Genomic DNA, 144,179 nt, shown 5'->3' with positions numbered 1-144,179 from the left:
ACGATTAAAATTGAAGAAAACGCAAGCCCAAAATATTTTAAGGCCAGACCGGTACCTTATGCGATCCACCCAGCCGTCGAAGCAGAGCTGGAGAGTCTGGAACGTTCAGGTGTACTGTCCAAGGTAGACTGGAGCGAGTGGGCTACACCCATCATCCCTGTGATGAAAAAGTCGTTGAGCAGCACGCCTGGGGAACCAAGGAAGGTTCGCATCTGTGGGGACTTTAAGGTAACAGTGAACCCGATCCTTCACACCGTACAATATCCACTTCCGCGGATTGAAGATATTTTTGCCTCGCTATCTGGAGGGAAATGCTTCACTAAGATTGATCTGGCCCAGGCGTATCTGCAAATAGAGGTAGAAGAAGCATCAAAAAAATACCTCACAATCAACACCCATAAAGGTCTCTACCCATACAACCGGCTGGTATTCAGGGTAGCATCAGCTCCGGCTATTTGGCAGAGGGCAATGGAACAAGTCTTGCAAGGGATCCCAGGGACCCAGTGTTATTTGGACGACATCCTGGTCACGGGCAAAAATGACAGTGATCACCTTGCCAACCTGGAGCAGGTGCTCACTAGATTTGCAGGAATATGGGCTCCGAGCTAACCGCCTCAAAAGCGAGTTTTTTAGAAAACAGATCTCGTATTGTGGCCACGTTATCGATGAAGAGGGGTTACATAAGTCCCCAGAGAAGATTGAGGCAGTAGTCAAGGCTCCAGCACTGGAAAATGTGTCACAACTGAGGTCATTCCTCAGGCTGGTAAACTACTACCATAAGTTCTTGCCAAATTTGTCTACAATAATACACCCACTGAACACCCTACTGCAAACTGGGGTGCCATGGAAGTGGAGTGACGAATGTAGACGAGCTTTCCAGAAGATCAAAACACTAATCACATCGAAAGAGGTATTGGCCCATTACAACCCGGCATTACCAATTCGGTTGGCATGTGATGCATCACCCTACGGCATTGGAGCGGGGCTGTCGCACAAATTCTCGGACGGCTCAGAGAGGCCAATAGCCTTTGCGTCACGATCACTAACCTCAGCCGAGCGTAACTATGCCCAGATTGACAGGGAGGCCCTCAGCCTAGTGTGGGGAGTGAAAAAGTTCAATCACTATCTGCACGGGCAGAAATTCACCTTGCTGACTGATCACCAGCCTCTTGTCTCCATTTTTAATCCGAAGAAGGGCGTTCCGGTGATGACTGCACAACGACTACAAAGATGGTCACTTTTTCTAGGGGCGCACCACTATGAGATTGAATATAAGGGCATGAAACAGCATGGAAATGCTGATGGGCTATCACGCCTGCCACTGCCTACTGCGAAGGAAGCAACAGCAGTGGATCCTGTCGAAATATTCCATTCAACTATAGTTGAATACCTACCGGTAACTAACGCTTGTATCGAAAAGGAAACCCGAAATGACCCGACACTGTCTCGGGTATATGATTTGACGGTGAAGGGATGGTCAGCACATGGCAACTCACTGTTGCCAGCATTCTCGACAAGGAGAGAACAGCTGTCAGTGTGCCGGGGGACCTTGATGTGTGGATCCCGAGTGGTAATTCCACCCAAGTTAAGGGGTAGAGTGCTCAATGAGCTTCATGAGGGTCACCTGGGAGGGGTAAAAGTGAAAAGCCTAGCCAGGGCTTATGTGTGGTGGCCGGGAATCGATAAACAAATCGAGGACCTGACCAAGAGCTGCTCAGGATGCCAGAAAATCCAAAATGCACCACCACAGGCTCCTCTACACCCATGGGAGTGGCCCTCATCTCCATGGCAACGGGTGCATATTGATTTTGCTGGTCCATTCATGGACTCAATGTTCTTAATAGCCGTGGATGCGCACTCGAAATGGCCTGAGGTCATCAAAATGTCCTCCACCACCACGGAGAAAACTATTGCAGTCCTACGGACCATTTTTGCCAGGAATGGCTTGCCAGAACAGATTTGCTCCGACAATGGACCACAGTTTGTGTCCGAAGAGTTCCGGAGGTTCTTGTAAAAGAATGGGGTAAGGCATTACACATCCGCCCCGTATCATCCAGCCACAAATGGATTGGCTGAGAGGTTCGTACAAACCTTTAAGAAGGCAATAAAGGCTATGTACAATGACAACATTCCGCTGCAGCACAAGGTGGACAATTTCCTGTTCGCCTACCGGAATGCGACACATGCAGTCACCAACCAGGCCCCAGCCATGATGTTCTTTAACCGAAGGTTAAGATCTCGCCTGGATTTGCTCAGACCAAACGTACGAAGAGATGTTGAGAGTAAGCAATTCCAGCACATCCATGAGAAGCCAACAAGGAGCTTCAATGTAGGGCAACCAGTCTTGGCCCGCGACTACCGAACAGAAAAATGGCAGCCAGGAACGATATGCACACGGCAGGGCCCACTAATGTACACAGTGGACGTTGGGGAGAGCATCGTGAGACGCCATGCTGACCAGATCCTAGTGTCACAGGAACAAGTCAACCCCATGCCTCGCCCATACGTACCTGGTGATGAACCCGACGTACAGGTCACATCTACCCCAGAAACAGTAGCATCGGAAGCTGATGAACCAACCGACGACAGGGGGCCAGAATCACCTCCGCACCAAGAGCAAGACACTCGGGAAAGGCGCAATCCAGAAATGATCAGGAAGCCTCCCCAAAGACTGAATATATAAATAGACTATTTTCAGCTAATGTTGCATGTTAAAAGTGTTAATTGTAATTAGTTTGATATTTAATTGTTAAATGAGTGTTATGGTACTGTTAAACTAAAAGGGGAGGAATTGTAATGTATATACCTTTAAGGGGGGAACTATCTTTTACAGCTCAGGTATACTGCAGTACCGGCAGTGACCACACCTGTATATAGCACGGAGTAGTAATCAGTACAGACCAGTTCCCGTGTGATCCACGTTGAGTAAACACCTGTTGTACCGTTCTCCTGCAGTCTGTGTCTTATTATACACGGACACAACACAAAAGCCGTCTCCTACCAACTGCACCACTAGCCTCACACACTGCTCAATGCGACTCCAACCCCCACCAATCACTCACCTACCAACAACTTGTACCAATGATGAGGCACATCTCCCATTCCTAGCCTCACCTCACCCCCTTGGAGGAGACGGTGCAGGCCATTCTTGGCAGCGGCCTGGCTGAGCCCTTGGCCAGGGCAGGGCAGAAAGGATGCAAGATGCAGGTATCCTCATACGTTATCCTCCTTCTGGCATGCACCTCTTGCTTTCCCACCTTCCCTCACCACCACCCCACCCTTGTGCCTTCCTCATTTCACACACCCAAGAAATTCAGCCTGCCCAGCAAGTGGTTGACCAAGAACTGGGTGAGGAGTATGAAGAAGAAGAAGAAACACCATCACTGGATTTGACACTCCCAGCCACCAGCTCCTCAAGATTGACCAGCAAGGCCATTTGCAGCGTCTCCCACTGAAAGTCAGCAGCCTTCCACCAGCCATCCTGCAGCCACTGGGGTAATACTGCGTGACATCAGTAGGATAGGCAAAGGCACACACAAGACAGTCACTAAGAGAATGCATAAGTCTAATGAGTTGATTTCTTGATGTCATATTCGATGGATAGATGTATAAAGTTGGATTGGAAAGTTTTCTTTGTGACTTTTATTTCAGCATCATGGCCAAGTGGACACTGTGATGGTCAGTAACAGAGGAAAGCTAAGGTGCGGGATAATGTTGAAAGGGGAATTGGGGTTGTGGCTCTGGGACCGCAGATGGATGATTCCTGGCCAGAAAGGGGCTGTCTGGGTTGCATCCTTCCTTCTGCTTCCTCCTGTTCGGCTTCTTCCTCTTCTTTTTCTTCATCTTCTGTGTCTTACTCTTCCTTCTGCGAGCAGATGTTGTCTTTCTCTTCTTAGGCAGTTTCTCGGAACCGAGGATGACTTGCTTACACATTAAAAATGAGTTCGCAGGTGACTGATGAGTCCAATGCGGGACCTACAGTCTATGTCACAGGTGGGGCAGATGGTGGTTGAAGGGGCGGCTGGGTGGGGTGCTTGGGTTGACGTGCGCTCCTTGTGCTGCCTGCGCTTGGCTTCCGCTTGCTCCCGGCGAAGAGGCTCGAGGTGTTTGGCGCCTTCCCGGATGCTTCTCCTCCACTTTGTGTGGTCTTGGGCCAGAGATTCCCAGGTGTCGGTGGGGATGTTGCACTTTTTCAAGGAGGCTTTGAGGGTGTCCTTGAAGTGTTTCCTCTGCCCACCTTGGGCTCTCTTGCCGTGTCGGAGCTCCGAGTAGAGCGCTTGTTTTGGGAGTCTCGTATCGGGCATGTGAACAATGTGGCCCGTCCATCGGAGCTGATCGAGCGTGGTCAAAGCTTCGATGCTGGGGATGTTGGCCTGAGCGAGAACACTGACATTGGTGTGCCTATCCTGCCAATGGATTTGCAGGATCTTGCGGAGACAGCATTGGTGGTACCTCTCCAGTGCTTTGAGGTGCCTGCTGTACATGGTCCATGTCTCTGAGGCATACAGCAGGGCAGGTATCACTGCTGCCTTGTAGACCATGAGCTTGGTGCTGGGTTTGAGGTCCTGGTCTTCAAACATTCTCTTCCTCAGGCGACCGAAGGCTGCACTGGCATACTGAAGGTGGTGTTGGACTTCGCCATCGACGTCTGCCCTTGTTGACAGTAGGCTCCCGAGGTATGGAAAGTGGTCCACGTTGTCCAAGGCCTTGCCGTGGATTTTGATAATCGGGGGGCAGTACTGTGTGGTGGGGGCAGGTTGGTAGAGGACCTTTGTCTTACGGATGTTTAGTGCAAGGCCCATGCTCTCGTACGCTTCGGTGAAGGTGTTGACGACGGTTTGGAGTTCAACCTCCGAGTGTGCGCAGATGCAAGCATCATCTGCACACTGTAATTCGACAACAGAGGATGGGACGACCTTGGATCTGGACTGCAGGCGACGGAGGTTGAACAGTTTAACGTTTGTTCTGTAAATTAGCTCCACTCCAGCCGGCAGCTTACTGAGGGTGAGATGGAGCATTCCTCTTCCCTCTGTGAGCAGATGTTGTAAATCTGAAATTACAGCATAAAGTGTTAGAAATGCTCAGCAGGTCAGGCAGCGTCTTGAGCTGAGACATGAACTCTGTTTCTCTCTCCACGGATATTGCCTGACCTGCTGAGTAGTTGCAGCATTTTCTGTCTTCTCAGAGTCCATCCTTTACCATCTAAGGCCTTGCAAGTGTCCAGCTGCACTCCCTACACACTTGAAACACCTTTAACATCTATTGCAACAAACCACTACTTCAGTAAAATGAAAAAATAAAAATCCGAAAGCTTAAATGCAAACTGACCTGAAAGATGTGTGTGTCCCTTTAAATGGTGCTGACAGTGCCTCTGTGAGTCTGCATGCAAGCTAGGTTTCCCCAGCGTGCTTAGGAGCCAGCAGCACTAGGGTCGCAGTGTACCATGACGACGTTAAGTCAGCGTTGCACGCCGACTGACGTCACCACTTCGCTATTTTTTTTTGCATGACAATACTTCTTAACGGCAGCGCTACCAGGCCTGGGAAAATGGAAGATGCCACGGGACCCACCACCAGCTGGCGAAAGAGCAGCAGCTGCCCTTTTTCTGCCATGTTTTGCCAGTAACGGGTGATGTTAAGCCCCCTAATTTTTAGCCCATAGAATCTTAGAGCACAGGGGGAGGCCATTTGGCCCATCGTGCCTGTGCCGGCTCTTTGAAAGAGCTCTCCAATTAGCCCCACTCCCCTGCTCTTTCCCCATAGCCCTGCATATTATTTCTCTTCAAGCACATGTCCAATTGTCTTTGAAAGTTCTTATGGAATCTGATTCCAACACCCTATCAGGTAGTGCGTTCCAAAGCTCAACAACCCTCTGTGTGAAAGAATTTCTCATCAATTCCCCTCTAGTTCTTTTGCCAATTACTTTAAATCTGTGACCTCTGGTTACCGACCCACTTGCCAGAGGAAACAGTTTCTCACTACTTGCTCTATCAAAACCACTCGTAATATTGAACACCTCTATTAAATCTCCCCTAAGCCTTCTCTGCACTAAGGAGAACAATCCCAGCTTTTCCAATCTCTCCACATAACTGAACTCCCTCATCCCTGGAATCATCCTGGTAAACCTCCTCTCTACCCTCTCCAAGGCCTTGACATCCTTCCTAAAGTGTTAATGCCCCTATTTGCAAAGCCAAGTAACCACATGTTTTCTTAACTAGGGTTACCATGTGTCCCCATTTTCCAAAGAGAGTGCTCGGATGAGGTACGGTGCCCCTGGGCAGTGAGTGTCCCACTTGGGCAGTGAGTGTACCCCCTGGGCAGTGAGTGTACCCCTGGGCAGTGAGTGTACCCCCTTGGGCAGTCAATGTACCGCTGGGAAGTGAGTGTACCCCCTGGGCAGTGAGTGTACCCCTGGGCAGTGAGTGTACCCCCTTGGGCAGTCAGTGTACCGCTGGGAAGTGAGTGTACCCCCTGGGCAGTCAGTGTACCCCTGGGCAGTGAGTGTACCCCCTAGGCAGTGAGTGTACACCCTGCGCAGTGAGTGTACACCCTGCGCAGTGAGTGTACCCCCTGGGCAGTGAGTGTACCCCCTAGGCAGTGAGTGTACACCCTGGGCAGTGAGTGTACACCCTGGGCAGTGAGTGTACCCCCTGGGCATTGAGTGCAACCCTGGGCAGTGAGTGTCCCCCCTGGGCAGTGAGTGTCCCCCCTGGGCAGTGAGTGTAACCCTGGGCAGTGAGTGTACACCCTGGGCAGTGAGTGTACCCCCTGGGCAGTGAGTGTAACCCTGGGCAGTGAGTGTACCCCCTGGGCAGTGAGTGTAACCCTGGGCAGTGAGTGTACCCCCCTGGGCAGTGAGTGTCCCCCCTGGGCAGTGAGTGTACCCCCCGGGCAGTGAGTGTACCCCCCGGGCAGTGAGTGTCCCCCCTGGGCAGTGAGTGTACCCCCCGGGCAGTGAGTGTCCCCCCTGGGCATTGAGTGTAACCCTGGGCAGTGAGTGTACCCCCTGGGCAGTGAGTGTAACCCTGGGCAGTGAGTGTACCCCCTAGGCAGTGAGTGTACACCCTGGGCAGTGAGTATACCCCCTGGGCATTGAGTGTAACCCTGGGCAGTGAGTGTCCCCCCTGGGCAGTGAGTGTAACCCTGGGCAGTGAGTGTACCCCCTGGGCATTGAGTGTAACCCTGGGCAGTGAGTGTCCCCCCTGGGCAGTGAGTGTCCCCCTGGGAAGTGAGTGTCCCCCCTAGGCAGTGAGTGTACCCCCTGGGCATTGAGTGTAACCCTGGGCAGTGAGTGTACCCCCTAGGCAGTGAGTGTACCCCCTGGGCATTGAGTGTAACCCTGGGCAGTGAGTGTCCCCCCTGGGCAGTGAGTGTACCCCTGGGAAGTGAGTGTACCCCCAGCAGTGAGTGTACCCCCTGGGCAGTGAGTGTACCCCGAGGCAGTGTCATAGAGTCATAGGTCTGGATGTTGTCAGTGTGGGCGGGCTGGGGCGTGTCAGGTGGAAATCCTGTCAGGACGCCGACTCCTAATTGAAGTGCTGAAAAAGTGGGATATTCCCCTAACTGGCCAATTGATTTCCAGCGTGTGGGAACCCCTGGCCCAATGAGTCTTTTCAGACAGAAAGGCGCGTCCGATGATGTCATCAATGCTGCTGGATTTAAGGCCTGCAAGCAGCCTTGCTTCCACTGGAGACTGCAAACTTTATGGCCATTGCTGTCTTCGCCTTCTTCATCAACTATGTCCAGCAGTAGGCCAAAGTGTGCTCCACGCTTCGATGAGCCCTCCCTCCAAGCTCTGGTGGAGGGAGCAAGATCCAGGAAGGAGGTGCTGTTCCCTTCCTCAGGGAGAAAAAAGCCACCCCAGCAGCTAAAGCTCTGTGGCCCAGGGGGTCAACTCCATCTCGCTGAGCCGCAGAACCTGGGCAGGCGTACTAATCTCCAATCTCAGATGGAGAGAAGTCAAAAGTAATCGAGGTGTGACGTCACCACAAAGCAGGTAAGTGATTGGTTGGGAGTATTTCTCTCTTTTTTAAAACTTTAACTCGGTGGTTTATAGTTTTTAAGGTCTCTGTGGTGTAGCAGGGACAGTTTGTAAGCCAGGGCCCTTAAATATATCATTTAACTGTAGTGAAATTGGTGGGATTCATTTGTTTAATTTAATTGCAATTAATTAAAGGGTAAGTCATGGCAGGACAGCCCGGTGCCGTGGTATGCTCCTCCTGCGCTATGTGGGAACTCAGGGACACTTCCTGTGTCCCTGACAACCATGTGTGCAGGAAGTGTGTCCAGCTGCAACTACTGGCAGACCGCATTACGGTGCTGGAGCAGCGATTGCATACATACTGGACCGTTCGTGATGCTGAGGACGTCGTGAATAGCACGTTTAATCAGTTGGTCACACCGCAGGTAAAGGTGGCACAGGCAGAGAGGGAACGGGTGACCAACAGGCAGAGTAGTAGCCGCAGGTGTAGTGTATGTACCCGTCTACCTTTAAGGGAACTATTGAATGTAACCGTTCACCTTTAAGAGAACTACTTTAGGTGCGGCACTATTTGTTTGGCTTCTGTATACTGTAATACCGATAGTGATCACACCAGTATATAAGTGTTGTGGCAGGAATGCTGGGGCAGATTCGCCCTGACCTTCGAATAGTAAAGACCTGTTTGTTTGTTACTCCTGAAGTCTGTGTCGTTATTAACTGCACAACCCACAGACTTTACAGTGGCGACGAGTCCGATCGTACCCTGCGGCAAGACTACCAAAGCAACGAAGAGCGTCGAAGAGAGGCAACCGCCCTCGTCGTGCTGCTGAAAGAAAACACGAGGCTGCAGCAGGAGGAAGGAGGAAGACTTTAGCAACAAAAGCTTCCATCAGCAACAGGCACTGACTACCCTTCTACCACGGTGCGGAGTGAGCCGATCAGCAGGGAACAAGGCGGCCGCGGAGACTGTGAGTAGGGGAAGGTGTAGAGAATATCCGGAGGATAAGGGCTGTGCACTCGACCACGGTCGAGGGGGAACGGAGCCGGTCAGAAAGTCGGGTCCAATGGCGTCGTGAGACAGTCGGACCTCGATCGGCGGGAAAAGCCGGGCAGCGACCGCAGCCACGAAGCGCTGAGACTGGGAGTAGGCGCGGGAAGAGAAACCCAGCTGCAGCCGGGGAGGGAAACACCGGTCTGCGAGAGGGCTGGGAGGCGAACAGGAACCGTGCGGGTGGGAGAGAGAGACAGAGCCGAGCAAGGGGAGAGAGACTGCGCGAGAGCCAGTCCAGCGGCTGAGCTGTTCTCCACCAACGGGGTACCCAGAGCCGGTAGAACCGAACGTGCGGGAGAGGGAGAGACAGAGCCGAGCAAGGGGAGAGAGACTGTGCGAGAGCCAGTCCAGCGGCTGAGCTGTTCTCCACCAACGGGGTACCCAGAGCCGGTAGAACCGAACGTGCAGGAGAGGGAGAGACAGAGCCGAGCAAGGGGAGTGAGACTGTGTGCGACAGCCAGTCCAGCGGCTGAACTGTTCTCCACCAACGGGGTACCCAGGGCCGGTAGAACCGAATGTGCGGGAGAGAGAGCGACAGAGCCGGGTACGGAGAGAGAGACTGCGCGAGAGCCAGTCCAGTGGCTGAACTGTCCTCCGTTAACGGGGTGTACCCAGCGCCGGTAGAGCCGTGCGGGCGGGAGGAAAAGACAGAGCCGAGTAAGGGGAGCTGTGCGAGAGCCAGCCCAGCGGCTGAACCTGTCCGCTGTGGGGAAAGCGTACCCCTTCCACCAGGAAGAAACGCGGGAAGCCGCCATTAGGCGGAGGAGACGACAGAAGCGGGAAACCGCCATTGAAGTGGGCGGGGAGAGAAAGGAAGAGCGGGAAACCGCCATTTTCGTGGGAAAACCGCCATCTTAACTGACATACCGCCATTGAAGTGGGCGGGGAGAGAAGGAAAGAGCGGGAAACCGCCGATTTCGCGGGAAAACCGCCATCTTTGAAATAAACAAATAAATAAGAATACTTAAAGAAATACTGGTGCTGCTCCCAAGGGAAGAAAGATGCCTAAGCGAGGGAATATTAACGACTTTAATTCTGAAATAGAAGACTGGGCCACGTACGTGGAACGCATAGAGATCTATTGCGAAGCCAACAAAATAGAGGAAGACGACAAGGCGATAACATTGCTAAACTCGATGGGGGCAAAAACATACGGGCTCTTGAAGCATCTAATAGCACCAGATAAACCAGCGGATCAGACCTTCGAAGAGATTGTGGCTGTGCTAAAGGACCACTTGAACCCCACACCGTTGATGCTGGCTGAACGATTCAAATTCTACGCAAGAACGCAGAGGAAAGACGAAAGCAATGCGGAGTACTTGGTCGAACTGCGTAGGCTAGCGAAATGCTGCCAGTTCGGAGGGAATCTGACAGAAGCACTGCGGGACAAGTTCATATGCGGATTGTCCAAAGAAGGGACGCAGAAGCGACTACTGGAAGAGAACGACCTCACACTGGACAGGGCTGTCCTTATAGCTGCATCGCACGAAGCCGCAGCGAAAGGAACGGCGGAAATGCAACTAAAGGCGGCGGCACCCGGGGTGGACCAAATTACTTCAAGCACAACAAAATGCTACCGTTGTGGGAAGACAACGCATGACCAGAATCAATGCTGGTTTAAGAACCAAGAGTGTAGGAAATGTGGCAAACTGGGTCACACCGCGAAGGTATGCCGGTCAGGGAAGAAGACCAACAATCAAAGGAAGTCACCACAAGAAAAGTACAACAAGGTACACAAGGTGGCTGAGAAGAGTTCAGACGAACAGAATTCAGACTCAGACCCAAACAACCAGGAGCTGGGTAGTCTGAGAATCCACAATGTGGGTAAAGAAACGGATCTACAAACCATCTGGGTCATACTAAAAATAGCTGGAGTCCAAGTAAGGATGGAGCTGGACACTGGATCAGCTCTATCAGTCATCAACCGAAGGGACTACCACCGGCTATTCTCTCACATACCTTTAAGAAATACCAAGTTCGTATTACAGACATACACGGGGCATAACATATACCCCATGGGGAAAATAAGAGTCAAGGTGAGAGATAGGGGTAAAGAACACCCAAGAATGAACTTGTACATATTACCTGAAGGAGGACCACCACTTCTAGGACGGGAGTGGATTAAGAAAATAGATATGGAATGGCACTACCTAAAAGCCATAATGAGGGAGGACTCGGTGCAAGCTATCAGCTCAGATTCTGAAATGGATGACGATAAGACCAATTCAAATATGGAAGACAAGGCTAAAAGGGACTTGCCGACGATGGGGAAGGAAACGAAGACATGCAGAAGGACTTATGGTACCAAGAAGAATAAAGCTGCAGAGCAGAACTCCAGGTTGACAGAGAATTCTGAGCCTGTTCAAGCAAAGGATTCATCCACGACGGAAGAACACTGAGTTCGGACTCAAACTTATGTCAAAGTACGACAACAATTAGAACAGTTGAGTGACCGTCTCGTACAAGAGATGAAAAATATGGAAAAGTTCTGGGACACCGAATGGGAGAACCTGGAAAGACAACAGAGACAGCTAGCTCAAGCAGAGAGCGACCATAGAGCCATCGTGGCCAAATACCAATCACATTCCCCTGATGCTGTTCAGGAACTAGAATATTTACAGAACGAACCAAAGGAAGAGGAATCTTCAGGAAGCCAGGATTTTATCCCAGTTCATCTCTACGACTCGTTGCAAGCAGAGTGTAACAAGTTGAAAGAACAGTATGAACAGGCCCAGACTACAATCCTGGAAGGGGTTAACTCGGCAACCTCCGAAAAGCTAGTTTTAGTGAAAGCATCTGAACAGCTAAAGGTTGAACATGAGCGAGAATTACAAAGGCTGCAGGAAATGTTTGATGAGCTCCAGGCCAAGACAGACTCATCGGTAGAGATTCCATCCATCGATGAAAAATTAGAGGTGGAAGACATAGCAGAACATGAAATTCAAGATGTCCAAGAACTCATTAAATTATTGAAGGCAACCCAGGACAAATATGAGGCGGCAATGGCCGAGGTTCAACAACTTGAAGAACATATTCAACTAGGAATCTGGGCAGTGGAAGGAAAGGCAACTGGAAGGATCACAGAGACTGTAGGAATGGCCCCTGAACAGGAGTTAGAGAACATCAAGGCGCAACTTCTTCGAGCGCTTAAAACCAAAGTACCGGAGGAAAGGAAGGTGAAAACATTGGAGGGAAAGGTGGATGAAATGGAGAAGACTCTAATCCACAGTGTCCCCGTAGAAGAGTTAACGGCCAGCCAACTCTTACACACGCTGAGGGACAAGACGCCAAAATGGGAACACGAGTTTCAGGGTTCAAAGGGAAAGAATTCGGAGCTTCCAAAAGTCACGGAGATAGCTGAGGTGGCAACACAGCTTTTACAAGGATGCCAAAAGTACGCTGAATTGCGTCAAGGGGAACAGAAGGGGGTGGAAACAGATACTCCAGTAGAAGGATTAAATAGCCTGATAACGAAATCCCCGATGGAAGGGAAGGTATTGAACTCACAAATGAGGCCAGTAGTGAAGGAATGGCAGACATCCCCGGAAGAGCGGAATGAATATGAATGTTTGAAGAAGTCTTTTCAAGAAAGATGGTTAGGGAAGGAACCACCGTCGGCTAACGTCCAGATGGATAAGAAGGAAGTAGAAGGGCCTCTCACTGGCCTAACTCAGGACGACCCCGAATATTACCATGACCTGTTGAGTGACACTGAATATTACGAGGATCTGGTCTGCTCAGTTTGTGATGAAAACTCCCAAAGTGCTGAAATCCGGATGAAGCACTTAAGGTCTAAGGAACATAGAGAGTTGGTGGCGCTACAGCTGGCAGCCGAGAAAGGAGCTCCGAGAGTGTCAAAAAGGCAGAAAAGAAAAAGAAGAAGCAGAAGATAATAACTGTCTAAAATATTAGCACTTCTACCATCTCAGGCGGGACACTATGAAAGGAACTAAATTAGTTGAAAAACTGGAAAATATCAAGACAGCCAGTTGGTTGTAAAAGTCCGCACTGCTGGTTCAACAGGACGAAAGTTCAAGCTGTTACGTCAAGAAAAAGGCTATGGAGGAGTCACGCTAGCCATGTGAACCGGCTACACCAAAGAGATGTTGTTTGGAACGAGTCAAGATCAGAGACTGAATCTATGAACTGTTTCCGCAGAGACTGAACCTGTGAACTGTTCCCACCAAGATTATATCTGTAAATTGTTTTATATGACATTGACTCCACCGAGATTATATCTGTAATTTGTTTTATAGGAAGTTGAAGATATGTATGTTTAACGGGGACTCTGTAAGTAATAAGCTAAAAAGGGAGGATTGTAGTGTATGTACCCGTCTACCTTTAAGGGAACTATTGAATGTAACCGTTCACCTTTAAGAGAACTACTTTAGGTGTGGCACTATTTGTTTGGCTTCTGTATACTGTAATACCGATAGTGACCACACCAGTATATAAGTGTTGTGGCAGGATTGCTGGGGCAGATTCGCCCTGACCTTCGAATAGTAAAGACCTGTTTGTTTGTTACTCCTGAAGTCTGTGTCGTTATTAACCGTACAACCCACAGACTTTACAGAAGGCAGGTAGTGCAGAGGTCCCCTGTGGCCAACCCCCTCTCAAACAGATATACCGCTTTGGATACTGATGGGGGGGGAATGGCTTACCAGGGGAAGGCAGCAGCAGCCAACTTCCTGGCACCAGGGGTGGTTCTGCTGCACAGGATGGGAGGAAAAAGACTGGGAGAGCTATAGTGATAGGGGATTCTATTGTAAGGGGAATAGATAGGCGTTTCTGCGGCCGCAAACGAGACTCCAGGATGGTGTGTTGCCTCCCTGGTGCAAGGGTCAAGGATGACTCGGAGCGGCTGCAGAACATTTTAGAAGGGGAGGGTGAACAGCCAGTTGTCATGGTGCATATAGGTACCAACGATATAGGTAAAAACCGAGATGAGGTCCTAAAAGCTGAATATAGGGGGGGAGAAATTCGGTTGATAGTGCCACCGATTAACGCCTAAAGAGGCCGAGAAGTGGGGCGCTAGCCAATTTCCGGGCGGGCGCAAGGCGCCTAGCGCCTCGCCCCATATTGAGCATGCATTTAGCGCCGGCGCTAAATCTTAGCGTCCGCTCATGGGCACAGGCTGATTATGACGTCATTTGAGTGTGCAACGCCTTTTCGGTGCCCCGGACCGGAAATTCAGTGGCGCCCTCCTCCGATGCGCCTGGCGCTAATAGTGACAGCTTACCTGGGCCTTACCAAGTCGCTCTCGGGCTGGAGGAGCGTTATTTAAAGGGGACTGGTGTGGTTTAAAAGCGGCAGCCATTTTTGAATCACAACTTCCTCGAGAGCTACAAAGAGTTGCTGAGCTGCACACTGAGAACCATTTGACCACTGAACCAGTGCAGGCAGACGATCTTCAGCCTTTTGACCATCACCTTGCTGTTGGTGAGCCTTGACAACAGGGAACCTTCCTGTGGGCACTTATTATGGGGGCTGCATTGGAGGGGAACGTCCTGCTGCTGAATCATCTGGAAAGGGCACTGAGACGCAGGGAGAGGGGGGCGGGCATGGCCAGACGGAGGAGGGCCAACAGACGTCGCCACAGCAGACCTTACACTGGCAGGGTTATCCGACAGCAGTTTTCCTACATGAACATGCCGGAGGAGCAGTGTGTCAGAAGGCTTTGATTTAGAAAGGAGGTGGTGACTGAGCTGTGCCAGCTGCTTCAGCCAGATCTGCAGCCTCAGATAAGGTGCAGGACATCTCTGTCGGCGGCTGAGAAGATGGCTGCTGGCCTGAACTTCTACGCGAGCAGCTCTTCTCAGGTTGCGCGTCAGAGGCTGATCAGAAGTAGCTTCTAGGCCCCCCTCACGGAATGCTTGCTGCCATTCCAAGAACAGGAATGGAACTGGTCTGATACCCCCAAGCCTGTGAAGGGCAAGATGCATGTAAATAGCAGGCATGGCCATTGTAAATGAAGAAATTGTTTCATTACACAAAATGTGGTTCCTTCAAACATGAGAAAGCTATGGCAACAGAAAGCAAAACTAATACACTGACACATAACTGCCTCTCACACCCGGGAGACTGTCCAAAACATAAATCACATTCCGACCATCTTCCTTGGCCTTGATTCCACTGCGCCAACCAAAGCATCCAATGCCCCATCAGTGAGGCGTTCCGCCCTCTGCCTCACCCTTTCCATGTCTTGCTAGGCTGGTGCGCCACAGGTAGGCTCCCATCCCTTTGAAGGCCTGCAAGGCAGTGAGTGTGTCTGGTGATGCCAATTGACCTGCCCCTTTAAGAGCTGGCCGGCGCCACTGTGTCTCAGGGAAAGTGATTATTGACAGCACCCTCGCTGTGCCCCGCTGCTGCAAAATTGGGTTGCGCCGCCGGGTTAGCGCCTTAAGAGTAGCGTGCAGCACCTGATTTAGCGCCGCAATCACCTTTAGGGGCGCTGCAACCCAATATCGCGCTAGGTGGTGCTAAATTGCGCCTGGCGCTAAACTTTGCGCATCGCCAGGACTAGCGCCCCAAACACGGCTATACCGAATTTCTAGGCCTGGGAGTTAGGAGGTAAATTAAAAAATAGGACCTCAAAGGTAGTAATCTCAGGATTGCTACCAGTGCCACGTGCTAGTCAGAGTAGAAATAGAAAGATATTTCAGATGAATACGTGGCTAGAGGAATGGTGCAAGGGGGAGGGATTCAAATTTCTGGGACATTGGAACCGATTCTGGGGGAGGTGGGACCAGTACAAAACAGACGGTTTGCACCTGGGCAGGGCTGGGACCGATGTCCTAGGGGGAGTGTTTGCTAATGCTCTGGAGGAGGGTATAAACTAAAATGGCAGCGGGATGGGAACCTGAGCGGAGAGACAGAGGAAAGGGAAACAAGGATAGAAGCAAAAGACAGGAAGAAGAATAACAAAAGTGGCAGGCAGAGAAATCAAGGGTTTAAATCAAACATGGCCACAGTAAATAATAATTCTAAAAGAGCTAAGAGCGTTAAAAAAACAAGCCTGAAGGCTTTGGCCTAGAAATTCAGTATCGCCACGTTTGGGGTGCTACAGCCGGGCGTTCACTAAATTTAGCGCCCGGCACAACTTAGCGCCACCTTCGCCGAAATTGAGTTGCATCACCCCAAGAGGTTGCTGCTGCGCTAAAGCAGGCGGTGCACGACTATCATAAGGCGCTAAGCCGGCGAGCCGAGGCGCTACCAGCTAGGGTGGGTGCAGCGCAGGTGCGGCGAGTTATAGATTGCAGGCAGACACGCTGGCGCCGGTCAGCTCTTAAAGGGGAAGGGTCGATTTGTTTTGCTGCCATGCCCTGCACACTGCAGCCCTGAATCTAGGCCTAGACAGACCTGCTTCAACAACTCAACGCCCACGACCATGGAGAAGGCCAGGGAGCGAGCGCAGCGCTTCAGTGAGGGTGCCCTGAAGGTTCTGGTTGGCGCAGTGGAGCGCAGGCGACCTACCCTATTCCCTGACAGTGGCAGGAGGCCGCTGCCCAGCGGATATAGAAAAGCTTGGAGGGAGGTGGCACACAGAGTGATCTCCAGCAGCATGGTCCCCAGGACACCCACTCAATGCAGAAAGAAGTTCAACGACCTCACTCGGGTTGTCAGGGTGAGTACCCTTTCCAGTATCCTCTTCATCCCTGCATGTGCACCTCACTTTATGGCCAAAGGGCCCTGAAAGCCCCAATGCCCAGCCCTCATCCAAGACCTATGGGACTCTCATGAAAATCACATGCACATTCACCACTTTACACACTGTCAGGGCTATTCCACCATGGGAGGCAGTGCAGGCAAGATGAGGGCTTGACACTGTCAGGGCTATTCCACCATGGGAGGCAGTGCAGGCAAGATGAGGACTTGACACTGTCAGGGCTATTCCACCATGGGAGGCAGTGCAGGCAAGATCAGGGCTTGACACTGTCAGGGCTATTCCACCATGGGAGGCAGTGCAGGCAAGATGAGGGCTTGACACTGTCAGGGCTATTCCACCATGGGAGGCAGTGCAGGCAAGATCAGGGCTTGACACTGTACTCAGAGCCCATCCTTTCTCTTGCAGGGCAAGCTGGCCCACAATCGCAGGCAGCAGCTACGGACCGGGGGAGGCCATCCTGAACTTAAAGACCTCAGCGACCTGGAGCAGCGAGTGGAGCGGATTATGGGAGGCCGGCTGATTGCCCCGTCGCCACTGGCGATGCCGACCCCGTTCTGGGCAGCAATGGTATGGTCATCACCTTTTTGACCTCTCTCTTTCCACTTGTGCCTCACAGCAGCATCCTTTGCCACTCTTGAAAGAATGCAGTGCATTGCAGCACTCATGCCTCCCTCGCTGCCGCCCTGTCCTCACTCTAAAGCAACTCTTGTGCCTCCCTGCTTTCAGATGCTGAATTGCCAGGTGAGGAGGCGGGCCCTCAAGCTGGCACTGTGAGTGAATCGGAAGGCGAGGAGGAGGAAGAGGAAGCCGGACCATCAGAGCCACCCTCAGCCGAGGCAGCCCATGGCCATGATGGGGACACGTCTTCCCTGGAGGGGAGCAGGGGGGAAGGGTCTGATGACGGTGAAGCTCCGGGGCTCAGCGGGCTGCAGCAACGCGGGAGGGGTAGGGAAGCTCGGCGGCCTTCTCCCCGGAGGGAGAGTCTGGCCTCCAGTCCTGCTACAGTGAGCGCAGAGGAGGTGCGGCTCCTCACTGAAATGGGCGTCCAGGCGGAACTCAGGCACACTGAGCTCATGGCTGCAGAGGCAAGGATGCCTGACTCCATAGAGTCACTGGCAAGGAGTGTCCAGGACTTCGGTGCAGCACAGGCAAGTAGTCTGCAGGAGTTCGGGGCAGCACAGGCCAGGAGTCTGCAGGAATTCGGGGCAGCACAGGCCAGGAGTCTGCAGGAATTCGGGGCAGCACAGGCCAGGATTCTGCAGGAATTCGGGGCAGCACAGGCCAGGAGTCTGCAGGAATTCGGGGCAGCACAGGCCAGGAGTCTGCAGGACTTTGAGGCAGCACAGGCCAGGAGTCTGCAGGACTTTGGGGCAGCACAGGCCAGGAGTCTGCAGGAGGTCACTGCATCACAGGCCAGGAGTCAGCAGGAGGTCGCTGCATCACAGGCCAGGAGTCAGCAGGACATCGCTGCATCACATGCGGCTTCCAGCCAAGTGCTTAGTCGTGCCATGCATTCACTGGCTGGTCTGATGCAGACACAGATCAGGGCCACACGGGCACTAACTGCTGCCACCCTCGCTGGATCGGCCAGGAATCGCGGGGGCCCTCGTCGCGCCGCAGCAGCCCAGCAGTCTGTGCTTCAACAGATTGCTGCGCATGAGTCAGTGCTGGCCCGTGCGAGTGCCAGTGTCTCGGCCGACCAAGGCGTGCGTGTGCTCTGTCAGGTTGGCAGCATTCCTGCTGCCAACATTTTCACTCCTCCACTGCAGCTGCCACCACCCGTAGGACAGACTGCTGCTGCCCAAGCAGAGTTGGAGCAGTCAGCAGCCGGGCCCTCCAGGCCCAGAGCTGGTCCAGGCCATCCCCCAAGGGCATCTGCCGACTCACTATCTGACCCTCAGCAGCCTTCCCCCAGCCTTGCTGCAGCCACTGGGGTCCCATTGAGAAGGAGCTGCAGGGCGGGAAGGGGCCAATCGCGCAAGCGAGACAGATTACCCTCGCAGGCCAAAAAGTAGGAGGTGTGGCAAAATGTTGAGTTTTTTATGAAGGCCGAGAATGTTGTGTTTGTTTTTTATGAAGGCCGAGGATCATGGTCATTTTTGTTTCACTGTTTTATTCATTTTCTCCATGTTGTGAGAGCCAGTTATGTTTCTGACTGTTTTTTGGGGGGTTTCTCTGTATTTTTTTGTCATGCGGGAAGGGCACAGAGTTTGTTAAATAAAAAATTGTCTTTATTTAGATTGTCCATGTTTGCACTTTGAACTATTTGTTGCCTTGACCGCCTCAGGGTTTGCGGGGCGGCTCCATTCATGTTCTTTCAATGGCACAAGCCATTCCCTGAGAGGGGGCCTAGAACCGACTTGCAATAAGCCGCTGACGGACGGCCCTTGCACTTTGTGCCTCCCTCCCATCTTGGTGCTCCTCCTCCTCCTCCTCCTCCTCCTCTGGTGGTCCTCCAATGTCTGCTGGCAGTGGCTGAGTCCTGAGGATAGCCAGGTTGTGCAGCATGCAGCACACTACAACGAAATGGGAGACTCGCTCAGGCGAGTACTGTAGGGCTCCCCCGGAATGGTCCAGACAGTGGAACCATTGCTTCAGCACGCCAATTGTGTGCTCAATGATGTTCCTGGTCGCTTGATGGCTGTCATTGTATCGTTATTCAGCATGGGTGGTGGGCGCATGGAGTGGGGTCATCAGCCAGGTGCACAAAGGATAGCCCTTGTCCCCGAGAAGCCAGCCTCCTGGGTGAGCCGGGGCTTCGAAAATGTCTGCCACAGAAGTCTGGCGCAGGATGAAGGTGTCATGGCTGCTGCCTGGAAAGCGGGCATTCACAGCTAGTATGAGCTGCCTGTGGTCACAAACCAACTGCACATTCAACGAATGGTAGCCCTTCCGGTTGCGGTAATCCTCGGCATTCTCTAGAGGTGCCCGCAAAGCCACATGCGTGCAGTCAATCGCGCCCTGGACCATGGGGAAGCCCGCTATTCTTGCAAATCCCATTGCATGCTCTTGCTGCTTGTCAGGGGTCATGGGGAAGGAAATGTACTGATGTCCCCTTCTGAAGAGGGCATTCATGACCTGGTGGATGCAGCAATGCACTGCGAACTGGGAGATATTGGCAATGTCCCCAGTAGCGGATTGGAAGGAGCCGGTGGCATAGAAGTTGAGAGCCACTGTCACCTTCACCGCCACCAACAGAGACGTCCTGCTCCTCAGCTGAGGCTGCAGATCTCTCTGAAGCAGGCGGCAGATCTCCGTGACCACTTCCCTTCTGAATCGAAGCCTCCGAATGCACTGCTCCTCAGACATGTTGAGGTAGGAGAAGTGCTGTCGCTATATCCTGGGAGGGTAAGGCCTCCTGTGCCAATGCCTGTTGGCCCTTCTCTGTCTGGCCATGATTGGCACTCTCTCTCGGCGTCTCTGAGCCCTTTCAATGCAATGCAGAAACCCAACGTTTCCACCCATTGCAGCCCCCATAATATGTGGCCACTCAAGGCTATGGCACTGAAAGTTAAATCCAACTGCAAAGCTCTGGCCTGAAGCCAGAACTACCTGTGCGAGCGCTGAGTCAAAGCAAAAAGCTCTCTCCCCTTGCCTCTCTCCAAATCTCTCTCTCTCACACAGGAGTGGAACAAAATGGCTGCCACAACGAATGCAGGAAGAGTCCCCTTTACATAGCACCCCCAGCGCCCCACAGCGACTGGGAACCGTTCCACTCAACCAGTCGCTGGGAGCGCCAGGCGCACAGAAGGGGGGCGCCACTGAAGTTCCGGTTCGGGGTGCACCAAGGGCGTTGCACCATGAAATGACGTCAGGATCTGCGCGCACACCTGAGCGGGCACTCAGGTGTGCGCGCCGCCGCTAATTCTTGACTGAAGTTCGCGAGAGGCGCAGGTCGCGCCGCGCCTGGGCGCTAGCTGCTTCGCGCCCCACTTCTCGCCCTCTTAAGGCGCTAGCGGCTGGTGCTAACAACTGAATATCTAGGCCTTTGTGTCTTAATGCAAGGAGCATTCATAATAAGGTGGATGAATTAGCTGCGCAAATAGAGGTAAACGATTATGATTTGATTGGGATTACGGAAACATGGCTCCAGGGTGGCCAAGGCTGGGAACTCAATATCCCGGGGTATTCAATATTCAGGAAAGATAGGCAAAAAGGAAAAGGAGGTGGGATAGCATTACTGGTTAAAGAGGGGATTAACACAAATTAAAGGAAGGATATTAGCTCTGATGATGTGGAATCTGTATGGGTAGAACTGAAAAATACCAAGGGGCAGAAAACGTTAGTGGGAGTGGTATACAGACTTCCAAACAGTAAGGCAGAGGTCGGGGATGGCATTAAAATGAAAATTAGAGAAGCATGCAATAAGGGCGCAGCAGTAATCATGGGTGACTTTAATCTAAATATAGATTGGGCTAACCAAATTAGTAAAAATACTGTGGAGGAGGAATTCCTGGAGTGTATACGGGATGGTTTCCTGGACCAATATGTCGAGGAACCAACTAAAGATCAGGCCATCTTAGATTGGGTATTATGTAATGAGAAAGGATTAATTAGCAATCTTGTTGTGTGAGGCCCCTTGGGTCAGAGTGATCATACTACGATAGAATTCTTCATTAAGATGGAGAGTGAAATAGTTGATTCAGATACTAGGGTCCTGAATTTAAATAGAGGGGAATATGATGGTATGAGGTGCGAGTTGGGTAGGATTGATTGGGGAATGTCACTCAAAGGGTTGACGGTGGATGGGCAATGGCAAACATTCAAAGATCGCATGGATGAACTACAGAATTTGTTCATCCCAATTTGGAATAAAAATAAAACAAAAAAGGTGACTCAACCGTGGCTAACAAGGGAAATTAGGGATAGCATAAGATCCAAGGAGAGGACATATAAATTAGCCAGAAAAAGCAGTAAACCTGAGGATTGTGGGCAGTTTAGGATTCAACAAAGGAGGACAAAGGGATTAATTAAGAGGGGGAAAATAGAGTATGAGAGTAAGCTTTCAGGGAACATAAAAACTGACTGTAAAAGCTTTTATAGATATGTGAAGAGAAAAAGATTGGTGAAGTCAAGCATAGGTCCCTTGCAGTCAGAATCAGGGGAATTTATAATGGGGAACAAAGAAATGGCAGACCAATTAAATACATACTTTGGTTCTGTCTTCACAAAGGAGGACACAAATAACCTTCCAGAGATATCGGGGAACATAGGGTCTGATGAGAGAGAAGAACTGAAAGAAATCAGTATTTGTAGGGAAATGGCATTAGGGAAATTGATGGGATTGAGGGCCGATAAATCTCCAGGGCCCGATAGTCTACATCCTAGGGTACTTAAGGAAGTGACCCTAGAAATAGTAGATGCATTGCTGGTCATCTTCCAAAATTCGATAGACTCTGGAACAGTACCCATGGATTGGCGGGTAGCTAATGTTACCCCACTGTTCAAAAAGGGTGGTAGAGAGAAAATGGGGAATTACAGATCGGTAAGCCTGACATCAGTAGTGGGGAAAATGCTAGAGTCCATTATAAAGGATATAATAGCAGAGCACTTGGAAAAAAGTGACCGGATCGGACAAGGTCAACATGGATTTACAAAAGGTAAATCATGCTTGGCTAATCTACTGGAATTTTTTGAGGATGTAACTGGTAAAATAGATAAGGGAGAACCAGTGGATGTGGTGTATTTGGATTTTCAAAAGGCTTTCGATAAGGTCCCGCATAAGAGATTAGCATGTAAAATTAAGGCACATGGGATTGGGGGCAAGGTATTGACTTGGATAGAGAACTGGTTGGCAGACAGAAAGTAAAGAGTTGGAATAAACGTCTCTTTTTCTGAGTGGCTGGCAGTGACTTGTGGGGTACTGCAGGGATCGGTCCTTGGACCCCAGCTATTCACAATATATATTAATGATCTGGATGAGGGAACTAGATGTAATATCTCCAAGTTTGCAGACGACACAAAGCTGGGTGGGCGTGTGTGCTGTGAGGAGGATACCGAGAAACTCCAGTATGATTTGGACAGGTTGGGTGATTGGGCAGAAGCATGGCAGATGCAATATAACGTGGATAAATGCGAGGTTATCCGCTTTGGTGTCAAAAACAGGAAGGCAGATTATTATCTGAATGGCAATAGATTGGGAGAAGGGGAAGTGCAACGAGACCTGGGCATCCTTGTGCACCAGTCGCTGAAAATATGCATGCAGGTGCAGCAGGCGGTTAAGAAGTCAAATGGTATGTTGGCCTGCGTAGCGAGAGGGTTTGAGTATAGGAACAAGGATGTCTTGCTGCAGTTGTACAGGGCCTTGGTGAGACCACATCTTGAGTATTGTGTGCAGTTTTGGTCGCCTTATCTGAGGAAGGATGTACTTGCCATGGAAGGAGTGCAGCGAAGATTCACCAGGCTGATACCTGGGATGGCAGGAATGACGTATGAGGAGAGATTGGGTCGCTTGGGCTTGTACTCGCTGGAGTTTAGAAGAATGAGAGGGGATCTCATCGAGACTTATAAAATTCTAACAGGACTAGACAGACTAGATGCTGGAAGGATGTTCCCGATGGTCGGGGAGTCCAGAACTAGGGGTCACAGTCTAAGGATAAGGGGTAGGCCATTTAGGACAGAGATGAGGAGGAATCTTTTCACCCAGAGAGTGGTGAACCTGTGGAATTCTCTACCACAGAAGGCAGTAGAGGCCAATTCATTAAATATATTCAAGAAGGAGTTGGATATATTTCTTAAGGCTAAAGGGATCAAGGGATATGGAGAGAAGGCAGGAACAGGGTACTGAATTTGGATGATCAGCCATGATCTCATTGAATGGCGGAGCAGGCTCGAGGGGCCGAATGGCCTACTCCTGCTCCTATCTTCTATGTTTCTATATTTCTATGTAATGCAGCTAGAGGTTTCATGATCTTCTCCGAACCGGAAAAGTGAGTATGACTTTCCCATCACCCTCAATCAGATCCCCATTGCCTCTCCTCACCAGCACTCTGCTTTGCCAACCTCTTCCTCCACATCCCACTTGACACTTACATGCCTGCACCCTTACCCATTCCCTCTGTCGCTATGGTCACATTCACTTAACTATTCGACCATGCAGCCCTCACACTCCCTATCACTGTGTTGCAATGACAACAACTTACAACACACAGGGAGGGTCCTTTGTATCCTTCTAAGCATCTATGCTATGGATTCTCTACACTCACTCCTTCATTCTCACTCAAACTCCACTTGTGTCCCTCATTGTAGGAAAAGAGAGCCCACAATAAGAGGGAAAGAGCCATGACCGGAGGAGGTCCACCCTCAGTAGCCCAGCTCACCGCCTGGGAGGGGGCGGCCCTGGAAATTGCTGGGATCGAGAAGGATTCCCAAGTGGGGAACGGACAGACAGGCGCATCGCAGCAAGCTGGTGACAGAATAGTTTGGAATCTGTCTCACTGACATTGCATGAGTCACTGATAATGAATCTGATGCTCTAACAGATTGACTTTTGATCATCTGCACATTTCAATGTGCATGTAACCTTGACTTCACATCTCTAACTCTTTCCTTTACTCCCTCACAGGACTATCGAGAGCCCCCGTCCCCACTGTCCAGGAGGAAGAGACTGAGCTTCCAGACTCCTCAGAGGAAGCTGCAACCTCTGAGGGCGCAGCGTCAGCAGAATTAAACGCACCCAGCACCAGCGCAGACACTCACACCTCGGGGGCACCTTCGGTACATAGAGTAGTGTTGTCACCTGGTGTATCACAGCTCACAAGTGAGCATCAGCAGATGGTGGAGACAGGGACAGCAGTGGAGAGTCCTCGTTGGAGGGCGCAGGACTCTGCCAGCTCAGCTCAGCTGCACGTCGACCCTGTGCCTTCGGGTCCATCCAGAAGGAGAGCGGTGCTGGATCTCCAGGAACAGGTGCAGGAGTCTCTGGCAGGTTTTGTCTCCAGGGTCGCTGCGAGTGTGGAGCGAATGGAGGAGTCCATCGCGAACATGAGCAGAGCCTTTGTGGAGGCATTGGCGCATGAACGCATCACCGCAGAAAGGATGGCAACCTCCGTGGAAAGGATGGCTACCTCCATGGTAAGGCTGGCTACCGTAGAGGAGAGGATGGCTACGGTAGAGGAGTGGATGGCTACGGTAGAGGAGAGGATGGCTACGGTAGAGGAGAGGATGGCTACGGCCATGGAGGAGCTTAGCCGCCAGGGTATGGAAAACATGACAATTGTTCAGAATAGACTGACATCTCTTGAAGAATGATGGTCAGCTATTGAGCATAGAAACCAGACCTTCATGCAAGTCATCTGGAGTAGGACTTCCAGTGCAGAAACGGGTCCTCATGGCCCCCCCACCCCTGCAGTGCAGCAACGTGCTGTCCAGCCACTTGCTAGCTCTGAAGTGGGGCTGACCCATGAGAGGAAGTGGGGGCTCCTCTCCAAGCGCTCACATGACCATGCCACTGCAGAGCCCTCGGTCAGAGCCCCACCAGAGTCCCCACCCAACTGAGATTGGCATCTCAGCTCATGCACAGCCGCAGGAGCAGCAGACTGTTGCCGAGCCCTCACAGGTTCGCAACCCCAGAGAACACCTGCCAAAGGTGTCGAGAAGCAAGAAAGGAGCAGCAAGAAAGTGAGCAAGGGGCCTCCACATCTGCTGAAGCCACAGGGGAAGCACCACGTAGGAGCACGTGTAAGAGGAAGATAATGCACAAGTAGTCACAAGGGTTGTCACTTGGGTGTAATGTTGTGTTTAATTTTGAGAAGCCATCAGTTGCTTATTGTCATAAAAAGTTCTGATGGCAAACTGTTGCACTTGTGGCGTGTGTCAATTCGCTAATGGGACTTCCACATTGAGGGCTTAGGGCGACTTGCAATTGTCAGTATAGTGGTCAGATTGAGAGGAATCCGTAGGTTCTTGTCCATTGTCAATGCTCTGGTAAGAAGGTGCGAGGGTAAACTGTTTGATTGTGCAGGCTAAGCAAATGTGACCAACATGAGTGCGTCCCTTGCATCCCGGGCAGCAATATGGTTGCGCTCTGGCACCTTCTGACCTGTGCATCTTCAGATGGGTGAGCAGCAGCTTGGCGCTCCTGTTGATGCTCCTGCTGTTGGTGCTACTGTTGTTCAGGGTTCTGCTGCTGCCACAGCTGGTCTTCATCCGAATCTGATGTCCAGGAGGAAAGGAATTAAATGGTCGCCATGATTCTGGAATATGCCTCAGTTGAGGAAGCGCTTAGTCAAGGTGGTGAGAGGGGTTTCCCAGGAGGTCACAATGGAAATGGGTGTCAGTCTCCAAACTTCCACAACACTGTGTATGCCTGCTAACAGTTCCCCCAGACCTGAAACAACAACGTTCGGCCACCTGCAAATGATCATTGGTGAAAACCCCTTTTTACTGGTGGAGCTGCAGCTGTTAGTAAGCAATCCACTTGTGAGGCCACCAGGATTCACTGGCGTGTTCCAGAGGAGGCGTGTAGGACGGGGGGAAATGTGTTAAGATCGGAAAGGCCTCTCAAAATGGGATTATAGAGGCAATTAAGTGGTTGTTAAGGGCCTTAAGGGCCTATCCCACCTCTTGGAGGCGGGATGGAAAGTGGGTCAGAAAACACGCACTTGGGAAAATTGCTCGGAGGCGGGATTAAGGCGGGAATGGGCCCGCCTGCCAGTTTTGGCGATTTTAACAACTCGCAAGCCTCCAAACCCGCCTCCTCGGGCCTGGGAAAATCGAGCCCTATATAGAGTCATAGGGCTGAATTTTATCAATGGGGACGTGATGGAGGCGGGACTCCCACTTTTTGGGTTGTAGTCCCACCTCCATCGATTTGTGGCCAACCCATGTGACTTTCCCTTGACTGACCTTGTTGAGCCCACCCAGCGGGCTCAGTAGGCCAATTAAGGGACACCCGGTTACAGGTGACATCAGGGATTGAGATTTCACAGAAACATAGAAACATAGAAGATAGGAGCAGGAGTAGGCCATTCGGCCCCGCGAGCCTGCTCTGCCATTCAATGAGATCATGGCTGATCATCCAAATTCAGTACCCTGTCCCTGCCTTCTCTCCACATCCCTTGATCACTTTAGCCTTAAGAAATATATCTAACTCCTTCTTGAATATATTTAATGAATTGGCCTCCACCACCCTCTGTGGTAGAGAATTCCACAGGTTCACCACTCTCTGGGTGAAGAAATTCCTCCTCATCTCTGTCCTAAATGGCATACCCCTTATCCTTAGACTGTGACCCCTGGTTCTGGACTCCCCGACCATCGGGAACATCCTTGCTGCATCTAGTCTGTCTAGTCCTGATAGAATTTTATAAGTTTCGATGAGATCCCCTCTCATTCTTCTAAACTCCAGCGAGTACAAGTCCAATCAACCCAATCTCTCCTCATACGTCATTCCTGCCATCCCAGGTATCAGCCTGGTGAATCTTCGCTGCACTCCTTCCATGGCAAGAACATCCTTCCTTAGATAAGGCGACCAAAACTGCACACAATACTCAAGATGTGGTCTCACCAAGGCCCTGTACAACTGCAGCAAGACATCCTTGTTCCTGTACTCAAACCCTTTCGCTACGAAGGCCAACATACCATTTGCCTTCTTAACCGCCTGCTGCACCTGCATGCTTACTTTCAGCGACTGGTGCACAAGGACGCCCAGATCTCGTTGCACTTTCCCTTCTCCCAATCTATTGCCATTCAGATAATAATCTGCCTTCCTGTTTTTGACACCAAAGTGGATAACCTCGCATTTATCCACGTTATATTGCATCTGCCATGCTTCTGCCCAATCACCCAACCTGTCCAAATCATACTGGAGTTCCTCGGCATCCTCCTCACAGCACACACGCCCACCCAGCTTTGTGTCGTCTGCAGACTTGGAGATATTACATCTAGTTCCCTCGTCCCGATCATTAATATATATTGTGAACAGCTGGGGTCCAAGGACCGATCCCTGCAGTACCCCACTAGTCATTGCCTGCCACTCGGAAAAAGAGCTGTTTATTCCAACTTTTGACAGATGAAATACCAGCATTTGACACCTCTGTGAAGCTGTCAAACACTGACAATCTGACTTCTAACTTGAGTCCTTCTCCACAGACTCAGTTAGAAACCTCTCCAGAACAGAAAACAGAATGCTGTAAATTTTGACAGCTCGCGGCCATTCTGCTTTCTGTGCTGGTGAGATGAGGGACTCCCGAGACCTGAAGGAAGGAAGCCTGCATTAGTAAGTAAAGGTAAGTAAAACTTATTTAAACACTTTACACACACCAAACACACTTACCTCTGCACTCATGCACCCCTCACTTACCTGAACACCGGACATCTCGAACCTTCCAAGTCCTTCAGCCAGAACGGTCCGCCTCGCTAACTTGGCGTGGTTAGGAGCCGTCGGGCAGCCCACGCATCAGGGATAAAAATAGGGATTATGCTAAAAACTGCCTGTTAACTACCTGTTAACAGACAGATAATTGGCACTAATCCCCTTCCCACCTCGGGGAGGCGGCACCCAGCATAGGCCGGGTACCCGCTGACATGAATCAGTCATTCATGAAAGAAAAACTTATGAAATAATACTGAGCGGCCTGTGGGTGGCGCTGTCCAGGGAGAGTATAAATACTTGGGCACGGGCCCAGCTTGCGCAGGACATTCTTAACAGGAACGAGTGAAGGACACAACTAGACCTCCATGTTGTAAAACAGTTGATTAAAGCTTTGTTTAACGCTTAGACCAAGTGCCTAGTAGTTTTCTTACATCACCCGCCCCCTGGGACATTGGCACGGAGGCGGGTTGGGGGCGGGAAGGGTTCATGCCCCCGATTCTGCAATTTTCCCCCCACTCCCGCCTCCAAAGCCACTTCCACGGGGCTTGGAAATTCGAGCCCATGGAGTTATACAGCACAGAAAGAGGCCCTTCGGCCCATCGTGTCCACGCCGGCCATCAAGCCCTGTCTATTCTAATCCCATTTTCCAGCACTTGGTCCGTAGCCTTGTATGCTATGGCATTTCAAGTGCTCATCTAAATGCTTCTTGAATGTTGTGAGGGTTCCTGCCTCTACCACCCTTTCAGGCAGTGAGTTCCAGATTCCAACCACCCTCTGGGTGAAAAAGTTTTTCCTCAAATCCCCTCTAAACCTCCTGCCCCTTATCCTGAAACTATGCCCCCTGGTTGTGGACCATCTACTAAGGGGAAAAGTACCTTTCTATCTGCCCTTTCTATGCCCCTCATAATTTTGTACACCTCAATCAGGTCCCCCCTCAGCCTTCTCTGCTCTAAGGAACACAACCCCAGCCTGTCCAATCTCTCTTCATAGCTGAAGCGCTCCAGCCCAGGTAACATCCTGGTGAATCTCCTCTGCACCCTCTCCAATGCAATCACATCCTTCCTATAGTGTGGCAACCAGAATTGCACACAATATTCCAGCTGTGGCCTAACTAGTGTTTTGTACAGCTCCATCATAACCTCCCTGCTCTTATATTCTTTGCCTCAACTAATGAAGGCAAGTATCCCATATGCCTTTTTAACCACCTTATCTACCTGTCCTGCTGCCTTCAGGGATCTATGTACATGCACACCAAGGTCCCTCTGATCCTCTGTCCATCCTAGGGTCCTACCATTCATTGTGTATTCCCTTGCCTTGTTAGTCCTCCCAAAATGCATCACCTCACACTTTTCAGGGTTAAATTCCATTTGCCACTGTTCTGCCCATCTAACCATCCTGTCTATATCGTCTTGTAGCCTGAGGCTTCCCTCCTCGCTATTAACTACGCCACCAATTTTCATGTCATCTGCGAACTTACTGATCATACCTCCTACCTTCATATCTAAATCATTAATGTACACTACAAACAGCAAAGGACCCAGCACCAATCCCTGTGGTACACCACTGGACACAGGCTTCCAGTCACAAAAACAACCTTCGACCATCACCCTCTGCCTCCTGCCACTAAACCAATTTTGGATCCAATGTGCCAAATTGCCCTGGATCCCATAGGCTCTTACCTTCCTGACCAATCTCCCATGTGGGACTTTGTCAAAAGCCTTACTGAAGTCCATGTAGACTACATCAACTGCACTACCCTCATCCACACACCTAGTCACCCCCTCGAAAAATTCAATCAAATTGGTCTGACAAGATCTCCCCCTGACAAAGCCATGATGACTATTCCTGATTAATCCCTGCCTCTCCAAGTGGAAACTAATTCTGTCCCTCAGAATTTTTTCCAATAATTTCCCTACCACTGATGTTAGGCTCACCAGCCTGTAATTCTCTGGTTTATCCCTACTACCCTTCTTGAATAATGGTACTACGTTAACTGTCCTCCAGTCCTCTGGACCTCCCCTGTGGCCAGAGAGGTTCTGAAAATTTGTGTCAGAGCCCCTGCAATCTCCTCCCTTGCCTCACACGGCAGCCTGGGATACATCTCGTCTGGGCCTGGGGATTTATCCACTTTTAAGCCTGCTAAAACCGCTAGTACCTCCTCCCTCTCAATACTAATTTGTTCAAGTATATCACAATCCCCCTGCCTGATTTCTATGCCTACATCACCCTTCACCATAGTGAACACAGATGCAAAATATTAATTTAAAACCTCACCTACATCTTTTGGCTCTACACACAGATTGCCACTTTGGTCCCTAATGGGCCATACTCTTTCCCTGGTTATCCTCTTGCCCTTAATATACTTATAAAACACCTTGGGATTTTCCTTTATTTTGCCTGCTGGTGTTTTTTCATGCCCCCTCTTCGCTCTCCTAATTTCTTTTTTAAGCACCCCCCTGCACTTTCTATACTCCTCTAGGGCTTCCACTGTTTTTAGTCCTTTGTATCTGCCAAAAGCCTCCCTTTTTTTCCTAATCCATTCTTGTATATCCCTTGATATCCAGGGTTCCCTGGGTTTGTGTGTGCCACCCTTGATCTTTATGGGAAATAGTAAGTATCGCCCCTGGGCAGTGAGTTTACCCCTGGGCTGTGTGTGTACCCCTGGGCAGTGAGTGCACCCCCCTGGGCAGTGAGTGTACCCCCTGGGCAGTGAGTGCACCCCCCTGGGTAGTGAGTGTACCCCCTGGACAGTGAGTGTACCCCGTGGACAGTGAGTGCACTCCCTGGACAATGAGTGTACCCCGTGGACAGTGAGTGTACTCCCTGGACAATGAGTGTACCCCACTGGGCAGCGAGTGTACCCCCGGGCAGTGAGTGTAAACCCTGGGCAATGAGTGTACCCCTGGACAGTGAATGTAACCCCTGGGCAGTGAATGTAACCCCTGGGGAGTGAGTGTACCCCCCTGGGCAGTGAATGTAACCCCTGGGTAGTGAATGTAACCCCTGGGGAGTGAGTGTACCCCCCTGGGCAGTGAAAGTACTACCCTGGGCAGTGAAAGTACTACCCTGGGCAGTGAAAGTACCCCCTGGGCAGTGAAAGTACCCCCTGGGCAGTGAATGTAACCCCTGGGTAGTGAATGTAACCCCTGGGGAGTGAGTGTACCCCCCTGGGCAGTGAGTGTACCCCCTGGGCAGTGAAAGTACTACCCTGGGCAGTGAAAGTACCCCCTGGGCAGTGAAAGTACTACCCTGGGCAGTGAAAGTACCCCCTGGGCAGTGAAAGTACCCCCTGGGCAGTGAGTGTAACCCCTGGGCAGAGAGTGTACCCTCCTGGGCAGTGAAAGTACCCCCTGGGCAGTGAAAGTACCCCCTGGGCAGTGAAAGTACCCCCTGGGCAGTGAGTGTAACCCCTGGGCAGGGAGTGTACCCCCTTGGACAGTGAATGTAACCCCTGGGCAGTGAGTGTACCCCCTGGACAGTGAGTGTACCCCCTGGGCAGCGAGTGTCACCCTGGGCAGTGAGTGTACCCCTGGATAGTGAGTGTACCCCCTGGACAGTGAGTGTACCCCCTGGACAGTGAATGTACCCCCTGGGCAGTGAGTGTACACCCCTGGACAGTGAGTGTAACCCCTGGGCAGTGAAAGTACCCCCTGGGCAGAGAGTGTAACCCCTGGGCAGTGAGTGTACCCCCTGGGCAGAGAGTGTAACCCCTGGGCAGTGAATGTACCCCCGAGGCAGTGAGCATACCACTGGGCAGGGAGTGTACACCCTGGGCAGTAAGTGTAACCCCTGGGCAGTGAGTGTACCCGTGGGCAGTGCGTGACCCCCCGGGCACTGGATGTACCCCCGGGCAGTGAGTGTAGCCCCCTGGGCAGAGAGTGTACCCCCCTGGGCAGTGAGTGTACCACCCGGGCAGTGAGTGTACCCCCGGGTAGTGAGTGTACCCCCAGGCAATGAGTGCACCCCCTGAGCAGTGAGTGTAGCCCCCTGGGCAGCGAGTGTACCACCCTAGGCGGAGAGTGTACCCCCCTGGGCAGTGCGTGACCCCCCGGGCACTGAATGTACCCCCGGGCAGTGAGTGTACCCCTGGGCAATGAGTGCACCCCCTGGGCAGTGAGCGTAGACCCGTTGGTAGTGAATGTACCCCCAAGGCAGTGAGCGTACCACTGGGCAGGGAGGGTACTCCCTGGGCAGTGAGTGTACCCCCTGGGCAGCGAGTGTACCCCCTGGGCAGTGAGTGTACCCCGCTGGGCAGTGACTGTACCCCCTGGGCAGCGAGTGCATCCCCTGGGCAGTGACTGACCCCCTGGGCAGTGAGTGTACCCCCCGGGCAGTGAGTGTGCCCCCTGGGCAGTGAGTGTGCCCCCTGGGCAGACTGTGCCCCAGACAGTGAGTATATCCCCCAGGCAGTGAGTGACCACTGGGCAGTGAGTGAACCCCCCGGGCAGTGAGTGTACCTCATGGCCAGAGACTGTCCCACCTGGGCAGTGAGTGAACCCCCAGGACAGTGAGTGTACCCCCGGGCAGTGATTTTACCCCTGGGCAGTGAGTGACTGCCCGGGCAGTGAGTGTACCCCCCTGGGCAGTGAGTGACTGCCCGGGCAGTGAGTGTACCCCCCTGGGTAGTGAGTGTACCCCCTGGGCAGTGAGTGACCGCCCGGGCAGTGAGTGTACCCCCTGGGCAGTGAGTGACTGCCCGGGCAGTGAGTGTACCCCCCTGGGCAGTGAGTGTACCCCCTGGGCAGTGAGTGACCGCCCGGGCAGTGAGTGTACCCCCTGGGCAGTGAGTGTACCTCCGTAGAGTGAGTGTACCCCCTGGGCAGCGAGTGCATCCCCTGGGCAGTGACTGACCCCCTGGGCAGTGAGTGTACCTCCGTAGAGTGAGTGTACCCCTGGGCAGCATGTGTAACCCTGGGCAGTAAGTGTACCCCTGGGCAGTGAGTATACCCCGTGGGCAATGAGTGTACAGCCCTGGGCAGTGAGTGTACCCCTGGGCAGTGAATGTATCCCTGGGCAGCGAGTGTCCCCCCCTCGGCAGCAAGTGTCCCCCCCTGGGCAGTAAGTGTACCCCTGGGCAGTGAGTATACCCCCTGGGCAATGAGTGTCCCCCCCTGGGCAGTGAGTGTCCACCTGGGCAGTGAGTGTCCCCCCTGGGCAGCGAGTGTACCCCCCTGGGCAGTGAGTGTACCCTGACACAGTGGGTGTCCAACCTGGGCAGTGTGTGTACCAACTGTGCAGGGAGTGTACACCCTGGGCAGTGAAAGTTTCCCTGGGCAGTGAGGGAGTGTACACCCTGGGCAGTGAGGGAGTGTACACCCTGGGCAGTGAGTATACCCCTGGGCAGTGATTTGTCACCTGGGCAGTGAGTATAACACTGGGCAGTGAGTGAACCTCTGGGCAGTGAGTGTACAACCCTGGGCTGTGAGCTTCCTGCTGGGCAGTGCGTGTCCCCTGGGCAGTGCATGTACCCCTGGGCAGTGTATGTACCCCTGGGCAGTGAGTGTACCCCCTTGTCAATGAGTGTCCCCCTGGGCAGTGAGTGTACCCCCTGGGCAGTGCATGTACCTCTGGGCAGTGTATGTACCCCTGGGCAGTGAGTGTACCCCCTTGTCAATGAGTGTCCCCCTGGGCAGTGAGTGTACCCCCTGGGCATTGAGTGTACCCCCTGGGCAGTGAGTGTACGCCCTGGGCAGCGAGTGTCACCCTGGGCATTGAGTGTACCCCCTGGGCAGTGAGTGTACGCCCTGGGCAGCGAGTGTCACCCTGGGCAGTGAGTGTACCCCATGGGCAGTGAGTGTACCCCCTGGGCAGTGAGTGTACCCCCTGGGCAGTGAGCATGCCCACTGGGCAGTGAGTGTACCCCTGGGAAGTGAGTGTACCCCTGGGCAGTGAGTGTTCCCCCGGGCAGTGCGTGTACCCCTGGGCAGTGTGTGTTCCCCATGGCCAGTGGGTGTCCCCCCGGGCAGTGAGAGTCCCCCTGGGCAGTGAGTGTACCCCCTTGGTGGTGAGTGTACCCCTGGGCAGTGTGTGTTCCCCATGGCCAATGGGTGTCCCCCCGGGCAGTGAGAGTCCCCCTGGGCAGTGAATGTACCCCCTGGGTGGTGAGTTTCCCCCTGGGCGGTGAATGTACCCCATGGCAAGCGAGTGTACCCCAGAGCAGTGAGTGTACCCCATGGCAAGCGAGTGTACCCCAGAGCAGTGAGTGTCACCCTGGGCAGTGAGTGTCACCCTGGGCAGTGAGTGTACCCCCTGGGCAGTGTGTCCCCCTGGGCAGTGAATGTACTCCAACACAGTGGGTGTCCAACCTGGGCAAAGATTGTACCCCCTGGGCAGTGAGTTTCCTCCTGGACAGTGAATGTACCCTTTGGAAGTGAATGTACTGCCGGACAGTGATTGTACGCCCTGGGCAGCGAGTGTCACCCTGGAGAGTGAGTGTACCCCCTGGGCAGTGTGTGTACCCCCTGGGCAGTGAGTGTGCCCCCTGGGCAGTGAGTGTGCCCCTTGGGCAGTGAGTGTACCCCTTGGGCAGTGAGTGTACCCCCAGGCAGTGAGTGTGCCCCCTGGGCAATGAGTGTACCCCCTGGGCAGTGTGTCCCCCTGGGCAGTGAGTGTACCTCTGGGCAATGAGGGTTCCCCCTGGGCTGTGAGGGTAACCCCCTGCGCAGCGACTGTACCCCCGGGGCAGTGAGTATAGCCCTGGGCAACAAGTGTAACCCAGGCAGTGAGTATACTCCTGGGCAGTGAGTGTACCCCTGGGCAGCGAGTGCAACCCCGGGCAGTGAGTGTACGCCTGGGCAGTGAGTGTACCCCCTGGGCAGTGAGTGTACCCCTGAGCAGTGAGTGTATCCCCGGAGAGTGAGTGTCCCCCCGGGCAGTGCGTGTACCCCTGGGCAGTGACCTGGTTCTGCTGTCACCAACTAAGGAGGGTCTACAGCAGAACCTGGACCTGCTGGAGTCGTACTGCCAGACTTGGGCCCTGACAATAAATCCCCAAAAAACCAAAGTCCTTGTGTTCCAGCAAAGATCCAAACAACATGGACCCACAATAAATTTCACAGTAGGAACAACCAAAATTGAACAAACCACTCACTACACATACTTGGGCTTAAAAATCAGTTCTACGGGAAACTTCAAACTGGCTGTGAATGAACTGAAAGAGAAAGCAAGAAGGGCTTTCTATGCCATCAAAAAATCAATCCAAATAGAAATCCCAATTAGCATTTGGCTCAAAATTTTCAAATCAGTAATTGAACCAATTGCACTCTATGGCAGTGAGGTCTGGGGACCACTAACACAACAAGATTTTGCAAAATGGGACAAACACCCAATTGAGATCCTACATGCGGAATTCTGTAAAAGTATCCTCCGGACTCAAAGGAAAACAGTAAACAACGCATGCAGGGCGGAACTAGGCCAATACCCATTAATAATCACTATCCAAAAAAGAGCCACCAAATTTTGGAATCACCTACAAATGAGCAACCCCCAATGCTATCACTACGACGCCCTGAAATGCCAAGAGCTGACCATAAAGAAGAATACCCTCAGTCAACTAGTCCTGGGACTCAATAAAGTAACTAATAACAATACTAACAATAACCAGCCCCAGGACAGTGACAGGGTAACACAAAGAATTCGACCCAACACAATCGTCGCTAAGCAAAAGGAAAAATATCTGTCATATTGGGCAGAAACAACAAAAACCCAAAGCAAACTCAATTGCTACTTGGCCCTAAACAGACAATACAACATAGCTGATTACCTGACCATGGTAAAGGATAACAAACTGAGAAGAACCTTGACAAGGTACAGACTTAGCGAACATAGCCTAGCGATCGAAAAAGGCAGACACAGGCAGACCAGGCTGCCAAGAGAAGACAGGATATGCTCTCACTGCAGTCAGGGAGTAGTTGAGACAGAGATGCACTTCCTCACAGCCTGTGGAAAATATCAGGGCATCAGAGAGAATTTCTATCAAAAATTCTCACAAATATGCCCTGAATTCAGAAATCTGACTGACAACCAAAAACTCCCATTCCTACTGGGGGAGGAGAGAAGCTGTGTAACACTGGCGGCACACTATGTTACAGCTTGCCATGAACAGAGGGACAACCAGTAAACTAAGACAAGAGTATATATAAACAAGGCGAAAATATATTTATAAACTCAGGGATATACCTGTTTATACACTGTATGAATGGAACCGCGTTTATGTGTTCAACCATAAATGTATTTTGATGCTTTGGCAACATAAGATGTACCTTATCATGCCAATAAAGCGATTTGTATTGTATTGTATTGAGTGTTCCCCATGGCCAGTGGGTGTACCCCAGGGCAGTGAGAGTCCCCCTGGGCAGTGAATGTACCCCCTTGGTGGTGAGTGTCCCCCTCGGTGGTGAGTTTCCCCCTGGGCAGTAAATGTACCCCATGGCAAGCGAGTGTACCCCAGAGCAGTGAGTGTACCCAATGGCAAGCGAGTGTACCCCAGAGCAGTGAGTGTACCCCATGGCAAGTGAGTGTACCCCAGAGTAGTGTGTGTACCCCCTGGGCAGTGAGTGTCACCCTGGGCAGTGAATGTACCCCATGGCAGTGAGTGTACCCCTGGGCAGCGAGTGTACCCCACTGGGCAGCGAGTGTACCCCACTGAGCAGCGAGTGTACCTCACTGAGCAGCGAGTGTACCCCCTGGGCAGTGAGTGTACCGCTGGGCAGAGAATGTATCCCCCTGGGCAGTGAGTGTACCCCCCTGGGTAGAGAGTGTACCCCGTTGGAAGTGAATGTACCCCACGGGCCGTGAGTGTACCCCTGGGCAGCGAGTGTACCCCTGGGCAGCGAGTGCAACCCAGGAGACTGAGTGTCCAACCTGGGCAGTGAGTGTATCCCTGGGCAGTGAATGTACTCCCCTGGACAGTGAGTGTACCCCCAGGCAGTGAGTGTACCCTCTAGGCAATGCGTGTACCCCCTGGGCAATGCGTGTACCACTGGTCAGTGTGTTTCCCACCTGGACTGTGAGTGTACCCCTGGGCAATGAGTGTACCCCTGGTCAGTGAGTGTACCCCCTGAGCAATGAGTGTACCCCTGGTCAGTGTGTTTCCCACCTGGACTGTGAGTGTACCCCCTGGACAGCGAATGTACTCCTGGGCAATTAGTGTCCCCCGGGCAGTGAGTGTATCCCGGGCAGTGAGTGTACCCCCGGGCAGCGAGTGTACCCCTGGGCAGTCAGTGTACCCCCTGGGCAGTAAGTGTACCCCCTGGGCAGTGAGTTGCCCCCCTGGGTGAGTGTGCATCCCTGGGAAATCAGTGTACCCCTGATCAGTGAATGTACCCCTGGGCAGTGAGTGTACCCCTGGGCAGTGAGTGTACCCCTGGGCAGTGAGTGTACCCCCAGGCAGTGAGTGATTCCCTGGGCAGTGAGTGATTCCCTGGGCAGTGAGTGTACCCGTGGGCAGTGAGCGTACCCCTGGGCAGTGACTGTACCCCCAGGCAATGAGTGTAACCCTGGGCAGTGAGTAACCCTGGGCAGAGAATGTCCCCCCTGGGCAATGAATGTATCCCTGGTCAGTGAGTGTACCCCTTGGACAGTGAATGCACCCCCTTGTATATTGAGTGACCCCCAGGGCAGTGAGTTTACCTCTGGGCAGTTGGTGTCCCCCTGGAAGTGCGTCTCCACAAGGGCACTGCGTGTACCCCTGAGCGGTGAGATTCCCCCTGGGCAGAGAATGTCCCCCTGGGCAGAGAATGTCCCCCCTGAGCAATCAGTGTACCCCTGGGCAGTGAGTGTACTCGCGGGCAGTGAGTGTACCCCCTGGGCAGTGAGTGTACCCCCTGGGCAGTGAGTGTACTCGCGGGCAGTGAGTGTACCCCCTGAGCAATCAGTGTACCCCTGGGCAGTGAGTGGACTCGCGGGCAGTGAGGTTCCCCCCTGGACATTGAGTGTACCTCTGGGTAGTTGGTGTCCCCCTGGCAGTGCGTTTCCACATGGGCACTTCATGTACCCCCGAATGGTGAGATTCCCCCTGGACAGCGAATGTACCCCCTGGGCAGTGAGTGTACCCCATGGCGGTGAGATTACTCCTGGGCAGTGAGTGTACCGCAGGGCAGAGAGTGTACCCCTGGGCAGTGAGTGTACCTCTGGGCAGTGAGTGTACCCCCTGGGCAGTGAGTGTACCCCCTGGGCAGTGAGTGTACCCCCTGGGCAGTGAGTGTACCTCTGGGCAGTGAGTGTACCCCCTGGGCAGTGAGTGTACCCCCTGGGCAGTGAGTGTACCCCCTGGGCAGTGAGTGTACCCCCTGGGCAGTGAGTGTACCTCTGGGTAGTGAGAGTACCCCTGGGCAGAGAGTGTACCCCTGGGCAGTGAGAGTACCCCCTGGGCAATGAGTGTAACCCGGGCAGTGCGTGTACCCCTCGACAGTGTGTGTACCCCCTGGGCAATGAGTGTACCTCCTGGCAGTGAGTGTACCCCTGTGCATTGAGTGTACCCCTGGTCAGTGAATTGCCCCCTTGGACATTGAGTGTCCACCCGGGCAGTGTGTGTTCCCCCTGGACAGTGAGTGTACCCCTTATTCAGTGAGTGTCCCCCTGGGCAGTGAGTTTACCCCCTGGGAAATGACTGTACCCTCAGGCAGTGATTGTAGCCCTTGGACAGAAAATGTACCCCCTGGGCAATGAGTGTACTCCTGAGCAGTGAATGTACCACCCTGGGCTGAGAGTGTACCCCTCGGAAGTGAGTGTGCCCCAGACAGTGATTGTTCCCCCCGGGCAGTGAGTGTACCCCTTGGACAGTGAATGTACCCCCTGGACATTGAGTGACCCCCAGGGCAGTGAGTGTACCTCTGGGCAGTTGGTGTACCCCTGGCAGTGCATCTCCACCCGGGCACTGCATATACCCCTCAGCGGTGAGATTCCCCCTGGGCAGTGAATGTACCCCTGGGCAGGGAATGTCCCCCCTGGACAGTCAATGTCCCCACTGGGCAATGAGTGTATCCCTGGTCAGTGAGTGTCACCCTGGGCAGTGAGTGTACCCGTGGGCAGTGAGTGTAACCCTGGGCAGTGAGTGTACCCCCGGGTAGTTAGTCGTCCCCTGGCACTGCATGTCCCCCCGGGCAGTGAGATTCCCCCTGGGCAGTGAACGTACCCCTGTGCAGAGAGTGTACCCCCTGGGCAGAGAGTGTACCCCCTGGGCAGTTAGTTTCCCCCTGGGCAGTGAGTGTACCCCCTGGGCAGTGAGTGTACGACCTGGTAGTGTGTCTCCACCCGGGCAGTGCATGTACCCCTGGGCAGAGAGTGTACCCCCTGGGCAGAGAGTGTACCCGCTGGGCAGTGAGTGTACCCTCTGGGCAGTGAGTGAACCCCCTGGGCAGTGAGCATACCCCCTGGGCAGTGAGTGTACCTCCTGGTCAGTAAGTTTCCCCCTGGGCAGTGAGTGTACCCCCTGGGCAGTGTGTGTACCCCTGGGCATTGAGTGTACCCCATAGGCCGTGTGTGTACCCCTGGGCAGTGAATGTACCCCCAGGGAGTGATTGTACCCCTTGGACAGTGAATGTACCCCTTGGGCAATGAGTGTACCCTTGAGCAGTGAATGTACCACCCTGGGCAAAGAGTGTATCCCACGGAAGTGAGTGTCCCCCCGGGCAGCGAGTGTCCCCCCAGGCAGTGAGTGTACCCCCAGGCAGTGAGTGTACCCCCAGGCAGTGAATGTACCCCCTGGGCAGTCAGCTTTCCCCTGGGCAGTGAGTGACCCACCGGGCAGTGCGTGTACCCCTGGGCAGTGCATGTTTCCCTGGCCAGTGAGTGTCACCCCCAGGGCAGCGAGTGTATCCCGAGGCAGTGAGTGCCCTCCCTGGGCAGTGAATGTACCCCTCGGGCAGTGAGTGTAACCCTGGGCAGTGAGTGTACCCCCCTGGACAGAGAGTTTACCCCAGGGCAGTGATTTTACCCCGTGGGCATTGAGTGTACCCCATAGGCTGTGTGAGTACCCCTGGGCAGTGAATGTACCCCCCTGGGCAGAGAGTTTACCCCAGGGCAGTGATTTTACCCCACGGGCAGTGATGTAATGGCGGGTAATGAGTGTAACCCCTAGGAAGTGAGTTTACCTCTGGGCAGTGAGTTTGCCCCCCTGGACAGGTATGTACCCCCTGGGCAGAGAGTTTACCCCCTGGGCAGTGGGTAGTGAGTGTTCCCCCTGGGCAGTAAGAGTACCCCTGGGAAGTGAGTGTACTCCTGGGCTGTGAGTTTACCCCTTGGCAGTGAGTGTACCCCTTGGACCGTGAATGTACCCCCTGGACATTGAGTGACCCCCAGGGCAGTGATTATACCTCTGGGCAGTTGGTGTACCCCTGGCAGTGCATCTCCACAGGGCACTGGGTGTACCCCTGAGCGGTGAGATTCCCCCTGGGCAATGAGTGTATCCCTGGGCAGTGAGTGTACCTCCGGGTAGTGAGAGTACCCGTGGGCAGTGAGTGTACCGCCAGGTCATTGAGTGTGCCTCTGGGCAATGAGTGTACACCCGGGCAGAGAGTGTTCCCATGGGCAGTGAGTGTACACCCCTTGGGAAGTGAGTGTACAACCCCTGGGCAGTGAGTGTATCCCCCCTGGGCAGTGAGTGTACCCCTTGGGCATGAATGTACCCCCCTGGGCAGTGAGTGTAACCCCAGGCAGAGAGTGTATCCCTCAGCAGTGAGTATACCCCCTGGGCAGTGAGTGTTCCCCCGGGTAGTGAGTGTTGCTCCCAGGGCAGAGAATGAACCCCTGGGCAGTGCGTATACCCCCCTGGGCAGTGAATGTCCCCCCGGGCAGTGAGTGTTGCTCCCAGGGCAGAGAATGAACCCCTGGGCAGTGCGTATACCCCCCTGGGCAGTGAATGTCCCCCTCGGGCAGTGAGTGTAACCCTGGGCTGTGAGTGTACCCACTGTGCAGAGAGTTTACGCCAGGGCAGTGATTTTACCCCGTGGGCAGTGAGTGTAATGGTGGGCAATGAATGTAACCCCTGGGAAGTGAGTGTACAGCCCTGGGCTTGGAGTGTTCCCCCTGGGCAGTGAATGTACCCCCCTGGACAAGGAGTGTTCCCCTGGGCAGTGAGTGTACCCCCTGGGCAGTGAGTGTAGCCCCTGGGCAGTGAGTGCACCTCCCTGGACAAGGAGTGTTCCCCTGGGCAGTGAGTGTACCCCCTGGGTAGTGAGTGTACCCCCTGGGCAGTGAGTGTACCCCCTGGGCAGTGAGTGTACCCCCCAGGCAGTGAGTGCACCTCCCTGGACAAGGAGTGTACCCCCTGGGCAGTGAGTGTACCCCCCCGGCCTGTGAGTGTACCCCCTGGGCAGTGAGTGTACCCCCCTTGGCAGTGAGTGTACCCCCCTGGGCAGTGAGTGTACCCCCTGGGTAGTGAGTTTACCCCCTGGGCATTGAGTGTACCACCTGGCATTGAGTGTACCCCTGGGCAGTGAATGTACACCCTGGACAGTGAGGGTACCCCCTGGACAGGGAGTGTACCCCCCTGGGCAGTGAGTGTACACCCCTGGGCAGTGAGTTTCCCCGTTAGACTGTGAGTGTACCCCTGGACAGTGACGGTACCCCCCTGGGCAGTGAGTGTACACTCCTGGGCAGTGAGTTTCCCCGTTAGACTGTGAGTGTACCCCTGGGCAGTGAGTATACCCCCTGGGCAGTGAGTATACCCCATGGGCAATGAGTGTAACCCTCTGTCCAATGAGTGTACCCCCTGGTAATTGAGTGTATCCCCTGGGCAATGAGTGTACCCCCTGGGCAATGAGTGTACCCCCTGGACAGTGAGTGTACCCCCTGGACAGAGAGTGTACCCCTCTGGCCAATGATTGTACCCCCTGGGCAGTGAGTGTGCCCCCTGGGTAGTGAGTGTCCCCCCTGGGCAGTGAGTGTCCCCCCTGGGCAGTGAGTGTCCCCCCTGGGCAGTGAGTGTCCCCCCTGGGCAGTGAGTGTACCCCCGGGCAGTGAGTGTCCCCCCTGGGCAGTGAGTGTCCCCCCTGGGCAGTGAGTGTACCCCCGGGCAGTGAGTGTCCCCCCTGGGCAGTGAGTGCCCCCCCTGGGCAGTGAGTGTACCCCCTGGGTAGTGAGTTTACCCCCTGGGCATTGAGTGTACCACCTGGCATTGAGTGTACCCCTGGGCAGTGAATGTACACCCTGGACAGTGAGGGTACCCCCTGGACAGGGAGTGTACCCCCCTGGGCAGTGAGTGTACACCCCTGGGCAGTGAGTTTCCCCGTTAGACTGTGAGTGTACCCCTGGACAGTGAGGGTACCCCCCTGGGCAGTGAGTGTACACCCCTGGGCAGTGAGTTTCCCCGTTAGACTGTGAGTGTACCCCTGGGCAGTGAGTATACCCCCTGGGCAGTGAGTATACCCCATGGGCAATGAGGGTAACCCTCTGTCCAATGAGTGTACCCCCTGGTAATTGAGTGTATCCCCTGGGCAATGAGTGTACCCCCTGGGCAATGAGTGTACCCCCTGGACAGTGAGTGTACCCCCTGGACAGAGAGTGTACCCCTCTGGCCAATGATTGTACCCCCTGGGCAGTGAGTGTGCCCCCTGGGTAGTGAGTGTCCCCCCTGGGCAGTGAGTGTCCCCCCTGGGCAGTGAGTGTCCCCCCTGGGCAGTGAGTGTCCCCCCTGGGCAGTGAGTGTACCCCCGGGCAGTGAGTGTCCCCCCTGGGCAGTGAGTGTCCCCCCTGGGCAGTGAGTGTACCCCCGGGCAGTGAGTGTCCCCCCTGGGCAGTGAGTGTCCCCCCTGGGCAGTGAGTGTCCCCCCCGGGCAGTGAGTGTCCCCCCTGGGCAGTGAGTGTCCCCCCTGGGCAGTGAGTGTACCCCCGGGCAGTGAGTGTCCCCCCTGGGCAGTGAGTGTCCCCCCGGGCAGTGAGTGTCCCCCCTGGGCAGTGAGTGTCCCCCCTGGGCAGTGAGTGTACCCCCGGGCAGTGAGTGTCCCCCCTGGGCAGTGAGTGTACCCCCGGGCAGTGAGTGTCCCCCCTGGGCAGTGAGTGTCCCCCCTGGGCAGTGAGTGTCCCCCCTGGGCAGTGAGTGTACCCCCCCGGGCAGTGAGTGTACCCCCCTGGGCAGTGAGTGTACCCCCCCGGCCTGTGAGTGTACCCCCCTGGGCAGTGAGTGTACCCCCTGGGTAGTGAGTTTACCCCCTGGGCATTGAGTGTACCACCTGGCATTGAGTGTACCCCTGGGCAGTGAATGTACACCCTGGGCAGTGAGTGTACACCCTGGGCAGTGAGTGTACACCCCTGGGCAGTGAGTTTCCCCGTTAGACTCTGAGTGTACCCCTGGGCAGTGAGTATACCCCCTGGGCAGTGAGTATACCCCATGGGCAATGAGTGTACCCCTCTGTCCAATGAATGTACCCCCTGGTAATTGAGTGTATCCCCTGGGCAATGAGTGTACCCCCTGGACAGTGAGTGTACCCCCTGGACTGAGAGTGTACCCCTCTGGCCAATGATTGTACCCCTCTGGCCAATGATTGTACCCCCTGGGCAGTGAGTGTACCCCCTGGGCAGTGAGTGTACCCCCTGGGCAGTGAGTGTCCCCCCTGGGCAGTGAGTGTCCCCCCTGGGCAGTGCGTGTACCCCCCGGGCAGTGAGTGTCCCCCCTGGGCAGTGAGTGTACCCCCTGGGCAGTGAGTGTCCCCCCTGGGCAGTGAGTGTACCCCCCGGGCAGTGAGTGTACCCCCTGGGCAGTGAGTGCACCCCCCGGGCAGTGAGTGTACCCCCGGGCAGTGAGTGTACCCCCTGGGCAGTGAATGTCGCCCCCTGGGCAGTGAGTTTAACCCTGGCCAATGATTTTACCCCCTGTGCAATGAGTGTACCCATGGGTAGTGAGTGTACACCCAGGACAGTGAGTGTACCCCCCTGGGCAGAGAGTGTACCCCCTGGACAGTGAGTGTACCCCTCTGGGTGGTGAGTGTACCCCTGGGCAGTGAGTGTACCCCCTGGGAAGTGAGTCTCACCCCCTGGGCAGAGAGTGTACCCCCCTGGGCAGAGAGTGTACCCCCCTGGGCAGAGAGTGTAACCCCCTGGGCAGTGAGTGTACCCCTCTGGGCAGTGCGTGACCCTTCCGATATTGTGTGTACCCCTGGGCAGTGAGTGTACTGCCGGGCAGTGAGTGTCGCCCCCCTGGGCAGAGAGTGTACCCCCCTGGGCGGAGAGCTTACCCCAGGGCAGTGAGTGTAACCCCTGGGCAGTGAGTGTACCCCTCTGGGCAGTGAGTGTACCTCTGGGCAGTGAATGTACCTCTGGGCAGTGAATGTACCTCTGGGCAGTGAGTGCACCCCTCGGGCAGTGAGTGTATCCCTGGGCAAACAGTTTACCCCAGGGAAGTGACTTTACCCCCTGGGCAGTGAGTGTACCCCTGGGCATTGACTGTACCACCTCGGCAGTGAGTGTACCCCCTGGGCAGTGAGTGTACCCCCTCGACAGTGAGTGTACCCCTGGGCAGTGTGTGTACCCCCCTGGGCATTGAGTGTAAACCACTGGCAGTGAGTGTACACCCTGGGCAGAGAGTCTCGCCCCCTGGGCAGTGCATGACCCCCCGGGTACTGTGTGTACCCCTGGGCAGTGAGTGTACTGCCAGGCAGTGAGTGTCGCCCCCTGGGCAGTGAGTGTACCCGCCTGTCAGAGAGTGTACCCCTGGGCAGAGAGTGTACCCCTGGGAAGTGCGTGACCCCCCGGGTACTGTGTGTAGCCCTGGGCAGTGAGTGTACTGCCAGGCAGTGAGTGTCGCCCCCTGGGCAGAGAGTGTACTCCCCTGTCAGAGAGTGTACCCCTCTGGGCAGTGAGTGTTACCCCTGGGCAGTGAGTCTACCCCCTGGTCAGTGAATGTACCCCCTGGGTAGTAAGTGTACCCCCTGGGCAGTGAGTGTACCCCCTGGGCAGAGAGTGTACCCCCTGGTCAGTGAATGTACCCCCTGGGTAGTAAGTGTACCCCCTGGGCAGTGAGTGTACCCCCTGGGCAGTGAGTCTACCCTCTGGTCAGTGAATGTACCCCCTGGGTAGTAAGTGTACCCCCTGGGCAGTAAGTGTACCCCCTGGGCAGTGAGTGTACCCCCTGGGCAGAGAGTGTACCCCCTGGGCAGTGAATGTACCCCCCTGGGCAGTGAGTGTACCCCCCCCGGGCAGAGAGTGTACCCCCTGGCCTGTGAGTGTACCCCCTGGGCAGTGAATGCACCCCCAGGCAGAGTGTGTATCCCTCGGCAGTGAGCGACCCCCCCCCCGGGCAGTGCATGTACCCCTGGGCAGTGAGTGTTCCCCTGGGCAGTGAGTGTACCACTCTGGGCAGAGAGTGTACCCCCTGGGCAGTGACTGCACTCCCTGGGCAGTGAGTGTACCCCTGGGCAGTGAGTTTCCCTGTTAGATTGTGAGTGTACCCCTGGGCAGTGCGTATACCCCCTGAGCAGTGAGAATACCCCCTGGGCAGTGAGTATGCCCCCTGGGAAGTGAGTGTATCACCTGGGCAGTGAGTATACCCCGTGGACAGTGAGTGTACCCCCGGCCAGTGAGTGTACCACCGGGCAGTGAGTGTACCCCCTGGGCAGTGAGTGTAACCCCATGGCAGTGAATGTACACACTGGACAGTGAGTGTCCCCCCTGGGCAGTGAGTGCATCACCTGGGCAGTGAGTGTACACCCTGGGCAGTGAAGGTACCCCTGGGCAGTGAGTTTACCTGTTAGAATGTGAGTGTACCCCTGGGCAGTGAGTATACCCCCTGGGAAGTGAGTGTATCCCCTGGACGGAGAGTGTACCCCTCTGGCCAATGAGTGTACCCCCTGGGCAGTGAGTGTACCCCCTGGGAAGTGAGTGTATCCCCTGGACAGAGAGTGTACCCCTCTGGCCAATGAGTGTACCCTCTGGGCAGTGAGTGTAACCCCTGGGCAGTGAGTGTCCTCCCCTGGGCAGTGAGTGTCCTCCCCTGGGCAGTGAGTGTCCTCCCCTGGGCAGTGAGTGGACCCCCTGGGCAGTGACTGCACTCCCTGGGCAGTGAATGTCCTCCCCTGGGCAGTGAGTGGACCCCCTGGGCAGTGACTGCACTCCCTGGGCAGTGAGTGTACCCCCTGGGAAATGTGTGTAACCCTTGGGCATTGACTGTACTACCTCGGCAGTGCGTGTACCCCTGGGCAGTGAGTTTCCCCCTGGCCAATGATTGTACCCCCTGTGCAGTGAGTGTACCCCTGGGCATTGAGTGTACCCCCTGGGCATTGAGTGTACCCCTGGGCAGTGAGTGTACCCCCAGGACAGTGAGTGTACCCCCCTGGCCAATGATTGTACCCCCGGGCAGTGATCATACCCTCGGGCTATTAGTGTACACCCTGGGCAGTGAGTGTACCCCCTGGACAGTGAGTGTACCCCTCTGGGTGGTGAGTGTACCACTGGGCCATGAGTGTACCACTCGGGCAATGAATGTACCCCTGGGCAGTGAGTGTACCCCCTAGGCAGTGAGTGTACCCGCTGCACAGTGAACGTACCCCTTGGGCACTGAGTGTAACCCCTGGGAAGTGAGTGTATCCTTCAGCAGTGAGTGTACCCCCTGGGCAGTGAGTCTCACCCCCTGGGCAGAGAGTGAACCCCCTGGGCAGAGAGTGTACCCCCCTGGGCAGAGAGTGTAACCCACTGGGCAGTGCGTGACCCCCCGGGTACTGTGTGTACCCCTGGGCAGTGAGTGTACTGCCGGGCAGTGAGTGTCGCCCTCTGGGCAGTGAGTGTACCCCCCTGGGCAGTGAGTGTACCCCCCTGGGCAGTGAGTGTACCCCCCTGGGCAGTGAGTGTACCCCTCTGGGCAGTGAGTGTAACCCTCTGGGCAGAGAGTGTACCCCCTGGGCAGAGAGTGTACCCCTGGCCTGTGATTGTACCCCCTGGGCAGTGAGAGTACCCCCTGGGCATTGACTGTACCACCTTGGCAGTGAGTGTACCCCCTGGGCAGTGAGTGTACCCCCTGGGCAGTGAGTGTACCCCTCGACAGTGCATGTACCCCCTCGACAGTGATTGTACCCCCAGGCAGTGAGTGTACCCCCTCGACATTCAGTGTACCCCCTAGGAAGTGAGGTAAACCCCTAGGAAGTGAGTGTACCCCTGGTCTGTAAGTTTCCCCGTTGGGCTGTGAGTGTACCCCTGGGCAGTGTGTGTACCCCTTGGCAGAGTGTGTACCCCCCGGGTAGAGAGTGTACCCCTGGCCTGTGAGTGTTCCCCTGGGCAGAGAGGGTATCCCTGGGCAAACAGTTTACCCCTGGGCAGTGACTGTACCACCTCGGCAGTGAGTGTACCCTCTGGGAAGTGAGGTTAGCCCCTAGGAAGTGAGTTTACCCCTGGGCAGTGCGTGTACCCATGGGCATTGACTGTACCCCCCGGACATGGAGTGTACCCCTCGGGCAATGACTGTGCCCCTGGGCAGTGAGTGTCAAATACCAACGGTAAACAGCTACTACAGCTCTGTCGAAACCTGGGTCTGTACATTGTCAATGGTAGGTTCATAGGAGACCTCCTAGGAAGATCGACCTACTGCTCACCTCTTGGCTGCAGCACAGTAGACTATATGATTACAGACTTGGACCCATCCTCTTTCAGAGCATTCACAGTCAAACCACAAACAACACTGTCAGATCACAGCCAAATTACTATGTTTCTCAAAAAGACAGAAACAAACAACATAGAAACACAACCCAGTAAACTGTACAACACCAAAAAATCGTACAGATGGGCCAAAAATGACACGGAAAAATACCAGAAAACAATTAGCAATGCATCAACTCAAGCTCTCTTAGACACCTTTCTGGATAACATATACACTCACAATAAAGAAGGCGTAAACCGGGCAGTTAGTAAACTAAACAATATTTTTGATAATTTGGCAACAAATGCAAACTTGAAAGCTCGCAAGAACAAACCCAAAACAAAAAACTATGAAAAATGGTTTGACCATGATTGCCATAACATGAGGAAAAAACTTAAAAAACTATCAAACCAAAAACACAGACATCCAGAAAACGAGGAATTACGCCTTACTTATTGTCAGACGCTAACACAATACAGAAACACACTCAGGACCAAAAAAGAGCAATTTATTAAGAATACACTCAGCTCCATGGAGGAATCCATTGAGTCGAATTGTTTCTGGGACAACTTGAACACACGACACAAAAAACAACACGACGATTTGTCGATTCAAAATGGGGACACATGGGTAAACCACTTTGAAAAATTATACCAGAAAAACACACTAAGACCAGAGCAACACCAAATATGCAAAAAACTAGAAAAGCTTGAAATGGCCATAAAAGATAACCAAAACCCGCTAGACGCCATAATAACAGAAAAAGAACTTCTTGAAAAACTCAAGGACCTGCGACCAGGAAAAGCTTGCGGGACAGACGGCATACTAAACGAGATGATTAAACACGCAGATGACAAACTGAAACTGGCTATCCTAAAACTCTTCAACTTGGTTCTGAGTGTCGGTTATTTCCCTGACATCTGGAACAAAGGACTCATAACACCCATATACAAAGGTGGGGACAAAATCGACCCAAACAACTATTGAGGCATCTGTGTAAACAGTAACCTGGGGAAGGTATTCTGTAGCATCATAAACAAAAGACTTATAAACTTCCTTGAAGAGCACAATGTCTTGAGTAAAAGCCAAATTGGATTCCTGCCAAACTATAGAACATCCGATCATATCTTCACCCTACAGACCCTAATTGACAAACACGTTCACCATAACAAAAGCAAAATCTACGCATGCTTTGTAGATTTCCAGAAGGCTTTCGACTCCATCTGGCATGACGGTTTATTCCTGAAACTTATCGAAAGCGGGGTAGGAGGGAAAACATATGATGTAATTAAATCAATGTATACAAACAATAAATGTGCAGTTAAAATTGGAGACAAACAAACAAAATACTTCCCACAGGGGCGGGGGGTGACGCAGGGCTCGCCAATCTCACCGACACTCTTTAATATTTACATTAATGGATTGGCAAAACTACTTGAACAATCTACAGCACCCGGCCTCACCCTATATGAATCCAAGGTTAAATTCCTCCTCTATGCCGACGACCTGGTTCTGCTGTCACCAACTAAGGAGGGTCTACAGCAGAACCTGGACCTGCTGGAGTCGTACTGCCAGACTTGGGCCCTGACAATAAATCCCCAAAAAACCAAAGTCCTTGTGTTCCAGCAAAGATCCAAACAACATGGACCCACAATAAATTTCACAGTAGGAACAACCAAAATTGAACAAACCACTCACTACACATACTTGGGCTTAAAAATCAGTTCTACGGGAAACTTCAAACTGGCTGTGAATGAACTGAAAGAGAAAGCAAGAAGGGCTTTCTATGCCATCAAAAAATCAATCCAAATAGAAATCCCAATTAGCATTTGGCTCAAAATTTTCAAATCAGTAATTGAACCAATTGCACTCTATGGCAGTGAGGTCTGGGGACCACGAACACAACAAGATTTTGCAAAATGGGACAAACACCCAATTGAGATCCTATATGCGGAATTCTGTAAAAGTATCCTCCGGACTCAAAGGAAAACAGTAAACAACACATGCAGGGCGGAACTAGGCCAATACCCATTAATAATCACTATCCAAAAAAGAGCCACCAAATTTTGGAATCACCTACAAATGAGCAACCCCCAATGCTATCACTACGACGCCCTGAAATGCCAAGAGCTGACCATAAAGAAGAATACCCTCAGTCAACTAGTCCTGGGACTCAATAAAGTAACTAATAACAATACTAACAATAACCAGCCCCAGGACAGTGACAGGGTAACACAAAGAATTCGACCCAACACAATCGTCGCTAAGCAAAAGGAAAAATATCTGTCATATTGGGCAGAAACAACAAAAACCCAAAGCAAACTCAATTGCTACTTGGCCCTAAACAGACAATACAACATAGCTGATTACCTGACCATGGTAAAGGATAACAAACTGAGAAGAACCTTGACAAGGTACAGACTTAGCGAACATAGCCTAGCGATCGAAAAAGGCAGACACAGGCAGACCAGGCTGCCAAGAGAAGACAGGATATGCTCTCACTGCAGTCAGGGAGTAGTTGAGACAGAGATGCACTTCCTCACAGCCTGTGGAAAATATCAGGGCATCAGAGAGAATTTCTATCAAAAATTCTCACAAATATGCCCTGAATTCAGAAATCTGACTGACAACCAAAAACTCCCATTCCTACTGGGGGAGGAGAGAAGCTGTGTAACACTGGCGGCACACTATGTTACAGCTTGCCATGAACAGAGGGACAACCAGTAAACTAAGACAAGAGTATATATAAACAAGGCGAATGTATATTTATAAACTCAGGGATATACCTGTTTATACACTGTATGAATGGAACCGCGTTTATGTGTTCAACCATAAATGTATTTTGATGCTTTGGCAACATAAGATGTACCTTATCATGCCAATAAAGCGATTTGTATTGTATTGTATTGTATTGAGTGTACCCCCTGGGCAGTGAGTGTACCCCCTGGGCAGTGAGTGTACCCCCTGGGCAGAGAGTGTACCCCTTGGCAGTGCGTGACCCCAGGTACTGTGTGTAGCCCTGGGCAGTGAGTGTACTGCTGGGCAATCAGTTTCGCCCCCTGGGCAGAGAGTGCACCCCCCAGGGCAGTGAGTGTACCCCGCTGGGCAGAGAGTGTACCCCCCCGGGCAGTGAGTGTACTCCCTGGGCAGTGAGTGTACCCCCCCGGGCAGAGAGAGTACCACCCCGGCCTGTGAGTGTACCGCCTGGGCAGTGAATGCACCCCCAGGCAGAGTGTGTATCCCTGGGCAGTGAGTGTACCCCCTGGGCAGTGAGTGTACCCCCTGGTCAGTGAGTGTACCCCCTGCTCAGTGAGTTTCCCCGTTGGACTGTGAGTGTACCCCCTGGTCAGTGAGTGTACCCCCTGGTCAGTGAGTTTCCCCGTTGGACTGTGAGTGTACTGCCGGGCAGTGAGTGTCGCCCCCGGGCAGAGAGTGCGCCCCCCTGGGCAGAGAGTGTACCCCCGGGCATAGAGTGTATCCCTCGACAGTGAGTGACACCCCTGGGCAGTGTGTGTTCCCCTGGGCAGAGAGGGTACCCCTAGGCAGTGAGTGCACTCCCTGGGCAACAGTTTACCCCAGGGCAGTGATTTTACCCCCTGGGCAGTGAGTGTAATGGCGGGCAGTGAGTATACCCCCTGTGCAGTGAGTGTACCCCCTGGGAAGTGAGTGTAACACCCGGGCAGTGAGTGTAAGCCCTGGGAAGAGAGCATATCCCTCAGCAGTGAGTGTACCCCCTGGGCAGTGAGTGTACCCCCTGGGCAGTGAGTGTATGCCCTGGGCAGTGTCTGACCCACCCGGGCAGTGTACCCCCTGGGCTGTGAGTGTACCCCCTGGGCAGTGAGCGTATCCCCTGGGCAGTGCCTGACACCCCCAGGCAGGGTATGTACCCCTGGGCAGTGAGTGTACCCCCAGGCAGAGAGTGTACACCTGGGCAGCGGTGGTGGCGGTGGGCCTGTGAGGAGTGGTGAGGCGGCGGCGGTGTTTTAAAGCGAGGTGGTGGAGCAGGTAGGCTTACCAATCTCAGAGCTCTGAGAGAGGGAGTGATGCGCTATCAATTACTCAAAAGACTGAGGTTAAGCGAGTAACTAACAGGCTTTTATTAACAAGAGAATGAAGGTGTGCCTCGAGTGGTCGACCAGTCCAGAATACAGAGGGACTGTGGAGCAGTCACCTTTATACCTGGACTCGTGGGAGGAGTCAGCCGAGGCATGTACAGACATGTACACAGTGGAATACAAACACCCACACAGGCAGGTATAACAGTGGTTTACCACATTCACCCCTTGTTTAAAAATGAGTCCGGCGGGGTGAAGTGTATTAAAAGTTTGTGTATTGCAGTCTCTCCGGAGGTCTTGTCTGCCGCTGTGATCGACGTGGCGACGGCAGGGGTAGTGAAGCTTCCGGCGTCGAGTCCCACGTAGGCTGGGGCACTGGTGTGTAGTCCTCGTGGGTGTCGAGGAGTAAAAAAAGTAATCGGTGTGATGTCACCAGAAAGCAGGTAAGTGATTGGTTGGTGAGTATTTTTTTTTTACCTTTTTTCCAAACTTACATTTTGTGGTTTCTAGTTTATAGGGTGTCTTTGGTGTAGCGGGGAGTGCTGGTAAACAAGGGGCCTTCAGTATATCATTTAATTGTAGTGTAATTGGTGGGATTGATTTAATTTAATTTAGTTTGAATTAATTAAAGGGTAAGTCATGGCAGGACAGCTCAGCGCCGTAGTATGCTCCTCCTACACTATGTGGGAAATCAGGGACACTTCCTGTGTCCCTAACGACCATGTGTGCGGGAAGTGTATCCAGCTGCAGCTACTGGCAGACCGCATTGCGGCACTGGAGCTGCGAATGGATACATACTGGAGCATTCGCAATGCTGAGGACGTCGTGGATAACACATTTAGGGAGTTGGTCAGACCGCAGGTAAAGGCTGCACAGGCTGGAAGAGAATGGGTGACCACCAGGCAGAGTAGTAGGCACAGGCAGGTAGTGCAGGGGTCCCCTGTGGCCATTCCCATCTCAAACAGATATAACGCTTTGGATATTGTTGAGGGAGATGGCTTATCAGGGGAAAGCAGCAGCAGCCAACTTCGTGGCACCAGGGGTGGTTCTGCTGCACAGGACGGGAGGAAAAAGAGGGGTAGAGCTATAGTGATAGGGGATTCTCTTGTAAGGGAAATAAATAGGCATTTCTGCGGCCGCAAACGTGACTCCAGGATGGTATGTTGCCTCCCTGGTGCAAGGGTCAAGGATGTCTCAGAGCGGCTGCACAACATTTTGGAAGGGGAGAGTGAACAGCCAGTTGTCATGGTGCATATAGGTACCAACAATATAGGTAAAAAATGGGATGAGGTCCTAAAAGCTGAATATAGCGAGTTAGGAGGTAAATTAAAAAATAGGACCTCAAAGGTAGCAATCTCAGGATTGCTAACAGTGCCACATGCTAGTCAGTCAGAGTAGAAATAGAAGGATATTTCAGATGAATACGTGGCTAGAAGAATGGTGCAAGGGGGAGGGATTCAAATTCCTGGGACATTGGAACCGGTTCTGGGGGAGGTGGGACCAGTACAAACCGGACGGTTTGCACCTGGGCAGGACCGGGACCAATGTCCTAGGGGGAGTGTTTGCTAGTGCTCTGGGGGAGGGTTTAAACTAAAATGGCAGGGGGTTGGGAACCTGAGCAGGGAGACAGAGGATAGGGAAACATGGATCGAAGCAAAAGACAGGAAGGAGAAAAACAAATGTGGCAGTCATAGAAATCAAGGGTTTAAATCAAACATAGTCAGAATAATTCTAAAAGGTATAAGAGTGTTAAAAAAACAAGCCTGATGGCCTTGTGTCTTAATGCAGGGAGCATTCATAATAAGGTGGATGAATCAACTGTGCAAATAGAGGTAAACGGATATGATATGATTGGGCTTATGGAAACATGGCTCCAGGCTGACCGAGGCTGGGAACTCAACATCCAGGGGTATTCAATATTCAGGAAAGACAGGCAAAAAGGAAAAGGAGGTGGGGTAGCATTACTGGTTAAAGAGGGGATTAACACAATTGAAAGGAAGGATATTAGCTCTGATGATTTGGAATCTGTATGGGTAGAACTGAGAAATATCAAGGGGCAGAAAACGTTAGTGGGAGTTGTATAAAGACCCCCAAACAGTAATGCAGAGGTTGGGGATGGCATTAAACGGGAAATTAGAGATGTGTGCAATAAGGACACAGCAGTTATCATGGGTGACTTTAATCTACATATAGATTGGGCTAACCAAATTAGTAACAATACTGTGGAGGAGGAATTCCTGGAGTGTATACGGGATGGTTTCCTAGACCAATATGTCGAGGAACCAACTAGAGATCAGGTCATCTTAGACTGGGTATTATGTAATGAGAAAGGATTAATTAGCAATCATGTTGTGCGAGGCCCCTTGGGTTGGAGCGATCATAATATGATAGAATTCTTCATTAAGATGGAGAGTGAAGTAGTTGACTCAGAGACTAGGGTCCTGAACTTAAATAAAGGAAACTACGATGGTATGAGGCGCGAGTTCAGTAGGATTGATTGGGGAATGTTACTCAAAGGGTTGATGGTGGATGGGCAATGGCAAACATTCAAAGATCGCATGGATGAACTACAGAATTTGTTCATCCCTGTTTGGCATAAAAATAAAACAAAAAAGGTGACTCAACCGTGGCTAACAAGGGAAATTAGGGATAGCATAAGATCCAAGGAGAGGACATATAAATTGGCCAGAAAAAGCAGTAAACCTGAGGATTGGGAGCAGTTTAGGATTCAGCAAAGGAGGACAAAGGGATTAATTAAGAGGGGGGAGATAGAGTATTAGAGTAAGCTTGCAGGGAACATAAAAACTGACTTTAAAAGCTTTTATAGATATGTGAAGAGAAAAAGATTGGTGAAGTCAAGCGTAGGTCCCTTGCATGCAGAATCAGGGGAATTTATAATGGGGAACAAAGAAATGGCAGACCAATGAAATACATACTTTGTTTCTGTCTTCACAAAGGAGGACACAAATAACCTTCCAGAGATGTCGGGGAACATAGGGTCTAATGAGAGGGAGGAACTGAAAGAAATCAGTATTTGTAGGGAAATGGTGTTAGGGAAATTGACAGGATTGAAGGCCGATAAATCCCCAGGGCTTGATAATCTACATCCTAGGGTACTTAAGGAAGTGTCCCTAGAAATAGTAGATGCATTGCTGATCATCTTCCAACATTCGATGGAATCTGGAACAGTTACCATGGATTGGAGGGTAGCTACTGTTACCCCACTATTCAAAAAAGGTTGTAGAGAGAAAATGGGAAATTATAGACCGGTAAGCCTGACATCGGTAGTGGGGAAAATGCTAGAGTCCATTATAAAAGATGTAATAGCAGAGCACTTGGAAAACAGTGACAGGATCGGACAAAGTCAACATGGATTTACAAAAGGTAAATCAAGCTTGACTAATCTACTGGAATTTTTTGAGGATGTAACTGGTAAAATAGATAAGGGAGAACCAGTGGATGTGGTGTATTTGGACTTTCAGAAGGCTTTCGATAAGGTCCCACATAAGAGATTAGCGTGCAAAATTAAGGCACATGGGATTGGGGGCAAGGTATTGACTTGGATAGATAACTGGTTGGCGGACAGAAAGCAAAGAGTTGGAATAAACGGGTCATTTTCCGAGTGGCAGGTAGTGACTAGTGGGGTACTGCAAGGATCGGTCCTAGGACCCCAGCTGTTCACAATATATATTAATGATCTGGACGAGGGAATTGGATGTAATATCTCCAAATTTGCAGACGACACAAAGCTTGGCGGGAGGGTAAGCTGCGAGGAGGATGTCGGGAAACTCCAGTACGATTTGGACAGGTTGGGTGATTGGGCAGAAACATGGCAAATGCACTATAATGTGGATAAATGTGAGGTTATCCACTTTGGTGGCAAAAACAGGAAGGCAGATTATTATTTGAATGGCAATAGATTGGGAGAAGGGGAAGTGCAAAGAGACCTGGGTGTCCTTGTGCACCAGTCGCTGAAGGTAAGCACGATAGCAAAATACTGCAGATGTTGGAAATCCGAAATAACAACAGAAAATGCTGGAAAAACTCAGCAAGTCAGGCAACATCCGTGGAGAGAAATTTGAGTTGACGTTTCGGGTTTGACCCTTCTTCAAAACTGGAGAGAAAAGGAACTAGATCGAAGGCAGGGCTGCGATCGGACAAAAGAATAAAAGAACCAAAAGAAGTAAAAGAGATTAGAAGCTAGACGAGATGGTAATAGGCTGTGATTAGGTGTAAAGTGTACTGGCAGGTGCATGCAGGTGCAGCAGGTGGTTAAGAAGGCAAATGGTATGTTGGCCTTCGTAGCAAGAGGGTTCGAGTACAGGAACAAGGATGTCTTGCTACAGTTGTACAGGGCCTTGGTGAGACCGCACCTTGAGTATTGTGTGCAGTTTTGGTCACCTTACCTGAGGAAGGACGTTCTTGCCATGGAGGGAGTGCAGCGAAGATTCACCAGGCTGATACCTGGGATGGCAGGAATGATGTATGAGGAGAGATTGTGTCGATTGGGCTTATACTCACTGGAGTTTAGAAGATTGAGAGGGGATCTCATCGAAACCTATATAATTCTGTCAGGCCTGGACAGACTAGATGCAGGAAGGATGTTTCTGATGGCCGGGGAGTCCAGAACCAGGGGTCATAGTCTAAGGATAAGGGATAAGCCATTTAGGATTGAAATGAGGAGGACTTTCTTCACCCAGAGAGCGGTGAACCTTTGGAATTCTCTGCCACAGAGGGCGGTGGAGGCTAGTTCATTAAATATATTCAAGAAAGAGTTGGATATATTTCTTGAGGCTAAAGGGATCAAGGGATATGGGGAGAAGGCAGGGACAGGGTACTGAATTTGGATGATCAGCCATGATCACATGGAATGGCGGAGCAGGCTCGAAGGGCCGAATGGCCTACTCCTGCTCCTATCTTCTATGTTTCTATGTTTCTATGTACAAGGACACCCAGGTCCCTCTGAATGCAAACATTTCCCAGTCTCCTACCATTCAAAAAATATTATGCTTTTTTGTTTTTCCTACCAAAGTGGATAACTTCACACTTCCCCACATTGTATTCCATTTGCCTTGTTCTTGTCCCTTCAGTCAACCTCTCTATATCTCTCTGCAGCCTCTTTGCATCCTCCTCACAGCTTACTTTCCCACCTAACTTTATATCATCAGCAAACTTGGCTACATTACACTCAGTCCCTTCATCTAAGTCGTTAATATAGATTGTAAATAGCTGAGGCCCAAGCACTGATCCTTGTGGTACCCCGCTGGTTACAGCCTGTCAACCCGAAAAAGTCCCGTTTATTCCCACTCTCCGTTTTCTGTCTATTAACCAATCCTCAATCCATGCTAATATATTACCTCCAATCCCATGACTCCTAATTTTGTGTAATAACCTCTTGTGTGGCACCTTATCGAATGCTTTTTGAAAATCCAAATACACTACAATCTCTGATTCCCCCTTATCCATCCTATTAGTTACATCTTCAAAAAACTCTAACAGATTTGTCAAACACAATTTTCCTTTTATAAAACCATGTTGACTCTGCCTAATCATATTACGATTTTCTAAGTGCCCTGTTACCACGTCCCCAATAGTAGATTCTAGCATTTTGCCGACTATTGATGTCAGGCTAACTGGCCCATAGTTCCCCATTTTCCCTCTTCCTCCTTCCTTAAATAGCGGGGTTATCTTTGCTACCTTCCAATCCTTGTGGACTGTTCTAGAATCTAGGGAATTCTGGAAGATTAATACCAGTGCATCCATTATCTCAGCATCTACCTCTTTTAAAACCCTCGGATGCAGGTCCTCAAGTCCAGGGGATTTGTCGCCACTTATTCTCATTCATTTCTCCATCACTATGTCTTTACTTATACTGATTTCTTTAAGTTCCTCATTCTCTCTAGACCCTTGGTTCCCCATTATTGCCAGAGTGTTTTTTGTGTCTTCTACTGTGAAGACAGATACAAAGTATTTGTTTAATGTCTCTGCCATTTCCTTGTTGCCCATTATAATTTCTCCTGTCTCTGCCTCTAATGGGCCCACGTTTACTTTCACTCATCGCTTCCTATTAACATACCTATAGAAACGTTTACCATCTGTTTTTATGTCTCTTGCTAATTTACTGTCATATTCATTTTTATCTTTCCTGATCAATTTCTTGGTCCTCCTTTGCCGAATTCTAAAGTCTTCCCGATCCTCAGGCTTACTAATCCTTTTGGCAACATTGGGCCTGAACTTGCGATTGGAGGCTTCCCCAGGGCTTGATAATCTACATCCTAGGGTACTTAAGGAAGTGTCCCTAGAAATAGTAGATGCATTGCTGATCATCTTCCAACATTCGATGGAATCTGGAACAGTTACCATGGATTGGAGGGTAGCTACTGTTACCCCACTATTCAAAAAAGGTTGTAGAGAGAAAATGGGAAATTATAGACCGGTAAGCCTGACATCGGTAGTGGGGAAAATGCTAGAGTCCATTATAAAAGATGTAATAGCAGAGCACTTGGAAAACAGTGACAGGATCAGACAAAGTCAACATGGATTTACAAAAGGTAAATCATGCTTGACTAATCTACTGGAATTTTTTGAGGATGTAACTGGTAGAATAGATAAGGGAGAACCAGTGGATGTGGTGTATTTGGACTTTCAGAAGGCTTTCGATAAGGTCCCGCATAAGAGATTAACGTGTAAAGTTAAAGCACATGGGATTGGGGGTAAGGCACTGACTTGGATAGAGAACTGGTTGGCAGACAGGAAGCAAAGAGTTGGAATAAACGGTTCTTTTTCCAAGTGGCAGTCAGTGACTAGTGGGGTACCGCAGGGATCGGTCCTAGGACCCCAGCTATTCACAATGGACCCGAGGTCGGGGGCTTCCTGCGGGTGTAAGCCCCCGACCTGCACTTACCTTGCCCGCCAGCCGTTGAGCTGTGGGCCCACGTAGGATTCCAATCCTGGGCCTACTCCGACTGCCGGCGCGCAGTGCTTACGTATCCCAGCGGCGCAGTTAGTTCAATGTGTCCCCTGGAATCACGTGGGCCATGGGGAGCCAATCGGAGCAGGGAATGCTTCATTCAAAGGTTTGACATGAAGTGCTGTCAAACTTATAAATACTACAGCCCCAAAACTTCACTAAAACTTCAAATAAATTTTTTAAAAACATCACACTTTTTTAATAAACTATAAATTACATGAAATAACTACTTTAAACAATAATTTAAAGTTTTGAAAAAAATAATTTTATTTTCTAATGGGGCTAAAAATAAACTTACCTTTCTTTAAAGTATTTAAAAATAATAAGCCTGTGTAAAAAAGGTTTTAATTTTAATTAATTCACCACTTACCTTCTAAAAAACAGGCCTTGAAGACTGCTTTTTATATGTCTAACTTCTGGAGACTTACCTTCCCGGGAAAACCTGCAAAAAAAACGTACATTCGATGCGCACGCGCAGCCTCTACTGCGCACGCGTTCGACCTCTTAACCCCTGCTTTCAGTGGCACGGAAGTGCCGGTTTCCTGCGCATGCGCAGTGCATGCAGGAAACCGGCACCTCCATTGGGCCTACGGGTGAGTACCCCGTGCGTACTCACCCGTGGAGACCCGAAGTTCTGGGGCAATATATATAAATGTTCTAGACGAGGGAACTAGATGTAATATCTCCAAGTTTGCAGACGACACAAAGCTGGGTGGGCGTGTGTGCTGTGAGGAGGATGCCAAGAAACTCCAGTATGATTTGGACAGGTTGGTTGATTGGGCAGAAGCATGGCAGATGCAGTTTAACATGGATAAATGTGAGGTTATCCACTTTGGTGGCAAAAACAGGAAGGCAGATTATTATCTGAACGGCAATAGATTGGGAGAAGGGGAAGTGCAACAAGACCTGGGTGTCCTTGTGCACCAGTCGCTGAAGGTAAGCATGCAGGTGTAGCAGGTGGTTAAGAAGGCAAATGGTATGTTGGAGTTAGATATATTTCTTAAGGCTAAAGGGATCAACGGATATGGGGAGAAAGCAAGGACAGGGTGACGTAATAAAGACTCACTACACACTTGGTTGAACATAAAGCAAGGCTTTAATCGACTTGTAACAAAACATGGAGGTCTAGTTAGTAGTCACTAGCTTCCTGTTTCCAGATTGTCTCTGGCCAAGTTGGGCCCACGCCCGAGTATTTATACTCCTCGGACGGTGTTGTATCCGTGTGTTAATGGAGACATGGAATGCAGGAGTTGGTTTAACAGGTGTTTACAGGACAAAGTCTGGAGGTGAACTAAAAGATACAAGACACTATACAGGCTTATATAGCCCGAGTGGCCACTACCGGCATTACAGTACACAGGGGCTCTTAAAGGCACATACACCACAATTCCTCCCCTTTTAGACAACCAGTACACAACATTTTAAGTAATTGTTGTTAACATGTGTACAAGAACAATAATCTACACATTTGCTGCAGTTAATCAATTATATGTCAGTCTCTCTGGAGGCTTCCTGACTCGGTCCGGATAATGCCTCGGTGGTGTAGCAGTTTTCGGTGGTGCAGTTGGTTCTTTTGGCAAGGTCGATTCGGCTTGAATGCCAGTGTCGGGTTCATCTGGTTCCAGTATCACCGGATCGGAGGTAGATACTATGGGTATCTCTGCTTCATCATTAGGCGTATAGAGTGGTGGTGTAGGTTGTCCCTTTTCAGATGACTCTATGATCTGGTCAGCATGGCACCTTATTATGCTTTCTCCAATGTCCACGGTATACATCAGCGGTCCTAGTCGTGTGCAAATAGTTCCAGGCTGCCATTTCTCGGTACGGTAGTCCCGGGTCAAAACTTGTTGACCTATCTGGAAGGTTCTAGTTGGCCTTTCATTCATGCCTTGAAATTGCCGGTTCTCTACGTCTCTTCTGATGTTTGGCTTGATCAAATCCAGCCGGCATCTTAGTCTTCTATTGAAAAACATCATGGCGGGAGTTTGGTTTGTAACCACATGTGTTGCATTCCTGTAGGCAAACAAGAAGTTATCTACCTTATGCTGTAGATTAATGTCTTCATTACCCATAGCCTTTATGGCCTTCTTGAAGGTCTGGACAAACCTTTCAGCCAATCCATTGGTGGCGGGATGTTATGGGGCGGACGTGTAGTGCTTAACCCCATTGTTTTTTAAGAACTTCCTGAATTCTTCGGACACAAATTGAGGTCCATTATCAGAACAGATCTGTTCAGGCAGCCCATTCCTGGCAAATATGGTCCTTAATACTGTGATGGTTTTTTCCGTGGTGGTGGAGGACATCTTTATTACCTCCGGCCACTTGGAGTGTGCATCAACCGCGATTAAGAACATTGAGTCCATAAATGGACCAGCAAAGTCGATGTGCACCCTTTGCCATGGAGATGAGGGCCATTCCCATGGATGTAGAGGGGCTTGTGGTGGGGCGTTTTGGACCTTCTGGCATCCTAGACAGCCCTTGGTCATTTCTTCGATGTCTCCATCGATACCTGGCCACCACACAAACGCTCTGGCTAGGTTCTTCATTTTCACTCCACCCAGATGCCCCTCGTGAAGCTCCTTTAGCACTTTATCCTGGAGTTTGGGTGGAATCACCACTCTGGATCCACACATCAAGGTTCCTCGGCACACTGACAGCTGTTCTCTTCTTTGCGAGAATGCTGGCAACAGTGGTTCGCCATGTGCTGGCCATCCCTTCACCGTTAAATCGTAGACTCATGAGAGAGTCGGGTCATTTCTCGTTTCCTTTTCAATGGTAGAATTTGTTACTGGTAGACATTCCACTATGGTTGAGTGGAACATTTCCACTGGGTCCACTGTAGGTGCCTCTTCTACCGTTGGCAACGGTAGACGTGATAAACCGTCAGCATTTCCATGCTGTTTTGTTCCTTTGTATTCTATGTCATATTGGTGTGCCCCTAGGAAAAGGGACCACCTCTGTAGCCTTTGTGCTGTCATAATGGGAACGCCCTTTTTAGGGTTGAATATGGAGACGAGGGGTTGATGGTCAGTCAACAAGGTAAATTTTTGTCCGTGTAGGTAATGGTTGAATTTCTTCACTCCCCATACCAGGCTGAGTGCTTCCCTGTCGATCTGGGCATAGTTACGCTCAGCTGAGTTCAATGAACGTGACGCAAAAGCTATCGGCCGCTCCGAGCCATCAGGGAATCTATGCGATAATACCGCTCCTACGCCATAAGGTGATGCATCGCACGCCAGTCTGATTGGCAGTGATGGGTTGTAATGAGCCAAAACTTCCTTGGACGTGATCAAGCCTTTACATTTATGGAAGGCACGTTTACAGTCTTCGCTCCATTTCCAAATTATTCCCGTTTGTAGCAGTTTGTTAAGAGGTTGCAGAACAGTTGACAAGTTCGGTAAAAATTTATGATAGTAATTTACCAATCTCAGGAATGACCTTAATTGTGAGACATTTTCAGGTGCTGGGGCTTTTATGACCGCTTCAATTTTTTCAGGTGACTTATGCAACCCTTCTTCGTTAATTATGTGGCCACAATATGATATTTGTTTCTGGAAAAATTCGCACTTGGGGCGATTTGCTCGTAGGCCCCGTTCTCTCAGCCTAGTGAGCACCTGCTCCAAATTGGCAAGGTGCTCGTTGTCGTTTTCTCCTGTTACAAGGATGTCGTCTAGGTAGCATTGAGTCCCCGGAATCCCTTGCAGGACTTGCTCCATAGCTCTTTGCCAGATAGCTGGAGCTGATGCTATTCCGAAAACCAGTCGATTGTACTGGTACAGGCCTTTGTGTGTGTTTATCGTGAGATACTTTTTAGAGGCCTCCTCAACCTCCATCTGTAGATATGCCTGTGCCAAGTCAATTTTGGTGAAACGTTTCCCTCCGGATAGTGAGGCGAAAATATCTTCTATCCTCGGAAGAGGATACTGTACCGTGTGAAGGACCGGGTTTATAGTCACCTTGAAGTCCCCACAGATGCGAATTTTTCTCTGTTCTTCAGATTTATCATTATTCAATGTTTTCTTCATGACCGGGACGATGGGTGTTGCCCACTCGCTCCAATCTATCTTGGATAACACGCCTGTCTTTTCCAAATTCTCCAGCTCTGCCTCGACTGCTGGACGAATTGCGTATGGCACCGGCCTTGCCTTAAAAAACTTGGGAATTGCCGCATCTTCCACTTTTATTGAGGCGGTGATGCCTTTCAAGGTTCCTAGTTCCTGTTGGAACACTTCTTTGGCGTTGGCCAAGATGTCTTTTAATCATGCACGTCCCAACAGCGGTGGACCACCATCTTGCAGAACGTATAAATACAACTTCTGTATTTCCTTGCCGTTGTATACAACAGGCACCCTTATTTTCCCTCTGGGGTATACTTTCTGCCCCGTATACGTAATCCCGTCGACTTATGACGGTCAGAGCTAATCCTGTATCTAGCTCCATTTTAACTGGGGACCCCGCTATCGTGAGGGTAACCCAAATGGTCTGGTAATCTTCTTTGGCAATTACATTATGTAATTTGAGACAGCTTAGTCTCTTGTTTCCGGAGTCGCTATCGCTCTTCTGGTCTTCGGAGCTACTGTCCGTCATCATTTGTACCTTTCTGTACTTTTCCTTATTGATTTTTTTTCTGTCAGTGGATTTTTTTTTTCCAGATCGGCATACACGTGCAATGTGTCCCATCTTTCCGCATTGCCTGCATGCTTTGTCCTTGAACCAGCAATCCCTCTGGTCATGGGTGGATCTGCCGCAGTGATAACATCTCTCGAAACCCTGTGTCATTTCATGGGTGCCGAAGTCCTGTGGCTTTTGCTGTATCTCTGCAGCTCCTCTTGCTGCTGCTTCATATGATACAGCCACACTGAAAGCCTTGTCCAGTGTTAAATCTTTCTCAGAAAGTAGTCTTTTCTGTGTTCCTTCACTTAGGAGACCGCAGACGAATTTGTCTCGGAGAGAATCTGCCAGTCCTGCTCCGAATTGGCAGTGCTTTGACAGCTTCCTTAATTCGGTCAGGTAATCAGCGTTACTTTCATTCTTGTGCTGATTCCTCCTGAAGAATTTGAATCGTTCCGCTATCAGCAGCGGTGTTGGGTTTAAGTGCTCCTGTAGGGTATCAACAATCTCCTTAAAATTCTTGTCCATCGGTTTGGCTGGAGTGATTAAGTTTCGCAACAGCCCGTATGTCTTTGCGCCCATTAGATTTAGAAGTATCGATGCCTTTTTATCATCCTCTATTTCATTCGCTGTGCAATATACCTCCACTCTTTCCACATATGTGGTCCAATCCTCTACATCACTATCGAAAGCAGTAATATTGCCATTCTTAGGCATCCTGAAAAAAAAATGGTGCCTCCCGCGCTTTCCTTTCTTCCCTGCCGAGAAAAAAAATGGCGCCTCCCGCGCTTTCCCGCCGCTGTCGCTGCTGACAACGCTGTTCTCCACGGTTTTTATTTATACAGATATTTCTAATAGTCGGAGACTCGTTCCCGCTGGACTCTCTGGGACTTTTCCCTCCCTCTGCTTGGTCCGAACGCCGACCTGCTTTGCAGAGCTGGCCGTCTCCCGAGTGCTCCACCCTTCGTCTCTGTTTGCCTCCGCCTTTGCTGCTCGGCCCCGCTGCAGAGCCAGCCGATCGAGCCCCAGCCCGCCGCCCAGGAAGGGTTATTGCAGTACCTGCCACCAGCTCGGCTAGCTGGTGAAACCACAGTTTTTTCTTTTTTTTTTCTTCGACCTTCGTCTGAGGAATCGATCTCCTTGAGGTGCTGCCGAATTGCAGGTAAGTCCGTTTCCAATTCGTCGCCACTGTTGTATCCGTGTGTTAATGGAGACACGGAATTCAGGAGTTGGTTTAACAGGTGTTTACTGGACAAAGTCTGGAGGTGAATTAAAAGATACAAGACACTATACAGGCTTATATAGCCTGAGTGGCCACTACCGGCATTACAGTACACAGGGGCTCTTAAAGGCACATACACCACAGACGGCGCCCTCAGCTGGCCGTTCAGTAGTACTTCCTGAGTTACTTCTTGTAGAAGTTGCGATTTATGACATTCTTCCTCCCTAAAAGGTTTGGAAGTCCAGTCTTCCTTTAACGGACTAGGCAGACCAAAAATAGCCGTAGTCATTTAGCTTTCTGCTTGTGACTGGAAGGCATGTCTCCCTGGACCGTGTCCTGGTCCCTGGGTCGCTTGGCCCGTACCGGTAAGTCGGTAGAGTCCGCGTCATCTTGATCGTCTGGTGGAGGCCTGGGAATATCATGACTCCGGGTGCAGGTCCCCACAGGCGCAGAGCTGGCCTCATCCTGGGTCGTTGCCGAAGATTGTCCGGCGTCCTGATTTCAGATGGCCATCCTACGGGGCGCGTTCGGCTCCCTGAGTTGATCTGGTAGCACTGCCGGCAGTTCCCTCGATGTTCCAGGTAGGACGTCATCTTCATAGGGGTGCAGAGTGTTGACATCATCGTCATGGGATCCTTCATCATTCGGTCCCGTGTGACCGGTTGGGCAGGGAGCCAGATCTCTGAGCGAGACGGTGGACTCCCGGCCATCGGGGTACCGCACGTGCGCATACGTGGGGTTTACCTCCGTTAACTCCACCTCATCAATTAGAGGGTCGTTCTTGGCAGACCAGACGAACCTCCGGAGTAGCACAGGGCCTGAAGCCACTAACCATGATGGTAGAGATGTCCCATGTATAGACCGACGCCAGAACTTGAAGAATCGCTCATGAGGTGTGACATTAGTGGATGTGGAGAGAAGAGACCTGAAGAGTGTAACACGTCAGGGAGCACAGTTTTCCACTGCTTGTCTGGTAGGTTGCGTGACCTCAGTGCCAGATGGACAGCGTTCCAGATGATGGCATTGTATCGTTCAACCTGTCCATTGCCGATTAGGCGATATGGTGTCGTCTTACTCAAGGCGATTCCCCGTTGGGAGAGAGAACTTTTAAGTTCACTCGACATAAAGGAGGGACCCCGATCCGTGTGGATAAAATTGGCCGTCCCGCAAAGGGAAAAGACCTGTTCGAGGCATTTAATTACCATAGAGGTAAGCATATTAGGACAGGGGAAGGCAAAGGGAAAGCGTGAATACTCGTCTACCATCGTAAGTAGGTAGGTGTTCCGCGTCGACGAAGGCAATGACCCTTTAAAGTCTATGCTGAGCCTCTGCATCGGCTGCATTGCATGTATGAGTAAGTCATCTGATGGGCGGAAGAATTGTGGTTTCAATTCTGCACAAATCCTGCAGGAGGAGCATGTTTTCTTTACGTCCTCCATTGAGAATGGTAGATTTTTGGAGCGCACAAAGTGCAACATACGGGTAACGCCAGGATGGCATAAGCCCATATGCAGATCCGCCAGAATCGACGTTGACATTGAAGAGCAAAATGCCCGTGTGAAGGTATCTGGGGCCACATTCTGTTTGCCGGGTCAGTAACAGATAGTATATCCAAAGGTGGCTAGCTCCGTCCTCCAGAGTTGAATTTTATTATTTTTGATTTTCGTGCGCTTCTGGTTATCCAACATGAAGGCCACAGAACGCTGGTCAGTTATAAGCATGAAATGACGGCGAGCAAGAAAATGACTCCATTGGCGTACAGCCTCGATGATGGCTGTAGCCTCCTTCTCGATGGGGGGGTAATGGAGCTCGCTACCCTGTAAGGTTTTGGATTGGAATGCCATGGGCCGACCAACTTGATTCAAGGTAGCTGAGATCGCCACCTCCGATGCATCGCATTCGACCACAAAAGGAAGGTTTTCGTCAATGGAGCGAAGCGTGGCTTTCTCCAGCTGTCGTTTGAGGAGGTTGAAGGCAGAAATAGCCGTTGCTTCCAATGGAAAAGACTTTGCATGAAGCAGGGGCTGTATTTTATCGGAGAAGTGAGGTATCCACTTTGCGTAATAAGCAAGCATGCCAAGTGCCCAACGAAGAGAGCCGAGATTTGTAGGGGGAGGGAGCTCCTGAAGTGGACGAAGTCGCTCTGGGTCCGGTTTAATAACACCGTTGCCCACCCAGTAGCCGAGAATGTTCCCTGATGGCACCGATTTCACCGATTTGGATTCGTTTAACGTTAAGTGGCGACGACGGAGAACGTCAAAAAATCTCTGAAGATTGGCGTCATGCTCCTTTTGATCATGGCCGGCAATAGTGATGTTCTCTAAATACGGAAAGGTATCCATCAAGTTCTCTTGCCGGACTAGACCATCCATTGCCCGTTGGAAGACGGCCACCCCATTGGTGACCCCAAATGGAAGGCGACGAAACTGATAAAGCCGACCATTGGCCTCAAAAGCCGTATACTTTTTGTCAGAGTCTTTCAGCGGTACCTGATGGTACACACTCTTTAAATCGAAGGTTGAAAATACCTTGTATTTGGCAAGGTTGTTGACCACGTCATCTATGCGTGGTAGCGGGTAGGCATCCAGATCAGTATATTGATTAATAGTCTGCGAATAATAAACACACAGACGTTTCTTATGATGTTTTAAAGGGTTTTTCACAACGACGACTTGAGCCCGCCAGGGAGATGAACATGGCTCGATAATACCGTCAGCTAAAAGACGAGAGATTTCTGCCTCGATAAATGCTCGGTCGTCTTGGCTAAAGCGCCGCGATTTGGTGGCTATGGATTTACAGCGGGGGGAGAGATTGGCAAACAGGGAGGGCTCACCGAGTAAGGCCGCCGAGAGTGCACAAAATGGCACCTTAGAAATGATAAGCTCCGGCTTCGACCCGCGAAACTCAAAAGTGAGTCTTTTGTGCTGCTTCTGGAAGTCCTGTCCCAGAAGTACATCGCTACATAAGTTTTCGAGTACTCCGAGCCGGGTAGAGGGATACATGCGACCATTGAGGATGAGGTTGACAAGACAGAAGCCAGAAGAATTGGTGGTCAGAGTCGTCAGAGCCATTGCAATCTCCCTGTCAGAGGGATAAATGCGCAGTTTTAACCTGCTGACAGCCCACTTACTAATGAAGCTGTCAGAGCTGCAGGAGTCGATTAGCGTGCTTAGAACGTGCCCATTTACTGAAACCTTCATAGCTGCATGGGACAAACTTTGGGGAAAAACAGCTGTGATGGGAGGAGGGGTAATTTTTCCTTCGGCAGCTGTAGCCTTAGCAGTGGTTCTTGGGGGAGGAGCAGCTCCATAGATAGCAGCTGTGAAGCTAACAGGAGCTCTCGACCGGTATACTTTAGAGGAGCGGCCTTTCTTGTTAGCAGAGGCCCGTGGCGGGCATACCTTGGAAAAGTGTCCTTTCTTGCTGCAATGATTGCAGGTCGCATTACGAGCCGGGCAAAATTTTCTGTAATGGAACGTACCTCCACAAAAGAAACACTTTCTTCCTGATTGCCAGGATGCTGCTAGGGCGGGGTTGTCATCAGCAAAGGCCTCTAGGGTAGGGTCATCATCCGTTAGAGTAGAGTCATCATCAGCGGGGGCATCCACCCGAGACCTATCGAAAGACTTATTAAAGGTGATAGCCGCTGCCCGTGCACGTGGTGGGAGATAAGTGTCGGCATTCTTCTTGGCCAAGTCCAGGGAACACGCCTGGTCATAAGCAGCCCGTAAATTGAGGGTTTTATTTTCCAGCAGGCGCTGACGTATAAAAGGGGACGCAATCCCATTGATGAAGGAATCGCGCATTAGTTCCTCTTGATACTGTTCAGCTGTAACCGCTTTAAGGTTACAATCTTTGCTGAGCCTGCAAAGTTTCTGGAGGAATTCATCGAGTTGTGGCCAGTAGGTGTCGAGCAAAGATTTCATTCGGGGACTTGACATATAGCTGCTGTAAAATTTGGATAGCAGCGTCGTAGTCTATACAGTCCTCAATATAATCATACACATGAGGGGATACGTAGTTAATAAGCATTCGTAACTTGTTAGGGGCATCTGCCCCACATTCTTCAAGAAAGTTGCTAAAGGTACGAAACCAATGCTTTCATACCTTCGCTGCCGCAGGTGCATTCGGGTCCAGGTTGAGACGAGCGGGTTTAAGGAGTTTTTCCATGATGGATCAGTTTCTTGCCCAAGTCCCTTTCTGTGGTTCAAGTTGCAGCTGGTTGTTCCAAATCACCCAAGGCGTGGAGACGATAACAAGTCGATTAAATTGACGTAATAAAGACTCACTCCACACTTGGTCGTACATAAAGCAAGGCTTTAATCGACTTGTAACAAAACATGGAGGTCTAGTTAGTAGTCACTAGCTTCCTGTTTCCAGATTGTCTCTGGCCAAGTTGGGCCCATGCCCGAGTATTTACACTCCTCGGACACGCCCTCAGCTGGCCATTCAGTAGTACCACCTGAGTTACATCTTGTAGAAGTTGCGATTTATGACACAGGGTACTGAATTTGGATGATCAGCCATGATCGCATTGAATGGCGGAGCAGGCTCGAGGGGCCAAATGGCCTACTCCTGCTCCTATCTTCTATGTTTCAGAGACCGGTGCGTGCCGCGGGGACTGGAGTGCATCATCACCCCGGCCGGGGTGATTTTAATTTAATTTGATAAGTTTTAAAAATTAATCTAGGGTTTTTTAAGCTTCTTTACAGTCCACTTGTTCGGTCGGGAGAGCGGGAGGCTCCGCTCGGCGATGCAGAGAGCCCTGCAGATGGAGAAGTGCGTCAACCAGAGTCTGCCGGATCTGCAGAAACCCGCCACTGGGAGCGCCGACCCTCATCTGTGTGAATTCCTGGAGACCCACTATTCGGATGAACAAGTGAAGACGACCAAGAAGCTTGTAGATCACATCACCAACTTGTAGAGACTGGGACCCCTGACTTGTAGGCATGAGGGCTTGTGACTTTGTACAAAAAGCTGAGACTTGAGCTCTGTAAATGTCATTCACTGTAAAATATTCAAATTTTAAATTAAAAAAACAGTAAATGTGAAACAAACAAAAGATTGATTTTAGTAACCAGTTAAGCCTTCCTGACTCATCCAACTTGCAGCACTCTGTTGAAACCACACTCAGATTCTCATCTACTAAATATCTCTAAATATCAGCCTTTCGTACAGGCAGTAATAGTAGGGGATTTCAACTACCCCAATATTAACTGGGATAGAATTACTGTGAAGGGTACAGAGGGTGTGGAATTCCTAAAATGCATCCAGGAGAACTTTTTTAGCCAGTATGTAGCAAGCCCAACAAGGGAGGGGAAGGTTCTGGACTTAGTTCTAGGAAATGAAGCTGGGCAGGTAGTTATGGAAAAGGACATGGATAGACCAGGAATAAAAATTCTAAATTGGGGAAAAGCAAAGTTTGCTAAGCTCAAAGGGGATTTAGCCATAGTGGACTGGAAACAGCTACTTGAAGGTAAATCAGTGTCAGAGCAGTGGGAGGAATTCAAGGAGGAGATCCAGAGGGTTCAGACCAAATATGTGCCCTTAAAGAAAAAAGGTGGGACTAACAAATCTAGAACCCCCTGGATGTCTAGGGACATACAGGGTAGGATAAAGAAAAAAAGGGAGGCGTATGACAGATACCGAGGGCTAAATACTGCAGAATCTTTAGAGGAGTACAGAAAGTGCAGGGGTGCAATTAAAAAGGATATTAGGAAAGCAAAGAGAGAGCATGAAAAATTCTTGGCAAGTAAAATCAAGGAAAACCCAAAGATGTTATATAAATATATTGGCCCAGAAATTCAGGTCCCCACGGGTGAGTATACACGGGGTACTCACCCGTAGGCCCAATGGAAGTGCCGGTTTCCTTCATGCACTGCGCATGCGCGGGAAACCGGCACTTCCATTCCCCTGAAAGAAGGGGTTCAGAGGTGGAACGCTTACGCCGGAGAGGCTGCGTGTGCGCATCAAACTTAGTTTTTTTGCAGGTTTTCCCGGGAGGGTAAGTCTCCAGAAGTTAGACACGTAAAAAGCAGTCGCAAGGCCTGCTTTTTACAAGGTAAGTGGTGAATTAATTAAAATTAAAACATTTTTTCCACAGGTTTATTATTTTTAAATACTTTAAAGAAAGGTAAGTTTATTTTTAGCCCCGTTAGAAAATAAAATTATTTTTTTCAAAAATTTAAATTATTTTTCAATCCTCTCTGGCTTCAGGTGTGGTACCAGAGGACTGGAGGACTGCTAATGTGGTACCCTTGTTTAAAAAGGGAGAAAAGGATAGACCGAGTAATTATAGGCCAGTCAGCCTAACCTCGGTGGTGGGAAAATTATTGGAAAGAATTCTGAAGGACAGGATAAATCTTCATTTAGAAAGACACGCATTAATCAAGGATAGTCAGCACGGATTTGTTAAGGGAAGGTCGTGTCTGACAAACTTGATTGAATTTTTCGGGGAGGTAACAAGGAGGGTAGATGAGGGTAGCGCGATTGATGTAGTTTATATGGACTTTAGCAAGGCTTTTGATAAGGTTCCACATGGCAGACTGGTCACGAAGTTAAAAGCCCATGGGATCCAGGGCAAAGTGTCAAGTTGGATTCAAAACTGGCTCGGAGACAGGAAGCAGAGGGTAATGGTTGATGGGTGTTTTTGTGACTGGAAGGCTGTTTCCAGTGGGGTTCCGCAGGGCTCAGTACTAGGTCCCTTGCTTTTTGTGGTATATATCAACGATCTTGACTTGAATATAGTGGGTATGATTAAGACGTTTGCAGATGATACTAAAATCGGCTGTGGTTGATACTGAAGAAGGAAGCTGTAGACTGCAGGAAGATATCAATAAATTGGTCAGGTGGGCAGAACAGTGGGAAATGGAATTCAATCCGGAGAAGTGTGAGGTAATGCATTTGAGGAGGGCTAACAAGGAAAGGGAATACACATTAAATGGTAGGACACTGAGTAGTGTAGAGGAACAAAGGGACCTTGGAGTGCATGTTCACAGATCCCTGAAGGTAGCAGGCCAGGTAGATAAGGTGCCTTTATTAGCCGTGGCATAGAATACAAGAGCAGGGGGGTTATGCTTCAACTGTATAAAATACTGGTTAGGCCTCAGCTAGAGTACTGCGTGCAGTTCTGGTCACCACATTACAGGAAAGATGTGATTGCACTAGAGAGGGTACAGAGGAGATTTACAAGGATGTTGCTGGGAGTAGAGAATCTTAGCTATGAGGAAAGACTGGATAGGCTGGGTCTGTTTTCCTTGGAACAGAGGAGGCTGAGGGGAGACCTTATTGAGGTGTATAAAATTATGAGGGGCCTAGATAAAGTGGATAGAAAGGACCTATTTCCCTTAGCAGAGGGGTCAAAAACCAGGGGGCACAGATTTAAAGTAATTGGGGGAAGGTTTAGAGGGGATTTGAGGGGAAATTTCTTCACCCAGAGGGTTGTGGGGGTCTGGAACTCACTGCCTGAAAGGGTGGTAGAGGCGGGAACCCTAACCACATTTAAAAAGTACTTGGATGTGCACTTGGGATGCTGTAACCTGCAGGGCTACGGGCCAAGAGCTGGGAAGTGGGATTAGGCTGGATAGCTCTTTGTTGGCCGGCGCGGACACGATGGGCCGAAATGGCCTCCTTCTGTGCTGTAACTTTCTATGATTCTACTTTCTATGATTCAAATCTGACCAAGATGAGTGCATCCCTTGCATCCCGGGCAGCAATGCGCTTGCATCATGTTGCTGCTGGTTGATGCGCCTCTGCAAGCTCTTCGTTGTCGCTCTCCTCCTCCTCCTCCTCCTCCTCATCCACATCCACATCTGAGGAGGCTATGTGATGAGCCACTTGTACCTCATGCAGCTGCAAGCCACGATGTTGTGCCATGTTGTGAAGTGCACAGCAGATCACGACGATTCTGGAGACACTGGCTGCTGAGTACTGCAGGGCTCCACCTGATCTATCCAGGCATCTTTTTTTATTATTCGTTTATGGGATCAGGGCGTCGCTGGCAATGCCAGCATTTATTGCCCATCCCTAGTTGCCCTTGAGAAGGTGGTGGTGAGCCGCCTTCTTGAACCGCTGCAGTCCGTGTGGTGATGGTACTCCCACAGTGCTGTTAGGGAGGGAGTTCCAGGATTTTGACCCAGCGACGATGAAGGATCAGCGATATACTTCTAAGTCAGGATGGTGTGTGACTTGGAGGGGACCTTGGAGGTGGTGGTGTTCCCATGCGCCTGCTGCCCTTGTCCGTCTAGGTGGAAGAGGTCGCGGGTTAGGGAGGTGCTGCCGAAGAAGCCTTGGCGAATTGCTGCAGTGCATCTTGCAGTCACAGTACGCCGGTGGTGGAGGGAGTGAATGTTTAAGGTGGTGAATGGGGTGCCGATCAAGTGGGCTGCTTTGTCCTGGATGATGTCGAGCTTCTTGAGTGTTGTTGGAGCTGCACTCATCCAGGCAAGTGGAGAGTATTCCACCACACTCCTTACTTGTGATGGTGGAAAGGCTTTGGGGAGTCAGGAGGTGAGACACTCACCGCAGAATACCTAGCCTCTGATCTGCTCTTGTTGCCACAGTATTTATGTGGCTGGTCCAGTTAAGTTTCTGGTTAATGGTGACCCCCAGGATGTTGATGGTGGGGGAATCGGTGATGGTACTGCCATTGAATGTCAAGGGGAGGTGGTTAGACTCTCACTTGTTGGAGATAGTCATTGCCTGGCACTTCTGTGGCGTGAATGTTACCTGCTACTTAGCAGCCCAAGTCTGAATGTCATCCAGGTCTTGTTGCATGCGGGCATGCACTGCTTCATTATCTGTGGAGTTATGAATAGCGCTGAACACTGTGCAGTCATCAGCGAACATCCCCATTTCTGACCTTATGTTGGAGGGAAGGTCATTGATGAAGCAGCTGAAGATGGTTGGGCCTAGGACACTGCCCTGAGAAACTCCTGCAGCGATGTCCTGGGGCTGTGATGATTGACCTTCAACCACCACAACCATCTTCCTTTGTGCTAGGTATGACTCCAGCCAGTGGAGCATTTTCCCCCCGATTCCCATTGACTTCAGTTTTACTAGGGCTCCTTGATGCCACACTCGGTCAAATGCTGCCTTGATGCCAAGGGCAGTCACTCTCACCTCACCTTTGGAATTCAGTTCTTTTGTCCATGTTTGGACCAAGGCTGTAATGAGGTCGGGAGCCGAGTGGTCTTGGCGGAACCCAAACTGGGCCTCAGTGAGCAGGTTATTGGTGAGTAAGTGCCGCTTGATAGCACTGTCGATGACACCTTCCATCACTTTGCTGATGATTGAGAGTAGACTGATGGGGTGGTAATTGGCCGGGTTGGATTCGTCCTGCTTTTTGTGGACAGGACATACCTGGGCAGTTTTTCACATTGTCGGATAGATGCCAGTGTTGTAGCTGTACTGGAACAGCTTGGCTAGAGGCGCGGCTAGTTCTGGAGCACAAGTCTTCAGCACGATAGTCGGGATGTTGTCAGGGCCCATAGCCTTTGCTGTATCCAGTGCGCTCAGCCGTTTCTTGATATCACGTGGAGTGAATTGAATTGGCTGAAGAATGGCTTCTGTGATGGTGGGGACCTTGGGATCATCCACTCGGCACTTCTGGCTGAAGATGGTTGCAAACGCTTCAGCCTTGTCTTTTGCACTCACGTGCTGGGCTCCACCATCATTGAGGATGGGGATATTTTTGGAGCCTCCTCCTCCCGTTAGTTGTTAAATGGTCCACGACCATTCACGACTGGATGTGGCAGGACTGCAGAGCTTTGATCTGATCCGTTGATTGTGGGATCGCTTAGCCATGTCTATAGCATGCTGCTTCCAATTTTTAGCATGCATGTAGTCCTGTGTTGCAGCTTCCCCAGGTTGGCACTTCATTTTTATGTACGCCTGGTGCTGCTCCTGGCATGCTCTTCTACACTCCTTGTTGAACCAGGGTTGGTCCCCTAGCTTGATGGTAATGGTAGAGTGAGGGATATGCCAGGCCATGAGGTTACAGATTGTGGTGGAATACAATTCTGCTGCTGCTGATGGCCCACAGCGCCTCATGGATGCCCAGTTTTGAGCTGCTAGATCTGTTCTGAATCTATCCCATTGAGCACAGTGGTAGTGCCACACAACATGATGGAGGGTGTCCTCAGTGTGAAGATGGGGCTTCGTCTGTGCGGTGGTCACTGCTACCAATACTGTCATGGACAGATGCATCTGCGACAGGTAGATTGGTGAGAACGAGGTCAAGTAGGGTTTTCCCTCTTGTTGGTTCTCTCACCACCTGTCGCAGGCCCAGACTGGCAGTTATGTCCTTCAGGACTCAGCCAGCTCGGTCAGTAGTGGTGCTACCGAGCCACTCTTGATGATGGACATTGAAGTCCCCCACCCAGAGTACATCCTGTGCCCTTGCTACTCTCAGTGCTTCTTCCAAGTGGTGTTCAACATGGAGGAGTACTGATTCATCAGCTGAGGGAGGGCGGTAGATGATAATCAGCAGGAGGTTTCCTTGCCCATGCTTGACCTGAAGCCATGAGACTTCATGGGGTCCAGAGCCAATGTTGAGGACTCCAGGGCCACTTGTTCCCGACTGTATACCACTGTGCTACCACTGTGCCGGTGGGACAGGACATACCCAGGGATGGTGATGGAGGGGTTCGGGACATTGGCTGAAATCCATCTTCAGCAAGCCGATGGTTTGCTTGATGATGGATCTGGTGGAAATGTGGCTGATGTTGTAGCACTCCTCAGCTTCATTGGCTGGTCTCCTCAACGTCATCATTAGCCACATCTTCAGGGAATAGCCCTTGTCTCCAAGTAGCCATCCGCAAAGTTGGACTGAAGAGTGGAGGCACACTAGACTGGCGCAGTATGAAGGAGTCATGCAACTGCCGGGGTACTTGGCACAAACCTGCAAAATTTCCTTCTTGTGGTCACACACCAGCTGTACGTTGAGGGAGTGGAAGCCCTTGCGGTTGACAAAAATACCTGGGGAGACGTGCAGCACGTGGGGAAAGTGGTAAAATCAGAAAGGCCTCTCAAAATGGCATTATAGAGGCAATTAAGTGCTGGTTAAGGACCTTAAGGGCTTATCCTGTCTCTTGGAAGCGGGATTGAAACAGGGTCTGAAAGGCCGCTTTTGGGAAAATTGCTCAGAGGTAGGCTGGAGGCGGGATTGGAGCTGCCCGCCACTTTTTGCAACTTTACCAACTCACATGCCCCCAAACCCGCCTCCTCGGACCTGGCAAAATCCAGCCCAATGTATTTGTCTGAAATCCAACCCCCTCCCCACCCTCTGCTATATCAGCAGAGCAGTTAACCAAGTTAAAATAAATAGATTAACACCTCTACTAAACTAATAAGGGGGTTATTATGTTCATTAATAACTAGACATTCTTATTATGAACACAGCTAGCTTCTAAGCTAGTCACTTTATTTAGTATATGAGGACTTTAGTACATGAGGACTTCTACAGCATCATTCTAGAGGTTTCCATCTTGACTACTGCCTTCTGGGTAGCCTAGTTCCTCGTGGGTAATGTAGTCTTAAACACATACAGCTGGGTAGTGTAGTCTTATATACATACAGCTATATATAGCTCTACGGCTCCACCTAGTGTCCACTATAGAATGACATGTTATTGATCATTACAGCCCCCTTTCTTTGAGGTTAAACAAAATCAATATCAATCAACTTTCACGAAAAACGATAAAGATGATATCAGTAACACTTTTGTTGGCGCTCTATAAACATAAACATTTTCACAACAGTCAACACATTTTCAAAGCTTTACATTGTACTCAAAGATTAAGTCTATCAGGCTTTTTTACTTCACGTGTGGATCTTCTCAACACGGGTAAGTCTGATGTGTCTTCATGAGATTGTTCTGGTGGTGATTGACAAGATGCAGTTGCGGCATTGTCATCGATCTGCTCTTGTATAGTCTCTTGTGTTTTCAGGAGGGAACGGCTGTTCCTCCTGAGAATCTGTCCTTCCTCAGTTCTAACAGTGTATGACCTTGGTCGTACTTCCTCAAGAACTGTAGCTTTCTTGCTCCATGCATCTGGATCCTCAATCCTGACAACATCATCCCTTGTCAATGGTTTTAGAGGTTTGGATGACTTGTCATAGTGTGATTTCTGTTTCAGCTTTAACAGTTGAAGTCTCTGTCTCAGTTCCTTACTTTTCTGTTCTTTTGCACAGCAGGGTAGCGTGGTGCGCAACTTGCGACCCATTAGTAGTTCAGCAGGTGAAGAACCACAGTCTAAAGGTGAGGCTCGGTAGCTCAGCAGGGCGAGATAAGGATCAGACTTGCTTTCTGTCGCTTTCTTCAGTAGCTGCTTGAGAACTTGAACACCTTTCTCTGCCTTACCATTTGACTGAGCATACAAAGGACTGGATGTGATGTGCTGACAGTCATAATGTGCTGCAAACTGTTGCCACTCCTTACAGTTGAAGCACAGACCATTGTCGCTAATGGCAATCCTGGGAATTCCATGTCTGGCGAAGATGGATTTCACATGCATTATGTCACTGCTTGCTGTGGTGCTTGAGAGCAGCGCCATCTCAGGATAGTTAGAATAGTAGTCAATCACTATTAGATATTCTTTACCATTTAAATGAAAGAGGTCCATACCAACCTTTTGCCATGGTGCTGTTGGTAAGTCAGCTACTATCATTGGTTCCTTTGTTTGTTTGTTTTGGTGTTTCTGACATGTCTCACATTTGCCTATCATGTTCTCAATGTCTTTATTTATGCCAGGCCAATAAACAGTGTCTCTTGCTCTCCTTTTGCATTTTTCAATTCCGAGGTGTCCCTCATGAATCCTTTTGAGCATGTCTTGACGTAGAGCCTGTGGAATGACTATTCTGTTCTGTTTTAGTAATAGTCCACTTGCGACACTCAATTCTGACCTTATGCGAAAATATTTTGGACAGGAACCTTTTGGCCAACCATGATGAATGTTCTCTATTAGTGTTTGTAATACTGTATCTTTTACTGTTTCTTCTGCTATTTGCTTTGATTTTGTGTCTGACACGGGCAGCGCAGCAGTGACCATACTCACATGAACATCCACGTCTTCTTCAGTAGAGCTCACATGACTCATTGTGGGTGCTCGGGATAGTGCATCTGCTAACACTATGTATTTGCCTGGTGTGTAGATCAGTTCAAAGTCATATCTTTGCAGCTTCATCATGAGTCGTTGAATCCTTGGAGACATCTCATTCAGATTTTTTTTAATGATGGCAACCAGTGGGCTGTGGTCTGTCTCAACTGTGAAGGTGGGAAGTCCATATATGTAGCCATGAAACTTTTCTAGTCCAACTACCAAGCCTAGACATTCCTTTTCAATCTGGGCGTATCGACACTCAGTATCAGTCATAGACCTGGAGGCATAGGCAACAGGCTTCCAATCTTCACCCTCTGCTTGTAGCAAGACCACACCTAGCCCATCTTTTGATGCATCCATTGACACTTTGATTCTTTTTGTTGGGTCAAAGAAGGTGAGTACAGGTGTGGTTGTCAGCACTGTTTTGAGGTTCATCCACTCTTGTTCATGTCTTTCTGTCCATACGAACTCATTTGTTTTACGTAGCAGGTCTCACAGACAGGCTGTCTTGGCTGACAAGTTAGGAATGAACTTTCCAATGAAGTTTATCATCCCCATGATGCGTAGCACTCCTTTTTTGTCAGTGGGTCAGGGCATTTTGAGTATGGCATTTACTTTTTCCATATCTGGCTCTATTCCTTTACCAGATAGATTATCTCCTAGGAAAGTGACTTCCTGGATGCCAAACTGACACTTGGCTTTGTTGAGCTTCAGTCCATTCCGGCGTATGCTCTGTAGCTCTTTAGTCAGTCTCTCATTGTGTTCTTTCAGTGTGGAGCCCCAGATGATGATGTCATCAACATAGACCCAAACTCCTTCCAGACCTTCAATTATGTGTTCCATCACCCTATGAAAGATTTCAGATGCAGATATTATCCCGAAAGGCATTCTGAGGAAACAATACCTGCCAAATGGTGTGTTGAAGGTACAGTATTTGGTGCTCTCTTCATCCAGTTTTAGTTGCCAAAATCCTTGTGAGGCATTGAGCATTGTAAATTATCTGGCACCTGACATTTCACTGGTGATTTCTTCTCGCTTGGGAATCTGGTAGTGTTCACGTTTTATGTTTGCACTTAAGTCCTTTGGATCCATGCATACTCTTAGATCATTGTTCTTTTTCTTTATACATACCATGGAGTTAACCCAGTCTGTTGGCTCTTCGACTTTCCTGATGACTCCTAGCGTGGTCATTCTGTCCAGTTCATTCTTGAGCCGGTCACGCAGGGGTGCTGGAACTCTTCGTGGAGCATGTACCACTGGCTGAGCATCCTCCTTTAGCTGGATCTTGTATGTGAATGGTAGAACTCCAAATCATTTTAACACATCCTGGAAATTATTTACTACAGAATCCACTGAGTCATCTGGTCTGCTTATGGCACAGTTTATACGGTAGACTCTCTTGACCAGTTCTAAGTCCTCACAAGCTTTGTCACCTAATAGTGAATCAAGTCCTTCAGCCACAACAGAAAACATGAGATGATGCACTTTGTCTTTGACTGTCACTTTAAGTCTGCATACACCTATGCTATCTATTTTCTGTCCATTATAGTTCTTCTGTTGTACTGACTTTTTCAGTATTTTGGGCTTTTCTTTCATATTTTTAATGTCACTCATACTGATTAAGCTTGCTTTTGCCACAGTGTATAGTTTCAATGTAACTAATGCTCCATTTACCTGCAGTGGTATCATCCATTTGTCCTCTTTTACTGCATTGACGTTATGTTCAGCATTGTCCATTTCTGAGGGCTGCACATTTTCTGTATCATTTTTGATATCATCACATGACACCATTCCTACAAAAAATGTCTCACTTAAATCAGTGTCCTCAATCACATTAACTCGTTGTCCTTTCTTTGTTTTTACTTTTGAACAGCATTGTTTGGCAAAGTGATTCTTTCCATTACACTTTGTGCACATTTTTTCCAAACGCTGGGCATTGTCTTAACTGGTGTTTGTAACCACAGCGTTTACAATTAAAAATTCCTTCCTCCGATTGCTTTTCATTTCTGTTCTGCCCATGTTTCTTTCCCTTGTAGGACACAGCACCAACAGCAGCACTTACTACAATTGCATCATTATTGATTTCACTGAAAGTCTTCGCGTGCTGTCGAGCTAGCTCACTGGCTTGGCATATTTTCACAGCATTTTCCAATGTCAGTTCGGTTTCTCTCAACAGACGTTCCCTGACCTTTTTATCATGAATATCAAACACAATTTGGTCACGAATCATGGATGCTTTCAGTTCAGAGAAATTACATGTCTGTGCTTTCAGTTTCAAATCGGTCACAAAGCTATCAAAAGTCTCATTTTGCTGCTGTGTCCTTGAACAGAAGACATACCTCTCATAGGTTTCATTCTTTTTGGGAGAACAATGTGCATCAAATTTCTTTAGCACATCGTCAAATTTGTCTCTGTTCTCCTCTGGATTAAATACAAATGTATTAAATACCTCTATCGCCTGTGGGCCTGCAACCGTGAGCAGCAACGCTATCTTCCTTGCGTCTGGCTTCGTACCGAACCCGATGGCAGCAATGTAGAGTTCGAATTGTTGTTTAAAAGTCCGCCAATTGTAGTCGACATTTCCCATGAGATTCAAACCTCCTGGTGGCTTCAAAGACTCCATGTCACTTTTCACAATGTTTAGCAGATTTTTACAACTCCTGGTACCATATTATGTTCATTAATAACTAGACATTCTTATTATGAACACAGCTAGCTTCTAAGCTAGTCACTTTATTTAGTATATGAGGACTTTAGTACATGAGGACTTCTACAGCATCATTCTAGAGGTTTCCACCTTGACTACTGCCTTCTGGGTAGCCTAGTGCCTCGTGGGTAATGTAGTCTTAAACACATACAGCTGGGTAGTGTAGTCTTATATACATACAGCTATATACAGCTCAATGGCTCCACCTAGTGTCCACTATAGAATGACATGTTATTGATCATTACAGGGGTAGGGGCTCTTTATGGTCCATTTTTGGGCCCATAACTCACGGAGGGCTCCCAGCACCAGGAGGCCCAAGGCCCGAAAAAATCTAGGCCTCAGGCCTCATTGTAGTAATTGCGGCCTCCTGTTGCACCTCCAGAAGCGGAGCACCACTTTCCTTCGCTCCACTTATGGGCCGGCTGCCTCACTGGCTGCAGCCTGCAAAGGGCAGGGTGGGAGGGAGGGGTCGGGGGAAGCGGAAGGGGGAGCGAGCGTGGGCCCCCAGTGGCCTGCAATATTAATGGGGAGGCACTCCTGATTCTCCTGGCTCCACACTGAGCTAACTGAAAACTGAGCGCCTTTAATGTAGTAAAACGTAAATAGGAACTGAAGAAACCTGTTTTAATTAGTGACCCACCCAGCCGTTTGAGTTCATGCAAATTGTTGACTAATTGCAAAGAAACCTGGGCTTCAAGCCGTGCTGTGTGATGTGGGAACAGTAGCATAGTGGTTCTGTTACTGATACTAGCAATCCAGTGCCAGTAACATAATGAGTTCAAATTCCACCATAGCATTTGGGGAGTTTAAATTCAATTAAATAAATATGGAGTAAAAACCTATGGTGACCATTAAAGAACAAAAGACTTGCATTTATATAGCGCCCTTCATGACCACCGGATGTCTCAAAGCGCTTTATAGCCAATTAAGTACTTTTGGAGTGAAGTCACTGTTTTAATGTGGGAAACTAAACTACCAGATTGTTGGACAAAACCCATCTGGTTCACTAATGTCCTTTCGGGGAGGAAATCTGCCGTCCTTCCCCGGTCTGGCCTATGTGTGATTCCGGACCCACAGCAATGTGGTTGACTCTTAGCTGCCCTCTGCTAGCTCACCAGCAGCTTCTCGAGGGCAACTGGGGGATGGGCAATAAATGCCAGCCTTACCAGCGATGCCCACATCCAGTAAATGAATATTTAAAAAAACAGTGGACAAACGGGCAACGCTGTTGTCTGGGATTCCTCCCTCTGCTATTTTAGTGAACGGATTAACTTAGGACGTTCATTTTAAGCCCCTGTCTGGTTTTAAGGTTCCCACCACTAGATGGCAACATTTCATTCGAGTTTAGAAGAATCAAAGGTGATCTTATTGAAACATATAAGATTCTGAGGGGGATTGACAGGGTAGATGCAGGGAGGATGTTTCCCCGCGTGGGGGTATCTAGAACTAGGGGGCATCGTTTCAGAATAAGGGGTCGCCCATTTAAGATGGAGATGAGGAGGAATTTCTTCTCTCACTGCCCAGGGGGACACTCACTGTCCAGGGGGTACAGTCACTGCCCAGGGGGTACAGTCACTGCCCAGGGGGGACACTCACTGCCCAGGAGGTACAGTCACTGCCCAGGGGGTACAGTCACTGCCCAGGGGGACACTCACTGCCCAGGGGGGCACTCACTGCCCAGGGGGTACAGTCACTGCCCAGGGGGTACACTCACTGCCCAGGGGGACACTCACTGCCCAGGGGGTACAGTCACTGCCCAGGGGGGACACTCACTGCCCAGGAGGTACAGTCACTGCCCAGGGGGTACAGTCACTGCCCAGGGGGACACTCACTGCCCAGGGGGACACTCACTGCCCAGGGGAACACTCACTGCCCAGGGGGTACAGTCACTGCCCAGGGGGACACTCACTGCCCAGGGGGACACTCACTGCCCAAGGGGTACAGTCACTGCCCAGGGGGTACAGTCACTGCCCAGGGGGTACAGTCACTGCCCAGGGGGACACTCACTGCCCAGGGGTACACTCACTGCCCAGGGGGTACAGTCACTGCCCAGGGGGTACAGTCACTGCCCAGGGGGACACTCACTGCCCAGGGGGACACTCACTGCCCAGGGGGTACAGTCACTGCCCAGGGGGACACTCACTGCCCAGGGGGTACAGTCACTGCCCAGGGGGTACAGTCGCTGCCCAGGGGGTACAGTCACTGCCCAGGGGGTACAGTCACTGCCCAGGGGGTACAGTCACTGCCCAGGGGGACACTCACTGCCCAGGGGGACACTCACTGCCCAGGGGTACAGTCACTGCCCAGGGGGACACTCACTGCCCAGGGGGACACTCACTGCCCAGGGGGTACAGTCACTGCCCAGGGGGACACTCACTGCCCAGGGGGACACTCACTGCCCAGGGGGTACAGTCACTGCCCAGGGGGTACAGTCACTGCCCAGGGGGTACAGTCACTACCCAGGGGGCCACTCACTGCCCAGCGGGACACTCACTGCCCAAGGGGTACAGTCACTGCCCAGGGGGTACAGTCACTGCCCAGGGGGTACAGTCACTGCCCAGGGGGACACTCACTGCCCAGGGGGTATAGTCACTGCCCGGGGGGACACTCACTGCCCAGGGGTACAGTCACTGCCCAGGGGGTACAGTCACTGCCCAAGGGGTACAGTCACTGCCCAGGGGGGACACTCACTGCCCAGGGGGTACAGTCACTGCCCAGGGGGTACAGTCACTGCCCAAGAGGTACAGTCACTGCCCAGGGGGTACAGTCACTGCCCAGGGGGATACTCACTGCCCAGGGGGTACTCTCACTGCCCAGGGGGTACACTCACTGCCCAGGGGTTACAGTCACTGCCCAGGGGTACAGTCACTGCCCAGGGGGTACTCTCAATGCCTAGGGGGACACTCACTGCCCAGGGGGACACTCACTGCCCAAGGGGCACAGTCACTGCCCAGGGGGTACAGTCACTGCCCAGGGGGTACAGTCACTGCCCAGGGGGACACTCACTGCCCAAGGGGACACTCACTGCCCATGGGGTAAACGCACTGCCCAGGGGAACACTCACTGCCCAAGGGGTACAGTCACTGCCCAAGGGGTACAGTCACTGCCCGGGGGGTACAGTCACTGCCCAGAGGGTACAGTCACTGCCCAAGGGGTACAGTCACTGCCCACGGGGGTACAGTCACTCCCCAGGGGGTACAGTCACTGCCCAAGGGGTACAGTCACTGCCCGGGGGGTACAGTCACTGCCCAAGGGGTACAGTCACTGCCCAGGGGGGTACAGTCACTGCCCAAGTGGTACAGTCACTGCCCAGAGGGCACAGTCACTGCCCAAGGGGTACAGTCACTGCCCAGAGGGTAGAGTCACTGCCCGGGGGGACACTCACTCCCGTAAAGCACCTTGGGACATTTTACTACATGGACTGCAGCGGTTCAAGAAGGCGGCTCACCACCACCTTTTCAAGGGCAATTAAGGATGAGCAATAAATGCTGGCCTTGCCAGCGACGCCCACATCCCATAAATGAATAAAAAAAATATATAAATGCAGGTTGTAGTTGTTGTTGTTGTAATAACACTCTGCACTGAACCAATAAGCAAGGTACAATTGGGGGTACGGTAGCATCGTGCTTATGTCACTGGATTCGTCATTCAGAGGCCTGGACCAATTATCCGGGGATGTGAGTTCAAATCCCACAACGGCAGCTATGGAATTCAAATTCAGTTAAGCGAGGCACCATGCGTTCAGCCAGTAAAGGCTCCCAATCCCCGGTCTGTGCCAGGTCTCCAATAAAGGCACCATTATGGTCATTTAAAAGTCTGAAGGCAGATCTGACCCCCGGATGTGGACGTCACTGGCAAGGCCGGAATTTACTGCCCATTCCCTAGTTACCCTGAAGGAATTAAGAGTCAATCATGTAATCTGGGAATGGAGTCATGTGTAGGCCAGACCAGGATAAGTGTGGCAGGTTCCTACTTCCTGGCCAGCCTCCCTAGTTCTACCCTCCGTAAACTTGAGGTCATCCAAAACCCTGCTACCCCGTGTCCTCACTCACACCAAGTCCCATTCACCCATCGCCCCTGTGCTCGCTGACCTACATTGGCTCCCGGTTCAGCAACACTCGTGAAATTAACGAGACATTTTGCGGCGGCGCGAAACAATACCGGCTGATCTCCAGCGCACGCAGATCTTGACACCATTCAAGAGTGCAACGCCCTGCAACGGAAATTGAGTGGCGCCCCCCTCCTTTCCGCCTAGTGCAACCAAGGACAGGTAGACTGGAACGCTTCACAGTCGCTGTGGGGCTGGGGGGGCCATTTAAAGGGGGCCTCTTCCTGGCTTTTGTGTGGTAGCCATTTTTGCACCACTCGTTCTGAGAGAGAGAGAGAGATTTTGAGAGAGACAAAGAGAGAAAGAGAGACTTCTGCATTGAGTCAACGCTGTCTGAGGTAGTTTTGGCTTCTGACCATAACTTTGCAGGTACTTTGGTTTTCGACCTTCATAACTTTAATTGCCTAGATACTATGGGGGCTGCAATGGACGGGGGCGTCGTCCTGCTCCATCACATTCGGAGGGCACAGAGATGCAGAGAGAGAGTGGCAATCATGGCCAGACGGAGGAGGGCCAACAAGCCTCTGTACAGGAGACCTTACCCTCCCAGGGTATTTCGCCAACAATTCTCATACATTAATATGTCTGAGGAGCAGTGTTTGTGAAGGCTGCAATTCAGCAAGGAGGTGGTCACTGAGCTCTGCCACCTGCTGCAGCCAGATCTGCAGCCTCAACTGAGGAGCAGGACGTCTCTCTCGGTGGCAGTGAAGATAACAGTGGCTCTCAACTTTTATGCCACCGGCTCATTTCAATCAGCTACTGGGGACATCGCCAATATCTCCCAGTTCGCGGTGCATTGCTGCATCTGTCAGGTCACAAATGCCCTCTTTAAAAGGAGACGAGAGTACATCTCTTTCCCCATGACCCCGGACAAGCAGCAAGAATGTGCAACGGGCTTTGCGATGATAGCGGGCTTCCCCATGGTGCAGGGCGCCATTGACTGCACGCATGTGGCTTTGCGTGTGCCGCATGAGAATGCCGAGGATTTCCGCAACCGAAATGGCTTCCATTCCTTAAATGTTCAGTTGGTCTGTGACCACAGACAGCTGATACTCGCTGTCAATGCCCACATTCCAGGCAGCAGCCATGATGCCTTCATACTGGAGGAGCCCTGCAGTACTCGCCTGAGCGAGTCTCCCACTTCGTTGTTGTGTGCTGCATGCTGCATAACCTTGCAATCCTCAGGACCCAGCCAATGCCACCAGGCATTGGAGCACCACCAGAGGAGGAGGAGGAAGAGGAGGAGGAAGATGAGGAGAATGATCATCAGCAGCACCAAGGCGGGAGGGAGGCACACAATGTACAAAGTGGAAGGGCCATCCGTCAAAGGCTCATAGCAAGTCGCTTCCAGGCCCCTTCTGAGGAAATGGCTTCTGCCATTGAGAACAACCTGAATGAAACCAACCCGCAACCCCTAAGCCGGCCAAGGCAACAATGATTGCAAAGACAAAACATGTACATTTTGAATACAAAAACTTATTTATTTTACAAACTCTGTGTGTCTCATTTCCACATGACAAACTAATAGAAAGAAACACAAAAAAAAAGTCATTAACATAACTGGCTCTCACAACCTGGAGACAATGTCCAAAACAGTAAAAAAAAATTGACCACGAACCTCGGCCTTTAATAAAACAATGAACAACATTTTGTCACACCTCCTACTTTTTGCCCTTCGAGGGTGATCTCCTTCCCTTGCGAAATTCCCCCCTTCCCATCCTGCAGCTCCTCCGTAATGGGACCCCAGTGGCTGGAGCAAGGCTGGGGGAAGGCTGCTGATTGTCACAACCTGAGACTGCAGATGCCCTTGAAGGACGGCCTCGACCAGCTCTGGGCCTGGAGGGCCTGGCTGCAGACTGCACCAACTCTGCATGGGCGGCAGCAGTCTGTCCTACAGGTGGTGGGAAGTGCAGTGGAGAAGTGACAGTGGTGGCAGCAGGAATGCTGTCATCTTGAGAGAGGACAGCAACTCCCTGCTCGACCGACACACTGGCACTCCCACGGGGCAGCACTTCAGCATCCGGAGCAATCTGCTGGAGCACCGATTGCTGGCGTGCTGCGGCGTGGTGAGAGCCCCGGGGAAATGTGTAATGTATGTATCTTTAAGGGGGAGAACTACTTTTTACAGCTCCTGTATCCTGTAGTACCAGCAGTGACCACACCTGTATATAAACCCTGAGTAGTGATCTGTACAATCAGTTGCAGTTTGAACCACGTTGAGTAAACACCTGTTGTACCGTTCTCTGTGTTGTGTATGTACCTTTAAGAGAATAACTGGTCTCAGACTGCAGTACCGGCAGTGACCACCCCTGCATAAAAGGCGCTAGAGAGCCTCTGTTTGTTAGTTTCACTATTGACTTCCACCAGTAAAGACTTGTTTGTTTTCACTCCTGCTGGTCCGTGTCTCAATCATTCACGGACTTAACACTGGCGACGAGTAAGAAACGAACTTACCTGCAACTCGGCAGCACCTCAGACGACGTTGTTGAAGGTTGGAGCCAGAAGAAAGGAAAAAAAATAGAGTCCAAAGAAACTTGGGAAACGGGCGTCGACCGTCAATCATCGGTTTGAAAACTTGCAGGAGAGACTGTCCAGAGCCAGGCCGGGTTCCTCGGTCTGTGGTTTCCCAGCTAATCGGGTTGGTGGCAGGTAGTGCTCTGATCCTTCCTGGGCTGCGGCGGGCTGAAGCTCGATCGGGTGGCTTTTCAACGGGGCCGAGCAGTGAGTCGGGAAGCAAAGAGAGAGAGAGAGGGTGGAGCACACAGGGCGCGGCCGGTGCTTCGAAGCCGGGCAGCGTTCGGACCTAAGAAGAGGGAGGGAAGTGTCCCAGAGGGTCCGCTCCACAACGGGAAAATAATAAAAGAAAAAGAATCAATATTTAACGTGCAAGAAACCGTGGAAAGCAGCGCTAACAACAGCGGGGAAGAAGGCAAAGCGCGGGAGGCGCCATTTTGTTAAATCGGGGAAGAAGGCAAAGCGCGGGAGGCGCCATTTTAGATTTGCAAGATGCCGAAGACTGGCTGTATCACTGCTTTTGATAATACATTAGAGGACTGGACCACGTATGTGGAAAGAGTCGAGGTATATTTCGAGGCAAACGAAATAGCAGAGGGGAAAAAGGCATCGATATTGCTAAACTTAATGGGCGCTAGAACGTACGGCCTATTGCGGGACCTGATTACTCCAGCCAAGCCGAAGGTGAAGAGTTTTAACGAAATTGTTGCTGTCCTACAGGAACACTTAAACCCTGCACCGCTGTTGATAGCAGAAAGATTTAAATTCCACAGGAGAACTCAGCACAAAGATGAGAGCAATGCTAAACATCTTACGGAACTACGCAAGCTATCAAAGCACTGCCAGTTCGGAGCAGGACTGGCAGATACCCTACGGGACAAATTTGTCTGTGGACTCCTGAGTGAAGGAACACAGAAGAAATTACTCTCAGAAAAAGAGCTGACGCTAGATAAGGCTTTCAGCGTGGCAGTATCATATGAAGCAGCAGCCAGGGGAGCTGCAGAAATTCAACAAAAACCACAGGAATACGGCGCCCACGAAATGACACGGGGATTTGCAAAATGTTATCGCTGCGGCAGATCAACCCATGACCAGAAGGACTGCTGGTCCAAAGACAAAATATGCAGACAATGCGGGAAGATTGGACACATTGCACGAGTTTGCAGGTCTGGGAAGAAGACCAGCGACAACAAAAAGGCTACTAAGGAACCGTACAAGAAAGTACAAAAGATGACGGACAGTAGTTCCGAAGACCAGATGAGCGATAGTGAATCCGGAAACAGGAGACTAAGCTCTCTCAAACTTCACAATGTAATCACAAAAGAGGATCACCGAACCATTTGGGTCACCCTCACGATAGCAGGGTCCCAAGTTAAAATGGAATTGGATACAGGATCAGCGCTAACCGCCATGAACCGACGAGACTAAGAGCGGCTATTTTCACACATACCCTTGAGAGAGACATCCATCGTCTTGACGACGTACACGGGGCAAAAAGTATACCCCAGAGGAAAAATAAGGGTGCCTGTCGAATACAATGGCAAGAAAATACGGAAATTGTATCTCTACATACTGCCAAATGGTGGACCACCGTTATTGGGATGGGAATGGATCAGGAAGATAAACTTAGATTGGCATTCCATTCATGCAATGACGGTGGACGGTAAAAAAGATGAAGACGTCACTCCTGGACGATTGTCAACAGTCTTAGCTAACGCCAAAGAGGTATTTCAATAAGAACTGGGCACGCTTAAAGGCGTAACCGCCTCGATAAAAATAGAAGAGAATGCAGTTCCCAAGTTTTTCAAAGCAAGACCGGTACCATATGCAATTCGCCCAGCCGTCGAGGCAGAGCTGGAGAATCTGGAGAAGGCGGGCGTGTTGTCTAAAGTCGACTGGAGCGAGTGGGCGACACCCATCGTTCCTGTCATGAAGAAAACGTTAAGCAATAAGTCCGGAGAGCCAAGGAAGATTTGCATCTGTGGGGATTTCAAGGTGACGGTGAACCCTGTCCTTCACACAGTACAATATCCTCTTCCAAGGATAGAAGACATCTTCGCCTCACTGTCTGGAGGGAAGTGTTTTACAAAAATTGACCTAGCACAAGCATATTTGCAGATGGAGGTTGAAGAGTCCTCTAGGAAGTATCTCACGATAAACACTCACAAAGGTCTTTACCAGTATCATCGATTGGTATTCGGAGTAGCATCGGCTCCGGCGATATGGCAAAGAGCGATGGAACAAGTCCTGCAAGGGATTCCGGGGACTCAGTGTTACTTGGAAGACATCCTTGTAACAGGTGAAGATGACAGTGAACACCTTAACAACCTTGAACAGGTGCTCACTAGACTACGGGAACATGGGCTGCGAGCCAACCGCCCCAAGTGCGAATTTTTTAAGAAACAGATATCGTATTGTGGCCACGTGATTGATGAAGAGGGGTTACATAAGTCCCCTGACAAAATTGAAGCGGTTGTTAAGACCCCAGCGCCTGAAAATGTGTCGCAACTGAGGTCATTCCTCGGGTTGGTGAATTACTATCATAAGTTTTTGCTGAATTTGTCGACAATTCTGCTCCCACTGAACGCCCTGCTACGAACGGGGGTAGCATGGAAATGGAACGATGATTGTAAGCGTGCTTTTCAGAAGAGTAAGGACTTAATCACTTCAAGGGAAGTATTGGCTCACTACAACCCAGCACTGCCCATCAGGCTGGCGTGTGATGCGTCTCCCTACGGCATTGGGGCGGTACTGTCACATAAATTCCTTGATGGTTTAGAGAGGCCGATAGCTTTTGCGTCATGCTCGTTAACTTCTGCCGAGCGTAACTACGCCCAGATTGACAGAGAGGCCCTCAGCCTAGTGTGGGGGCTGAAGAAGTTCAATCACTATCTGCACGGTCCAAAATTTGCTCTACTAACCGATCATCAACCTCTTGTCTCCATTTTCAACCCTCAGAAGGGCGTACCGATAATGACGGCACAACGGCTGCAGAGATGGTCCATTTTCCTAGGGGCACACCAATATGACATCGAGTACAAAGGAACTAAACAGCATGGAAATGCTGATGGATTGTCACGCCTACCATTGCCGACGGTGGAAGAAGAAGACTTTGCAGTGGATCCAATGGAGTTATTCCACTCGACCATAGTCGAATGTCTCCCTGTGACGAATGCAAACATAGAAAAGGAAACACGGAATGACCCGACACTATCACGGGTCTATGATTTAACGGTGAAGGGATGGCCAGCACATGGCGAACCACTGCTGCCAGCATTCTCGCCGAGAAGAGAACAGCTGTCAGTGTGCAGAGGAACCTTGATGTGTGGATCCAGAGTAGTAATTCCACCTAAGTTGACAGATAGAGTACCCAATGAGCTTCATGAGGGTCATCTGGGTGGGGTAAAAATGAAGAACTTAGCCAGAGCGTTTGTGTGGTGGCCGGGAATCGATAGAGAAATCGAAGAGATGACCAAGAGCTGTGCAGGATGCCAGAAGGTCCAAAACGCCCCACCACAAGCTCCTCTGCATCCATGGGCGTGGCCCTCATCTCCATGGCAATGGGTGCACATTGATTTTGCTGGTCCCTTCATGGACTCGATGTTTTTAATTGCGGTGGATGCACATTCAAAGTGGCCAGAGGTAATAAAAATGTCCTCAACCACCACGGAAAAAACTATCACAGTTTTGTGAACCATATTCGCCAGGAATGGGCTGCCTGAACAGATTTGCTCTGACAATGGACCACAGTTTGTGTCTGAAGAGTTCCGGAGGTTCTTAAAGAACAATGGCGTTAAGCATTACACATCTGCCCCATATCATCCAGCCACTAATGGATTGGCCGAGAGATTTGTCCAAACATTCAAGAAGGCTATCAAGGCAATGTGTAATGAAGATATACCCCTACAACACAAGGTGGACAACTTCTTGTTTGCCTACCGGAATGCGACACATATGGTTACCAACCAAACTCCAGCCATGATGTTCTTCAATCGAAGACTACGATGCCGCTTGGATTTGGTTAAGCCAAACGTCCGAAGAGATGTGGAGAACAGGCAGTTTCAGAATATGAATGAAAGGCCGACCAGGAGTTTTAAGATAGGTCAACCAGTTTTGACCCGGGACTACCGCACTGAGAAATGGCAGCCAGGAGCGATTTGTACACGACAAGGACCTCTAATGTATACCGTGGACGTTGGGGAGAGCATTGTAAGACGCCATGCTGACCAGATTCTTGAGTCACTGGAAAACGTCAACTCCACACCACGATCTGATACACCTGGTAATGAAATTGACGTTCCAATTGCAGCTACCGCAGAACCGGTGATATTGGAAGCAGATGAACCAAACAAAGACATTGATCCCGACGCAACATTGCCAGAAGAACCTGATACCCCAAAGAGGCGTTATCCAGACAGAATCAGGAAGCCTGCTCAAAGGCTGAACTTATAATTGCTTAAACTTAACCAATGTATCTAGCAACAGTAATTGTGATTGTAATTCGTTATCATTTAGTTGTTAAATGAATGTTATGTACTGTTTATCTAAAAGGGGAGGAATTGTTGTGTATGTACCTTTAAGAGAATAACTGGTCTCAGACTGCAGTACCGGCAGTGACCACCCCTGTATAAAAGGCGCTAGAGAGCCTCTGTTTGTTAGTTTCACTATTGACTTCCACCAGTAAAGGCTTGTTTGTTTTCACTCCTGCTGGTCTGTGTCTCAATCATTCATGGACTTAACACTCTGCAGTCCTTTTCTTATTATTACACGGATGTAACTGTGGTGATGAGCAGATTCGAACCTACCTGCAACTCTGCATCACCTCCCAGGGATTCGCTCCTGGAGAACAGTGGAAGAAGGTCGAGTCCAGAAGCCCGGGTGTGCTGCCTTCCTTTAGGAATTTATGTTAGTTTTACAGTTAATTCAGGGGTTTGAGTAATTTGGGTCGTTTTCCATTGTGTGCCGCCACCTAGTGGATATTTGGTACCTAGCAAGTGCAGTAAAGCAAAGTAAAGTGCAGTAAAGTGCAGTAAAGTGCAGTAAAGTAAACTACTGTATATCACAGACCTGCAGCCACACATGGTCTGGGAAGTTATTTTCTTGCTATGCTCCAGCCTTGGACACTATGGCCTAGAAATTCACTATGACCCCGCCAGCTGGCTAACGGCCAAAAGTTAGCGCTGGGCGCGGAGCCATGTGCGACTGTCCGATATTCACTTTTTGCGCCCCAAGTCGGAACCGGCCGCTATTCCAGGGTGTGCCCGCCCCCGCTTGGGGCGCTGAAACTGAATTTCAGCGCTCTAAGTGCTGCTGCGCCACCCGATGCGGTGCGGCAGGCTGCGGTACTGCAGGCCTCCTCCTTCTCTTAAGGCGGAGGTGCCTGCAACGGGGAGATCCCCGCTGGATTGTGCCGGCAAATGAGCCCGGCCCCACGGAGAAGTGCCGGGCTCGCGGAAAGCAGCCGGCAATGCCACGGGGGGGGTGGTGGAGGAGACCGGGGAAGGAGGTGCGGGCAGGCGGCCGCCGAAAAAGCGGCCGGCCGCACCTCCACCTTTATGCGCCCCACTAAGGCTGCAGTAAGGCCCTGGTCTCCAGATGTTAGTAGCGGCCGCCATGGAGGAGGCGGCGGCAACTGAATATGGGCGTCGGGCCGGCATCGGGGCAGAAACAGGGCACTGCGCACACCGATGACGTCATCGGTGCCGGCGCAGCGCTACCGGCTACCGCCACCATTACCGCCGAGCTCAATATCAGCGCAACCTCCTATACTGGCGCAGAAACCCTCTTTAGGCGGTAACTGGGCGCAAAGCTTGCAGCGCCTTACTGAATTTCTAGGCGTATTTGTCTGTAAGTACTTGAGAATGTTATAGATGATTAGTGTACACTATATTTTGCAGAAAATGTTTAGTTTGTAACCTTTCTCTGTAAGCAAACCTGCACAGCCAGCCGTGAAGTGCTCGCTCTCTGTCTAGCTGGTTAACTTGTAGCTGTATTTTGATGCACTATGTACAGGGCTAATTTAAAGTGAATGTAAGAGAATGCCTTTCAGTTTGCTAAATGTATATTCACAGTAAGCTGTGTTTCCACGTGTTTTGGTAAGTTACATGCCAAATGTACTGTGTTGCTCAGGCTTACCTAAATTTGTGTATGCATATCAGTTATGTGCTTGTGTACTAATGTGTGCTTCCATTTCTGTATTGTATTTCAGTATCACAATAAGAATCTTTCAGTAAAGTTTACAAGAAAAGTCAAGCCTTGTGATTTTTACGGGAAGATATCAAGTTGTTAGCTACCTGTCTAGCTCTACATAGGAACGTGCTGCAAGGGCAGAACAGTGAAAAGACAACAGCACAGCGGGCTCAAGCACAAGAAGATACCACCCAGCTGTCATGAGTCTACGCTCAGGAAGACAATATACCATAGAGGACGTCGACCAGCCAACCGAGAAGCATAAGCCTCTTCGAGCAAATGATGCCAAGTTACAGTCCTCTAAAGCATCCTCTAGGTCATCTCAGCGGTCCAGCAGACCGTCGTCATCAACAGCTTCTGCAGCCGCCAAAGCACATGCCAAGGCAAAAGCTGCCCAGGCTCAATTGTCCTTCACTGAAAAAGAAGCTAGTGTGATAAAGCAGAGAGCTGACCTCGACGCTAGTGTGATGAAGCAGAGAGCTGACCTCGACGCCAGTCTCCACCTTCTCCAAAGCCAGAGAGCTGCCGCTGCCGCTGAAGCTGCGGCTTATGAAGAAGGTGAGGAGAATGAAGGCGGGGAGCACAGCCATGAACCATATGTTCCAGAACAGCCCCTCAGTCCAGTGCAATGTACAAGTGAGTATGTCCAACAACACTCCAAATTGTTCTTCAAGGAAACATCCAGGCATCTCGACGCAGAACCAGCTACTCACCACAGTAACAAACAGCCTGTTTTCAGAGGCACTGAGCTTAAAAGAGAACAAACAAGTAAGACTTACCTGCAGAGACCTCCACAGCACTCAACCAATCCAGCCAAGCAGTCCTCACCCGAGCCACAAGGTGCACAAGACCTCGCTAGGTAGCTCATCCGCCGAGAATTGTTAAGTTCAGGTCTTCTAGAATTTGATGACCGTCCTGAAAATTATTGGTCATGGAAAGCGTCCTTCCTGAGTACCACCAAGGACTTGAATCTGTCAGCCAGAGAAGAACTAGATTTGATGACAAAGTGGCTCGGAGCTGAGTCGTCAGAACAGGCGAGGAGAATTCGCTCAGCGCACGTCCGCAATCCCGCAGCAGGCCTCAACCTAGTTTGGCAACGTCTCGAAGACTGTTATGGGACACCAGAAGTCATTGAACACGCACTGCTTAAGAAGATTGAGGGCTTTCTGAAGCTAACCAACAAAGATAATGTCGAGCTTCGAGAACTGGGTGACATTCTCCTCGAACTGGAGTGTGCTAAGGGAGAAGGTTACCTGACAGGCCTCTCGTATTTGGATACAGCTCGTGGGGTAAACCCAATAGTGGAAAAGCTCCCCTACAACCTTCAAGAGAAATGGATAACTAAGGGATCCAAGTACAAGGAGGACAATGGAGTGGCATTTCCCCCCTTCTCTCTCTTCTCCAGGTTCGTCCGACAACAGGCAAAGGTGAGGAATGATCCAAGTTTCACTTTCTCCACCTCCAGCAGTTACGCTCCTTCAAGAACAGAGAAACCCACAAAGTACAGCAACAAAGCCTCTGTGAGCGTGCACAAAACAAATGTTCCAGCCGAACCCTCAATCAACCAATCCAGTTCTGCTGGGAATTGTTGAGTCTGTGTGTTCCAGACATACTTATTTTAAATAAGTGGACACAGACAACAGGAAAAACTTAAACAAGTCTTTACTACTTGAAGGTCAGGGCTGAACTGCTTTACAAATTACTACACAGAGCTTATATACCGGTGTGGTCACCACCGGTACTACAATATACAGTAGCAAGAGAAAGTAGTCCATCTTCTTAAGGTAGTTCTCTTAAGGTGGTACAGGTTACATACACCACAATTCCTCCCTTTATAGCTTAACAGTGTACACCCCAATTTAAACATAACATGGATAACATATATACAACTTTCATACAACTGTTCAAAGATTCAGTCTCTGAGGAGGCCTCCTGATCCGAGTTGGATAACGCCTTTCAGGGGTCTCTTATTCTGGTTGCTGGGTTGACTCCTCTAATTGATCTCTTATGGATTGAACATCCTCATGTACGTTCGCGTTTGAGGTAGATGCTACAGATTCAATAATTTCTTCCACTGGTGTCTCTGCCGTAGCCATGGGTTCGACCCTTGTTCTCGATTCTACAAGTTGGTCAGCATGACGTCGTATTATGTTTTCACCAATCTCTACCGTGTACATCAGGGGTCCTTGTCTGGCACGAATTGTTCCAGATTGCCATTTCTCATTCTTATAGTCCCGTGTGACGGGGTTGGGGAGCCACGGGGCCGTGTTCACACGGGACCGTGCTCTCCGGGTAATGTAGGTTCTGGACCCAAGTGCAGAAACGAGGCGCGAGGCAAATATACAGTACTTTGTTTGAACTTTACTAGATTCACACATAACTAGATTAACACAAGGAACACAGCAATATACATAAGAACTAGAGACAAGTTACAAAACAACACTAAGCTTGAGACAAGCTACCACAAGGGCAACCGGCTTGCCGAGACGGGACTCGAGACAAGCTACCACAGGGGTAAGCCACACATAACTAGATTCACACAAGAAACACGGCAATATACATAAGAACTAGAGACAAGTTACAAGACGGCTAGTCAAGATAGGAACTCAGGACAGCTTCCATGAGGAAAAGCCACTTGTCCATACTGAGGTTGAGACAAGCTACCACAAGGGTAACCGGCTTGCCGAGATGTGACTCGAGACAAGCTACCACAGGGGTAATCAGCTTATCAATACAAAGCTCAGGACAAGCTCCAACATGGCAACACGCTAGTCCAGCCCAGCACCTTATCAAGACTAACAACAAGAACACAGACTTAGATACATCTTAAACACAGAGCTCGAGAATACATCTTAAATACAAAGCTCGGGAATACATCTTAAATACAAAGCTCGAGAGACACCATGGCAACCAACTAATTAAAGCCAGGAGCCACAGAGCAAGGGCTAGTCCCTCCGGTTACCCGGCTAGGACTGAGCTCAGAGTGAAGAAACCAAAGAACTTATATACCAAGAAAACCAGGTGAAACCCATGAACAGCTAACAGGCCGTTAAGAATTAACACAAGAGACTAGGAACAATTAACACAGGAGACTAGGACAATTAACAAAGGAACAAACAAGTGAAGGTGCTCAGTCTGTTCCTTGCTGTCAGAGGAGAAGGTTGTGCTACTGAGCTGCTGCTAGTGGTGTAGGAGGCCTACCTACAACCAACCAACCACCATCATCTACAGAGGTGCCTGGAGAGGGAGGAGTAGAGGACAGAGGAGGAGGCCAGCATTATATCGGGAGAGGCCTTTTCCATCACTGCCTCCCAATTTGGCCTCCAGCCCAGGAGAGGGAGAGAGGGAGAGAGGATACCACACAGCTCCACTTGGAGGGAGGGGAGGAGCTGCAACTTTACCATCTGCAGGTGGGTGTCTCTGTACATTCCCCCTAAAGACTTTACATTCTAGGCGGGGGGAGGAAAGAAGACGGGCCGAAAGCCTGGCCTGGGTTGGCTGGAGCCTGCCCAGGTGAAGCTTGTTTTCCCCTGCATTAAGAAGACCTGGTGTGGGGATGAGCCTGGGCTGTCTCCAGCCTACCCAGGCGAAGACATCTTCTCCCCCTGCCCGAAGACCATCTTAAGACTTTGTTTTACCATCGGGGGAGTGCATCCTGCCAACACCCACCCACCGAACAACATCTTGAGTGGGGACCCTGCTTTTGCGGCCCCCCCTCCTTCCCATCCCCCCCTCTCTACCTCTCTTTGTCCTCTCTCTGCCTCTCCAAAAGGCACCTCTTCTACTTACTAATTACCAATTGAGCAGAGGGAGGAAAGGGCCCTCTCCCAATTAACACCATCAAGGGGAGAGGCGGCCCAGTTAATCTACACTCCCTCTGCTCAAGGGAAGACATTATTTTTATACCAAGGCCATTAACACTTTCAGGCCTGTGACTTTTGGGGTGTGTGTAGCTCTTTGAAAATCCACCCCACTATGGCATCTACATCTGCAGCGGCGGCGGGGCCGGTGAGAACATACGCGGCAGTGGCGACTAAAGCCGCGGCCACTCCCGCTTCCGCTGCTGCCCCGTCGCCGTTCCGCCTATTGACCAAGAAGCTTGGGGTGAAGAGCTACACCCACCCCAACATGACCATCGAGGCGTGTGTCAAGGCTATGGCTGGGGTTGTCGGCCCTCCGGCCATAGTCGCCGCCTCGAAGATGTATGGGAAGGCTGTGTTCTTCCTGGAGTCCGAGCGGGCGGTGGCCCTGGCCATCGCCCAGGGGCTCACCGTGGGCGGGACCTTCCTGCCGGTGGACCCTCTTGAGGCCACCGCGCAGAGGGTCGTACTATCCAACGTCCCGCCCTTTATCTCCGGTGAGCTCCTCCTCCCCCACTTACACCAACTTGGGGAGGTGAGGTCGGGGATCTCGCCGATCCCGCTCGGGTTCCGGGAGGCCAGCCTTCGCCATGTCTTCTCCTTCCGGCGCCAGGCCTTTATTCAGCCGGCGCGGGAGGGGGAGACGGAAGGGGCCTTTACAGTCCTCCACGAGGGGACCCCATACCGCGTCTTCTGGACGACGGACGGCGTGCGGTGCCACGCCTGTAAGGAGGTGGGGCACGTGCGAAAAAACTGCCCCGCCTCCAAGGCCGCCAGGTCGACTGGCGTGGCCGAGGCTGGCGCCGCCGCCGCTCCTCCCCCCGGGTCTAGCCGTGCCCCCCCCCAAACAAATGCTACCGGGGTACGGTCGTCGTCGGAGGCCATCGCCATCCAGGCCTCCAGCGGGGGGGAGGAGAAGCGTCCGGTCGGGAAGAAGGCGCGGTGAAAAACCAAAAACCGTAGGGCAGGTCCTCCCGTGGTGGGCGTGCCCCTTAATATGGAGCCCCTGACGCCCGAGAGCGTCGTCGCGTTAATCGCGGAGTGCGGAGGGGGGGGGCCCTCGTGCCCGAGCCTGTGGCCGCGACCGCCGAGGCGGTAGCGCCTGAACCTGCGGCCGGGCTTGGGCCCGGGGGACCCGAAGAACTCGCTCCACCGGAGGGAGCAGGGGAGGCCTCTGCAGAAATGGAGGTCTCCCTCTACCCCTCCGCACTCAAAAGAAGGCGCGACCCCCTGGATGAGGAGGAGGACCGGGAGGAGGAAGGTCCCTCCGGTCAGGGGGAGTTGTCGCCCGCCGCGGGTACTGCGCCCCACCCCACCGCTGTTAACATCGTTAGCGATCGGCAGGGGTCGCCTGTCCCTGGGGAGGCTGAGGCAGAGGTGTCTGCCCAGCTCGTGCCTCCCGGGGATGGGGACACGACCCTGCCTGTGGGGGGGGTTGCGGAACAACCCGCGGCAGAAATTGACCCCCTATCGGTGGCTTTACCCCTCGACGAGTCGGGCGGCTTGGGGTCTGGGTCGGGCGGGCTCGCGGTTGATGAGCTCGCCCAGAGCGGCCCGGACCTTTCCCAGGTGCTGCTTGACTTCGTCGAGGTTTGTGCAAGGAATACCCCTTCTGCTAGGTCGGAGGCCGGTGGCGTGGTAGAGGGGGGCCCTCTGTCTGTGTCCCTGGCGCCGGACGACTTGGAGGAGGTCGGATTTTCATATTCTCCGGTCTCTCCGGTTTCTCCGGTCTCTCCGGTCGTTCCGGCGCCTGGGGCGGAAGGGGTCTCCGAACCGCCGCCGTCTTCTGGCCCAGCCCCCCTAGAGGAGCCCAGGGAGGAATCCTCCGCTACCGATCCTGGGGGTGGGATCCGGGCGGAGGCGGGGCCGGCCGTCGCGGCCGAGCCGCTCGATGCGCACAGCGTGGCGGACGGTTCGGCCGCCGGTGACGACCCCCCGGAGGAGGACAGGGACTCGGTGGTGGGGGCGGAGGAGGACTTGGAGTCCATCGCCGATGAGGCGATGGATGACCTCGCGCCCCTCGCCGGGACCCCCCTCATTCTCATTCCCATGAAGGAACTCCGGGACTTTGTGGCCACGTGCCAGGGTCATCACAGCACCCGGCGGGCCCTCGATAGATGGTCGGGGCTGGCGCTGCTCATCGGGTCGGCCCGCGTCGCCTTCAAAACCATGGGCGCGGACGCGGGCGTGAGCCCGCTCGAGCTGCGTCAGTTCCGGCTATTCCTCACTGGGCTGCTAAGGGAGTGGCGGTCGACTAGCGGCCGCCCTCCCTTCCCCTGTTAGTCATAAGTAGGGGTTGGTTTATGCTTCTGAAATGAAGATAACCATAGCCAGCCTCAACATCAACGGCGGCAGGGAAGCTAGCCGCAGATTTAGTAACTTTTCGGTCCTGCGGGACGGGAAGTATGCGGTGTGCTTCCTGCAAGAAACCCACACCGTTCCTGGAGACGAGGCCACGTGGCTCCTGGAATGGCAAGGAGGGGTCAGCATGAGTCACCTCTCCATTGTTTCCAGTGGGGTGGCTATCTTGCTGGCCCCGCATTTTCAGCCGGAGATCTTGGGGGTCAAGGAGCTCGTGCCTGGCCGCTTGCTCCAGGTCACTGTTTGCCTGGGGGGCGTGCCGCTCCATCTAGTGAACGTATACGCCCCTGGGGCCGATGCGCAGCAAGCGCGCTTCTTTGAAGAAGTGTCCACTCTTTTGGGCTCCATCGACGCGGGCGAGTGCGTCATCCTCGGGGGGGAATTTAATTATACCCTTGAGGCGAGGGACCGCACGGGTACCCTGCCATGCCCGGCGGCGACGGGGAAGTTGAGGGACCTGGTCGGGTCCCTCGACTTGGTGGACGTCTGGCGAAATCTCCATCCCGACTCCAGCGCCTTCACTTTTGTGAGGCCTGGGGGAGGAGCGTCCAGAATCGACTGCCTCTACATTTCCCGGGCATACGTCTCCTGCGTTCCGGCGGCTTCCATGCGGCCAGTGCCGTGCACGGACCACCACCTGGTGTGGGCGGAGCTCGTTCTGCCGCGCGCACGGGGCGGGGTCCGCGTATTGGCACTTTAACAATCTGCTGCTGGAGGACGCACGGTTCCGGGATTCGTTTAGTCGGTTCTGGGCCAGCTGGAGAAGGAAGCAGGGGGGCTTCCCCTCCTTGAGGCTATGGTGGGATGTGGGCAAGGCTCACATCCGTCTCTTCTGTCAGGAGTACGCGAAGGGGTCGACCAAGAGGCGGGAGGCCCGGGTCGGGCAGTTGGAGGAGGAGGTGCTCGACCTGGAGTCCCGTCTCGGTCAAGTCGTCAAGGATCCGGCCCTGCGGTTGGTGTATGAAGAGAAGAAGGGCGCGCTGAAGGACCTGCAGCTCGTCGGGTCCCGAGGCGCGTATGTGAGGTCGCGGATCCAGTTCCTGCGGGACCTGGACCGCGGCTCCCCCTTCTTCTACTCGCTGGAAAAAAAACGGGGGGTCCGTAAGCAGCTCTTGGAGCTGCTGGCCGACGACGGATCTCTGGTCTCGGATCCGGAGGGGATCCGTGCGGAGACCTGCGCCTATTACGGGGCTCTGTTCTCTCCGGATCCGTCCAGCGAGGATGCACGCAGGGTTTTGTGGGAGGACCTGCCGAAGGTCGGCCTGGAGGGCGCCGAAAAATTGGACGCTCCTCTGAGTTTGGAGGAGCTGTCCGGCGCCCTCCGCCAGCTCTCTAGGGGGAAGTCCCCGGGGCTGGACGGGCTGACCGTGGAGTTCCAAAGGGCGTTCTGGGGCATCCTGGGGGGCGACTACGCGCGGTTCCTGGGGGAATGTTTGGCGACCGGGGAGATGCCCCTCTCTTGGCGCAGGGCGGTGATTGTCCTGCTGCCTAAGAGGGGTGATCTCCGCCTCCTTAAGAACTGGCGCCCGGTCTCCCTCCTCAGCACGGATTACAAAATCTTTGCCAGGGCCATGTCTGCTCGCCTTGGCACCGTGCTGGCCCACATGATCCACCCCGACCAGTCCTACACGGTCCCGGGCCGGTCTATCCATGATAACATCCATCTGGTCCGGGGCCTGGTCCACCATTCCCAGAGGGCTGGTCTGTCGGTCGCCTTCCTTTCCTTGGATCAGGAGAAGGCGTTCGACAGGGTGGATCACGAGTATCTTTTCGGGACTCTGCGCGCTTTCGGGTTCAGGACGCATTTTGTCGCCCGGATCCGACTTCTGTACGCTGCCGCGGAGTGTCTGATTAAAGTTAACGGGTCCTTGATGGCGCCCCTTCGCTTCGGGAGGGGGGTGCGTCAGGGATGCCCCATGTCCGGCCAGTTATATGCCATTTGCGTGGAGCCTTTCCTGCGCCTCTTGCGGAAGAGGTTGGCGGGACTGGCTCTGCAAGGGCCGGGCGTGGAGGTGGTCCTCTCGGCTTACACCGATGACGTGCTCCTCATGGTCACGGATCCCGTTGACTTGCGGAGGATGCGGGAATGCCAGCAGATTTACTCGGACGCATCCTCCGCCAGGATCAACTGGGAGAAATGTTCCGGACTCCTGGTGGGTCAGTGGCAGGTGGACTCCCTGCCGGAGGAGTTCAGGCCCTTTGCCTGGAGCACTACGCACCTCCTCTACTTGGGAGTCTATCTCAGCCCTGCCGAGGACGCCTGGCCGGCGAACTGGCAAGAGTTGGAGGCCAAAGTCGCCGCACGCTTAGGACGCTGGACGGGATTGCTCCGAGTGTTGTCCTACAGGGGTCGAGCGATGGTCATAAACCAGCTGGTGGCCGCCATGTTGTGGTACCGGTTCGTCACTTTGATCCCTCCCCCTGCGTTTGTCGCCAAGATACAGAAGAAGCTCGTCGACTTCTTCTGGGACAAAAGGAAGCACTGGGTCTCTGCCGCGGTTCTGAGTCTCCCGCTTAGGGAGGGCGGTCAGGCGTTGGTGTGCCTCCGCACCCAGGCTGCGACTTTCCGTCTTCAGACGCTGCAGAGATACCTGTACGTCGAGAATCCTCCGAGATGGTGTGCGCTGGCGACGTATTTTTTCCGCCAGCCGCACGGCCTCAATTACGACATGCAGCTCCTGTTTTTGGAAGTGAGCGGCAGGCGTGAGAGCCTGCAGGAGCTGCCTGTCTTCTACCAGGAACTACTATGGGTTTGGAACTACGTCGCCTCCAGGCGGAGCTCTCCCCCGTCAGGAATGGCGGCTGTCGTCCGGGAGCCGCTGTTCAGGAATCCGCACCTCCATGTCCGCGAGTTCAGGTGGCTGGCGGAACGCAGGGCTGTGCCTGGCAGGGTGACTAGAGTCGGGGACCTACTCGATGGCGGAGGAGCGGGCTGGATGGCGCCGGAGGAGTTGGCGCGGCGCATGTCCTGGGACAACGTCCGGCTCGCGGTCAATTCCATCGGGGCAGTGAAATCGATGCTGCCCCCTGGCGCCACAAGGTGTATCGAGGCGGCTCAGGTGCGTGGGGCGATCCCGTCCGAGCTTACCCCTGTTCAGACGGAATTCCTTATCGGCGCCCTACCCCGAAACTCCCCTCGGGGATCGGCACCTCACAACTTGAGCCGTCTCGAGGAAATACCCTCCGTGCTTTTTCATTCTGCACGGAGGGGTTTCCTGTACGGGCTGCTCCTGCACACTCTCCACTTTGCCATCTTCGCCTGCCGTCCGGACACGCCGTGGCGTGCCGTTTTACCTTCCGACGGAGGCGGAGGTCCCCAATGGGGGGCTCTCTATGCGGGAGTCCTCCCTTGTTCTATTGGGGACTTGGCCTGGAGGGTGTTGCACAGAGCAGTCCCGTGCAATAGATTCTTAAATAGGTTTACGGACTCCCAGACCGCCTGTTTGTTCTGCGGTCTGGAGGAGTCCGTATTTCATGTATATGTTGAGTGTGAGAGGTTGCAGCCCCTCTTTCAGTATTTGAGGGGGCTGCTCCTCAAGTTTTGGTTGCACTTCAGTCCCACGCTCTTGATCTACGGTCACCCGGTGCGGAGGGGAGCGGGCAGGTTGGAGGACCTCGTCGTGGGTCTGCTCCTGGGCCTGGCCAAGAAAGCCATTAATTGGTCCAGGCAGCGGGCGGTCGAGGGGGTCGTCCGACCGGATTGCCTCCCTCTCTTCCGTGGCCATGTTCGCGCCCGGGTGGCCAGAGATGGAGCACGCGGTGTCCGCCGGCGCGCTCGAGCAATTTCGTGACCGGTGGGCGCCACGGGGACTGGAGTGCATAATTAGTTTAAATGACCAAATTTTAATTTGATTTGTTAAGGTTTATTTAAAGGTTAATTAGAGTTTCATTTACAGTTTATTTGTTTAACTCATTTGTCTCACAAAAGAAGCAAGTGAAGGTGCCATCTAGAGGTTACAAAAAGGAACTGACTGGCACCCTCACAGTCCCGGGCTAACACTGGTTGTCCTATTTCGAAACTCCGAGTGGTCTTGTTATTTACATGCTGGAACTGTTTGTTTTCGACTTCCCTACGCACATTTGGTTTTAACAAATCCAACCTGGACCGCAACCTCCTGTTATAAAACATCATGGCAGGACTTTGATTTGTCACTGCATGTGTGGCGTTTCGATATGCCATTAGGAAATTGTCCACCTTGTGTTGTAGTGGAATATGGTCTTCGCTCATGGCCTTTATCGCCTTTTTGAACGTTTGCACAAATCTCTCGGCCAACCCATTTGTAGCCGGATGATATGGGGCAGATGTATAGTGTTTCACCCCATTCTTCTTCATGAATTTCTGGAATTCTCCTGACACGAACTGCGGTCTGTTGTCTAAACATATCTGTTCTGGCAGTCCATTTCTTGCAAATATGGTTCTAAGAACTGCGATCGTCTTTTCCGAGGTAGTGGTCGCCATCTTAATCACTTCTGGCCATTTAGAATGTGCATCTACCGCTATCAAATACATGGAATCCATGAATGGACCAGCAAAGTCGATATGTACATGCTGCCATGGGGTTGACGGCCATTCCCATGGATGCAGCGGTGCAATCGGAGGTGCATTTTGAACTTTTTGGCACCCTGAGCAGCTTTTAGTCAGATCCTCTATTTGTTTGTCGATACCTGGCCACCACACATAAGCCCTAGCAAGGCTTTTCATCTTGACTCCCCCCAGATGACCTTCATGCAGTTCCTTTAGAACTCTCTCCCTTAATTTAGGAGGAATAATCACCCTTGTTCCATACATCAATGTTCCTTGACAAATGGACAGCTGTTCTCGTCTGGCTGAGAATGCCGGTAACAGTGGTTCGCCATGTGCTGGCCATCCCTTCACTGTCAATTCGTAGACCCGAGACAGTGTCGGGTCGTTCCTGGTCTCTCTCTCAATACTCGCATTGGTGACTGGCAAACATTCGATGATGGTCGAGTGAAATAACTCAACAGGGTCAACTGTCGGTGCCTCTTCCGCTGTAGGTAGTGGCAGGCGCGATAGCCCATCAGCATTGCCATGTTGCTTTGTACCTTTGAATTCGATCTCATATTGATGTGCCCCTAGGAAAAGGGACCATCTCTGGAGCCTCTGCGCTGTCATCACCGAAACACCCTTCTTAGGGTTATAAATGGAAACCAACGGCTGGTGGTCTGTCAGCAGCGTAAACTTTTGGCCTTGCAGGTAATGATTAAATTTTTTTACACCCCACACGAGGCTGAGAGCCTCCCTATCTATCTGAGCATAGTTGCGCTCAGCGGAGGTCAATGATCTGGATGCGAACGCGACTGGTCTTTCCAAGCCATTTGGCAACTTATGTGAGAGCACTGCCCCAATACCATATGGAGAAGCATCACAAGCTAAACGAATAGGCAGCGTTGGGTTAAAGTGAGCCAACACTTCCTTAGAGGTGATCAATGCCTTGCTTTTGTGAAAATCCCGCTTACAGTCCTCGCTCCACTTCCATGGCACTCCCTTTTGTAAAAGAGCGTTCAGCGGGTGTAGCACCGTGGATAAATTTGGCAGAAACTTATGGTAATAGTTAATCAACCCTAGGAACGACCTCAACTGGGATACATTTTCCGGAGCGGGAGTCTTCACAACAGCTTCGATCTTGTCAGGTGACTTGTGAAGCCCCTCCTGGTCAATGACGTGACCACAGTATGAGATTTGCTTCTGAAAGAACTCACATTTCTGGCGATTAACTCAAAGTCCATACTTTTTCAATCTGGTGAGCACCTGTTCCAAATTAGCAAGGTGTTCCTCATCATCTTCTCCTGTAATAAGAATGTCGTCCAGATAGCATTGTGTGCCAGGAATTCCCTGTAATACCTGTTCCATGGCCCTTTGCCAAATCGCTGGAGCCGATGCCACTCCAAAAACCAGTCTATTATACCGATATAAGCCCTTATGCGTGTTGATCGTGAGATTCTGGCGTGACGCTTCATCAACTTCCATCTGTAAGTACGCCTGCGCCAGGTCTATCTTGGTGAAGTGTTTCCCGCCAGACAACGAAGTGAAGATATCCTCAATCCGCGGAAGCGGATATTGCACTGTGTGAAGAACCGGATTAACAGTGATCTTGAAATCGCCACAGATGCGAACCTTCCCCGGTTCCCCCGGCTTGTTGCTCAATGAACACTTCATGATGGGAACAATGGGCGTGGCCCACTCACTCCAGTCCACCTTTGACAGTACTCCTGAACGTTCTAGCCCTTCCAGCTCAGCTTCCACAGCAGGTCGTATCGCATAAGGTACCGGTCTGGCTCTGAAAAATTTCGGGTTTGCATGTTCTTCAACCTTGATTTTTGCCGTAATTCCTTTCAGTGTTCCCAGTCCCTGTTGGAACACCTCCTTAGCATCGTCCAATATTCTGGACAGTCGTTTAGGTTTGGCATCGTTCTTTTTACCGGAATCTACAGTTAGTGCTTTTAAGGAATGCCAGTCCATATTTATTCTCCTGATCCATTCCCGTCCCAGTAGTGGTGGACCTCCCTCAGGTAACACATACAAGTCCATTCCTTTGCTTTCTTTACCCTTGTGGACCACCTTTACTTTTATCTTTCCGATGGGGTATACTCTTTGCCCCGTGTATGTTTTCAATACAATCTCCGTATCCCTTAGGGGAATGTGTGAGAATAACCTTTTGTAATCTTGCTTATTCAGGACCGTCAATACCGATCCCGTGTCCAATTCCATCTTCACTTGGACTCCTGCTATCTGGAGTGTAACCCAAATAGTTTGGTGGTCTGCTGTGTTACCCACATTATGTATTCTTAGACAACCCAGTTCCTTACTGCTGGAGTCTGAATCCGTCTTCTGTTCATCTGAACTGTTCTCTGTCACCTTGTGTACTTTTTTGTACTTCCTCTGTGGTGACTTTTTGTTGCTGGTCTTCTTTCCTGACCGGCATACTTTCGCTATGTGACCGAGTCTGCCACATTTTCTGCATTCTTGATCTTTGAACCAGCACTGGTTCTGATCGTGCGTTGTCCTTCCGCAACGATAGCACTTTACTGCACCCAATGCCATTTGATTGGTGCTGAGTTCCGATGGCCTTAGCTGCATTTCCGCGGTGCCTCGTGCTGCCGCCTCATGCGATGCTGCAATGGTGACAGCTTTATCTAGCGTAAGGTCCTTTTCCTCTAGCAGTCGCTTCTGAGTTCCCTCTTTTAATAGTCCACACATGAACATATCTCTCAGAGCATCTGCTAGTCCTGTACCAAACTGACAGTACTTTGATAGCTTGCGCAGTTCAATTAAAAATTCAGCGTGGCTTTCCTCTTTCAGCTACATTCTTCTGTAAAATTTAAATCGTTCCGCTATCAGCAGCGGCGTGGGGTTTAAATGCTCTTGCAGGATAGTAACAATATTCGCGAAAGTCTTATCCGCCGGTTTATCTGGTGTTACAAGGTGCCTTAATAACCCGTACGTCTTCGCACCCATCGAGTTTAATAGGGTTAGTGCTTTCTTTTCAGCTGGTATCTCATTTGCTGTACAATAAACTTCAATACGCTCCACATAAGTGGCCCAATCTTCGACATCGCTATCAATAGCAGTGATGTTACCGTTTTTAGGCATCCTTGTAAGTTTCTTTAAGTATTTTATTTTTTTTTTTTCCAAAATGACGGCTTCCCGCGCTTGGCGGCTTTTCCCGCGCTTGTCTTCTTCCTGCGCCGACTAAAATGGCGGCTTCCCGCGCTTGGCATCTTCCCCCGCTGGCTACAATGGCGATTACCGCGCTGTTGCCGTTCTCGCCTCCCAACGGTCCTTAATTTCCCCCGACGCTGCTGCTTTTACTCCCCGCTGTCCTCGTGGGTATTAGCGCTTCCTTTCTTGCTGCGCGTCTGTTCCGATTGCAGCCCGGCCCTTTACACCGGCTGCGGTCGAGTTCTCCGCCCTTTTTCCTCCGGTCTCGCCCCCCTTCTCCACTGACAACGCGGCCGACTTTCTGCCCGTGTCGCTAGATCGGCTTACCCACCGCCGTGGAAGAAGGATTATCACTGCCTGTCGCTGATGGTGGACTTCGTGGTCAGCAATTCCAACCCGGGTTCTCGATGCCTCCCGTGCGAATGCGGTGCTCAGCAGGATGATGAGGGCGGATGCCTCTTCTCGAAGCCCATTCTGGGGACGAAGCTGCCTTGGATGCAATTGCCGCTGGGTAAGATCAACTCGTCGCCACTGTTGAGTCTGTGTGTTCCAGATATACTTATTTTAAATAAGTGGACACAGACAACAGGAAAAACTTAAACAGGTCTTTACTACTTGAAGGTCAGGGCTGAACTGCTTTACAAATTACTACACAGAGCTTATATACCGGTGTGGTCACCGCCGGTACTACAATATACAGTAGCAAGGGAAAGTAGTCCATCTTCTTAAGGTAGTTCTCTTAAGGTGGTACAGGTTACATACACCACAGGAATAAAGTGGATGACCCAGATCGTCAGTGTCCAATACACAAGAAGCCCCACCCACTCAAAAAGTGTCGAAGCTTTAGAGGCAAGCCTATTGATGAGCGCAAATCATACCTGAAAGAGAATCGCATCTGCTTCAGGTGTTGTGGGTCGACTATGCACATGGCAAAAGACTGCAAGGCGACAATCAAGTGCTTCGAGTGCAACAGTGAAAAACACATCGCAGCCCTGCATCCAGGTCCTCCTCCTTCGACCACCGAGAGTGCTGCGGTTGACAAAGAGGATAGCGGGGAGCAAAGCGAAAGCGCAACTTCTTCAGTCACCTCCAAGTGTACAGAGGTTTGTGGAAATGCAAGCAGCCCACGCTCATGCTCCATAATCTGCTTGGTTAAATCATATCCTGCAGGGAGAAAGGAGAAGGCAATCAAGATGTACGCAGTGCTTGATGCGAAAAGTAACAAGTCTCTAGCGAAGACAGAATTCTTCAATCTCTTTGAAATCAAGGCCAGCGCAACTCCGTACACGCTAAAAACCTGTTCAGGGACAACAGAGACTACGGGTAGGAGAGTCGGCAACTTTATGATCGAGTCCATGGATGGGAAACTACAGCTTCCCCTCCCCACCTTAATTGAGTGTGACATGATGCCAGATGATAGGACGGAAATTCCCTCCCCAGAGGTCGCACGCCATCAGCCCCACCTACAGCCAGTTGCCAACAAGATTCCAGCTGTGGACCCGGACACTCCAATCCTCCTGCTCTTGGGAAGAGACATCTTAAGGGTGCACAAGGTGCGTGAGCAAATCAACGGGCCCCACAATGCTCCTTATGTGCAGCGGCTTGACCTGGGATGGGTCCTCGTGGGTGGAGTTTGCCTGGGAACAGTCCACAAACCAGCGGATGTCAACGTCTATAAAGCAAACATGTTGCACAACAGTCACACATCCTTTCTCAGCCCATGCCCAAACAGGATCCAGGTAAAGGAAGGCTACGATGGCATGACGCAGCATCATAGGTCAACCTCCTCTGCCTGTGAGGAAGAGGCAGGCCTCACTGTGAGCACAGACAGCCTAGGATGCTCAGTGTTTGAAAGGTCCAAGGATGATGACAAGCCAGCACTATCCATGGACGACAAAGCTTTCCTGACCATCGTGGATGAGGAGGTTTACCAGGACGATGGACACAGCTGGGTGGCACCCTTACCATTTCACTCTCCTAGACGCCGTCTTCCGAGTAACAGGGAACAAGCTATGAAGCGCCTCTGCTCACTCAGGAGAACACTGGAGAAAAGGCTAGAAATGAAGGGCCATTACATAGAGTTCATGCAGAAGATGCTGGACAACGACCAAGCTGAGCCTGCTCCACCTCTGGAGGAAGGTAAAGAACACTGGTACCTGCCAACATTCGGTGTGTATCACCCACAAAAGCCAGACCAGTTACGAGTTGTGTTTGATTCAAGTGCTGAATGTAAAAGAAGTGTCTCTGAACGATGTACTCCTCAGCGGCCCAGACTTGAACAACACCTTGTTGGGAGTTCTCCTGCGGTTCAGGAAAGAACCTGTAGCCCTGACAGCAGATGTGCAGCAAATGTTTTATTGCTTCATCATCCGAGAAGACCACAGGGACTATCTCCGCTACCTGTGGCATGAGGACAATGACATCAACAAGAATGTGGTGGAGTACAGGATGAAGGTCCACGTGTTTGGAAACAGCCTTTCACCTGCTGTGGCCATCTACTGCATGAGGCGAGCCGCTCAGAAAGGTGAGCAAGAATATGGCTCCGATGCGAAGCATTTTGTTGAGAGGCAGTTCTATGTTGACGATGGTCTTATCTCGGTTACCACACCTGAAGAAGCAATAGATCTCCTGACAAGAACCAGAGCGATGTTGGTAGAGTCCAACCTGAGACTACACAAGGTAGCATCGAACAGTGGACAGGTGATGGAAGCCTTCCCTGCAGAGGACCGTGCTAAGGATCTGAAGGATTTGCACCTTGGAGTGGATCCTCTCCCCCTTTAACGGAGCCTGAGGCTCTCCTGGAACCTGGAAACAGACAGCTTCACATTCCTGGTGTCCCGTGAAGAAAGGCCATTCACACGGAGAGGCGTCCTGTCCACAGTCAACAGTTTGTACGACCCTTTGGGGTTCGTAGCTCCCATAACAATGCAAGGAAAAGCATTAGTACGGGAACTCTCATCTGATCAGAGTGAGTGGGATGCTCCACTCCTCCCAGAAAAAGAAGCAAAATGGAACCTATGGAAGGAGTCCTTGAAGGCTCTCGAAGACCTGTACATAGAGAGGTGCTACATTCCAGTCTTGCTGTCTTCAACACAGAGAAGAGAGCTGTGCATCTTCTCAGATGCTTCTACAGTAGCAATAGGAGCTGTGGCCTACTTGAGAGCAGCTGACACCGACGGGAAATATCATGTGGGATTCGTTATGGGGAATTCCAAGTTGGCCCCTCGGCCTGCCCACACCATTCCACGTCTCGAGCTTTGTGCAACTGTGTTGGCTGTTCAGCTGTACGAGTTGATCAGAGATGAGATTGACATCGATGTGGGCGCCGTCAAGTTCTTCACGGACAGCAAGATTGTACTTGGTTACATCCACAACTCCACAAGAAGGTTTTATGTGTATGTTTCCAACAGGGTGACTCGTATCAGACGATCCACTCACCCTGACCAGTGGTGCTATGTCTCCACAGACCTGAACCCTGCAGACCATGCTCCCAGGTCTATACCAGCAGCACACCTACAGCAAAGCAGTTGGTTCTCGGGCCCCTCTTTCCTGTCTAATGTCAACACAGAGGAGACTCCTGAGTCCAATCCCTTCACCCTTGTGGAGCCTGAAGCTGATACTGAGATTCGGCCTGAAGTTACGACCCTGGTCACCAAAGCCTCAGAATCTCAGTTGGGCTCACAACGCTTCGAGCAATTTGCAAGCTGGAGAACACTCTGCCGAACCACAGCCCGACTCATTCATGTAGCAGCATCCTTCAAGGGGAATTCGGACAACGTAGAATGCAAAGGATGGAAATGTTCTAAAGAAGCATCCAGCACAAGTAAGCTTTCACAAGCCAAAGGTGTGATCATTCGCTCTGTCCAGCATGATGTCTTCAAGGAGGAATTCAAATGTCTTGAAGAGGGACAGACATTCCTCAAGCAAAGCCCACTTAAAAACTCAACCCAGTTACAGATGAAGATGGTTTGCTTCGGGTCAGAGGGCGCATATCATCCGCAGACTTGTCAAGAGAAGAAAAGCACCCTCTGATCATCCCGCGCACCCATCACATTGCCACACTACTCGTGAGATACTATCATGAGCAAGTGGCTCACCAAGGACGACACATAACAGAAGGAGCTATCCGAGCAGCCGGATATTGGATAATCGGGAGCAAGCGTCTGGTTTCTTCCGTTATCCACAAGTATGTTACCTGCCGCAAGCTATGAGGGAGGTTAGAGGACCAAAAGATGGCAGACTTGCCCGCTGACAGACTCACTCCAGAGCCTCCATTCACCAACGTGGGCCTTGACGTCTTTGGGCCATGGACCATCATGACGCGTCGCACAAGAGGAGGTAGTGCAGGCAGCAAGCGCTGGGTGGTGCTCTTTACGTGCATGTCTACCAGAGCTGTGCACATTGAGCTGATTGAATCCATGTCAACAGACAGCTTTATCAATGCCCTGAGGAGGTTTTTCTCAATCCGTGGTCCAGCCAAACTTCTCCGCTCCGACAGAGGGACTAACTTCGTGGGTGCCTGTAAGGAGTTGGACATCCACACGGACGATGCAGTGGTAGGAAGCTACCTCCAAAAGAAAGGATGCACGTGGGTGTTTAACCCCCCGCATTCATCCCACATGGGTGGTTCATGGGAGAGGCTCATCGGTGTTGCCAGGCGTATTCTGGATGCTATGCTGCTTCGGATGGGACTTACTCATCTCACACACGATGTCTTGAGCACTCTCATGGCTGAAGTCATGGCGATCATGAATGCAAGACCCCTGGTGCCGGTGTCCACCGACCTAGACATGCCTGCAGTCCTCACCCCAGCGATGCTCCTGACTCAAAAGATGAGTGCTATTTCAGCCCCCTCTGGAAACTTCAACATGGCTGAGCTGCACGGGAAGCAGTGGAAGCAGGTCCAGTGTCTTGCAGACACTTTTTGGAAGAGATGGAGAGGAGAGTATTTGTCCACCCTACAGAGCTGTAGGAAATGGACAGAAGACAAGCCAAATGTCAAACTGGGAGATGTTGTCTTGCTGAAAGACAGCCAAGCACACAGAAATGAATGGCCAGTGGGACTGGTTGTCAAAACTCTGCCGAGCAGGGACAAGAGGGTCCACAAGGTGGAGGTGAAGATTGTCAAGGAGGGGACTGTCAAAGTGTTTCTGAGGCCAGTCTCAGAGATCATAGTCCTCCTTTCTGAAGAAACCTAGAGAAAGGATTCTGAGTATGTTTGCAGCCAAAGGATGTTTTCTTTAGGTTTAATTTTGTATCTGTAGTGGTACAATGGAATTGTACCAAGCGGGGCGTGTGCTGCCTTCCTTTAGGAATTTATGTTAGTTTTCCAGTTAATTCAGGGGTTTGAGTAATTTGGGTCGATTTCCATTGTGTGCCGCCACCTAATGGATATTTGGTACCCAGCAAGTGCAGTAAAGCGCAGTAAAGTGCAGTAAAGCACAGTAAAGTGCAGTAAAGCACAGTAAAGTGCAGTAAAGTAAACTACTGTATATCACAGACCTGCAGCCACACATGGTCTGGGAAATTATTTTCTTGCTGTGCTCCAGCCTTGGACACTATTTGTCTGTAACTACTTGAGAATGTTATAGATGATTAGTGTACACTATATTTTGCAGAAAATGTTTAGTTTGTAACCTTTCTCTGTAAGCAAACCTGCACAGCCAGCCATGAAGTGCTCGCCCTCTGTGTCTAGCTGGTTAACTTGTAGCTGTATTTTGATGCACTATGTACAGGGCTAACTTAAAGTGAATGTAAGAGAATGCCTTTCAGTTTGCTAAATGTATATTCACAGTAAGCTGTGTTTCCACGTGTTTTGGTAAGTTACATGCCAAATGTACTGTGTTGCTCAGGCTTACCTAAATTTGTGTATGCATATCAGTTATGTGCTTGTGTACTAATGTGTGCTTCCATTTCTGTATTGTATTTCAGTTTCACAATAAGAATCTTTCAGTAAAGTTTACAAGAAAAGTCAAGCCTTGTGATTTTTATGGGAAGATATCAAGTTGTTAGCTACCTGTCTAGCTCTGCATAGGAACGCGCTGCAAGGGCAGAATATTCAGTTGCAGTTTGAACCACGTTGAGTAAACACCTGTTGTACCGTTCTCTGCAGTCCTTTTCTTATTATTGCACGGACGTAACAGTGGCGACGAGCAGATTTGAACCTACCTGCAACTCTGCATCACCTCCCAGGGATTCGCTCCTGGAGAACAGTGGAAGAAGGTCGAGTCCAGAAGCACGGGCGTCGACCACGGGCAACCGCCCAGTCATCCAGCGGAGATTTGAGCATCGCAGGGGAGGCTGTCGAGAGCCAGGCTTGGCTTTCCAGTCATGGTGGTCCAGCAAAACGGGCTGGCAACAGGTACTGCGCAGACCCTTCCCAGACAGCGACGGGCTAGAGCTCGACCGAGCGGCACAGAAAAAGGCCGAGCAGCGTCAACGGGGGAGAGAGAGAGGGCAGAGCGCACAGGGCGCAGCCAGTGTTCAGGACTGAGCAGCATCAACGGGGGAGAGAGACGAGAGAGAGCAGAGCGCAGCCGGTGGTCAAGGGCCGAGCAGCGTCAACGGGGGAGAGAGGCGCGCAGGAAAACGCGAGGCGCTGCCATTGCCATGAGGACCGCACAGAGCGGCATTGGCAGCAGCGCAGGAGCAGCGCACGAAACGCACAGGGCATCGCCATTTGCCATGAGGACCGCCGAGAGCGGCGTTGGCAGCAGCGCGGCAGACGCCATTTTAAGTCGCGGCGGGGAAGTAAGGAAAGCGCGGGAGACGCCATTTTAAGCCGCAGCGTGGAAGAAAGGAAAGCACGGGAGATGCCATTTTAAGCCAGTCTAACCACACCTAAAAATGCCGAAGAGTGGCAGTATCACAGCGCTCAACAATGAAGTTGAAGATTGGACGACATATGTCGAACGCATAGAAGTATTCTGCAAGGCGAATGAAGTGCCAGATGACAAGAAAACGCTGGTATAGAGAAGGAGACCTGAAATGACCCGACACTGTCTCGGGTATATGATTTGACGGTGAAGGGATGGCCAGCACATGGCGACTCACTGTTGCCAGCATTCTCATCCAGAAGAGAACAGCTGTCAGTATGCCAGGGACCTTGATGTGTGGATCCCGAGTGGTAATTCCACCCAAGTTAAGGGAGAGAGTGCTCAATGAGCTTCACGACGGTCATTTGGGGGGGGTGAAAATGAAAAGCCTTGCTAGGGCTTATGTGTGGTGGCCGGGGATCGATCAGCAAATTGAGGACCTGACAAAGAGCTGCTCAGGATGCCAGAAGGTCCAAAATGCACCACCACATGCCACTCTACACTCATGGGAGTGGCCCTCATCTCCATGGCAATGGGTGAATATTGATTTTGCTCGTCCATTCATGGACTCAATGTTTTTAATAGCCGTGGATGCGCACTCGAAATGTCCTGAGGTGATCAAAATGTCCTCCACCACCACGGAGAAACTATTGCAGTCCTACGGACCATTTTTGCCAGGAACGGCTTGCCAGAGCAGATTTGCTCTGATAACGGACCACAGGTTGTGTCCAAAGAGTTTCGAAGATTTATGAAAAGAAATGGGGTAAGGCATTACACATCCGCCCCGTATCATCCAGCCACAAATGGATTGGCTGAGAGGTTCGTACAAACCTTTAAAAAAGCAGTAAAGGTCATGTGCGTGTGGTAAACCACTGTTATTGTTATTCACTGTTGTTGTTGTTGCTGCACACTGTTGTACCTATGCATGCCTCAACATGTCTCGGCTGGCTCCACCCACAGGCCCAGGTATAAAGGTGATTGACCTGCAGCCCCCTGCCTTCTTGGAACCCAGTCAACCACGAGAGGCATGCTCTGTTCTTTGCTAATAAAAGCCTTTAGTTACTCTCCTAACTCTCCGTCTTTTATGAGTAATTGATAGCGCATCAGTGCGATAACAACATTCCACTGCATCATAAGGTGGACAATTTCCTGTTAGCCTGCAGAAATGCGACACATGCCGTCACCAACCAGGCCCCGGCCATGATGTTCTTTAACCAAAGGTTGAAATCTTGTCTGGATTTGCTCAGACCAAATGTACGAAGAGATGATGAGAGTAAGCAATTCCAGCACATCAATGAGAAGCCGACAAGGAGCTTCAATGTAGGCAACCAGTCTTGGCCCGCGACTACCGAACAGAGAAATGGCAACCAGGAACGATATGCACAAGGCAGGGGCCACTAATGTACACAGTGGATGTTGTGGAGAACATTGTGAGATGCCATGCTGACCAGATCCTAGAGTCACAGGAACAAGTCAATCCCATGTCTCGGCCATACGTACCTGGTGAGGAACCTGACGTACAGGTCGCATGTACCTCAGAAACAATAGCATTGGAAGCTGATGAATCAACTGACGACAGGGTGTTAGAATCGCTTCCATACCAAGAGCGAGACACTCGGGAAAGGCGTTATCCAGAAAGAATCAGGAAGCCTCCCCAAAGGCTGAATTTATAAATAGACTATTTTCAGTTAATGTTGCATGTTAAAAGTGTTAATTGTAATTAGTTTGATATTTAATTGTTAAATGAGTGTTATGGTACTGTTAATCTAAAAGGGGAGGAATTGTAATGTATGTACCTTTAAGGGGGAGGACTACTTTTTACAGCTCCTGTATCCTGTAGTACCGGCAGCGACCACACCTGTATATAAACCCTGAGTAGTGATCTGTACAGTCAGTTGCAGTTTGAACCACATTGAGTAAACACCTGTTGTACCATTCTCTGCAGTCCTTTTCTTATTATTACACGGACGTAACAAAATGTGTCCAAACCAGCGAGGATGGCAGCAGTCAGTGCTCACGTGGTCTCAATCTGAGTCTGCATGAGAGCAGTCTGAAATGGGCTCATAGCAGCCAGTGACTGCATTGCAGCACTAAGCATTTGCGTGGCATCTGCCTGTGCTACAGCGAAGTGCTCCATACTCCTTGCCGGTCATTCAATGGATTCGGGCACCCTTGCCACTGCTGCCATGAGCTGAGTGTGCCTGTGCACTGCCTGGGCGCTCATTTCAGCGAGGACCCGCTCCTCCTCTGCATCCAGTGCAGCAGGACTCGATGGCATACTCTCCCTCCGGGAAGATGGCCCCCGAGCTTCCCTACCCCCACCGCATTGCTGCAGCCCGCTGGGTCCTGGAGCTTCACCCTCATCAGACCATTCCCCCCTGCTCCCCTCCAGGGAAGGCGTGTTCCCAGTGTGGGCATGGGCTTCTTCGGGAGAGGTTATTGCTGATGCTCCGGCTTCCTCTTCCTCCTCGCCTTCAGCTTCACTCCCACTGGCAGCTTGAGGGCCCGTCTCCTCACCTGGTGAATCACCATCTGAAAGCAGGGAGGTACAAGAGTGGCTTTAGCGTGAGGACAGGGTGGCAGCAAGGGAGGAATGAGTGCAGCGATTTAGTAATTTGGATTGAAAGTGTCAAAGGCTGGTGTTGTGAGGAACAAGTGGAAGGAGAGAGGACAAGAAGGTGATGACCTTACCATTGCTGCCAGAACGGGGTCAGTGTCTCCAGTGGCGACGGGACCAATCACCTGGCTTGCCACAATCCTCTGGACGCGCACCTCAAGATCGCTGAGGGGTTGCAGCTGAAGCCGCCCTCCACCCATCCATTGCTGCTGTCTCCTATTATGAGACAGCTTGGCCTGCAAGAAATAGGATGGCGTCTGTGTAAATATACAGCCATTGTTTTGCCTGATGTGCCTCCCATAGTTGAATAGCCCTTACTGTATGCAGCCATGGTGTTGCCTGATGGGCCTCCCATAGTTGAATAGCCCTTACTGTATTCAGCCATGGTCTTGCCTGATGTGCCTCCCATAGTTGAATAGCCCTTACTGTATTCAGCCATGGTCTTGCCTGATGTGCCTCCCATATGTGAATAGCCCTTACTGTATGCAAAGTGTGGAATGCGCGTGTGTGTTTGATGAAAGGGCCATAGGTGTTGGATGAGTGTTGGGCATTGGGGCTTTTAAGACCCTCTGGCCATAGAGTGAGGTTGAGATGGAGGGATGGAGAGGTATTGAAAAAAAGCCACTCACCCTGACGACCCGAGTGAGGTCGTTGAACTTTTTCCTACATTGGATTTGGGTCCTGGGCACCATGCCCCTTGAGGAGATGCTCTGAGCCACATCCCTCCACACTCTTCTGTACTCGCGTGGCAAAGGCCTCCTGCCACTCTCTGGGGACAGAATAGATCTTCTGTGCTCCACCGTGCCAACCAGAGCCTCCAAGGCCCGCTTGCTGAAGCGCTGTGCTCGCTCCCTGGCCCCCTCCATAGTCCTTGGCTGCAAGATTTAGGCACAGGTCTGTCCAGGCCGAGATTCAAGGCTCCAATGAGCAGGGTGTGGCTGGAGAGCAAGATCGACCCTCCCCTTTAAGAACTGATCGGCGCCAGTGTGTCTGTGTTCAATCGCTAACTGACAGCACATGCGCTGCGCCCGCCCTCTGAGGTAGCGCCTCGCTCCTCAGCCTTAGTGCCTTAAGAGAGGTGTGTAGCACCTGATTTAGCGCTCCAATCACCTCCAGGGGCGATAGAAGCCAAGTTTGCAGTTGGAGGCGATAATTAACGCCAGGCGCTAAACTTTGCGCACGGCCGATAATTGCGCCCCAAACATGCCGATACTGAATTTCTCCCCCTGGGTCTAGGCTGGGTAAGTGCTGCATGGCAAGGTGTGTGCTGCATGGCTGGGGATTTGCTGCATGGCCGGGCGATTGTTGCATGGCTGGGGATTTGCTGCATGGCTGGGGGGCTGCATGGCTGAGGAATTGAAGCTTGGCTGGGTGTGTGCTGTGTGGCTGTGTAAGGGGTCTTTTTAACGAGCTTGTGGTGTGCAAGATCGATTCTTGATTTCACACTGCTCGTGAGCGGTTTCAAAGCGCTCCCCCCTCACTGATTCTAGACACTGGACTTATTGCCAGACTACCTTGATGTGTTGGCCCAACTTGTGACTCGGAAGACAAATGGATCAGGTGAGACAAGGTAAGTTTTAAAATTAATGGTTTCTTTATTTATAAGGAGAATAAAAACACAGGGAACAAAGAAACAACACAGACAAAATCATTAACACGCCTCCCAATGGGAACTAAAATTTAACACACAAGAATTACTTTGACTATCTTAAAATACATCAATTCATTAGCTGCGGTATAATAAAACAGGGGTGGGGAAAGCGCGCGGTACAACGAAGGATAAATAACACTCCCGATTACAAAGCCCTTAATATTAAAACCCTCCCGTCTCTAAAGTATCCCTCTACTAGGTCAGCTAGGTGGAGTTGGGCCTCTATGCTCACCAGGGTTTTAAAACTGTCCTCGACCTTGGTGCTCCTGTAGCTTCCGGGATTCCCGATTGATCTTCCTTCTGGGACGGGCTCCTGAACCTGCTCTCCTGCTCGAACTTGTAGAACCTCCGTGCTCCTCGAACCGTAATCGAACCTCCTAATCGGACCTCTCCACTCGAACCGTTCAACTTAACCTTAACCTCTCGTTGTTCTCTGCCTCCGATCGTACCTTCTGCCCGTCGATTTTCCCCCAACAGTTATACCGTTTCCTTGCCCTTATCTTTGGCGCCAAATCAGGGGTTTTCTTTTGTCAAAGTTTTGGGCCGGCTACTTTGACAAAAGCTGGTACTTTAGTTTAACGACTTTAATCGTGGCCGAAACCAGACTGATGGGTTATGTCCCGTGTCCCGCTGAGTTTGATGCAGATAATGGGTCTTGTCTGTGCTCTGTGATTTCAGTGATGGGTTTACGTTTATCTGGCGATTAACATGACCTTTTCAAGTGCAAGTCCTTTGTTTTTGACTTCGTTACTGCTGCTACCTTTATTACCATATCAATTGCAGTCAGTCTGGAATTTTCCAATCTGTGGTGACTCAGGTTTCTTTAAGGTATTGCAGTGGTATGTCCTTCTGAAATGAGTCATGTGATCTGCCGACTCCATCTTGTGCTCTTAAAAATGTGGCCATTTCAGGGGTTTTAAAATGTAGGCTGTATTTTCCTGGATTTTGCGAATCCTACAGCTGGGCTATTTTGCATGGATGGGCATGTGCTGCATGGCTGGGGGTTTGCTGCATGGGTGGGTGGTTGCTGCATGGCTGGGTGGCTTTGTGGCTGGGTTTGTGATGCATGGCTGGGGATTTGCGGCTTGGCTAGTGATTTGCTGCATGGTTGGGTGTGTGCTGCATGTCTCGGGATTTGCTGCATGTCTGGAGGTTTTCTGCATGGCTGGGTGTGTGCTGCATGTTTGGGGATTTGCTGCATGGCCGCAGGATGGTTGGGCGTGTGCTGCACGGTTGCGTGACATCATACTGGTGATTTTACTTAAAGGCTGGAGATTTGTTGCTTGGTTGGGGATTTGCTCCTTGGCCGGGCTGGGGGGGTCCAGGCTCCGGGCCGCGCGGTTTTGTGCCGGTGGCGCGCGGAGTTTTTCAGCCAATCAGCGGGCGGATCAGGATTGGCGGCAAATCCGATTCAAACCGCATTGCACGAGAGTCGGCGGTTAGAGAGAGAGAAAGAGAGAGAGACAGAGAGAGAGAGAGAAAGAGAGACAGAGAGAGAGAGAAAGAGAGAGAGTGTTGTGTCTCCTTGTGTTCTTATACTATAAATAATACAGACACTTTTAGCTCATTTTAGTTACTGCTTTTACTAGCTGTATTTCTGCTTTGTTTCTGTGCTGCTGCATGGTGCGGAATGATACAAGATGTCCGACGCTGCACTGTACACTGCCCGTGCACAGTGTGCCACATAGCAATATAACTACACCATACCAAAGTAGTTCCGTACCAAAGTAGTTCCATTTAACGATGTGATACTATAACAATGTAACATCCCTCTTTCTCAAAAAAACTAAAACATGAAATTTAACAATTTAAATTAACAAATATTATATCTAAACTATTATTATCACCTACAAAGAATCATGAGTTTTTTTTTATTCGTGATATCGCTCAGGTGGTTGGATGTTGTCCCTCCATCTTGTGGATTTGGTGGTGACCATTCCTCTCTGCGGTGTTTTGGTGTGTTCCGCTCTCATTGTTGTTGCTGTCGCCTTTGGAGTTGGAGTGTGCATGCTCGTGGTTGTTTGATTTGTAGCGCTTGTTTCTGGTGTTGTACTGCTTGTGGTAGCTGGTGTTGTCAATGTTGCTGATGTTGTCTGCTGCTTATCCAGTTCAGGTGAAGGTCTGATGTGGAGTCTGTTCCGTCTGTATTGGTTACCATGTTCAGTCTCTACGAAGTAGGATCTTGGAGTATCAGCTTTTCCAATGACCTTGGCTGGATTCCAGGTTTTCAACACCGGGTCTTGCACATGCACTGATTGTCCATTCAGCAATTCTGGTAGCGTCTTTGCATGTTTATCGTAATGTTTGCTACCTACGATTTGTGCTTCTGCCAGCTTTTGTCTGAAGTCCTCCTGGTCCTGGGGAGGATGTATTTTTGCTGGTAGTGTAGTCTTAAACTTCCTCCCATTCAGCAATTCCGCAGGTGATTTCATGTCTGCTTTCAGTGGTGTTGATCTGAGTGATAGGAGGGCAAGGTCTTGGTCTTCCCCCATCTCACTGCTTTTGATGCGAGTTCTCTTGACAGCCTGGATCTGTCTTTCAATGAACCCGTGTCCCCTTGGGAAACGTGGGGATGAGGTTACTATTTTGAACCTGTAATGGGTTTTAGATCGCAGAGGTTTCTCTCTCTAGAGGCCTCTCTCTCTTGCACAGTAAAACCTTGAGTGGTTCGACCCACTCGCCCCTTAGATTCTGTATCTGGTCTTTGGGGCAGGAACTACAATGTAGAGAAAACTCTTGTAGACCAAGTTTGATGAAACGAAATGAAATTTTATTGCATATTCTTGGATCCGTGGTTCAGTGGATATGCTATTATTAAATAATCAAACGGATGCTGTACATTAACAATAAACAGGTCTTTACTGGAGGAGGATAGCCTCTAGACTGGGGGTACAGAGGCATGCGCAAAGCTTATAGACAGGTGTGGTCACTGCCGGTACTACAGTATACAGGAGCTGTAAAAGTAGTTCTGACTTAAAGGCCCATACACTATAATTCCTCCCCTTTTAGATAAGTAGTACCCCTAATATTCAAATAACAATTAACATTTCAACATGTACATTAAACAACAAATGTCCATTTATAGATTCAGTCTTTGGGGCGGCTTCCTGACCCTTTTGGGATAGCGTCTTTCTGGAGGATCTTGTTCTTGGTGCAGAGGCGATTCTGACCCCTTTCCATCGGGTAGTTCATCGGGTTCCACTGCTACTGGGTCTGAAGTAGATGCTGCCGGTATGTCGGGTTCATCCCCAGGTACTCGAGACATGGGGTTGACGCGTTCCTGTGACACTAAGATCTGATCGACGTGGCGTCTCGCAATGTTCTCCCCGACATCCACTGTGTACATTAATGGCCCCTGCCTTGTACATATCGTTCCGGGTTGCCATTTCTCTGTTCGATAGTCACGGGCCAAGACTGGTTGCCCTATATTGAAGCTCCTTGTCGGCTTCTCATTGATGTGCTGGAGTTGTTTGTCCTGAACAATTCTTCACACATTTGGTCGAGCAAGTCCAGACGAGATCTCAACCTTTGGTTAAAGAACATCATGGCCGGGGTCTGGTTGGTAACTGCATGTGTCGCGTTTCAGTAGGCTAATAAGAAATTGTCCATCTTATGCTGCAGTGGAATTTCATCGTCGCACATGGCCTTGTAAGGATTCCGGGGGCTTCTTTTAAACTGGTTTAAGGTAATCTACCTGGCCAGCAGTCTTTTTGTTGCTGCACTCTAAACCAATTTACAAACAGCGGTTTCGAATCGCTACCCCTCCTTTAGTACTGAGCGGAGGAACTTATAATTAATGATATTAAAACGGAACACGTGGTTTGGATGAGAGAAAAAAATCAAGCTTTATTAACTAAAAGAAACTATAATCACAATATCAAACTCTCCCACACGAACACAGTAAAATTGTAAAACTATACAGCAGGGGTGTTGCAGACGGTGAAAACGAGGGATACAATGGCTACAATGTTATTTAAACAATCTTAGCAATTCCCTTAAATCACCATCCCCCCTTAACTCCTGCTAGGTTGCCTTGTTGAGGAGTCAGAAACTGTGCTCACCTGTGGTCCAGCGAAGAGAGAGAGAGAGCACTCACCTATGGTCCCAGGAAGTCAAGAGAGAGTCAAGAGAGCGAGCTGGCTGCTCAGCCCTTTTTTTTTTATACCTGATGAGCCCCTCACATCCTGCCTTGCAAGGGCTGTGTGCAAAATTAACCCCAAAGCTGTGATAGGCTAACTCAAAGTGGTTAGATTGAGTTAATGTGATTTTCAGAGCTCCCTGTGCTGAAACAAAAGGGAGATACTGGGTGATTTAAAATCCTTTCAAATGTTAACGCTTCCCATTTAAGATACAAAAAGTCTCTTCTGCAGTATAGATGTCCTTTGTATCCACTCGATATACAAACAAATGCTAATAGCATTCAATTGCTTTGTAAACAAAGCATTGTCCTTGTCTTCGGCCATGTGGTGACAGCCATTTTTATCCCTGGAAATTTAAAAGCACATCGCTCAGGGATCCTTTAATCAAAAAAATGAATCTTCAGAACTGTAAATCATTGCGAATTCTTACAGTCCGCCCTTGGATACTTCCAGCTTGCTTGTAGTATCCTCTTGAAGAAATGAGCAATGATTTCTGACCCCCCACAAACAACCATCCCCTGTATTTACCTAATAGCTATCTGCCACTGATCCCCGTCCTGTCTATTCCCCTTAAATTCAAGAAAAAAAACCATGGTACGGCAGGCATCTTACAGATACTTCAGTTTTCACTAAGGGGTTTCATACCCCTACACGCTTGTAAAATTATACAGTGTAAACCAAATTTACAATCACTTTTTTTTACATCATAAGTTATTACAAAATGTTGCAATCTTAGTTACACAATGTAATCAAAAATTATCGCAAGCACGGAGAGGGTCCTACGCCTCTGCTCAACTTGGAGTTGTCACAAACTGGTCCCAAGCACGGAGAGGACCTCATGCCTCTGCTCAACTTGGGGCTGCAACACAAAATACAAAAAATCATTAAACAACATGCTTAAATGAACCCCGATCATCACGTGCCGATGATGGGTCGCAAAATTCGAGTGGGTATTGCTCCTCCCACTCGGGCAGTAAAAGTACCTTCCACCCCCCTTTGATCAGCTTAAACTTTAAAACAGGCAGAATGGATTTAGCGACCAGCCTGCTCCGACAGCCCCGAACCGTTCCCTTGTCCTTTTGTGGAGGCGGGGTACCCCTCACATTTAAAATACCTTGGCACAGACCGAGACCGGGGAGTATGGGATCTCATGACTCCCAGTCCCTCCCCCTCCCGTCTTCCCTCGACTGGCTGCAGAAAATGATGGGTGCCTGTGTGGCGGCACTCCCTGGCCCCACACTGATCCGGCCACCCACTCATCCTTCCCAGCCACAACTTATCTTCTTTGCCCGTGGGCCCCCGGGTGAGTTCCTCCCTCCCCCGACCACACCCACGCGACTCTTGGGTCTCCCCCTCCTCTATACAATCATTCCCGGGCCATCACCACCCACCCCCGGGGAACGCGTCCCTATGACCAGGCGCCCGCGCTTCCCCATCGTGACTCCTCAACAGCGAGGTCTCCTGCACGTGAACTTCGGTCAGGATAGTGCTGGGTTGGGGGCCATGCTCCACCCAGCTGGGGCCATCTCCTCCCCGTAGGAGGAGTAGGCAAATTCCTCCAGACTCTGTCCGGTTTTTCCCGAAGATCGCTGTGGGGTCTCCTGGATTCGTCCAGTGGCGAGGTGATCCCCAACATTCCGTATCTTCATTCAATGTCCAGCTCGGGCTGGGCGAACATGGCTGCTTCATTTTCCAATCTCCTGCAAAAACTTAAAAGGGACATGCAGCCAGGTCTCACTGACCTGCTGCCTTAGGTGGAGACATGGTCGGGTCCCTCGACCTCGGACCAAAATACAAACATTCGGCACACATGTAAACTTAAAGGCCTAGAAATTCAGTGGCCTGCGCCACCAGTTTGTGCCCAAAGAGGGCTTTTGCGCCAGTCTGCAAACTTCAGGCAAAATTCAGCAGGGCGCTAATGGCGGCGTTAGGCTGTAGCGCTGCGCCGCCACCGATGACATCATCGGTGTGCGCAGCGCCCCGTTTCCGCGAAGAACGCCATATTAAGTCGCGCCCGCCTCTTCAGCGCCGGCCGCAAACAGCGACCGGTACACAGGGCCTACCTGTGGCGGTAGTGGCGGTAATTAAAGTGGAGGTGCGGCCAGCCGCTTTTTCGGCGGCCGCCTGCCCGCACCTCCTTCCCCGGCCTCCTCCACCCCTCCCCGGCCTCCTCCACCCCCCCCCCCCCGCGGCATTGCCGGCTGGTTTCCGGGAGCCCGGCACTTCTCCGTTCTGCCGGGCTCTTTTGCCGGCACTCGCGATCGGGGCTCCGGCTGCTGCAGGCACCTCCCCCTTAAGAGAGGGAGGAAGGCCTGCAGTACCGCAGCCTGCCGCTCCGCTGCGGGTGGTGCTGAGGCCACTAGCGCGCCGATAATCAGTTTCAGCGCCCAAGCAGGGCGCCGAAACCCCTGTTTAGCGGCCGCCTTCCACTTGGTGCGCTGACACTGAATATCCCGCTTGCGCAAGTGGATCCGCGCGCAGCGGTAATTCCGGTGCCCAGGCGAGCTGGGCGCCCCATAATGAATTTCTAGGCCAAACTCTTTAAACTTACTTAACAAACTAGTTAAATCAACAAAAGTTAAAATACACCTTAAAGCAAGCTATATACACACACATAGCTATAATACAAATGCCGCCCGTCTCCGGACGGCCAGTCTAATCTCTGGCACTGTCACAGATTGCTGCTGGCTGCAGCGAAGCTGGACTGTCTCCTGTCTCTGGTCCCTCGCAGCTTACTCTGAATATGAATGGCTCCTCCCCCCACACAAGCCACGGTGCTTGCCTGTTAACTCGAACATGCTGTGGGCTGAGGATTCCTATTCTCAGGCTCACTCCTCACGGGCGGACCGTACCTCCGTTGTTGGAGGGGGTACACTGGTCCTGGTCCCCGCCTGCCTAGCGGGACCTGCTGGTGTTCTCCTACCACCCCATTGTCCACCCCTCCTTGCTGCCAGAGCTCCTCAAAACCCGGAGCTGTGGGCTGCTGTCTTGGGATCTCTAACTCCCTAGCCAGCCTTTCACTGGGTGTTGCCTGTGGGATAGTTCTACTTGGGCTGCCAGTAAAGTCCAGCTGACCTGCCTTCAGGCTGATCATGCAAATCATCCCCTTAAATGCATTTAAAGCCATGTTAAGGCTTTCTATCTCTGCCCTACAGGGGCCATGATCTGCTTTCTCAAACCTTAGGGCGCAGGCCAGCTTATCAGCTGCCTTTGCTTCCCTAAACCTTTCCTCCTGCTCTCTCTTCACACCCTTCCTAACCCAGCCACCTATACCCCGATAGGTCAGCCTACATGCTGCTGCTAACATCCGCAGGGCTACCCACATACTGAAAACAACGAGAGAAACAAGAGCTGATGCTTTCACCAGATCCAGACCACTTATTAAATCAAAAACTGCCTCCACTCCTACCTGGCTCGCCATTGTAAGGATTCCGGGGGCTTCTTTTAAACTGGTTTAAGGTAATCTACCTGGCCAGCAGTCTTTTTGCTGCTGCACTCTAAACCAATTTACAAACAGCGGTTTCGAATCGCTACCCCTCCTTTAGTACTGAGCGGAGGAACTTATAATTAATGATATTAAAACGGAACACGTGGTTTGGATGAGAGAAAAAAATCAAGCTTTATTAACTAAAAGAAACTATAATCACAATATCAAACTCTCCCACACGAACACAGTAAAATTGTAAAACTATACAGGGGGGTTGCAGACGGTGAAAACGAGGGATACAATGGCTACAATGTTATTTAAACAATCTTAGCAATTCCCTTAAATCACCATCCCCCCTTAACTCCTGCTAGGTTGCCTTGTTGAGGAGTCAGAAACTGTGCTCACCTGTGGTCCAGCGAAGAGAGAGAGAGAGCGAGAGAGCTCACCTATGGTCCCAGGAAGTCAAGAGAGAGTCAAGAGAGCGAGCTGGCTGCTCAGCCCTTTTTTTTTTATACCTGATGAGCCCCTCACATCCTGCCTTGCAAGGGCTGTGTGCAAAATTAACCCCAAAGCTGTGATAGGCTAACTCAAAGTGGTTAGATTGAGTTAATGTGATTTTCAGAGCTCCCTGTGCTGAAACAAAAGGGAGATACTGGGTGATTTAAAATCCTTTCAAATGTTAACGCTTCCCATTTAAGATACAAAAAGTCTCTTCTGCAGTATAGATGTCCTTTGTATCCACTCGATATACAAACAAATGCTAATAGCATTCAATTGCTTTGTAAACAAAGCATTGTCCTTGTCTTCGGCCATGTGGTGACAGCCATTTTTATCCCTGGAAATTTAAAAGCACATCGCTCAGGGATCCTTTAATCAAAAAAATGAATCTTCAGAACTGTAAATCATTGCGAATTCTTACAGCCTTTATCGCCTTCTTAAAGGTTTGTACGAACCTCTCAGCCAATCCATTTGTGGCTGGATGATATGGGGCGGATGTGTAATGTCTTACCCCATTCCTTCTCATAAATTTTTGGAACTCGTCGGACACAAACTGTGGTCCATTATCAGAGCAAATCTGCTCTGGCAATCCGTTTCTGGCAGACATGGTCCGTAGGACGGCAATCATTTTCTCTGTAGTGGTTGAAGACATTTTTATCACGTCAGGCCACTTTGAATGAGCATCCACTGCTATTAAGAACATTGAGTCCATGAATGGACCAGCGAAATCAATATGCACCCGTTGCCATGGAGAGGAGGGCCACTCCCATGGGTGTAGAGGGGCATGTGGTGATGCATTTTGGACCTTCTGGCATCCTAAGCAGCTCTTAGTTAGGTCTTCGATTTGTTGATCGATTCCCGGCCACCACACATAAGCCCTAGCAAGGCTTTTCATTTTCACTCCCCCCAGATGACCTTCATGTAGCTCATTTAGCACTCTCTCCCTTAACTTGGGTGGAATCACCACTCTGGATCCACACATCACTGTCCCCTGGCATACTGACAGCTGTTCTCTTCTGGATGAGAATGCTGGCAACAGTGAGTCGCCATGTGTTGGCCATCCCCTCACCGTCAAATTCATATACCCGCGACAGCGTCGGATCATTGCGGGTCTCCTTCTCTATATCCGCATTTGTTACTGGCAATCGTTCAATTATTGACGAATAAAATATCTCGATAGGTTCCACTGCTGGTGCTTCCTCCACAGTAGGCAGTAGCAGGCGCGATAGCCCATCAGCGTTCCCATGCTGTTCCATGCCTTTACATTCTATTTCATATTGATTCGCCCCTAGAAACAGGGACCATCTTTGTAACCGCTGTGCAGTCATCACTGGAACGCCCTTCTTAGGATTAAAGATGGAGACAAGTGGTTGGTGGTCAGTCAGCAAGGTGAACTTCTGCCCATGCAGATAGTGGTTGAATTTTTTTACTCCCCATACTAGGCTGAGGGCCTCCCTGTCAATCTGGGCGTAGTTGTGCTCGGCTGAGGTTAGTGACCGAGACGCAAAGGCTACTGGCCTCTCCAACCCGTCTGGGAATTTGTGCGACAGCACCGCTCCAATACCATAGGGTGATGCATCACATGCCAAACGAATTGGTAGTGCTGGGTTGAAATTGGCCAACACCTCTTTTGATGTACGATAGCAAAATACTGCAGATGTTGGAAATCCGAAATAACAACAGAAAATGCTGGAAAAACTCAGCAAGTCAGGCAACATCCGTGGAGAGAAATTTGAGTTGACGTTTCGGGTTTGACCCTTCTTCAAAACTGGAGAGAAAAGGAACTAGATCGAAGGCAGGGCTGCGATCGGACAAAAGAATAAAAGAACCAAAAGAAGTAAAAGAGATTAGAAGCTAGACGAGATGGTAATAGGCTGTGATTAGGTGTAAAGTGTACTGGCAGGGCAAAAGATAGCTGCCAGGTGTGAGAGAGAAACAAAAGGAAAGGGGGGGGGGAAAGGAAAGGAGTGGAAAAATATAAGTGAAAATGAAATAGGGGCCGAGGTTATGATCTGAAATTGTTGAACTCGATATTGAGTCCGGAAGGCTGCAGACTGCCTAATCGGAAGATGAGGTGCTGTTCCTCGAGTTTACGTTGAGCTTCCGTGGAACAGTACAAGAGGCCAAGGACGGTGAGGTCCGAGTGGGAATGGAGCGGTGAATTGAAATGACAGGCGACCGGAAGAAGGGTCAAACCCGAAACGTCAACTCAAATTTCTCTCCACGGATGTTGCCTGACTTGCTGAGTTTTTCCAGCATTTTCTGTTGTTACCTCTTTTGATGTGATCAATTCTTTACACTTCTGGAAAGCTCGTCTACGTTCGTCATCCCACTTCCATGGTACCCCTGTTTGCAGTAGGGTGGTCAGCGGGTGTAATACCGTAGACAAATTTGTTAAGAACTTGTGGTAGTAGATTACCAGCCCGAGGAACGACCTCAGTTGTGACACATTTTCCAGTGCTGGAGCCTTGACTACTGCCTCAATCTTCTCAGGGGACTTATGTAACCCCTCTTCATCGATGACGTGGCCACAATACGAGATCTGTTTCTGGAAAAACTCGCACTTGTGGCGATTAGCTCGTAGCCCATACTCCTTTAATCTGGTGAGCACCTTCTCCAAGTTGGTGAGGTGATCACCGTCATTTTCGCCCGTGACCAAGGTGTCGTCCAAATAACACTGGGTCCCTGGAATCCCTTGCAGGACCTGATCCATCGCCCTTTGCCAGATAGCCGGAGCCGAGGCGACTCCAAACACCAGTCGGTTGTATTGATAGAGACCTTTATGACTGTTGATCGTAAGGTAATGTTTCGAAGCTTCTTCTACCTCCATTTGCAAGTACGCCTGGGCTAGATCAATTTTGGTGAAGCGTTTACCTCCAGATAGCGAGGCGAAAATATCCTCAATTCGTGGAAGCGGATATTGCACCGTGTGAAGGATTGGGTTCACTGTCACCTTAAAATCCCCACAGATGCGGTGCTTCTTTGGTTCCCCAGGCGTATTACTCAACGACCTCTTCATTACAGGAATGATGGGTGTAGCCCACTCGCTCCAGGCAACTTTGGACAGTACTCCTGAACGTTCCAACCCTTCCAGCTCTGCTTCAACAGCTGGTCTGATCGCATAAGGCACTGGTCTGGCCTTCAGAAACTTTGGGCTTGCATTTTCCTCTATTTTAATCGTTGCTGTTATTCCTTTTAGTGTTCCTAGTCCCTCCTGGAACGCTTCTTTTGCGTCAGTTAGCAGTTTTGACAGTCGTCCAGGTGTGACGTCATCATCCTTTTTGGCCTCAACCTTCAGTGCCTGTATGGAGTGCCAATCTAATTGTATCTTCCGGATCCATTCATGTCCTAGCAGTGGTGGTCCTCCATTTGGCAATACATATATATCCATTTTAGGTATTTCCTGGCCTTTATATGTCACTTTCACCCTTATTTTTCCTTTGGGGTAGACTTTTTTGCCCCGTATACGTCTTCAAGACAATCTCTGTAGCTTTCAAGGGTATGTGTGAAAATAGCCGCTTGTAGTCTCTTTGATTTATGACTGTTAGAGCTGACCCTGTGTCCAATTCCATTTTCACTTGGACTCCGTCTATCTTGAGTGTAACGCAGATAGTCTGGTGATCCTCCATTTCTGTTACCTTATGTAGTTTCAGACAACCCAGCTCCTTGCTTCCGCAGTCTGTGTCACTTTTCTGTTCATCTTAACCACTGTCCATCACCTGGTGTGCCTTTTTGTACTTCTCCTGTGGAGATTTCTTACTGTTGGTTTTCTTCCCAGACTTGCAGACTCTTGCTATGTGTCCTGCTTTCCCACACTGTCTGCACATTTGGTCCTTGAACCAACAATCTTTCTGGTCATGTGTTGTTCTGCCACAGCGATAGCACTTCCCTGTTCCATAGGACATTTCATTGGTGCCATATTCTTGCGGTCTGCATTGTATCTCTGCAGCGCCCCTTGCGGCTGCTTCGTGTGATACTGCCATACTGAAAGCTTTGTCCAGCGTAAGGTCCTTTTCTGATAGAAGCCGTTTCTGGGTTCCTTCACTTTGTAGCCCACACACAAACTTGTCCCTTAACGTATCTGCTAGTCCCGCTCCAAACTGGCAGTGTTTCGATAGCTTGCGCAGTTCCGTTAGGTACTCAGCATTGCTTTTGTCTTTGTGTTGGTTCCTTTTATGGAACTTAAATTGTTCTGCTATCAGCAGCGGTGTGGGGTTTAAGTGGTCCTGTAGGATTTCTACTATGCTTTCAAAATTCTTGTTTACCGGCTTCTCTGGGGTTATTAGATTTCGCAGTAACCCATAAGTTTTTGCACCCATGGAATTTAACAGAACCAGTGCTTTATTAGCATCTGGCACTTCATTCGCCCTGCAGTACACCTCAATACGTTCCACATATGTCGCCCAATCTTCAACTTCATTGTCGAACGTAGAGATACTGCCACTCTTCGGCATCCTTGGGTGTGAGTTAACAGTCACAAATGGCACCTCCCATGCTTCCCCTTCTTCTCCACTGGCACAAAATGGCGTCTCCCGTGCTTTCGTTCATTCCCGCGCTCGCCCTTCTTCTCTGCTGCGGCTTTTAAAAATGGCGCCTCCTGCGCTCTTCCTTCTTCTCCGCGGCTCAATGGCATCTCCCCTTTCTTTGCCCCGCGGACCCTGTTCAGCCCGTGAGCCCTGGCTGTGCTCTGCGTGTTCTTCTTTTTATATTTTTCGACGCCGCTCAGTCTAGAACCCGGCTGTTTCTTTACCCTCTCTCTCTCCGGTTTGTTTTCTTTTTCTCGACCCCGCTCGGTGGTCAACCCCCGGCTGCGCCCGGCGCTCTTCACCCTCTGTTTTACCCCGTCGACGCTGCTCGGCTTTCTCTCCGCCGTCGGTCGGCTCCAGCCGCCACTGCTCGGGAAGGGTCTGCACTGGACCTGTCGTCGGTCTCTTACTGCTCATCGTGGCTGGGGAACTAAGCCCGGCTCTCCACAGCCTCCCCTGCAAAGCTCAATCTCTGCCTGACTGGTGGGCGGTTGCTCGTGGTCGACGCCCGTGTTCCTGGCCTCGAATATTTTTTTTTCATATGTTGCAGGTAGATTCGAATCGACACTCGTCGCCACTGTTGGATCCGTGTTTCAGTGGATATGCTATTATTAAATAATCACACGGATGCTGTACGTTAACAATAAACAGGTCTTTACTGGAGGAGGGTAGACTCTAGACTGGGGGTACAGAGGCATGCGCAAAGCTTATATACAGGTGTGGTCACTGCCGGTACTACAGTATACAGTTGAAAAGGTAGGTTCAATTTATGTTATTTCAGGAGCCTAACCTAGCTGGACAAGGTTCCAGGACAGGAGGCGGCAGTGAAAATACAACACCAGAAAACAGGTAGGTGACTGGTTGGTGAGTACTTTCACAAACTTATTCTAAGTAGAATTCAATAATTAAGCTAAATCGTAGTAAATAAAAGGGTATGTAAGGGTTAAGTCATGGAAGGGCAGCTCGGACCCGTGTCATGCTCCTCCTGTGCCATGTGGGAAATCAGGGACACTGTCCCTGACAACTATGTGTGCAGGAAGTGTGTCCAGCTGCAGCTCCTAGCGGACCGCATGGCGGCGCTGGAGCTGCGAATGGACTCACTCTGGAGCATACGCGATGCTGAGGATGTTGTGGATAGCACATTCAGTGAGTTGGTCACACCGCAGGTAAAGGCTAGCTCAGACAGTAAATGGGTGACCAAAAGGCAGGGTAAAGGCAGGAAGGTAGTGCAGGAGTCACCTGCGGTCATCTCCCTTCAAAACAGGTTTACCGTTTTGGGTACTGTTGGGGGAGATGACTTATCAGGGGAAGGCACCAGCAGCCAGGTTCAGGGCACCATGACTGGCTCTGCTGCACAGAAGGGCGGGAAAAAGAGGGATAGGGCTATAGTGATAGGGGATTCAATTGTAAGGGGGATAGATAGGAGTTTCTGTGGCCGAGACCGAGACTCCAAGATGGTATGTTGCCTCCCTGGTGCAAGGGTCAAGGATGTCTCGGAGCGGGTGCAGAGCATTCTGAAGGGGGAGGGGGATCAGCCAGTTGTCGTGATACATGTAGGTACCAACGATGTAGGTAAAAAGAGGGAGGAGGTCCTACAAGCTGAATTTAGGGAGTTAGGAGCTAAATTGAAAAGTAGGAACTCAAAGGTAGTAATCTCTGGATTGCTACCAGTGCCACGAGCTAATAAGTTTAGAGAGAGTAAGATAGATAAGCTAAATACGTGGCTTGAGCAGTGGTGCAAGGGAGAGGGATTTAAATTCTTGAGGCATTGGAACCAGTTCTTGGGGAGGAGTGACCTGTACCAAGGGGACGGTCTACACCTGAACTGTGAGGGAGCCGATGTCCTCGGGGTAATATTTTCTAGGGCGGTTCGGGAGGATTTAAACTAATTTGGCAGGGGGATGGGAACCTAGGTAGTGGAAAAGAGGGAAGTCATATGAAGTCAGAAATAGATGGTAGAAAGGTGAGAAGCAATAAGCAAAGGAGAGAAACACAAAGGGCCAAACTAATTCATAATGAGAGTGTGAAAAAAGCAAGCCTGAAGGCTTTGTATCTTAATGCTAGAAGCATTAGGAACAAGGTGGATGAATTAGTTGTGGAAATAGAGGTAAACAAGTATGATTTGATTGGGATTACAGAAACGTGGCTGCAGGGTGGGCAAGGCTGGGAACTTAACATCCAGGGATATACAATATTTAGGAAGGATCGGCAAAAAGGTAGGGGAGGTGGGGTAGCATTGCTGGTAAAGGAGGGGATTAATGCAATGGAAAGGAAGGATATTAACTTGGATGAAACGGAATCTGTATGGGTAGAAATGAGAAATAGCAAGGGGAGGAAAACGTTAGTGGGTGTGATATATAGGCCTCCAAATAGTAATATGGAGGTGAGGGAAGGCATAAAAAGGGAAATTAGAGAAGCGTGCGATAAGAGCACAGCTGTCATCATGGGTGACTTTAATTTACATATTGATTGGACTACCCAAATTAGTAAAAATTCTGAGGAGGAGGAATTCCTGGAATGTTTTCAGGACGGTTATCTGGACCAATATGTCGAGGAGCCGACTCGAGATCAGGCCATTTTAGACTGGGTATTGTGCAATGAGAAGGGACTTATCAGCAATCTTCTTGTACGAGGCCCCTTGGGTCAGAGCGATCATAATATGATCGAGCTCTCAGTCGAGATGGAGAGTGAGGAAATTGAATCAGAGACTAAGGTCCAGAACTTAAATAAAGGGAATTACGAGGGTATGAGACGGGAATTGGGTAAGATTGATTGGGTGGTGTTTCTGGGGGGATTGACAGTGGATAGACAATGGCAAGCATTCAAAGATAGAATGGAAGAATTCCAGAACATGTTTATACCGGTTTGGCATAAAAATAAACCTAAAAAGGTGACTCAACCGTGGATAACGAGGGAAATTAGGGACAGCATAAAATCAAAAAAAAGGGCATATCAACTGGCAAAAAAAAGCACCAGACCGGAAGATTGGGGGCAGTACAGGATACAGCAAAAGAGGACAAAGGGATTAATCAGGAAGGGGAAAATAGAATACGAAAGTAAACTTGCAGCAAACATAAAGACAGATTGCAAAAGCTTTTATCGGTATATCAGGAGGAAAAGACTGGTAAAATCCCAAGTCGGTCCCTTGCAGTCCGATTCGGGAGAATATATAATGGAGAATAAGGAAATGGCAGACCAATTAAACTCATACTTTGGTTCTGTATTCACAAAGGAGGACACAAATAACCTCCCAGGAATATCGGCAAACATAGGGACTAATGAGAGGGAGGAGCTGACAGAAATTAGTATCTCTAGGGATATGGTGTTGGGTAAGTTGAGGGGACTGAAGGCCGACAAATCCCCGGGGCCTGATAAACTACATCCTAGGGTACTTAAGGAGGTGGCCCTGGAGATAGCAGATGCTCTAAGGATCATCTTCCGGAACTCCATTGACTCGGGAACAGTACCCGTGGATTGGAGGGTAGCTAATGTTACCCCAATATTTAAAAAGGGGGGTAGAGAGAAAGCAGGGAATTATAGACCAGTAAGCCTTACATCGGTTGTGGGCAAAATGCTAGAGTCCATTATTAAGGATAAAATAGCGGAGCACTTGACAAATGGGGAAAGGATCGGACAGAGTCAACATGGATTTACAAAGGGTAAATCGTGTTTGACTAATCTGCTGGAATTTTTTGAGGAAGTAACTGGTAAAATAGATGGGGGAGAGCCAGTGGATGTGGTGTACCTTGACTTCCAGAAAGCCTTCGATAAGGTTCCACACAAAAGATTATCATGCAAAATTAAGGCTCATGGAATTGGGGGCAAAGTATTAACGTGGATAGAGAACTGGCTGGCGGATAGAAAACAGAGAGTTGGAATAAACGGCTCGTTTTCGGAGTGGCAGGCAGTGACCAGCGGGGTGCCGCAAGGATCTGTCCTGGGACCCCAGCTGTTCACAATATATATAAATGATCTGGATCAGGGAATTGGATGCAATATTTCCAAATTCGCTGACGACACTAAACTAGGAGGAGGGGTGGGCTCTGATGAGGATGTCAGGAGGCTACAGTGCGATTTGGACAGGTTGGGGGAATGGGCGGATACGTGGCAGATGCACTATAATGTGGATAAATGCGAGGTTATCCACTTTGGGGGTAAAAACAGGAGGGTAGATTATTATCTAAATGGCAATAGATTGGGAGATGGGGAAGTGCAGAGGGACCTGGGTGTTCTTGTGCACCAGTCACTGAAGGAGAGCATGCAGGTGCAACAGGCGATTAAGAAGGCAAATGGTATGTTGGCCTTCGTATCAAGGGGGTTCGAGTATAGGAATAGGGATACCTTACTACAGCTGTACAAGGTGCTGGTGAGACCGCATCTGGAGTATTGTGTACAGTTTTGGTCGCCCCATCTGCGGAAGGATGTTCTTGCCATGGAAAGAGTGCAACGGCGATTCACCAGGCTGATACCTGGAATGGCGGGAATGACCTACGAAGAGAGATTAAATAGTTTGGGCTTGTACTCACTGGAGTTTAGAAGATTGAGAGGGGATCTCATCGAAACATATAAAATTATGGCAGGCCTGGACAGGCTGAATTCAGAGAGAATGTTTCCAATGGCCGGGGAGCACAGAACCAGGGGCCACAGTCTAAAAATAGCGGGCAAATCATTTAAAACAGAGATGAGGAAGAATTTCTTCACTCAAAGAGTGGTGAGCCTGTGGAATTCCCTGCCACAGAGGGCTGTGAAGGCTAATTCAATAAATATTTTCAAGAGAGAATTGGATATATTTCTGAAGGCTAAGGTGATTAAGGGTTACGGAGAAAAGGCGGGGACGGGGTACTGAACTGGTAAGATCAGCTATGATCTCAGACGAAGATCAGCCATGATCTCATTGAATGGCGGAGCAGGCTCGAAGGGCCGAATGGCCTACTCCTGTTCCTATCTCTATGTTTCTATGTTTATACAGGAGCTGTAAAAGTAGTTCTGACTTAAAGGCCCACACACTACACATGTGGTAACACAAATCAAATGCAAGCAAATAAGAGAGTACATGGGAGCGAAAAACACAAACAAATCATAACGACACAATACTAACTAAGGCAAATACAGGCATATTATACTCTACAAGAATCATCATGAAATAGGGAAACACATAGAAACATAGAAACATAGAAACATAGAAGATAGGAGCAGGAGTAGGCCATTCGGCCCTTCGAGCCTGCTCCGCCATTCAATGAGATCATGGCTGATCATCCAAATTCAGTACCCTGTCCCTGCCTTCTCCCCATATCCCTTGATCCCTTTAGCCTTAAGAAATATATCCAACTCTTTTTTGAATATATTTAATGAACTGGCCTCCACCGCCCTCTGCGGCAGAGAATTCCACAGGTTCACCACTCTCTGGGTGAAGAAATTCCTCCTCATTTCAGTCCTAAATGGCTTACCCCTTATCCTTAGACTATGACCCCTGGTTCTGGACTCCCCGGCCATCATAAACATCCTTCCTGCATCTAGTCTGTCCAGGCCTGACAGAATTTTATAGGTTTCGATGAGTTCCCCTCTCAATCTTCTAAACTCCAGTGAGTATAAGCCCAATCGACAAAATCTCTCCTCATACGTCATTCCTGCCATCCCAGGTATCAGCCTGGTGAATCTTCGCTGCACTCCTTCCATGGCAAGAATGTCCTTCCTCAGGTAAGGCGACCAAAACTGCACACAATACTCAAGGTGCGGTCTCACCAAGGCCCTGTACAGCTGTAGCAAGACATCCTTGTTCCTGTACTCGAACCCTCTTGCTACGAAGGCCAACATACCATTTGCCTTCTTAACCACCTGCTGCACCTGCATGCTTACCTTCAGCGACTGGTGCACAAGAACACCCAGGTCTCTTTGCATTTCCCCTTCTCCCAATCTATTGCCATTCAAATAATAATCTGCCTTCCTGTTTTTGCCACCAAAGTGGATAACCTCACATTTATCCACATTATCGTGCATTTGCCATGTTTCTGCCCAATCACCCAATCTGTCCAAATCGTACTGGAGTTTCACGACATCCTCCTCACAGCTTACCCTCCCACCCAGCTTTGTGTCGTCTGCAAATTTGGAGATATTACATCCAATTCCCTCGTCCAGATCATTAATATATATTGTGAACAGCTGGGGTCGTAGGACCGATCCTTGCGGTACCCCACTAGTCACTGCCTGCCACTCGGAAAATGACCCGTTTATTCCAACTCTTTGCTTTCTGTCCGCCAACCAGTTCTCTATCCAAGTCAATACCTTGCCCCCAATCACATGTGCCTTAATTTTGCATGCTAATCTCTTATGTGGGACCTTATCGAAAGCCTTCTGAAAGTCCAAATACACCACATCCACTGGTTCTCCCTCATCTATTTTACCAGTTACATCCTCAAAAAATTCCAGTAGATTAGTCAAGCATGATTTACCTTTTGTAAATCCATGTTGACTTTGTCCGATCCTGTCACTGCTTACCAAGTGCTCTGCTATTACATCTTTTATAATAGATTGTAGCATTTTCCCCACTACCGATGTCAGGCTTACTGGTCTATAATTCCCCGCTTTTTCTCTACCACCTTTTTTGAATAGTGGGGTAACATTAGCTACCCTTCAATCCATGGGTACTGTTCCAGAGTCTATCGAGTTCTGGAAGATGACCAGCAATGCATCTATTATTTCTAGGGCCACTTCCTTAGGTACCCTGGGATGTAGATTATCAGGCCCTGGGGATTTATCGGTCTTCAGTCCCATCAATTTTCCTAACACCATTTCCCTACAAATACTGATTTCTTTCTGTTCCACCCTTTCATCAGGCCCTATGTTCCCCGGCATCTCTGGGAGGTTATTTGTGTCCGTCTTTGTGAAGACAGAACCAAAGTATGAATTTAGTTGGTCTGCCATTTCTTTGTTTCCCATTATAAATTCCCCTGATTCTGACTGTAAGGGACCTATGCTTGACTTCACCAATCTTTTTCTCTTCACATATCTATAAAAGCTTTTACAGTCAGTTTTTATGTTGCTTGCTAGCTTACTCTCATATTCTATTTTCCTTTTCTTAATTAATCCCTTTGTCCTCCTTTGTTGAATCCTAAACTGCTCCCAATCCTCAGGATTATTGCTTTTTCTGGCCAATTTATATGTCGTCTCCTTGGATCTTATGCTATCCCTAATTTCCCTTGTTAGCCACAGTTGAGTCACCTTTTTTGTTTTATTTTTATGCCAAACTGGGATGAACAAATTCTGTAGCTCATCCATTCGGTCTTTGAATGTTTGCCATTGCCTATCCACCGTCAACCCTTTGAGTGCCATTCCCCAATCAATCATACCCAACTCGCTCCTCAGACCATCGTAGTTTCCTTTATTTAAATTGAGGACCCTAGTCTCTGAGTCAACTACTTCATTCTCCATCTTAATGAAGAATTCAATCATATTATGATCGCTCAGACCCAAGGGGCGTCGTACAACAAGATTGCTAATTAATCCTTTCTCGTTACATAATGCCCAGTCTAAGATGGCCTGATCTCTAGTTGGTTCCTCAACATATTGGTCCAGGAATCCATCCCGTACACACTCCAGGAATTCCTCCTCCACAGTGTTGTTACTAATTTGGTTGGCCCAATCTATATGTAGATTAAAGTCACCCATGATGACTGCTGTGCCCTTATTGCACGCTTCTTTAATTTCCCTTTTAATGCCATCCCCAACCTCCGCCTTACTGTTGGGAGGTCTATATACCACTCCCACTAATGTTTTTTCCCCTTAGTATTTCTCAATTCTACCCATAGAGATTCCACATCATCAGAGCTAATATCCTTCATTACAATTGTATTAATCCCTTCTTTAACCAGTAATGCTACCCCACCTCCCTTTCCTTTTTGCCTATCTTTCCTGAATATCGAATACCCCTGGATGTTGAGTTCCCAGTCTTGGCCATGCTTGAGCCACGTTTCCGTAATCCCAACCAAATCATATTCGTTTACCTCTATTTGCGCAGCCAATTCATCCACCTTATTACAAATGCTCCTCGCATTAAGACACAAAGCCTTCAGGCTTGTTTTTTTAACGCTCTTAGACCTATTAGAATTATTATTTACTGTGGCCACGTTTGATTTAAACCGTTGATTTCTCTGACTGCCACTTTTGTTTTTCTCCTTCCTATCTTTTGCTTTTATCCCTGTTTCCCTTTCCTCTGTCTCCCTGCTCAGGTTCCCAACCCCCTGCCATTTTAATTTAAACCCCCCCAAACAGTGCTAGCAAACCTCCCCGCAAGGATATTTGTCCCGCTCTGGTTCAGGTGCAACCCGTCCGACTTGTACAAGTCCCACCTTCCCCAGAAGCAGGCCCAGTGATCCAGGAAACTAAAGCCCTCCCTCCTGCACCAACTCTTTAGCCACACATTCATCTACTCTATCCTCCTATTCCTATACTCATTAGCACGTGGCACCGGGAGCAATCCAGAGATTACAACCTTTGAGGTCCTGCTCTTTAATCTGCTACCTAGCTCCCTAAATTCTTGCTGCAGGACCTCATCCCTCTTCCTACCCATGTCATTGGTCCCAATGTGAACCACGACCTCTGACTGTTCACCCTGCCCTTCAGAATGCCCTGCAGCCGTTCAGTGACATCCTTGACCCTGGCACCAGGGAGGCAACAAACCATCCTGGAGTCACGTCTATGGCCACAGAAATGCCTATCTGTTCTCCTTACGATAGAATCCCCTACCACTATTGCTCTCCCACTCTTTTTCCTCCCTTCCTGAGCAGCAGAAGCACCCCTGGTGCCAGGAAGTTGGCTGCTGCTGCCTTCCTCTGGTAAGTCATCCCCCTCAACAGTATCCAAATCGGTATACCTGTTTGAGAGGGGGATGGCCACAGGGGTCCCCTGCACTACCTGCCTGCCTCTACTGCTCTGCCTGATGGTCATCCATTTCCCTTCTGCCTGTGCAGCCCTTACCTGCGGTGTGACCATCTCATCAAACGTGTTATCCACGACCCTCTCAGCATCGTGAATGCTCCAAAGCCCATCCACCCACGGAACATCGAGGGATAGCAACTCATGTTAATTATACCCTTAAATATCCACCCCCTTAAACCTATCTAGGTCTGATTATGGAGGGCCAGAAACATGCTCACCAATCCAACTAGGAAATGCAAGGTTTTGAAACGAGTCTGCATTTGATCCTTTCAGGCGTCCCGTCTCCATGTGGATCGTGGAGCCCCAGCGAGCTGCGCCTCACCTCTCTCCTGAGGTGAGGGTCCGGGGCGGCTGGATACCAGCTGGCCTGGATGTCGGCGGGGTCGGGGATCATCGGCTCGACCCCGGTCAGAGGAGCCTTGGGCTGGCCCCCATCATTTCTTCAGTTTTATTTTATCTCTTCTCCAGAGCCGAAGCAGGTCGATGGCCTCTCGTTTCATCAATGGCCCGGGGTTGGTCGATGATCTCCCGATGTTTTATCCCGGGGCGGGACGCCGGCTCGAACGACCTTCTTGATGGTGGCTTAGTCTTCTTCTCCTTCCTCTCCGACGATGGAGAGGAGTCACGCTGATCTTCTCCCAAAGCAGCTCCTCTTTACCCAGCTCAAAAGCTGGACAGGCCTGCAAGCTGGAAAGCTGACGATAACCCCATTCCTACCCGTGTGTCTCACAATTATACTTCTTTCCAGAAGCACTTATCTCGCGCCAAATCAGGTTAGTCTTTGTTTAACTTTTGGCGGCTTGTTGCACAACGGGGTAGTTATTATATTTTAAACTGTTCTTGAATGGCCGGTAACGGGCCATCTCTGGTCTGGAATGACCTTCATTGTTTTTAAGGTCCTGGTGATGTCCTTAACGGGCCCTTGATGCTCTCCTCATGAATATGAAACTGTTCCTTTTGTCTGGGTCAACATTTAGATGGCCTTTATCTACAGGCCGATCTCGACTGGATCTGCATCCAATCTATATGTATATGTGGGTGTCTGGTTTCGTTCTCTCAGAAATGGCTTCCAGAACTTACTTTGGGCTGAATCCACAAAGCTGTCTGAGGATTTGCAGGAACCATTTTAAAGTGTCCCAATAAGTTGATTACAGGGTCTGACGGCCATTTTGTATGCCCCTTTTTCTGGGCTTCTTTTAAAATATCTTTAAAATCATGGCCTCTTCTGCCATTCGACCCTATATAATATAAAGTTCAATTTTGCGAATCCTACAAACCCATACTTTTCTGCCAGAGCTCTGAATTCATTCGATGTGAACTGGGTTCCATTGTCACAGATTACCTTTTCTGGGATTCCTTGTTCAGCAAACAAGCTCTTTGCAATCCTGGTGGTAGTTGTGGCTCTCAAGTCTTTCATCCTTCTCACAAAAGTAAACTTGGAATAGTAATCTGCCACTATGAGATACCATTCTTGATTGCACATGAAGAGATCTGCCCCAACAGTGTGCCATGGTCTTGACGGTATTTCACTAGGTATCATCTCCTCTTTCTGTTGTGCATTTCTGTATTTCTGGCATATACCACATGCAGAGACCATCTGTTCGATATTTTTGTACATGCCTATCCAGTATACAGCTGATCTGGCTCTCAGCTTGCATTTCTCCATTCCCATGTGGCCTTCATGTATGAGATGGAGAAGTTGTGTCTGCATCGTCTTTGGCACGATGATCCAGCAAGGAAAATACCGTCTTCTACTGCAATATCGTCTTTAATCGTCCAGTATTGACGAATTGTTGCCTGTACCTGCTGGATTCTCTCCGGCCACCCCTGTATTACTTGTTGTGTGAGTAGTTGCAACTCCTCATCTTTGCTAGTCTCATCTCTGATTTGACTGAGCTTTGTAGGGGTAACATTCACTAGGTGGTGGGTTTTTACTGTTAGGCCCTCCACCTCGTGTTTCTCATATGGTGACAATCGAGACAACGCATCTGCTAGCACCATTTCCTTTCCTGGCTTATATTTAAGCGTGAAGTTATAGCTTTGGATCCTTAGAAGTAGTCTTTGCAGTCTTGCAGGCGCTTTGCACAGATTCTTCTTATAGATCTGTTCTAGTGGACGGTGTGTAGGATTCGCAAAATTGGACTTTATATTAATAAGGGTCAAATGGCAGAAGAGGCCGTGATTTTAAAGACTGTTTTAAAAGAAGGCCAGAAAAAGGGGCATACAAAATGGCTGCCATACCATGTGACCAGCTTATTGGGACACTTTAAAATGGTTCCTGCGCAACCTCAGACAGATTTGTGGATTCAACCCACAGCAAGTTCTGGAAGCCGTTTCTGAGAGAACGAAACCAGACCCACACGTATACATATGGATTAGATGCAGATCTAGTCAAGATTGGCCTGGAGACAGAGGCCATCAAAATGTTGCCCCAGACAAAAGGGGACAATTTCATATTCATGAGAACAGCACCCAGGACCAGATAATGAGATCAGCAGGCCATTAAAAACAATGGGGGTAATTCCAAACCAGAGATGGGCCTGTTACCAGCCGTTTAAGACATTTTAAAATATAATGGCTACCCCACTGTGCTCGCAGCCCGCCAAAAATAAAACAAAGACTAACCTGATTTTGGGCGGGAAGTGAAGCCTCTGGAAGAAAGGTATATCTGGAAGACTTTTTCGGCAGTTGGACACACACTCGACACAGCAGCAAGCTCTCGGGGCAGTCAGACACGCCGGGTTGGAGAGCTGGAAACACGCAGTTTGAATCCGGACACCCAGAAGAAGGAGCAGTCAATCGCAGGAGGAAGAAGAAAGCCAACATCGAGAAGGCCGTCTCGAGACCGGCGTTCCGCCCCGGGGAAGCACATCAGGAGATCATCGACCGTCCCCGGGCCGTTGCCGGAACGAGAGGCCATCGACCCAGCTTGGGAGAAGAGAGAAAAAAAAATAAAGGTCCCAAGCAAAGAAACCTTCCAGCCACCCTGGCTCGGGAGAAGGGAGGAAAGGAACCTGAAGAAGCGATGGGAGCCAGCCCAAGGCTCCCCTAACCAGGGTTGAGCCGACGATCCTCGACCCCGCCGACATCCAGGCCCGCCGGTGTCTAGCCGCCCCTGACCCCCACCTCAGGAGAGAGGTGTGGCGCAGCTCGCAGGGGCTCCACGATCCACGTGGAGACGAGACGCCTGAAAGGACCAAACACAGACTCGATTTCAAGACCTTGCACTTCCTAGTGGGATTGGTGAGCATGTTTCTGGCCCTTCACAATCAGATCTAGATAGGTTTAATAAGGGGGTGGATTTAAGGGTACAATTAACATGAGTTGTTGTCCCTCGATGTTCCGTGTGTTTCCTTATTTCATGATAATCTTTGTAGAGTATAAGATGCCTGTATTTGCCTTAGTTAGTACTGTGTCGTTATGATTTGTTTGTGTGTTTTTCCCTCCCATGTACTCCCTCATCTGCTTGCATTTGATTTGATAATTTTCCTTATGCAATAAAATTTCATTTTGTTTCATCAAACTTGGTCTACAAGAGTCTTCTCTACATTGTAGTTCCTGCGCCTAAGTCCAGAGTACAGAATCTAAGGGGCGAGTGGGTCGAACCACTCAAAGTTTACTGTGCAAGAGAGAGAGGCCTCTAGAGAGAGAAACCTCAGGGAAACCTCTCGAGGAAAACCCCTTACAGATGGTCACTCTCTATTGTAAATCGCCTGCCATATAGGTATGTATGGAATTGCTCGCATCCGTACACTACTGCTAATAGTTCTCTTTCTATGTTGGCGTATCTTGTCTCGGCTGACATCAAGGCCTTTGATGCGAAAGCTATTGGCTTTCCTTCCTGCACCACAGCTGCCCCTAGTCCTCTGGTAGAACGTCTACTTGCAGAGTGACTGGTTTTCTTCTGTCATAATATGACAGACTTCTTTCTTTGCACAACAGTTCTTTAAGTTGTTTGAAATTCCTTTCGTGTGATTCAGACCACTGGTATTCGACGTCTTCTTTCAATAGCTCTCTGAGATTTGTTGTATGTTCCGACATGTATGGGATGAAAGAACTCATGTATTGGACCAAGCCGAGGTAACTCCTCAGCTCTTTCTTGTCTTTGGGTGGTTTCATTTCAGCAATCACCGCAATCTTCTCTGGATTTGGCTTGACTCCCTCTGGTGTATAAATCATACCAAAGAATTGGCATTCCTTGACTTTAACTATGCACTTATCTGCATTTAACTTGATGCCGGAGTGGGCCTTTGGCGTAACGGTAGCATCCCCGCCGCTGGGCCAGAAGGCGGAGGGTTTCGAACACCGCTCCAGACAGTCCCGGCAAGTGGAGTCGGAGCTCCGGCTCAAAATTCTGGGTTGACATCCAGCGGGATACTTGCGTCCGTGGGTGTGGGTGCCCCCCCCCCCTCGTATGGGTTGTGGGAGCCCGTAAAACCCTCCCGCCATAGGACTGACCACCCTAATGGCTGGTACGAAGATGGTTACGGTCACGGAAGGAGCGTTAATCGCAGCCAGGAATCCTTCCACCACTTCATACAGTTCCCCAAAGGGAACAGTATGAAGACACATACGACGACTTGATGCCAGCCTTCCTGGTACTCTCCATGGCCTCATGTAGGTGC

Source organism: Somniosus microcephalus, chromosome 15 (assembly GCF_052327205.1).
Source record: "Somniosus microcephalus isolate GS21.2 chromosome 15, FLI_Smic_1.0, whole genome shotgun sequence".
Taxonomy (NCBI): Eukaryota; Metazoa; Chordata; class Chondrichthyes; order Squaliformes; family Somniosidae; genus Somniosus; species Somniosus microcephalus.
The sequence above is the reverse complement of the archived record's forward strand: the minus strand, read 5'-3'. Positions refer to the sequence as shown.